The following is a 144,179-nucleotide window of genomic DNA, read 5'->3' on the forward strand; positions in this document are numbered from 1 at the left end:
ATATACAAACTTTGTGCTATAGGAGCACAATATGATGTTCTCTGAGAGAATTTCAATTATAGTTCTTCAACAACAGCATCAGTTTCATACTAAATAGTCACACACACTTATGATTCCAACATACCCTATCCTCTGCTTACTCCGATCAGAGTTGTTCTTACTTTGAGCTGATTGGCACTGATTGCTCTAGAACTTTGTGTTTATCTTTCAAAGAACCTAAACTTGAGTCTCAGCCACTGCACCACTTGCCTCACAGAAGAAGTAGAAGCATTGGAAGGAAGAGTTGAGTGGTTTTAGAATGTAGTTGTTGGTCCGAGCGACTGTCTGACGCTGACGGTCGATGCGATAAACTCTACGAGGCTTTCTCGGACTGTCCTACAGAAGAGAATTGAATTACTAGAATAAAATAGGACATAAAAGCTACTTGGTTAAAACACTTGAAATCTTAAGTGATGGCTTTACGGTACTAGATTGTCTTCCAGGAAAGGTCAGATTTAGAATATCTCAAAAAGTTGAGACTATACTGTAACATAATTTTCAATACTTTAGATTCTATGTCTTCTTCAAACGTCTGTCTATTTGTAGAGCAGATAAAAGATGAATATGTTCAGTCAATATAAAGATAACCTAAAGATAACCCAACTGACCTCTGCTCACAAAACATGTAGGTTCTCACAGGACTTGGACTTGTTGTCAGTGAGACACATCTTGTGGAGGATCTCGCGAGCAATATTGAGCGACAGTGACGTCTTAGAGCCATGGAGTTGCTTGACGCCACGTTTCGCGCGCTTCTTTTCCCTAGTCTCCCTCAGTCGGATCTGCTTCAGGACACCGACCAGCAGCTCGTCCACATTGTGCTGGATACCACTCGAGGTCTCTATGAATTTGCAGTCTCGTGATGCCGCTAGAGCTTTGCCCTCTGTATAAAAAGATGAATATCATGTATGGAATCAATTATGACCTTGGTATATTTAATGTTAACTTTATACCGAAATATGACTACCATTGTAAAACAGTTGCTGCATATTGACGGTTCCTGGTGTTCAATTTTGTGTCACAGAGAAGTAAGATACGGAGGACACAAGCTTATGGAACATCCGTGCACTTTTAGCTCTGGTATGGTGGGGCGGAAATGTACTCATACCGAGCAAGGAAGAGCCCAAACGGCGATGGCCACATAGCATTTTTGTACAGCGCACAGGGTCTTCCTACAGCATGAGCGATGTAGTACAAGATAGTGAGAACACTCCTCAATATCTTCCCCGTAGCAGCAAACCTAAGAAATTACTAAAATTAATGTTTGTTAAATATAGGAAATAAATCTGACAATTTTCAGGAAATATTTTGGTAGAAATCAAATCAAGCCGGGTAAATGGAAATTCACTTAGTCTGCTGGTTTGCTGGGGGGGAGGTATTTTAATATGAATTCACATAAGGTAAACACGGGAAATTCCAGAGCCACTGGGGCAGAGCTACAAGAGCGAGTTCTAGAGCGAGAATGGGACAGAAACCTTTCCGGGAGTGTATAGAACCACTTCCAAAGTTTAATCACGATCAGATGGCCGGTTTGGTAAAGCAAAGGACAAACAAACGACAAACAAACATACATTGGATTTTATAAAGATTTCATCTTAAGTAATTGCATCAACACATTGTTTACGCCCTCCACTTACCGTTGGCAGTTATGACCCTTGACCTCGCCAGGTCAGCTTTGTTGCCCACTACGATGACACTCTTGTCTTTGGTATAACTTTCCCTCCACAAGTAGTTGAGGATATCCTCGGAAACTTTGAAGGAGGCTCGGTTCACGATGGAGTAGACAACAACGCAAGCGTGTGGCTCATACGTTGACAGAGAGTTCTCCACCTGTTGAAAGAATCTTTATTATAAATATTGCTGGCTCTGTACAACTATTTTTGGTTGAAAAATGAATCTCAGGAATCCGGATTCTAATAGTTATTGCTGTGGTCTGGTAATTTTTGTGTTGAAACAAAATCAAATTATATACTAGTTATTTTTTCAATAAAAATTTAATTTTGAATTTTAAGCTCGTTAATATTGGTATACGTATTGGAAATACTGTAAATAATCTAAACCTACAAACTAATTTAATGGATTTGATATGCACATTTTCTCCCTCCTGTTCTATGATGTCCCTATTAGGCTACCTTCAAAATATTCTCTTTAAAATTCACTCTTTACCCATTGGTATGTTACTACTGTGCGGTAATATTTTGCCCACTAGGGATCAAATTCCATACCTTGAAATGAAATTAAACGAATGAAAAAAATATCTTTATTCATATGGCATACAGTCACATACATTGAATGGTGTCACTAGGCTTAAAACTAAATCAATCAACTAACCTACAATTCATCGAAATCATAAAGTGTTTTATCATTATATGATGTTTATTTCAACGGTTCTGAGCAGCATGGGTCCTCTAGTTTATTTATATTTATTTTTTGTTGTTCTTGTATATGTTGTGATTTTCACAATTAATTCAGTTAAAACTGAAAACTGTTTCTCTTAATCCTTGGCTTGATATCTCATGGAATGAAAAGGAATTTATTTGTAGTATGACAATAAGCAAACCAGTGTTAGTCAAAACTGTTTACCTCTTAAAAAATTGCACTAAGGCACGACAATCATTGCCGCTTGTGAGATGTACAGGGTGGGTGAAAACTCCCTATCACTGGGGGAGTAAATAAATAAATCAAGTGTTAAGTACAGTACCCTAGTACATTAATATTTCAACTTTTTTTTCATTTTACAATGTTAACATTATTAGGGATCCAAAACATCTGTGTGCATCCCACCATTGTCAAGGCACAGTTTGATCGGCGTCATTACCGTTGATTCATCCTTTCCAACAAATCTTTTAGAATACAAACTCTCATAGTCGACAGTGGAACGTCTAACTCTGCTGAACGTTAACACGTTTTGATTTCATTGGCGATCGCTGAATTGACTCCTCAACATCAACACGAGTGCTTGGCCTCTCACTACAAGGAGCATAAGAACACTTCCCGTTCCAAAAGCTTTGTTTGCCGGCATCATGACCTATGACTTATCAACAAAGTTTTTTATTTATGGTGACGGTTTTACAAAATGCACAACAATGCTTTCCATCAGTTCATCCATAGTTTTTCTACTTCTTGGAAGTTCATGATCCCCAACACAAGCCACCAGATGCTCCTCAATAGTGAACACACTTTGTATCCACCATCTTGTCGCTCTCCAGACTCCCTATACTACAGTGTGGGGCTGGTGAAATTTTGCAGCAGTGGGTATAGGGGCTTTTCGCCCACCCTCTACATATTGTACCCAAGTATAATTTAAATAAATTTACCATTTGGTCTAACGTAAATCTATGATTCCAGAATATCACCTTTTATAATTTTTAACGCTTAAAAAGTTACACTTGATTACGACTGAGTTACACAGTTAATTAAACAGATGAAACACAAATGGCTAAAACAAGCGTATCGAGTTCTTGTTAGGAGCTTAACAACAGTAAAGTTGTGAGATAATTTGAAACAAGGAAGCTGCAAAAGTTTCTTGATGAATGATACTTGAATGAATACGTTAGATGCTTGGATGACAAGAGACTCAAATTATTAATTTCACCATTGTATCACCATGTTTGTTTTTTTTAAATTTATTACACTAGCTCTAAATATAATCTATAATCTCTATAAAACTACAGCAAAGTATTGAACATTTTTATGTCACTATCGTCTATCTATTAGACCAGATTAGCAGATCTATTTTTTAAACTAAAATCAGTTGTTTTGTAGTTTACCAGTATCAAGTTTTCTTTGGTAATCTATTTACTATACAAAATTTAATATTTTGCACTTTGGATTTTTCAAAAATATACTACTTATCCTATCGGAAACATTTTGGACCGTTTTTCCAACCAAATAAAAATATGAATACTTTTGTTTTATTAATGTAAACATGATAGTTCGATCTCCGAATATTTCTCATGTGCCAGATACAAAATTTACATTGAAACTAAATGAAATAGATAAATGTTTTTCAATTGAAGACACTTCAAAATGTTGTCTGTGACAACGATTCTGCACAGTTGCTGTTGCAAGAGATGAGTTGCTTTACAGATAGACCAACCCTGAGCTTGTTGAGGTGGTTTCCTAGCAACCCATTCATGTACCAGGCTTCACTCATTCATTGCGAGTCAATAACCACTGCTTTTGGCTACCTTCATTCCATCATTGCCAACTGTGGCTGGTCAATCATCCAGTTTATAGGAAAGTATGTATTAGTATCCATACACTATGAGTGGTCAGTATTCACTAAGAATGGACCAAAACAGGTTATTAATAGTTGCGTAAATAGATTCTAAAATCTAGTCGGTTTGTTTTCTAAAATTTAGCCTGCTCTTGAATTCTTCATTTCGAGAACATTAAGTTAAATGAAAAGGTATCTGTTGACAATTGTTTATATTGATCAGTATTATTTTACTCTAGATTTTTAAATTCATCCAGCTACATAAAATTTTATACTGAACTAAATGTTGAGCCATCTTTTCAACTTAAAAAAAAATAAGTTAATAAGAAGAACCCTCTTGTAAAATGGAAGCAAATGTTTTCTGAAAGGTTCTCTCACATTTTTTTGGAATAAGATTTTTTCAGATTGGCTTTTCTCCATATTTTGAATTAAATATCTACGCCAAAGGCACATAATGCTTTAATTCAAGCAACAGGTATACTCATTGAATATTTCAAGCGTGTCATGACTATATTTGTCACTAGCTTTAGCTTTTGATTGCTTTACTCATTTTCTCAGAACATGGAATAATAACATTTTTCACAGGCAATTAAAATTCATGCTGTGATAAATTATGAATTAACTTTTAAAAAACTTATTTTGAAAGTAAATAGAAATACGAGGGTTGTTTTTTTTTTCAACCTCCGATAGGCTATGAACAAAAGACAAGTTCATATAAAACATTAAATTTATTACCAAAAGTTTGGTCCATTTATGGTTACTTTTTGACATAATCACCAAAGAGATTGAGACATTTGCTATATCTGTGCACCAGCTTTTTAATACCCTCTTCAAGAAAAGTGGCCGCTAATACATTCCAAAAAACAAAAAAATTCAAAAAACAAAAAAATGTCAAAAAAATTAAAAAATCAAGAAAAAAATAAAAAAGGACTTTAAAATGTCTAGAAATTCAGTAAACAAATCAATAATGGTGAATCTGTGGTTTATTTAACCACTCTGCCAACTTGTTGAACCAGCTCATTACTGTCGTTTCAGATGACTTGGTTCAACAGTTTGACAGGATGGTTAAATAAACCACAGATTCACCATTATTGCTTTGTTTACTGAATTTCTAGACATTTTAAAGCCCTTTTTTATTTTTTCTTGATTTTTGTATTTTTTTGACATTTTTTGTTTTTTTTAATTTTTTTGTTTTTTGAATGTACTGACGGCCACTTTTCTTGAAGAGGGTATTAAAAAGCTGGTGCACAGATATAGCAAATGTCTCAATCTCTTTGGTGATTATGTCAAAAAGTAACCATAAATGGACCAAAATTTTGGTAAATAATTTAATGTTTTATATGAACTTGTCTTTTGTTCATAGCCTATCGGAGGTTCAAAAAAAAAAAAACAACCCTCGTATATGGATGGATTATCTTAAGATTTTAAAAGTGTAAATAAATATGGGCACTACATTTTTACAATGTTTTCTCTACCTGGGGTAATACCTTAATAGTTATCCCATCGAACAAACGACCCTTGAGGTAAATGCCAAGGAGCAAGTTTACTGCGGAGCTAAAGGTTCAGTCTGAGACAATGGTGGGAATTTACCACTGCCATTTCACAGCTTCGCACACTTTTGGTGATAAATATAAGCCGGCTTATCCCAGTCATTGCGGCTTACAGCCTCACGGAGTTGCTCTCGTCTTCTCTCCGAGTGGCTGATTATAACTGGGTCAGGTGCAAACATTGGACTATCCGGCTATGTGGGATTTTAGGAGTTGAACCACTTTATACAAATTTTACTAAGGTTATATAAAAGTAGATAGAAATATATTAAATTTAGTAATAATAGCCCACTAGCAGCTAGCATCACTTCGTGACTTCAAAATCAAACATCTAAATATAAAGCATCACAAAAAATACGCAAGGTAAGTTGAGGTATCTGGGCCATAATTTTACAACGCTAAGAGTATGTATGACTTTTAACCTATCTTATAGCCATAAACTACACATAAATATTTAACTCTAGTAAGTAAAAAATAAACTCAAACCCATAGGCTTAAGTTACATTGAACTCAGTTGTAATCACAATTATCACTGCACATTTTTTGAGGATTCAAAAGTATAGTTGCAATTTTTGCAATTTTCCCCATAAAACTCCATAGACCCTCCCTCTAACTCCCCCTCTGTTTACCCATAATAATGATTTTCTCAGAAAAGTAGTAGGATGTTCAATTTTAATGTCAAGCTTATTGGAGAAAAGTATGTGTCAGTTTGCTGATACCTTTTATTTGTATTACATATGATATTAATAAATTATTCTCTAAACTAAACAAAAAAGAAAAAAATGTTTTGTTCAGTTGAATAGTGTTAGTTCATTTCCTTCTTTAAGAAAATTTTCGATTTAGGGTAGTCAATAAATAAATATATCCCTTTCTGTTAATAAATCATAGTAGTTTCTATCGAAGCTTAAGAAAGAAAAATATGAATAGATATTTTGTTGGATGAACTTACCGACATTTCGACACTTGGATGATCAATGAAGACCATTTCAGATTCTTCCCCATCCAGCAAAACGGATACTGTTTTCTCCCCAAACTCGTCGTCTGAAAATAATTAATAAAACATTTAAACTGTATTATATTTTAGCCTATATAAAGTTGGGTCTGGGTTAGGTTGTCGAACATTTATTCTATAAAACAACCCAAGAGCAAGGTTAGTGACCTCCCAATGGTCTTGGTCCGTCCCCGTCTCACAACTTGTAGAATATCTAGCAGGAGTGGTTTAGGAGTTGGCCAAGAAGTTGTAGGATATCTAGCAGGAATGGTTTAGGAGTTGGCCAAGAAGTAGCAGGATATCTAGCAGTCGAGTGGTTTAGGAGTTGGCCAATAAGTAGTAGGATATCAAAAAGTCTCTGGTTCAATCCTGAGAAAAAATATCTTTTTGATGTTTTCAAACACAGCCCAGCTGTTCTTGATTATTGAAATGGTTGTCTAAAGTTCTAGCTTGTCTCAGTCAGTAAAAACAGATATCACACTCTTATTATTTACTGCGTTCATTTTCGTAATAATAGATAATATATATATATATACAAAGTGTGTCGCTAATTTAATGAAGTGAACTTAAACAAGTTATCTTGGTAGTAACAAGCTGAACAAGTTATTTCACTACCTTCCTACACTCATCTCTTATTCAAATTTGAGTTTAAATACTCCCAAGGAGTGAGTATGAAAATAAAGCTTATTGGTGTAAATTTACCACGAAAAATTGTGGCCATCTCATACAAAAAATGAGGTTAACGGTTATTCTTTTCAGTTGCCTCCCAATTTCTTCATTTTTGGTTTGGTCAAGTGAGGTCTGGTTCGCCTAACTTACACTGTAATTTATACATATTTAGAATCTCCTAGGTACCTAAAGAGGCGTCATAAGTGTTCATGTATTCTGAGGTCATGAACTGAGAGACAAGGGCAGTCTTCCCCACACCGGAGTCCCCCAACAACACGACCCTGTACTTGGCAACCTCTTCTCCACTTGTCTCTGTGCTCACGTTGTTGTAGCTGCTACCACAACAACTACCTTCCCAGGGACTGTTGTTGCTGATACCACTGTGGTTGCTGTGCCTACAACATAATAGCTCATCAGCCTGCTGCAGGTGTAAGATGTACGCTCATCCTGGAATTAAGAGATTTAATTTGGTAAAATGTGCAGGTTATAATACAACAGTTAAAACAATAAGTGTTTATTTTCAATTAATCCTTTTTTTAATAAATTATCAATGTACTGTACATAATATCATGCAAATTTAGCCTGTCTAAAAATCCACAATTTAATAATGTATTATCACGTTACCAGACGCAGCATATACACACAATCACAAAAAAGCATTTTAGGACGAGCTACGAACAATATTTTTCATTAGATTGTCATATATTATAGCAGAAAATACAAAATAAAAATAAAACAGCTGATTTGTTTTTGAGATAAGCTTTGACAAAACCATATGATTCGGGTCCGTAAAATTTTACGGCGCAAATAGCTATCTTTAGGGCCTCAAAACGATCCGTAAGACAGCTGTTTTTGAGACAGTGTAATGGAAAAAACGTTTAGGTTGTTACAACTCGAATGTTAATACATAAATTGTACTACTTATATGTCAGCTTTTAGCTTTAAAATGTTAATACACAAAAGAAAACTACGTACATATATCAGCTATATTTACGAAGGGCCACGGAAACATACAGCCATTGACCTGTGATACAGCTTAGGTTATGCCCATAGTTAATGCCATTAGTTTCCCCGGCACATATTTGCAAATTATTCATTATACGGTACATTAGTTATGTGTGCAACTAGTGAGAAAAGTGAGCAATTGACTCACTCGAGAGAAATCCTTACTCAAGAGCCGTAGGCGAGTGAGGAATGGTTTCTCGAGTGAGGCAATTGTACTTTGAACTCGAGTTGCACATTATACTTTTCCTACAGTTACCATAAAACATATAAATTGGTGAAGAAACATAACCTATTTTTACACAGAAGTGAACTTTTAATATAACATTTAATGTGAAGTGACAAATACAACAATACAACAGCTGACCAGCTGATTTACAGCCAGTGCTGCCAACGTATTTCACGCGCATACTACGTTGCCTGCATGTTACGCGCTCGTGCCTTCACGTTGCAAATCTGGAGTGAGACAAAGTAATTAGAGTGATACAATGTTAACATTGTCTCACTGATGAGCGAATTGGCCACTTTACTTTCTCAAATCAGTGAGAGAACATGAACATTGTTAGGTAACTGTAGGAAAAATTTATTTTGCTTCTCTAAGCACAAACAGTAAAGAAAAATAGAGTTTTAATGCAATACCAATATTCCTAATTAACAATCCACAGTAGTAACGAATAAGAAAAGAATAATCAGACAAACATTTAAATAGAATGCGTATTATCATAAAACGATAAATTTTCTGGTAATGGCATTTGTTTGAATTATTTAAAACTGAAAAGGCCCTTAAGTACACAGTGGGGAAGCTGTCTTGCCAAGGTGTTGGTGAAATTGAAAGATTAATTAGCAAGGATAGCGTGAGAGGAGGGGGAGGAATTGGTCTTTCCTTCACTGGCGTTATTTATTGCCCTTGATTGGAGGATCTGCAGCTGTAACCTTTAGGCGAAATTAACTTGGTTGAAAGAGAGCTGCTGTACACTGTACAGTGTGAATGGATGAAAGAAAACGCAGTAACAGCTTGATTTATACGCTTTAAATTTGTAAGAGTGTCCATAAATTAATTAGTTTTGTATTGAGATTTGTATAGATACTTTATGAGTTTGAATTTTGTATTTCCACACCATCGATTAGCATTGTTTATAATTTTGAATACTAATCTACTTTTGTATTTCTTTTCGGTATCTCAGAAACACGTTATTTAACAAATATATCAGTTTAAAACAGTGAAGTGTGGCGTAAAATACTTTACCTTACTAATTACAGTTGAAACCGACCAAATATGCAACATTACCAAGTCCTTGAATATTATACAGGGTGTCCCGTAACTCTCTGGACATATGTATATAGCGTTATTCTTTAGGTCAAGACAAGCACATTTCACCACATGGGTCTGTGGTGCCTAGTTTTCCGTCTGTCTGTAACTCCTAAACGGTTTGAATTACAGCGTTGATATTTTGCAAAACTGTTAATCTTATTTAGACCCATTATGGTTAGAAATTATACTAAAAAATCATTAACCGTTTCAAAATGGTGGACATTTAAAATATTTGTTGCCAAATTTCACGAAAACTGTTAACTTTACAAAATATTTTCAGGACACAAAAAAGTAAGTAAATTTTATTTAGTTTTCAATGATACCTTATTTGTTTAGAATGGATAAACGTGTTATTTGTGTAATGTATGACCACTTTTCTCCATTTAAACAATGTAAAAAGAGTATTAGCATTGTTTAAATGGAGGAAAGTGGTCATACAATACGAAAATAACTCGTATCTCTGTTATTATTTATCCATTCTTAACAAGTGAGGTATCATTGAAAACTAAATAAAATTTACTACCTTTTTTGTATTTTAAAAACTTTTTGTAAAGTTAATGGTTTTCGTGAAATTTGGCATCAAATATTTTAAATGTTCACCATTTTGAAACGGTTAATGATTTTTTAGTATAATTTCTAACGACAATAGGTCTTAATAAGATTAAAACTTTTGCAAAATATCAACGCTGTAACTCAACCCGTTTAAGAGTTATTAGTTTTCTTGTAAAAAAACACATAAATACAGACAGACGGAAAACTAGGCACCACAGAACCATGTTCCTAAGGTGAAATGTGCTTGTCTTGACCTAAGGAATAACGCTATATACATATGTCCAGAGAGTTACGAGACACCCTGTATAGCTAAGATGATCACAATAAAAATTAGCAACTTAATAAAACAAAAGTAGTCAAATAGCAAACAATCAGTAAAATTTTATTATTTGATAATTAAATAGTAGGCATAAACCTTTTTATTAAAAATGAAAATAAAATACTATGTCTTAAATTTTATCAAATCTTAAAGTTATATATTTAGATATATTTGGACGCATCTAGAGGACTGACCTGAGGATGAGAAGTCAGAATGTCTTAGATAAGAGTGATAAAATAATCACGCGACCTCACGTGACCCCAGGACAGTTTGTAGGGAAAGTGTCGTTAAACCTCCCTTTGTATGTTAATTGGGACATGCACACAGCGTTCAAGCGTTCAGGTTCAAGCAGTGTTTTGCATAAGAAATCACAAAGCTGTGCGTATAAAAATCATTATTGTGTTCAGAATTCATATTATTGTACCAATTTTTGTAATACTGCTATGAAATCGGTTATTTAAGGACTTTTTTGTTGTAAGGCGTTGTAGTAGTTTATTTTTACCCCAAGGTAAAAAGAATCAGCAAAGAGAGGACATACGGAGCTCTTAGTTATTTTTCGAATGTATTCGGAGTAGTTAGCGATTGTAGTTCATAGTTGAATCATACATATGTTAAAATTCGATCGTTTAAGTCAGATGTACAACGAACACAAATAGTTGCAGAACAGCTGTTCGTTGATGAATATATGATAAGTAGGTAGCCATGAGTTAAGTAATGGTAAGTGATGGTAGGCCTACCTGCTGGCGGTGGAGTTGACGCTAGTGTTAGACCTGGACCGTCTATTGATGATGCTGTCCCCGTAGTTGACCACCCCCTTGTTGGTGATACTGAAGGTCCGGAGGTATATGATAAGTAGGTAGCCATGAGTTAAGTAATGGTAAGTGACGGTAGGCCTACCTGCTGGCGGTGGAGTTGACGCTAGTGTTAGACCTGGACCGTCTATTGATGATGCTGTCCCCGTAGTTGACCACCCCCTTGTTGGTGATACTGAAGGTCCGGAGGTATATGATAAGTAGGTAGCCATGAGTTAAGTAATGGTAAGTGACGGTAGGCCTACCTGCTGGCGGTGGAGTTGACGCTAGTGTTAGACCTGGACCGTCTATTGATGATGCTGTCCCCGTAGTTGACCACCCCCTTGTTGGTGATACTGAAGGTCCGGAGGTATGAGGACTGGGACGGGTGGCGTCGTCCTGTAATCCAGCTACTAGGAGGTCACGAATTGTGGATATTTATAGGGATGCACTGTGGATGCGATGCTCACTGGTGTGGATTAACGTCCGCACTAGTGAGTACTACGACTATCCGCAGTACTATCCTGATAATTAGACCAATTCGTAAATTACAAGGAAAAATGTGGTTCGGATTCCACTATAAACTGTAGGTCCCTTAGTTGCCATTAGCTGTATGGGCTATTAATTAACAGCTGTGTCTAAGGAACATGTCGGCCTTAGTCACTAACAAGACTACAAGATCGCGCCACTCATCCTACACTCATCCTTCACTCATATTTGGGTTAAAATACGCACATAGTGGCGTCCCCATCTTAAATAATTGATAATTGATAATTGATAATTGATAATTGATATATGATAAGTAGGTAGCCATGATCTAAGTAATGGTAAGTGACGGTAGGCCTACCTGCTGGCGGTGGAGTTGACGCTAGTGTTAGACCTGGACCGTCTATTGATGATGCTGTCCCCGTAGTTGACCACCCCCTTGTTGGTGATACTGAAGGTCCGGAGGTATATGATAAGTAGGTAGCCATGATCTAAGTAATGGTAAGTGACGGTAGGCCTACCTGCTGGCGGTGGAGTTGACGCTAGTGTTAGACCTGGACCGTCTATTGATGATGCTGTCCCCGTAGTTGACCACCCCCTTGTTGGTGATACTGAAGGTCCGGAGGTATATGATGAGTAGGTAGCCATGAGTTAAGTAATGGTAAGTGACGGTAGGCCTACCTGCTGGCGGTGGAGTTGACGCTAGTGTTAGACCTGGACCGTCTATTGATGATGCTGTCCCCGTAGTTGACCACCCCCTTGTTGGTGATACTGAAGGTCCGTAGGCGGTAGAGCTCATCACCCGACCGAGGGTTGTACGGCTTCTCCGGTAGACTGCAGACTCTCGGCCTTATGTGGTCAGGGACTGGACAAGACCAGAGTAAATATTACCACAGGTGCAGAAAAGTAAATCATTACATTAGGGGTGACGGAATTTTATCCCCCTGGAATTTTACCCCTGAGTAAAACTGACGTCACAACCTAGGGGGTAAAATTTCAGCCACGATTTTTTGAGTTGCACAACATCAGTTCAATAAATTAAAGGTTGAATATTTTCACGCTTATGAATTTAATCAGAACTCATCAAATTATAAAACCTAGAGTGTACGGGCCGGAATTTTATCCCCGGTTTTACCCCCTTCATGAGGTCAGCTTAAAATGTACGGTCCATATTTTTATTCCCGGAATTTTACCCCCTGGCCAGATATAGAAATTAGTGAGAATAATTCAAAAATTTTCTTCTTTCAAAACATTACATTATTAAGTAGCCCATCTTAATTTATTTATAACCTCAACTAATAAAACCTGTTTTGTGTTCTAATTTTGAAATTCGAGTTTCAGGATTCGGTTTTTGGGACCAACTGTTGGTTAATGTATATGTAAACAAACTGAGCAGCCCATATGAATAATAATTTATTGTTTCAAACATTTCTTTAACGATTTATCATACTCAAAATTAAAAAAGCGAAACTTGTTTACTTAGTTGAGGTTACAAATTAATTAAAATTGGCTACTTAAAAATATAATGGTTACTATTCAATCAAAACTGAAACAAGAAAATTAATTATTCTTACTAATTTCTATATCTGTTCAGGGGGGTAAAATTCCGAGGGTAAAATTCCGAGGGTAAAAATCTGAGGGTAAAATCTGGGGATAAAAATCCGGGGGTAAAAATCCGGGTCGTACATCTACAGTTGCCTAGACGCTAGTTATATGGACAGGGGGTAAAATTCCGGGTTTCATTGCTAATCTCATTTATCACACGCTGTCTATTTTCGTTAAACTCTTAAATCCACGGGGATGAAATTCAGCCCGCCAACAAACTTTTACGCGTTCAGGTTACTACGTCATAGTAACGTCAGCTTTGCCCCTTATATTATAGGTTTACTGACCACAGCAATATTGGACGTTATCCTTAAAATTTATTTTCACAACTACAAAAATTACTTCTGTCAATCATCCTGAAACCAAAGGATAACCAAACTTATCATGCGGTTGAACGCGAAGTATACAAGTTGGATGGCCAAGGCATATGGCGAATTTTTATTCCTAGCAAACTATATAAAGGAAATCTATGAGTTATGTATTTCCGTCATACTAAAGTATAAACGGTTACTCTCATAGCATGCGTTGTAGGGCTAAAATAGCTATTTAATCTCTATAGAAAAAAATGAGTTTTCAGGTGTATATTATTCCATGTTAACTTCGCCTCCTTGTCAAATAATTGAACAATTTCGATTAAAATATTTTACCAAATTATAATTGGAATGTATTTTGTTAATAGTTTTTTTTCATTGTATACATTATATTTCGACTGTTAATTGATGTAACTCTAACTTGAAACCATCACTCAGTTTGGTTCGTCATAAACGAAGAACTAAAAAAATCTGAGTCGTTGAAAAATGTTATTTTTATTGTAATTTAGGTTAAGGTGGTTACATTAAAGGCGTGGGCTTGGAAAGCAAGAAGGTCAGTTTTGTAAACGATGTTACAAGCATGTAGGCGTCGAGGAAAAATCAAACTACATTCATTAATTAACCGTCAACGTGGTTATGTAGGATTAAACCTGTTAAACGGAAACACATTTTTCATTATTATTTTAAACTAATTTCGTTGAGATGCTTGACTAAACATTGACCGAACGTTGAAATAGCATAATTAAATATATAGGGATAGTTAAACAGGGGCGTGAGGCGATTACTTTGAAAGCGCGCAGGTCAGAGGCAATTTAACTGGTTTGTTTAGTTTCGTGACAAAATTATGGAATTAATTAAGTGCGCTTTGTTATCTCGCTGAGACTGAAGGTAAATGTAATTAAAACAGTGATGAAACGTAGCTTGTACCTCTCGGTGACTTTAATATCTTGGTCCGTCTGTTGCCAAAGTGAATAGGTTGGGTGGAGTCGACGTTATTTTGCGTTCTGACAAAAGCCGTCTCTAAAAGAGATGAAGTTGATACTAAGGGGGAATAGGTATGGGATAAGTTGAAAAAAGAAGTGCAACCACCTCTATAATAGTAGGTAATAAAATAATGTCTACGGTAATAGGTTATAGGTAATAGTCACATTACCCAAATTAGGTTATCCAAACTTGGGTTATCCTATACTTAATAAAACGTTCAGTATTTTTGTCGTGGCAACTAAATCGATATCAGAATACGATTTCTACTACTGTATCAGGCTACGGATTGCTCCATTTACAGTTGCATGATTATTCTAGTTGTTAACAGCTTTTACGATGATAAGTTAAACTTTGGAATTGAAAGTTTCTTATTTACATACAGCCAATAAAATGGTATTATGATTATTTGATCATAATATTTGTTCAAACAATGCCATTTTGCCTCGGAATTGCATAATTATTGAATTAAACCTCAACAGCAGAATAAGTAATTGCACTTCTGACAGCCACTTTTGCTAACCGATTAAAACAACTCATTCAATATGCAGCAGAACTTTTAATCCTATCTTTTCTATCTATACATATAACTTTTAAAACGACTCTATTACGACTCGAAACTACTCTACCCCGCCCTCCTGTTTCGGTGATTGAAGCAGTTACCAGCATTGCTAGGGTCTCCTAATATCCGACCTGATATGTCACAGACCAATCAGTGTTCCGAGCTAACTTAATTATCAATAGTAATATTACCACTGTATAGAGTCAAGAGTATTGTCATTTTAGAGACTTAGGTAGTTGAAGCGAACAGCATTTCATTCCGTTGTTCAGGTAATACAATATTTTAATTGAGCGTTCGACATGGTGCTTTTATCGAAATACGGTGTTCTACCTTTAAACCCGAGTTTCATGATTACGAGATTATTTAAGGGGCTTAAACTGGTACACAAAATCCCAAAGTATCTAAAATCAAGCGAAACAGTACTGTTTCCATAGAGGAATTCTCCATGACTGTATTTTCACATTTTTCATATTTTCAAAATTCAAGCTATGACAATCTCATACAATGGGGGTCTACTTCAGAACCTAAAGTCAAAGATTGTCCTAACCTGGAAGTTCGAGGAAGTTGGAGGTCCGACGTTGTCTGCCACGAGCTGTGTTGGTGAAGTTAAGAGGTGCCAACTCCTCGTTGGATACGTTTGATATGTTGGATTCTCTGCTTCCTCGGCGAGAGGCCAGGTAGGCAAGGCCTCGCGGAGAACTCGGCCTCGAGAGGGAAGTGGCCACTGTCTCCCCATCAACCGCGGACTCCTGCTAACATCATTTCATTTATTTTATTTTTATCTATCTTAGGAATTTTTCAGTTTTTTTTTAAAGAAAGATGAAAACTATTCCGTTACAAATGAGTGTGGCTAAATGGACATTTCAAGGGTAGAATGCGATTAGAACACAGAGTTAACGTTTTTAAGCACATAAATTATATTGGAAATTCAAAAGAGTCCTTAGTAAATTGTATTAAATGATCTTCATCCTGTTGAAACAGTGTTATTTAGTTTTCACGTTTAATGTATTGCACCTCCTCGCTCTTACACATTCTAAGAAAGAAAGAAAAGGAAGAAAGCTTAAGAAATTAGATATTTGAAGATTATTGAATGGCGAGTTTTGTCTTAAAAGCTATCAACGGTTATTTTCACCACGTTTAATTGTATTATAGTATAATCAGGCTTGAATGACAATCTTTAAATCAACCTACCGTGCTAGGACTCTTCGGGCTTTTGGGAGGACCGCTGAACGAGAATTTTCTCTTCGACGTCCCAGGGCTCTTTGTAGAATATGACGGGCTCGGAGGGAAATTGAAGTGGTTCGACGTCGGCGTCAAGGGAGACTTTCTTGGTGACTTGGGCTCCGACGGGGAACGATTGGCTATCCTAGGGGAGTGTTCCTGAGGTGACTTTGGAGCGTGGTAACTCCTGGGACTCTTGGGGCCCGAGTCGGTAGGAGAGATGAGCGATAGAGAGGGAGAGAAGCTGTTGGAGTTGGACCTGGACATGTGACCGATAGGAGGCACGGAGTTGAAGTGACTGAGGTCCTTACACTTCTTGCGAGGCTTGCGCTTGACAGATTGCGAGGGACTGCGGGAGAAGTTGTAGGGTTGCGAGGTAGTGGCCGGGGCCGGGCTGAGCTGGAAGTAGGGCTCCATACACTCGGACGTGTCGTCTGCTGTAGACACCGACCCGCGGCGACTGCTAGGTCTGCTGGAGGATGTACCGGTCGTCGTGGTGAAGCTGAGGGTACTCGGACTGTTCATGCTGCTCATGGTCTGCAACAGAATGCTGCAATTTTAACAACCACACAGATTTGTTTCTAAATGCTACCAAAGTAACCCCACCAAATCGCTAAATACTGTACTCAAGATATTGAAGTCAAGGTGTGATCCTCAAGACCTTGAGATTTGAAATCTTGAAAACAGTTTTTGTAAAAAAGTCGCGTGTTCTCCATAAACAGACCAGAATCGTTGTAGACATGGACTTAAAGTCTGTCCTTTTTTCCTACCTTCACATCCTCATAGAACACTAAATTCTAGCCCGGGAGCTAGTCTTAGAGGGTCGTGGTATTATTACATAGACAATATCCATTGGTGATTAGCGGGATTTGAACCTAGGTCCTCGGGCTCCAAAGTCCCGCGCTCTACTTTAGACCAGCTCACTCCCCAAATTCTGTTCTCAATTACAGCAAAACTGATTTAGTTGTATTTAAAAGTACACTTTGACACGTGCCTCCAGCACAGAATATACGCTATAACATCGTGTGAATGTTGAAAATGATAAGAATGAACTTTAAATTGTAAAAAAGATTATATGGTCTCTGCTATATGGGATATTTTTCGATAGTATTTGCCCATGTGCTTAGATTTCCTTATTTAATTAGTTACTTTTTACTAAACGGTGTCAGCGCAATTGAACTTAACATTATTTAACCATCAATATAATAGTAAATATTTTATTTATTGATTTACCAAAGGCAATCTTTATACAATTGAAATGAATTGTTTCAAATGTTTTCTACGCAACTGGTATTTTTACGTTATGAAAGCCGAAAGGGAAAGGTCCAAACCCTGGTGTTGTTACTATCTTTATACACGAATAAAGATTACATTAATTGATTTTGTTTAAACTAGTCTAGTCCAACGTAAAACACGATACCCCCGCCGCAGCAAACCTGCAGACTAAGCGAATTTCCATTAATCTGATTGGATTTACACTAAAATGCCTTCATAAAAATAGCACATTTATTTCCTATTTAAATAGAATTAGTTTAACGAGTACTTAGGTTTGCTGCAACAGGGAGGGTAAAAAAGATTTTTTTTATAAAATGATAATAGTTTAGTAAGAAATAAAAGTATTTTCCAAAATCAATCAAAATATGTTCATAAACAAGCAAACTACAACAGTTGACTTATTCTCCATAAGAATAACATGGGAATTTTAAAATTACAATTTTTTTTGAATTTTCTCCGTAACAATTAGGCGCATAATAACGCTTCAATATACTAAATTATTTGTTTTTTTAAGCTCTACAAAATGGTTTAAAAAGAAATTGTGAAATTTTGTGTTTTTAGGGTCAAAAATGGGAAAAACCTATTTTAACCCCATAAAACCCCCCATAAACCCCCGTTCCCATAGTCCGATCATGCTGGTTCGCGAACTCATTCAAGTTTATCCCGCCTTACACCTACAAACCAAATTTTATCAAAATCGGACAAAAATTACTCAAGTTATCGTGCGGATGGACACACACATATATATATATATATATATATATATATATATATATATAAATTTGAACGAATGGTGTTTTTGGCCTCTGGGGACATCAAAATGAAAAAGTAAATCGGTCCCGGGCTTAGGTCTTACCATGAGACCTACGGTAATAGCTACTTCCCTATAGGGAAATTCGCTAAAAACACGAAAATTATTTGTAGTAAATATCTTACGATGATAATATTTACTTAAAAGCAAAATAATAATACCTCAACAATATACGATCCTAATTATTGTTAGCTGAATTGAAATTGATCACCAGAACATATTCTTGTATGATCAAGTTCAATTCAGCTAAACCTGCTAGACCAAGTGTGTAAAGCTTAATCGAGGACCAATAGGCCTATTACTTAACCGTGATGATTTGAATATTTTTACTATTTCAGTTTATTAAGCGAGGTCTAAGTGAATCCTAATAAATATTGATAGTAATTCAATTGATTAATATTTTCAGATGTGTTCGTAACTAGGGCAATATTGTACACCTGAAGAGGGACATAGTGATTATCCTCCAGCCTCTCCAGGACAGGATATTACATTGGTGAGACTCTGGAGAACCTCTTGCCACAATTTCACGCGCATTTCCGCTTCCGCTCGCAGGATCTCGTCAATATTTTGACGTCAAACACCACCAAACAAACTTGTTAAAAAAAAAACAAACTGTTGACTAAGAAAATACCTCTTTTATTCACATAATAGCTGTGTGTCCGTTCTACGCACGGGGATCTTATCGAGGGTCAGTTGAAACCTTATTATATAAAGAACAGCAGTTGGTTTGCATATTTTCAGATGTGCTGGCAAAACTATTATATATAAACCTATATAATGACATAAAGAAAAAGCAAAACTTATACAGTAAGACATCAGTTAAATTGAATACTACTGTAATAAATAAGGTGCAACACTAACGATAAATAATTTGTAAATAGTGATGTGTTGGTACGTAAAAATTATTCTTGTTGATACACCGGTTCTAAAGAAAAAAAAGTAAGAAAAACCAACGTTTACAGATAAGAAATATAGTACATACGACCAATTAAATGCGTTAATCCAGTCTCGAGGCTATTGATCTCTCTTGGTTTTAGATTTTATGACAAAAAGTTATCGAACATCTAAGTTATTTCCCATTAATTGAATTATTTGTAAACAACTTTTAATGTAAATATTTTGGTGACAATTTGAACAAAACAACCTCATCCAAAGAGCTTTTTGTTATTTAAAAGATTGCGTATTCTCTAAACTATGTTTCGTATATGTAGTTAACGACAGAAGGAAATGTGAAAAAAATCACAAAATGTTGTGTTTTTTAACGTTTTTAATTTGATTTCCTAAGTAGGTAGGCCATGTATTGTAAAGAAAGGTACCGGTATCAAGGATCGTCGTCGAATAGGTTGACATGAATAATTGGGTATGCCTACGTACCTAAGATACAGTCTATGGGCTTATTGGCTCTATGGTCCAGCGATTGCAGCACATAGCGGTGAGTAGAAACCGAAAGTGACACATTGGAAAAGCGAGTTGAGCATCATCCGTAAACCGGCAAACCTCTGTTACAATCACCCACTGCAGTTATGATTTTTCACTTTACACTTCACATATTTCACCATTGAAACGCCGTCAATGAGCGAAAACCTTGTTAGTAAGCTATTGGCGACGATGATTTTATAAATGTAAGTTCCCAGCCCTATACGACACTGATTCAAGGTCTTTTTCCCGGTTATAAAAACTTCAGAACAATTTTATACACAAAGAATCTCTAATTTAAATTACGGTTACAATACTCATTATTGAACTTTCGATTAATTAAATCCTTTACGTAAGGAAAATCGTTTTTAATCTCACTTGGTTTGGATTTTTCTTTCAAAACGTTATTGGAAATGTTTGCGGTATTTGTAAACAACATTTAATGTAAACATATCAGTGACGGCTAGAAAAAATAATCTTGATCCGAACAGCTGTTCGTTATTTCATAGATGATTATGTGATGGACATTGGGAGAAAACTTGACAAAAATCGCACGAAATCGGGATTTTAAGCATTCGTCATTTTATTTAAAAAATAGTGAGGCCATATTTTAATGGCTAAAGACGATCTCGCCAATCCAGTGAATACATTAAAATGATTTGGATCTTGATAGGTTCTCTCGTTTTTTAGGAGAAGGCCGCGTAAAATGCCTCTTGGGCCGTAACAGACAGACCGGCAGACAGAAATAGAGATGAGACTTGTTTCGGCTTCTTAAATGTAAAAAAACGGAAAAATAATCTAAAAATTTATAATTTTGTGCGATGTACAGACAAAACTCGAATCTGACATTTAAATAAATTTTAAGCCTATGTTAGCCTATGAAACTATTAAGATAATTACTAGACTATGAAATAATAGTCTATATTTTTTATTTAAAACCAAGATGCTTAATGTGAATTTTCACATCGTGATAAAAAGTATCATTCACGAGGTACTCATCACAAAAGAACCATTTCAAGGCTCGATAGTTGACTCCGCTCATCAACCACTACATGTTTTGCCCAGAAATATGTCACTTTAAGTACTAGTAGTAAAATATACTCATATCCTAACATACACTACTATGGAAGGGTTTTTTCACAAAAATACGTTAGTAAGAATTTAAACAGTTTATTAGTGTTAAGAGTAAATATCATAACTAACAATATGTGCTTTGTAAAAATTCTGAATGGAAAAATCCTAGTTCTTTTTTCCGTAACTGCCGTAGGCCTTACCCATTCCACCGAACTTGGGTCCTTTTTGGGGACCTTTTCCGCTGTTTCCAGAGTTACCTCCTTGGCTGTAACCAGAGTTGCTTTTACCATATCCTTCTTGTTTATAATCTCCACCATAACCTTCATCATGACCTCCTTCATAATCTTTTTCACTGTCTTCATGACCTTCATAACTGGGTTTGCCTCCTTTACAAGCTTCCTGGTTTCCAGACTTTTGACCCTTGTTGTACTTGTCATACCCTTGATTTCCACCATATCCTCCATCGTTTTTAGACTTTTCTTCACCTCCATAACCACCATTATACCCACCTTTTTGCGAGCCGCTCTTTTGGAAACCACCACCGTACTTTTTGTCTTGGCTGCCTCCATATTTCATCTCTCCCTGTGATTTGTCGCTACCGAAGCTGCCGCTGAAACTTTCTCCATTGGAATCCCCGCCGCCGTAGCCACCTCCATAGCCTCCCCCAGTCTTCTGGCCTCCGGATTTCATTCCTCCCTGTGCCTTTCCACCGCCAGATCCACCACCATATCCACCACCGCCAGATCCACCACCATATCCACCACCGCCAGATCCACCACCGTATCCACCGCCACCGGATCCACCGTAACCCCTGGGCTCCATCTCAGCGAAGACCACCACGGCCATCGTCACAGCGACTGCACACTGAAAACATGGCCTGGGTCAGTGAATGTTCAGAACCACCAAGAAACACCATTCAATAAACGTGAATGTACAATGTTGCTAAGAATATCAATTCTTAATAAACAACCTTAAAATTATCAAACATTATCTGATACATGTTTTGATACCGAACCATCTGTGCTTGTTGTTTATCATAGTATTAGATACCTTTTAGTCGCGCAATGTAAATCCCTATACAAAGAGGATTGCCATTACAAGCCTACAACCAAAGATTACAATTGACTAAACACTGTTGATTCGTTCGTCATAAAGGTCATGGGAATAGGAAAATTCTAAAACTTATTCACAAAAATGAAACATTCGCGAAAATCATCTATCAACAAATTGATTGATTGATTGTGAACAATAGAAAGCAAAACACTTAAAGTTTATTTTGGGTCTTTAAGAATTTGCATTTTATTCAGTGACAAAAAAATCTCATTGTATATACGATTAGTAACAAAAGTTTAATTTTATAGAAAAAGCAAAACTTTGTTCATATACAGGACGGTATTAGACTAACTTTGCTTATATTATACGATGTTATGTTAACTGGAGGATGTTGAATGACTGAACCAACTTACACTTTTCTTGGCCGTTTGTACGAATATTTTTGCTGTGGTAGTTTTTTGGGAGGTTCATTCAATGTACGAAACATAACGAAAACAAAGTTTTTAGTTTTGAAATTTGTATTAATAACGAACTGACTAGCATCATACACATTACTATTACCATACACGGATAAAGTAAAAAAAAATACATCTTCCAAAACCACTCGGTTTATACTTGTGCTCCAATAGTTGACTAGAAGGAAATATACATTGGTTATCAATTTCGAAAAGTCGTCCGATTTTCATCCGGCTACATTAGAGAGTAAGAGTTTGGGAAGCACCGTTTCTTATTTTTTCAAATTCTCTTAGTTATTGACATCATTGTACGGTTAACATCGGTAACCAATATACCAAATTTTGTATGTAAACATAGGTATACTTTAAAAAGAGATAGGCCTAACAGTCTTTTAAAATACAAGAGATCTATCACCACCTTGAGAACAGTACTCACCACTATCAAGAACCTCATGATGGATGTACCTGACGCTGCTATTGAAGTCTGAGCAACTTTTATATACCAAAGTTCCGTTTGCTCAGATGCGAGTGTCTATCATACATCACGGATGTGAAAGGTAAATGACAATGTTTGGACGATAGTTTGGTTCTTTGACTGCTTTCACCAGCACTTTCTAATTTCTTTTCTAATAATCTTCTATGACAATTTAAGATTAACCATTTATTGGTACCTGCTTCAGGTTTTGAACCAAAATTCTTACCTTTTGTTGAATTTACGATGACCGTTGTTCAAAAATTAGGCTCAGAATTAGGTAAACTAGTACTTGTTTTACTACAGAAACAAATTTTTACTGTGCTAAATCTAACAGTACTGTATTTTAAAAGCCAAGATTCGAGGCTCTTTCAGGGGTTTTCAATGACACAACGACGTTAAAATGAAGAACTGTAAGAAAAAAAAACTGGAAAACCTCTGTTTGAAAATACCACAGAATAACCTGTTTAGAATAACCCGACAGACCTACAGCTGTCTTTGCCATATACAGTCTAAATAAACTAAATAAAGGTTGTTTCGACAAATGTTTGGAGGGTGTAAGACATAAAAGCAACTCAAAGTTTTTAAATTTTAACATCGGCCATGTGGGTTGCCATGGTGGTTACAAAATGACTACGTATTTGTAAAAAAAAAAACAAAGAATCATAACATAAGTTTAAAATCAAGCCAATATACGACCTAACAAAAGATAAACATTCGAATTATGACCAATGATCAAATAGCTAGAAGGGAGAACTAACCCAAACAGATGATCGTTATTTCATAAAATTTTATAGTAAACATTGAAAGAAAATTTGAAAAAATCGAACAAAATTGGGTTTTTGATGGTTTGTTATTTTGTTTTCAAAGAAGCGATGCTATATTTTTATAGCCAAAGACACTCTCATCAATTCATTGAATACAGAAAAATGATTTGAACCTTGATCGGTACTCTAGTTTTCTAGGAGTAGGCCACGTAAAATGACATTTTGGTGTCACAGACATAATGACAGAATGGACAGACAAACAGACATACAGGCAGACAGAAATTGAGATAAGACTCGTTTCGGCTTTCTTAGGCTATGAAACGTAAAAATAACCAAAAACTGCATGATTCTAAGCAATGTACAGATAAAACTGTAATTTTATTTATATAGATGATCAAATAATACGGAGAAAGTTTTACACGCCATTGGGAAACTACCGCTGATCGAATAGATACAGTATTTTACTGATTTCCTTTGTGTAGGCCTAATCTAAATTTGGTTATAACAAATAATATTTATCTTATGAGGGAATTTAAAACATTAGATATATCACTAGTTTGAAATAAATCATTAAAACAAATCGTTGGGACAAATAACCAATCGTTGAAAGCGGTGTCTTAATTTTGCATATTTCCTAAAGACTCTTGTACAAGCAATCCTTTCAACTGGGAGTTTATTTCCATTGCCTGATGATAATCATCAAGGTTTACAGCTATATGTCATAGGCGATGAATTTATTTTATAATTTGAAAGTTTGCTGGAGCTGAGAGCAGGCAATAAAGCTAGTCTTCAATATAATATAATAGCATATATATTTAAAACTTAAGCATAACAAAAGAGTTTAGTTATTTTGTTTGTATTAATGGAACACCTTAAACTTAAATGGAGTATGAATTAAAATGATGATATGCTATAATGGTATATGCAAGGGTGCCAATTGAAATCGTCAATATGCGTGATTCAATCAACTCGATATCACGGACGATCAGTTAATATAAACTATCAGAAATGACAACAATAAATGTGAACAAAAACCAAACCATCCTCTTTATTTTTCATTCATCAAAACAACACCCTACAATAGTTGTTGTGCCATAGTTACACAGTTAACAGTTTTTACGTCGGGGAAAAAGGTTTTGGTACTGAATTTTACCAAACAACCCTTTCTACGGGAGCACCAGGACATCATGTATGTTGTTGACTTCATGTATGGTGTGGTTGTATGGACAATGGAAGCAACCGTAATTGTTCCCAAAATAAAGTAAGAATACATGATATTTTATATACTGCTGTGAACACTTACAGTTGTGCAGAACTTACTGAACATCCAAGCACGAAGAAATATGGTTAACAATAACATAATTTACCTCCGGTGGGCAGTATGATCGGATACCGAACCTCAATGATTGTATCACACCATCGTCAGGAACAGACGGAGTCAGAATATACTATATGACTGATTATATATATGTAAAAAGTCAGATATAGTAGTTAGCTGACTTTTTCCATTCTTCCAGAAGCAGAAGGACTCAAAGCAGGCATTTTAACAGCATACATAGACTCTACCATACCATGTGGACTTACTATACACTGTAGTCTGGTTTATCAGTGCCAATGGTTCCTTAATATCTTAAAACATGTCTGTTCGTCGTCCTTCTCCCCGTTCCATAGGTTAGTTTGATATATTAAAATGGGATTTTAAAGCTTATAACTTTCTTTTTGGTTGATGTTTCTATGGCTTTTTTGTTCAAAAAAGTACTGGATGACTTCTAAGAACTGTGGTGAACCCAAATTTGAAGTTTGGGCTCTATACAAGTCAATACTGTATAAGTTTATGTCAACCATCGAATATGTTGAACAGGTATTTCTGAAACGTAAGCTGTATTTCGAAATAGCGAAAATAGGTCTAGTATTCAGTTTTATCTATATATTAATACGCAAGCAGTTTTCTTTTCACAGTCATAACTCGATAACGGCTTGGCGGATTTTTACGTTTGAGGTGTCAAATTAAAGGTATTTTCACGTAGATGTGCGTCTCAGGATATTAAGAAAGGGCATCACTTAAGTACAGTTAAGGGCTAAAGTTTGGGAACGGTGGCGCTATCTGTTGACATTAGATCAAACCATCAAACTCAATTCCCTTTGTTTACAACTAAACATATGGACGTAGTTTGAAATAGTTTTTAAGTTTAACCACAGACTGCAGGACTTATTACTTCCAGAGCAAAGCCGGAATTTTATATTTTTATTCAATCATCTGTTAACTAAGTCTGGTTCATAAATATAACGAGTTTCCTATCAAGACCTGACAACAAATTGTTTGTAAAAGTTTAATTTATCTACCTTACATCGTATTTTACTGAATTATCATGTAGTTTTGGTTACAGTTCGGTGTGATTAAGTGAATGTTTGAAAGTGATTATTCACAGGGCAGTTACCCGTTACAGTACCATATTATCATGTAATTTACGTTGTTCAAAGGTTTATTGCGGACAGAAACAACTTAACTAACACATTACAACTAACAATACACAAACGCCCAACCTAATAATAATGGTTGTAATGTGTTAATTAAGTTTTTTCACCTGGCGACGGGATCAGGTTCCAGATCCCGAAACGATGTGTATTATTTTTTTACAATCGTGATGGAAAATGTCCGCAATAAACCTTTGAACAACATTAACTCACCATCACCAACAATGAACTTCAAACAAAGAATGTTATTTACAATATGTATCAAAATTCCTTTGTAGTGTTTTCTGTTGATTGGTTAACTTTCGTATTTTATCTAAATTTAAAACTAAATGCCACCAGTAAGACTAAGAACTGTGAGTGGCTGGAGGGAACACAAACGTGACCGCTTACACCAACCTCCCAATTTGACGGATACAGAGTGGCAGTACCGCCGTGGTGATTCATCCAATCTCGGACAAATGAACGTTAAATTTTTACATTGTGGTGGCTTCGTTTTAAGCAAGAAAAGACTGGCCGAGACAGTTAAATTTTTACTCTTTGTTGTCTTAAATGAAAGGTTTGTTTACCTCATTTGCGGAATTCGCCATACTTTCAGGAAATTATTGGAAACTCCCAATCTGAAAACAGGCTGTGAGGCTTGGATCCAGAAATTATCAGGATAAAATTCGTCAATTCAATTCCGCCTTTGCCACGGTCAGCACTAAATTGGACGTAATTTTTGTGTGCTAAAATCTGTTGTATATGTGCAACTGTATTTAATTATCAAATGGTAATACAAATTACTCTTATTTTATCTTAACATAGCTTTCAATTCACATTTACTTTATTTGGTAAATTTACTATTTGTGTTTTGCCACACCACTGATTAAACCAAGGAAAATATCATAAAACTATGCAGTACACAGTGTTCTTTTGTTTCTAGAATCAATGAAATATCTGTTACTATGTTTACTTAATGGTAAGAGTTAAAATGTAAAGGAAATGGATGATGGAACTGATTAAAAAGAACTGGTTTGTATATTAAGTTGTTTGTTGTTATTTTTGTAGAGTAGAATCAGAGATGAAATGAAACATATACTGTGTTTGCTATAATTTTTTTTAATGCTTTGATAACCATATTAGTTTCGTCTGCTGTCTTCAATGCTAAATTATTTGTTGAAAATTTTTTATTGTATAGATATAGTTTCTTTAATATTTCAAAAGACTGTATTGATAAGGCACAACAATATTTCTAAAGTTTATAACAGCTGACTTAGTAATGATTTATTGTGAGTGAAGAAAATGAAGATGGCAGGATTTGTGATTTAATATGAAGAAGAGTGAAATTAAAAAAATAAATGTTCATTTAAATTTAATAATTAGTATTTTTGCAACTTCAAAATTAAAATTTAAAATGTCAATAATAAATAAAAAGATTTGTAACTAAGGGAGATGAAGGTAAATCATGTATGTGAAAGTTTTATTCGAAGATTTGGTCAGTTTTTCTCATATCAGCCTACACAAGATTTAAAATTAATCAAAACCAAAATGGTGGTATCCACTACTTACCAGATTTAAAAGTCATAACGTAAACGTTTCTATTAAGGCCATACAAGTTTAATTTTGTTTCTAAAAGCGTTGGCGGATGTGTAACTATTATATGTGCCCTCTTCCCGTTGCAAAGCACGGGTACAACAGCTAGTTGAAATTAAATTGCAACAAGTTCTAAAATTCAGTATAGGCCTATTCATCGTGCTATAAAAAAGTGTATTTTGTGGTTTACTTCATACATTAATTTTGTTGTTCAGATACCTAATAGAAAAGTCACTAAATGTTATTTGCTTTAGTATAATTTTTAATTGTTTTTTATTTGAAATAATCTTAATTAATTTCTGAATGCTACAAAATCAAAGAGCAGTTCCAGGTTGCCCACTGGAGGGCTTTGATTAAAGAGGGAATCACTAGAAACTTGTTGTGTAACTCCTTTAGAGACTTTCAAAGACTCGAACAATTCTTAGCTTTATTGAAACTTTTCGAAAGAATCTTTACCTCCGAAGTCTACAAAAGGAATTCTTAACTTCTCTAAGATATTTATTTAATGTTTTGCGTTCTTGACTAAGTAGGGAAACGTTTGAGCTCGATATAAGTTTAAATAAAATTGTATTTAAATTAAAGCTCTTTGTTAGTTAATTTCATTTAAAGGTAACAATAACAGAGCTAAAACACGAAAATAGTTGAAAAACCATCCATAAATATATATTTCGTATTTATATGAAATAATTTCAAAGATGTGAAATCTGCATTTGTGTAAAATGTTAGCCCATTGGGTACAGCGCCCGGGACAAAAAGATGCGAATACCAAATTTGAGTTATTACTAGTTATTTAGAAAAATAAAATACTTTTTTTTAACTTTGGGACTTAATTAGGTCTTAGATAAAGTTTAGTCTTTAAGAAAGATCTCGAATCTTAAGTATAACGAGTTTCAATTAATTCTCAAAGGATCTTATGAACTCGAACTTACAGTTATCTGCCTAAAATACTAAACTATTTTAGGATACTTTGAAAAGCCTGGATTTTGAAGTTAATAATTTACATTATGATTCTAGATATCTGTATTTCACCACAAAATGCATTACATAGAGGTTTTGTTAATAAACAGAGGCATTCCTTTAAGATATTTAATAGCATGCACTTATATACTACATAAAATGTAAAACTTTAACACTTAGAATTGTTAAGTAGTACTACAAGAGACTGGTTCTACATTTTAGTATTTTTTGGAAGATCCACCTCCATTTTGGAAGCTTCCTTTTTGGGAGCCACCGCTCTTGAATCCTGAACTGCCGCTTGATTTTTCACTGCCAGAATTACTTTTGCCATAACTGGATTCACCTTTGCCATTTCCTCCTTGTTGGTGACCACCTCCTGTTTTGCTGTTGCTTTTATCGTAGCCAGACCCACCTTTGCCATGACCAGATTCACCTTTGCCATTTCCTGCTACTTCGTGGCCACTTCCTGTTTTGCCATTGCTTTTACCTCCATCGTAGGAGCCACCACCATACTTCTTCTCCCCTTGATTTCCTCCATAACCACCGTTTCCTTGTTTCTGCCCTTGTCCATTGCCTCCATTCTTCATCTTTTCTTTGGCGTCCCCACCATAGCTGCCACTGCTGCTGCCACCAAACCCTCTAGGTTCGGATTCTGCGAGAACCACCACCGCAAGGGTTACAACTAGAGCACACTGAAAATAGATTTATTTAGAAGGTGAAATAGGAAATTCTGACTACCCCTTCAGGATATACCCACTCATTAGCCATAGGTAAGCCACTGATAAGTAGTATATACTTAACTAAACAGTATAGGCAAGTTAAGTGTCTGCCACCACAAATAGTATCTGTAGGCCTATATTCTTTTACGTGTTTTATTGGTTGTAATGGAATTTCACAACAGGCATTGCCTTAGAGGTAATATTCTTTGTATTACGATTGTGAAGGAAAGTACTAAAAATACAAGTTGTCAAATTTAGGATTTGAAATTTATGGATGTTTTTAATTTGGAGTAAATTTAATAAATTGCCTAATAATTTGTTTATAATTATAAGATATTCATAGATACACAGTGAACTAGATTTGGACTTGAAATACTGTCCGTTATTACATAGTTTTAGCATAGAATAAATAAACACCTTGTGGTGTTTGTTTTAGCGAATTTCCCATATATAGGGAATAAAATATTAACGTAGTACTCATGGTAAGACCTAGACCCGGGACCGATTTAATTTTTCATCTTGTGGTCCCTAGAGGCCAAAAACGCCATCCGTTCACATTCATATATATGTGTGTGTGTGTGCTATATATATAAATGTGTGTCCGTTAGCGCGATAACTCGAGCAAAAATGATCAGGTTTTAACGAAACTTCGTACAAACGTGTAAACCTACGTTTATTCTAACGAGTTAGCGATCCAGCATAATCGGACCATGGGAATGGGGTTTTATGGGGGATTTTATGGGGTAAAAATGGGGTTTTCCCATTTTATACCCTAAAAATAAAACATTTTGCAATTTATTTTTAAACTGTTTTGTAGAGCTTAAGAAAAGAAATAATTTAGTATATTGAAGCGCTGTTTTATGTCTAATGGTCACGGAGAAAATTCAAAAATAGTGTTATTTAAAATTCCCATGTTATTCTTATGGAGAAAATGAAAATTGTTGCAGTTTACTTGTTTATGGATATATATTGAAAAAATTTGGCAAATTTATTTATTTCATCCTGAAAAATGATTACTTTATGAGGTAGTCCTTGAGGTCGAGCTCGAAGTTAACTTATATAACTAAATGTAGACGGTTTCACTTCTTGCTTTGTTACAACTTAATTCTAATCTACTAATGACGACTTACAGCTAGCTGGATTAGCTGTATACTAATGACGACTAACAGCTAGGGGGCCTGGGGGCGGAGCCCCCAGCGAGCCAAAGGCGAGTTTCATCCTATACTATTGACGTATGGTCAAAAACACTTTTACCTTCCCCATAGCAGCAAACCTAAGCACCCATTATATAATGTTATTTAAATAGAGAATAAATATGTCTTATTTATGGAAATATTTTAGTAAAAATGTAAGCAGACAAGTTGAAATTCGCTTAGTCGGCAGGTTTGCTGTGGCGGGGGCATCTCTATGGTGTTAGTAAAAGACAAAAATTGAACACCTAATTCTACTTACCACAATCAAGAACCTCATATTGGATGCACTTGGTGTATTGTAGTGTGAGAGTCTTATATACACCAAAGCATCGTTTGATCAGATGCAAATGTCTATCTTCAGTTCGTCACACGTCATTTTCAGCAGGTCAATGTCAATGTCTCGACACTAAGTTTGTTCCTGTTTTTGTATGCAGTTATGATAGCTTCACGTACGATGACTCATCTTTAAATGCAAAATCACGTATGTCAAACTCAACTATACACACAATCTGGGCTGGTAAACAGTTATCTATTCACCAACTTATGTTACCATCGAGCTCCTAAACGCCCTAAAAATAAGAAGAAGAGCAGATTTAAAAGGGAAGTAGAGGGGTTTGTATAGTCTTAAGGATCCTATGCATATTTCAAAATGCATGTTTTATGTGTATGAACGCCTTCAAATAGACTAACTTCACTCCATTTTGAAAGAGAAAACTAAAGTATTGAAAATGTTGGAAACGTGGATCATTAGGGTATCCAACATTATCTCGTGTCTATTTAAAAGTCGTCTTAGACACTACTCGTCTTTATCGGAAAATTTTTATAATTGCACGATAAAAAATATCGATGTACCTTAAAAAATATCGATGTCCGATGAAGAATGTAGTTTTCAAACTTCTTATCGTATTTGAGGCTAATTAAAGATTAAAACTCCCTTGCCTAGTTCACAACGCGAAATATTGAACAACCCGTTGAGTAAATTATTCCTTATGTAGACTTCATGAGTGGAAATTCTTTAAAACAAATAACAAACACTCTGGATACCATGGTCTGTGGGGGTTTCCCAAGGGAGTTGAAAAAGTTTCTGAAAGTGGTGCCCCCTTTCAATCAAAGTCGCCAGACAGTAGCCTGGAAATAGTACTGTATTGTTTTGATTTTTACAATGTTATCGAACATTTTGTGATATATGTATTGAACTAATATATGAAATAATCATAGCTTCTACAGTGTATGTAATAGATGAGTGAACGAAGTGAACGAATCTATGTATCGTGTATAGCGGAGTCGGAGAAAAGTTGTCCGCTTGTCTGTGAGTGAGTCCGTGTGTTCGCACCAAAAACTCAAGAACCGTCGCACTTATAGCGTTTAAATTTTGCACAAATAATTATGACACCAGTGGGAAGACCTCATTAAAATTCTAGACGATTCCGATCAGTAGTAATTATAAAACCCTCAAAAAACATTTTTAAATTTGTCCCATAAGAATAACATTAGGAGCTACCTTCTTCTTCTTTTTATTTGTTTACGTTTTGCAACCAACAATTTTGTTGTCTACTTAAGACAGAGAGAACGACTTTTACTCTAAGCTCTTTCATTCATGGAGTAAACAGTTTGGCGTCTATGAATATATATCATTATAATTTCACAGGTTTCAGAATAATGTTGTTTAAGTTAATTAAATTTCACAACTTTCTGAATAATAAATTACACTTTACAATATTAATCGGCAGTTATATACCATTTATGTTCAGTATTAAAATTCACCTTTTAACTAAAAATATATATGTATATATTTAGAACAAAGCAGCTTTTTATATTATTCAATTTAATGTTGGCCTTGAATATTAAATATTCAAAGATGTTAGTAGTTTTAAAATGCTATGCGAAGGGGGGGGGGGCAGGTCCACGCATCGAAGTATGTTATATACTTCGATGGGTCCACGACGTAGAGAGTGGTAAAGTAAGCGGAAAGGTGAGCAATGCGGAGTGTGGAAATACTTTGTGACTATTAAATTAATATATCTGTAATACTTAAATGCTATGGAAAGAGAGGGAAACAGGTCTACGATATAGGAAGTAGTAGTGAAGGAAGTAGTCAAGGCAAACGCTTCGGAGTGTGGAAAGCCTTTGTGACAGATAGATTAATGGATCTGCAATAATAAAATGCTAAAGGAAGGGAGGGAAACAGGTCCACGACGTAGGAAGTGGTGAAGGAAGTAGTCAAGGCGAGCAGTCCGGAGTGTGGGAACCCGTTGTGACAGTTAGATTAATGGATCTGTAATAAAAAAAATGCTAAAGGAAGGGAGGGAAACAGGTCCACGACGTAGGAAGGGGTGAAGGAAGTAGTCGAGGCGACCATTCCGGAGCGTGGGAACCCTTTGTGACAGTTAGATTAATGGATCTGCAATAATAAAATGCTAAAGGAAGGGAGGGATACAGGTCCACGACGTAGGAAGTGGTGAAGGAAGTAGTCAAGGCGAGCAGTCCGGAGTGTGGGAACCCGTTGTGACAGTTAGATTAATGGATATGTAATTAAAAAATGCTAAAGGAAGGGAGGGAAACAGGTCCACGACGTAGGAAGTGGTGAAGGAAGTAGTCAAGGCGAGCAGCCCAGAGTGTGGGAACCCGTTGTGACAGTTAGATTAATGGATCTGTAATAATAAAATGCTAAAGGAAGGGAGGGAAACAGGTCCACGACGTGGGAAGTGGTGAAGGAAGTAGTCAAGGCGAGCAGTCCAGAGTGTAGGAACCCATTGTGACAGTTAGATTAATGTATCTGCGATAATAAAATGCTAAAGGAAGGGAGGAAAACCGGTCCACGACGTAGGAAGTGATGAAGGAAGCAGTCAAGGCGAGCAGTCCGGAGTGTGGTAACACTTTGTGACAGTTAGATTAATGTATCTGCAATAATAAAATGCTATAGGAAGGGAGGGATACAGGTCCACGACGTGGGAAGTGGTGAAGGAAGTAGTCAAGGCGAGCAGTCCGGAGGGTGGAACCCCGTTGTGGCAGTTAGATTAATGGATCTGTAATAAAAAAGTGCTAAAGGAAGGGAGGGAAACAGGTCCATGACGTAGGAAGTGGTGAAGGAAGTAGTCAAGGCGAGCAGTCCAGAGTGTGGGAACCCATTGTGACAGTTAGATTAATGTATTTGCAATGATAAAATGCTAAAGAAAGGGAGGGAAACAGGTTCACGACGTAGGAAGTGGTGAAGGAAGTAGTCGAGGCGACCATTCCAGAGCGTGGGAACCCTTTGTGACAGTTAGATTAATGGATCTGCAATAATAAAATGCTAAAGGAAGGGAGGGAAACAGGTCCACGACGTAGGAAGTGGTGAAGGAAGTAGTCAAGGCGAGCAGTTTGGAGTGTGGGAACCCGTTGTGACAGTTAGATTAATGGATCTGTAATAAAAAAATACTAAAGGAAGGGAGGGAAACAGGTCCACGACGTAGGAAGTAATGAAGGAAGTAGTCAAGGCCAGCAGCCTAGAGTGTGGGAACCCTTTGTGACAGTTAGATTAATGGATCTGTAATAATAAAATGCTAAAGGAAGGGAGGGAAACAGCTCCAGGACGTAGGAATGGTGAAGGAAGCAGTCGAGGCGACCATTCCGGAGCGTGGGAACCCTTTGTGACAGTTAGATTAATGGATCTGCAATAATAAAATGCTAAAGGAAGGGAGGGAAACAGGTCCACGACGTGGGAAGTGGTGAAGGAAGTAGTCAAGGTGAGCAGTCCAGAGTTTGGGAACCCATTGTGACAGTTAGATTAATGTATCTGCAATAATAAAATGCTAAAGGAAGGGAGGGAAACAGGTCCACGACGTAGGAAGTGGTGAAGGAAGTAGTTGAGGCGACCATTCCTGAGCGTGGGAACCCTTTGTGACCATTAAAATAATGGATCTGCAATAATAAAATGCTAAAGGAAGGGAGGGAAACAGGTCCACGACGTAGGAAGTGGTGAAGGAAGTAGTCAAGGCGTGCGGTCCGGAGTGTGGGAACCCGTTGTGACAGTTAGATTAATGGATCTGTAATAAAAAAAAAATACTAAAGGAAGGGAGGGAAACAGGTCTACGACGTAGGAAGTGGTGAAGGAAGTAGTCTGGGCGAGCAGTCCAGAGTGTGGCAACCCATTGTGACAGTTAGATTAATGTCTCTGCAATAATAAAATGCTAAAGGAAGGGAGGGAAACAGGTCCACGACGTAGGAAGTGGTGAAGGAAGTAGTCGAGGCGACCATTCCAGAGCGTGGGAACCCTTTGTGACAGTTAGTTTAATGGATTTGCAATAATAAAATTCTAAAGGAAGGGAGGGAAACAGGTCCACGACGTAGGAAGTGGTGAAGGAAGTAGTCAAGGCGAACAGCCCAGAGTGTGGGAACCCGTTGTGACAGTTAGATTAATGGATCTGTAATAATAAAATGCTAAAGGAAGGGAGGGAAACAGGTCCACGACGTAGGAAGTGGTGAAGGAAGAAGTCAAGGCGAGCAGTCCGGAGTGTGGGAACCCGTTGTGACAGTTAGATTAATGGATCTGTAATAAAAAAGTGCTAAAGGAAGGGAGGGAAACAGGTCCACGACGTAGGAAGTGGTGAAGGAAGTAGTCAAGGCGAGCAGTCCAGAGTGTGGGAACCCGTTGTGACAGTTAGAATAATGGATCTGCAATTTAAAAAATGCTAAAGGAAGGGAGGGAAACATGTTTATGGCGTAGGAAGTGGTGATGGAAGTAGTCAAGGCGAGCAGTCCGGAGGGTGGAACCCCGTTGTGACAGTTAGGTTAATGTACCTGCAATACTAAAACGCCATAGGAAGGGAGGGAAACATGTTTACGACGTAAGAAGAGGTGGTGGAAGTAGTTGAGGCGAGCAGTCTGGAGTGTGGGAACCCTTCATTAGCTAGATATTGGATTTTTAATCATTTTTAGATGATATAATTACGATATCGTTTTAAATTATCATTGTAAGCCATACGACATTTTTTAGGAGATTCCTTACATCGTGCTTTGGCAATTAGGTTAAATTAGATTAGTTCAGTTTGGCTTAGTTTTGTTTATGATAGGCCTCATAACAAATATGGAAATAGGCTTGATTTAATCAAAAGACATGTTGTACAGGTACGATGGACTTACCTCCTATCGATAACTGTTGGAAATCCATTACGTATATTACCACTGACTTTGGTTAGTTAATAGATGAAAAGTTAGGATTGTTGTTGTCTAAGATTTGGTTGATTTGCCCATACAAATAACATTGTGTTCACCAGTGACACCGGTAAGTAGGCTAGGTGTGGGTGGACTCTTTCGTTACTGCGCTCATGTTCACTCATCCCGTTACGCGCAGAATAAGCGTACTACTAGTTACTTTAATAATCTGATTTACTTTAAAAGTTAAAACTGTATACTATCCAATCTTTTTACTCGAGGCTTCTTATTTTTACTACTTTCACATCATAGGACGCAAGGTTCGGTTTACACGTTACTTTAGGCTAGTCATAGAGGGTGGCGGCTTTATCACTCCAATAAAATCCAATGGTAATTGTTGTGGTTTGAGCCTGGGACTTCGGGATTCGAAGCCCCGAGCTCTACCACTAGACCTCTCGCTCCTCCAATATTTTTACTCTAGTAAGGTATACTGATATATAGGACTTAACTGTCGTCCTGTATATTTAAAGTCTCTTCTTCGTCTTACTACTCATAAAATGGCAATTTTTAATACATTCTATGCAGTGCTAAAATGTTCACTCGGTCTTCGGACCTAAAAGCTACATCTGGTATCGAGGCCAAGGGTTATCAAGTTGTCGTTCATATGCTACAATTCAATAGACAGACCATTAGTTTTCTTTTTAAATCTTCACTTATTTAAAAAGAGTGTTTCGTCAACAGACGAAGCCATAAATGAGTTAGCAAACCAAGAGCTTATAAAAACCCGATATTTTTTATTGCCCTTTTGTTGCATTTGAGTGTTTGCGTTTTTATTGTATTTGAGTAAAAGAAAAAGAAAGATTCTTTTGAGCTTAATAGTCATACAATAGTTTAACAACAGAACAATACAAAATATATATCGTCTTTATTGTTAATTTATTTCCTTACAAAATCAACCAACATAAACATTAAATTATGTACTGCATCTATTTTATGTATAAGATTAACATAACGTATCTTGTAAATAAATCAGCTTTGGCACAATTGATACGACAACGTACACGACACGACATTATGATTCAGTCATCTTAATATTGAAATTACCAACTGTGTTTGCACTACAGTACATGATTTTGACTCAAAAGTTACATGCACACTATACATAATATATATGTCATTCTATAAATAAACATAAAATAGGTCTTACCTTAGCAAAGCTGATATCTGGACACCATGATTATTTCCATTGTAGCCTGGAACCTGTAAAAAGTGGTTTTAGTTTAAATATACGTTTTTTAAATGTCTGAAAGTTAATCACTATCTTTCATAAAATAAGACAGTAGTGGTATAGAATGTGTTTTGAATAAATTTCGATAAAGAGGCGCGGTTGTCCTAGTAGTTGGAGGGGTTCTGTTCCGACGCCCCGAGTTCAAATCCCACAAATCTCTAGGAATAATGCCTTGACCCAGCAGATAAGAGTCCTCCTCATAGGTTGGAGTCCCACCAATCTGGGACGGTGGCGTCGTCCTGTAATCCAGCTACTTAGATGTCACGAATTGTGGATATTTCATAGGCATGCACTATGGATGCAATACTCTCTGGTGTGGATTAACGTCCGCACTAGTGAGTACTACGACTATCCGCAGTACTATCCTGATAATTAGACCAATTCGTATATACCTTTGTTGTTGATTTTTTTCATGTTAATTTTGTGATCTATTTTGTTTGTATTCTTGTTATTGATATATTCATTGTTATATTTTGTTATTGTTATATTTTTTATACATTGTTATATTTTTCTGTAACATCAATATCCATTGTTTTGCCATGTAATAATTAGTTTTAAATATTGTTTTCTACTCCTCTGTTAATTATTAAATTTTTACTAGTGTACATGTTGCTCGAATTCGAGCAGTTGCAAAGTATTACAGGAGTTATTTCAAAACGAATAACAGTCATATTTACAATGAGTTTAAAAGAGTCAACTCAAAAATTACCGGTGTGTAACTCAGACCATGTTTATCTTCGTTATTGATAAACCTAAAGCATTCCGGCCGGTTTTCTCCGCCTCGCTGTACAGGCAACACATGTCATTGATAGAGGGCCAATTGAGAACGAAAAGTCGTTTTGGAGTAGTAAGTGTTAGGCACATTTGTAACCTAATAGTTGAGATTGTCCATGGTCAGGTGCTGACTGTGATGAGTTAAAGCCTATTACGCGCCACTGTTCTGTAGCTGCGGTCGCTAAGATTACGCCTCCTGTCTATGTTTCGCGTTGTCGTCGCGTCGGAGGCATTTAAAAGAAAGAAACAACAAATAAACAAATTATAGCTACACAAAACAACGCTAAATGCACAAATTTAAGTTACAATCATGCTAACACGATCCGTCATAGCGACACAAAACAACGATAAATACACAAATTTAAGATACAACCATACTATCGATTTCTATTATTAGAGATCGATGAACCATACTAACACCATCCGTCTTGGGGGTTATGTTTACACAAACTCAAATAGTAAATAATGTACTCAATGCGTTTCGAATTGAAAAATAAATAACAGCAATTAAATTATACAGCTGATCAAAATGTAAACAATTAAGTTCTCCATAAGGATAACATGGGAACTTTCAAAGCCACTGGGGCAGAGCCCAAGGGACTTTTTCAAAAATGTAAGGCCAGTTTGCAAATCTACGCAACACGCTCTTTCCAATGAGACGTCAATGGATAAAATCGGTTAAGAAATGGCGGAGGAGTTCAACCGACAAAGTTTCATGTAGCGTATTAATTATATAGATAATATTTTTCTATCTGTATAGCTACTTAATGTGAAATAGTGTTTGCCGTTGGTGTTCAATAAATAAAGAAATAAACCAAGACAAAAATGTGGTTCAGATCCCACTATAAACTGTAGGTCCCTGCCATTAGCTGTCTGGCTATTAATTAACAGCTGTGTCTAAGGAATACGTCGGCCTTAGTCACTAACAAGACTACAAGATCGTACCACTCATCTTACACTAATTTCCATTCATAATTGGCTTAAAATACCTACTTTGTATGGTCACCATTTCAATGAAAAGTATTTTTAAACATACAAAATATTAGGCCTCCTGTCGAATCCATAAGAAATTTAATCGTTCATATTGTGTGAAGAACTATTTACTTAATTCAGCATAAATTGAATTTTACTATAATTTCTCAATTTGTCAAGACATGAATATAATCTTATGCAATGATGAACAATTGGTCCACACATTGTGATAAATTATTAAAATCCCCAAAACAACTAATCGGCCGAGACCAGCGATCACGAGCCCGCAAGCTATGTGCACGTTAATATCAGTAATGTCATTCAATTTTAAATTTTAAAAGAAAACTTTAAATTAGTTTTACGCTGCAGAAAACCTTGGAAGACGTATAACAGACGAAACTTATAATCCAATACAAAGAAGTTTGAAAAGGTCTTAGTCAAACTTTTAAAAGTTCTGATTACTTTAAGTCCCAAGTACCATCCTAACTTTGCTCCTTATTGCGGCCCCTCAACCATATTTCCCTTCCCCAATATTCATTACAGGCACTGGCTTAGTTCTATTCGTGTTTCAATCGGATTAAACGTAGTAACAATTTCGAACATGTGGAATCCAAATTTAAACTTTGGCGTGCAACAGGTGTTGTATTAGAAAGTATCATGTTTTTTATCCATAAATTGGCGAATTAAATTTTACAAAAGCATTATAGTAGACAACGGATATTTGTTAAAGAGATTTAAAATGTACTAATGTTAAAAACGTAATATTTAGATGAATTACGTTGCCTTCTATTGATAACATTTGTTTTAGAATGACAAGCTGTGTATACGTTAACATCATTACAAAAGTTTATCATGATAAATTTAAAATTATACTTTATAAATTTGGTAGTCAGGTATATGTCGTACAAACGTTTTACTTTTATAGGTAGGCCTACGTATATTTGGGAATATTAGGTATAGATTTGAGACCACATTTGGGTTTACTATTATTAATTAGGTACTCATCAAACTCTTGTATACAAGGGAACATAACAGATCGTTTACATTTCAAACGTAAACTAATCAATTAAAAAGTGTTTAACCTTTAATATAAAATATGTCTATTAAAATTTTAAATGCTCTTACCATCATTAATATTTTTTTGTTTAATAATACGTTTTTCTTAATATTTGCCGGGGAGGTTTAAAACAATTACAATTCAAAACATCTTAAAACACAGAAGTTGAAAATAAAAGGACCATAGCAAATGGACAGGGTTTATTAGCGATACATGATGGATCATCAACTTATAGATCAAATTATTTTGATGTTGTGTGAAATGAGAGGCCATTATGATGCTGGTTTAAACACTAAAGAGTATGGTAGGTATAATATTTTGTTGAGTTTTGTGTTTTGTTACCGATGCAAAATTGTATTTATAAACTAAATTTGGAAATAATAATAATAATAATCATCATCATTAAATATGGATTTTAATCAGGCATTACAATATAGGCTAGTAATTATTATTTAAAAATACATAAAATGAAAAAAAAATATATAAAATAAATTAACATCGCAAGATCTGTGAGTTGGAAACCTTGAGGAAATTCTATTAATTGATAACCAGCCTATATTTAATGAAGTAAATATGGCTAGCAAAAGACGTAAACTTTGATATTTGGTATGAGATGGTAACATTTAGGCACAACAGGGAAGAATGTATTCACTTAATTTAATCCTTCGTTAATTCACAGTTTAGAGGGTATGTGGTAATACACACCCAAAGGGACGACCACAGTAATCCTATCTGGTTTAGGTCACTCTCTTGGACCAAGGTTTAATCATATAACAGTGCCACGTAGTAACATTAAGTGTATCTCGTTCACTAAAGGCAGAATAAAAAAAATTGCGTCCATCAAACATTACGTTTAGGATAAAGACAATGTAATAGCATGAGCATATTTTATTTTCAGGGATAATTATTTTCGTTAGTGATAATATATTTTACGAAACCAAATATTCTTCATGATGAATATAAGTTGGGTATGAATGTCATTTACTAAAAATGCAACTTAGGGCTGACAACGAACTGCACTCACGGTCAAAGGAATTTACAAGGGTTGGAAGGGTAGCCCGCCTAAGCCATATGGAACTGCACTCACGGTCAAAAATCGGTCTTTCACGGCTGAACGCTTCGCTAGCCCCTTAGTCATCTGTTTATTCCGTCCTCTGTCTTACTTTATCCAATACTTTATTTAATACACGTTTTAGTGTCTGTACCAATAAATACAACAATAACTAACCTAACCTTTACAAAAGAAGCTTCGTTATAATAAGAATATAGCCTATCATGTTATCGTAAATACTATGCTAGAATTTTCTGTACACATGTGTATTTTTTACAATGTCAGTAGTAAGTTTATTTTTTGACGTTTAGATTAATTATAATACATACATGTATATAATACAATACATGCAGGGACTGCTGAAATTAAAACTAAGTACAACTCATTAAAGTTGCGGTACCGCAAAGAAATCAAGAAAGCCAAACTCGACCATAACAGCAGTTTATTGCAAAACTCTAGTAATATTTCTAAAACATCCTGGTCAATCATTAATGAATCAAGCAACTGTAATAGTAAGCCTTTGTCTATTCCTGACTGCCTAACTGCCGATGGACTGAACTCTTACTTTGTCGACTGTGTTGAAAACCTGAGAAGTAATGTTCCCGCCTCTTCTAATGGTCCTGAGCAATATCTAAGTAATTTGACATCTTGCAACGTTCTTCCGACTACTGATGACAACGATGCTTTTAGGCTTGAACTATTTACTGTAGAAGAGGTGTATGCAGCCATCAACAGTCTCAACAATAGCTCTTGTTTAGATATTTACGGAATTAATGTCCCCATCTTGAAGTTAGCTTCTAGTTACATAAGTGAAGTTTTGACATACCTATTTAATCTCTGGATAACACAAGGTTGCTACCCAAACAAGTTCGAGATTTCTAAGGTTATACCAGTCCATAAAAAGGGGCCTAAAAATGTTATTAGGCCTATATCTATTATCCCTGCAGTGTCGAAGGTCTTGGAACATCTCGTACATCGTAGATTTTCTCAGTATCTTGAGGACAGTAACCTTTTAGCAAGTAGTCAGTTTGGCTTTAGGCCCAAACACAGCACTGTCCAAGCAACCCAGGCACTGATATCAAATTGCTTTCAACGTTTAGAGGCCAAAAGTGGCATAGTGTTTAGATCGTACGACATGTCTAAGGCCTTTGACACAGTGGCTCATGATCTCCTTGTGGATAAGCTTTCTTGCTATAACCTTGATGCAGTTTTGGTTAGGTTCTTTTAATCTTATCTCAGTGACAGATGGCAAAAAGTCTATCTAAACGGCACTTATTCTAGCCCTGTTCGAGTGCCCCACGGAGTGCCCCAAGGCTCTATATTGGGCCCTACCCTGTTTATACTGTATATAAATGACTTACCTTGTAATATTAATGACTTATCTGTAAAAAGCTTTCTTTTTGCTGATGACTTGGCCTTGTGTGTACGGGGTAACTCTTTGAATGACGTTACAGATACATTGGATACAAAATCTGCTGTTATTAATGACTGGTGTAATGCAAACAAGTTGTGTCTTAATGCTGATAAGACTCAAGACCTAACTATTAGTCTTAGCAGTAATGGTAATGATGTAAACACTCTGAAGTTTTTGGGTTTTCACTTGCAGTCAAACTTGAAGTGGTTTTCACATGTAGATTTTGTAGCTTCTAAAATTGTAAAAGGCATATTTATGATAAGAGCACTTAGGTCCACTGTTTCAGTTGATGTCCTTATTTGTATATATTATGGCCACATTCATAGCTATTTGTCCTATGGTACCTCACTGTGGGCCAACAGTTTTTATGCTAACAGGTTGCTCTTTACTTTACAAAAGAAGGCAGTGAGGTTAATTTGTAGTGTGAATAGAAGAACACTAAGCCCCTTTTTGTGGGTCTTAACATTCTCACATTTCCATCTTTGTATGCTTTGGCAAGTTTATTGTATGTAAAAGAAAACATTTCTCACTTTGAAAAGATATCTGATGTGCACAACTACTGTACTAGATCAAAAGATAATCTGTCTACACTAAGGCATAAGTATACAGCCACTCAAAATAGTTTTGAGTACCAAGGTGTTAAAATGTACAATTTCTTGCCTGCATCCATCAAAAACCTGTGTGTTTTAAAATTCAAACATGTTTTAAAAACTACTCTAACCCAGGCTTGCCTGTATAAAAATGAAGAGTACTTTGGTTTAGAGTTTTAGATATTTTAGTTGCCAGAGCCATCTTGATTGTTTTGTTTTTATTTTTGACGATTGTCTTGAACTTTGTACATAGTTTTAACGACAATAAATCATTTCATTTCATTTCATTTCATTTAATCAAAACTTTTCAATATATTTCAACTAATTTAATAAGTTTTAATCAATTCAATCATGGTGTTGCACAATGTGATATAGGCTAATTAAAAACTGACCGTGAGTGCAGTTCCGGTACCCCCAGAAAGGCTCAAAGTGACCGTGAGTGCAGTTCCGTAGTTGGATTAGGACCAGGGACTGACCGTGAGTGCAGTTCCAGCCCTCCCCAACTTAGATTAATAGTATATTTCGTACCTAGGGCCGAAAATGAGGTTTTGCAGGCTCGAAACGATCGACAGCTGCAAAAACATTTCGATCCGTGGTACGAACGCTATTGATCACCACACTATACCCTATTACCACTATTCACCACAATAATAATGCACACTGATCGTCAACACAACTACATCTAACTACAACTTTAAGGTTATGTGAAGAACTAATTCGAGGAATCAGCAAAAATAATAATAAATAGTTGCTAGGCAATAGTGACAATAAAACAATTCTATTGCAATGCTATGGATACTGATTGTGTATTTAATATGCATTCATGTTTTAAGTAAGTAAGTGGGCAGCTGATTTTGCGGCACTAGGGATGTAAAAACCTGCTCGGTCCCCAAATGACGATGACAGCTGGCATGGCCAGCAAAACGTAACTTACAGCCACCAATTAACGTATGTAAAACAGCTAAAACATCATAGTGTGGTGAAAAAATAATTGTGAGGAGCAACAAAGAAACGCATAGTAACAGTGGTGATTACCAAGCACACTAATTGATCATAACAACTACTGCTGGTTTGATTCCAAACTCCAACGAATGTAAATGCTTAAAAAAAACACACGTGGTGGCGTTACTCAATCATTAAATCACATATTCTTTATTATCGCTCGCTAAGCAAATGATAGCATACAGAAAAATACCGTTATGTACTGAGTTGTAATATTATCCAATGATTCATGATGCTATACCAAGTACTAAGCGATAATGTTACACCAAGCCACCAGATCATTAATTTACCTGATTATCGCTCATCTAATTAAATGACCATTAGCGAATGTGATGTGAAGGGATATGTGTGATGATTAATGATCAATCAACTGTGTGTAGTGTATTCAAATTATAAACACTCCTTTACCTATTGATTTTATGTAGGCCAAAGAATAGGTCTTACAATTAGTTTTAACTGCGTCCAAAATATGACTTAGTCTATAAAGACATCTTTCCTTCTTTTTTGTTTAAATTAAATGAAGTAAATTGAGAAAATCTGTCATTTTTTAAGCGGATGTATACAAAAAGTAAGTGTGATCTAATTGAGTTCATTTTCTACAAAAAATTTTTAATTTACATCTGAAATCTAATTCTACACAAAAATAATTCAACAGATTTAAATTTCATGGAGCTCTTTTCACGGATCATTAATTTAGATTAGATTAGGCTTTTTAGATTTTCAGGGGTTTGTCATATAGCTGTGTACAGATAAAAAGACAGAAACTGCTTACGTCATTTTGCTGCAATTTACAATAATATCTCATTTTTGTCCATTGAAATAACCGCAGAAATTTTTTTCATAGTTTTTAATTGAAAACAAATGTTTTGTCAGATTATAAAATACAATTCCTTTTGTAATGAACATTAGCGATTCATTTATAACAGAAAAGGTAAATACATTGAATAAACACTTGTCAAAGACCTTTACACAGTGTTTATAACCTTCAGGTAATTTTCTTTGGCAAATTAAAGGAAATCTAATATGGTTTGATAATGTGGTAATTTTTCAAACATAAATTCTCTTATAAACTAAAAATATGCATATAACTTATTTTTCAATACTTGGTAACAGTTGTAACAACGTATAAATATTGGGAGCTAACTATGATCAACTAGTTAAGTAGTTACCAAGCCAAAGCAGTTCAGGAAGGGATTCTCTGCTGTGAAACATGTTATTGCTCCTCAGGGACAAATAAGGGACTACAGGTGATAACAACACACCTGCTACTGATACTGCTACCTGCGTCTACAAACTGTATAGTGAGAACAAGGGAACTTTAGAATTAAGTAGAAATAATAGAAATTTAAAATATGATCGACTGTGTCATATACTCCAAATTCTTCGTTTTCCCCAAGTGAACACCTGGGGGTGATGAGGCCACCATGTTTTGCGAATTTGGTCATTTAAGAAATATGTCAGCTTAAGTCACTACCAAGACTACAAGATCGTTCCACTCATCCTACACTCATCTCCATTCATACTTGGCTTAAAATACCTACTTTGTATGGTCGCAATTTCAATGAAAATTAATAAAAAAAGTAATTGAGGCATTGTTTACAGTATAGGTCTCATGAGAAGACCATTGGGTGGCTGGAGTGAAAATCAGAAATGTCTGCCATGCTACCAAAGGTGCTACCGTTTTTGGCAACACATTCTCTGTAAGATAAACGATTAATACAACGTGTAATGCAAGAAAAGATAACCACAAAAAAGCCAATCTTAACGCATTTCTAATTTCAAATGGATAAAGCAAATTACAACATTCCTAATTATGCAGCAATTGTTATGCAGGAAAACAGACTGTTTGATCATATAAAAGAAGATATACATAATACATAATATGTAATAGTAATGGTATAATAATATATAATAATAATAATAATGCTATAATAATATGTAATGTATAATAGTTTAAGCAAACCTCAAATTAGTTGCAAGTTCAATATGACCCAGTACAGTAGTTAATTACATAAAGCAACCTCAAGTGGACTTGGCTTGACTACGTGTTTGATTGCTACAGTACTAACATGACCGGAAGCCGAGTAATTTAATTAAACTCAAATATAATTTATTTGCTCTCGGATAGTGACCGAGCAAATGGTTTTGAAAATATGTAGGCGCTCTCATAATTTATTCACAAGATTTAATAAAATTATGATGAACTTTTGAAAGTGACTGGTTTTAGAAGCATTTATCAAGATTAAAAAAGTTTGTGCAGTTACGTGTGACTTGTTTGGTAGAACATTAATCATTAGATAACATCACAACTCTACACTCGGCAGTCGTTCAGGTCATTTAATGTGCTTGGTGAGCGATAATCAGGTATATTAATGACCTGGCGATTGTTTGTGTAGCATAGCTGCGTGTAACTTGGTGAAACATTAATCATTAGATAATATCATTACTTTAGAAAAATGTGTTCTATTTTGCATTACCTTGGTAGTAGTATGGTTAGGAAGGTCACTAATGAATACGATTAATTAACTTTTTGAACACTAATCAATAAATTTTACTGTAATACCTGTCTCTCTAATCTTTTACTAACGCTTACGATGCAAATTACTTTCACAAGAAACTCACTGTTAACTGTCTATGACCATGTAGTGGTCCATGACTGGCCACATTAATTTAAATACCTGTCGAAGTGCATAGTACCCGGACACAGTAACATAGACTTAGGCTACAATTATGGCAATCGACAGTAATTTGAAGTGAAAAATGTTTTCGCCGAAATGTTTACTGTAGATTTTTGTCCAAATAAACCCGATGCTTTTATTTTCTCTAGCTATCACATCTTATATACTAAAAAACTTTTGCAAAACTTACAGCTAGCCTGACCATACTACTGAACCGAATTACACGTGGTTGGTACCAAATGAAAGATATTTACCTGTAGATGTGCAGAATCCCTTTATAAATTAAAATAGGCTAAAAAATAAGCACGAAAAATGAGTTTGGATTATCAAAAAATGACAAGGGTCTTATGGTTTGAGATGGTGATGTCGAAATAACAACAAAATATAAACAGAAAATCAAAACAACTGGAAGACATTCCTATCACATGTTTTATTTACAGTGTGGGGTGAAAATAGAGAAGTCTGTACATTACAAATTTTTGGTAGAGTTTTCGATCACGGGGTGACCTCTAGGAACCAATATAAAAATAAACGTTTATTATGGAGATTGTTTTATGCTTACGACATACACCCTGCCCATACTACTGGACAGATTTACACGCGGTTTGTACCATATATTTAATAATAGTCTGTAATAATAGTCTGTATATTTGCCCATTTTGCTTCGACTTGAGATATTACTGGAGTAAATGTTATGAAAACGGAAATTAAAATATCTATTGAAAATTTAAAATGGGGTAAAAATTTGTGTCTATTAAAAGTGAGATCTGAAGTTATATTGGACCAATTTACATGTAATTACAGATAATTAACTCTATATTTCCCTATGTGTCTGAAAATTTTACTATTCCTTTATATAATCTTATATACTAAAAACTTTTGCAAAACTTATGACAGTTAGCCTAACCATACTAGTGGACAAAATTACACCCTGTTGGCACCAAATGAAAGATGTTTTCCTGTAGATGTACAACATCTCTTTATAAATTAAAATAGGCTCTAAAATAAGCAAAAAAAAATATTTTAAATTTTAAAAATTAACATGGAACTTATGGGCTGCTATGTTGGTGACGAAATAACAACAGTTAATATAATCAGAAAATCAAAACAAATTAAAGAAATTCCAATCACATGTTTTATTTACAGTGTGGGGTGAAAGTAGAGAAAATTGCACAATATATCCTTTAGGTCGAGTTTTCGACCACGCGCCGAGCTCTCGTTTTTGACTAATTTCGTTTGATTTTGGACGCAGAGCTGCACAAATACTCTACAACGCACATGAGGAGGCTTTGTTTTTGCTATATGTGTAGTACCCATCTTCTTAAAGCTGTAGCTTCATCTAATCATAACGCATGGAGTCTTCAACGTAATAAAGAGTCATTAGGCCTACTGTATACAGTGACTTAATGTTTCATCCTAAACCTAGGTTTACACGGACGAGAAATACAGGTAATGATTTTTTTACCAGACGATTTTTTATAATAAAACATTTGTTTGGTCATCCTAGAACTTGGTTCTATTTCCCGTATACAACATTTTTTAAGATGATCTGAATTGCGATATCTATATATTTAATTCAGTAAGCGAACCGGTCCCAAAGAAATCTCCGAGCTAAGAAAAATATAGTATTCCAGTTAAAGATTCATTTTAAAGCTTAAGGTCCAAAAAGGGAAAATATCAGTAGTGTCAAAAATTACCCCTGCTCTGCCCCACAGGACGTCAAAGATTCAGTCATTTTCTAATGGAGTACTGCTAAGATGTTTTTATAAGCGGTTTTAAATATACCAGCAGATGTAAAAATTGCGTATTTGATTGATTATTGATTTTAGTGTTCTGTTTTACAGTATTGTTAGAATGGTAATGGAGCGTTGAAATGTATCGTGTTAGGGGAAGACCGTGACTACGAAGGAGATTATTTAATGGTGTACAGCATGTGGGTTAAGGCCAAATTACAATGGAGGTTGAGGGCAGAAATTGCTGCTATGGGCCCCTAGTATATGTTTAAATGTCATACACTACAGGTGATGTTACAAAACCAATATCCTAAATAGGCAAATAATACACCTCATTATAACCTTTGACTCCAATAGGCAATGTTATAACTTGCCAAACACATAAAAGACCATAACAAAATATTGTGATTGTCCAGAGAGTAAGTATACAATGAATACCTATCAAGTGACTAGCAATGATGATACAGATACAATGGAACATGTAAATTAACACTAATGGTCTTTGAACAGTTCGGAAAGTAAACTAGTTGTGTCGATAATGAACCTAATATCCAATTACCTTTTCGTTTATAAATAGTGAAATACTATTAAACACCAACATTGATTGGTTTAGTAATAATTTTTATTAGTAAAATTTATGATATGTAAGTACACATTTTGTCACAAAAAAGATAGCATATTGAAAGCGAGATTAAATATCATGCGAGAAAAAATTATGGTCTTATTTGATTCAATAAAAACGAAAAAATCTTTTGCAAGCCTGGTATAATATTGGAAAGATTGATAAGAATATTGACACGGTTTTAAAACGATTGGCTTAAATTATACTGGAATTATTTATATTGCAGATTTAGCTAGGATTTTTATTGAAGTTTAAGTAGATTATTCACCACATTTTTTGACCACTCCTTTGCACAACCATATTATTTTTAGTCATATTTTCTGTTATCAAGTGTTTATCTATATTTCTGTTTTACCACTAAACAGTTCTTATCAGTCTGTATAGCCTTCTTTAAAATGTACGACAAGTCTCAGGAAACTTTGGAGAACTAAATTTCATTAGCTACCTGTTTTTAAACTATTAGCAAAAGTTACTTAACGTAGCTGATATAAGTATCACAAGGTAACGTAGATGATGGAAGTAATTTTGACAACATAGACCATCAGCATCAGGGACACGTCAATGTATAGCGCCAACCCGTCATTTACAGGCTATAATGACGTGTAGCGTTACAAAGGCGTTTTATGAAAATATTGATCGGCAAATAACGAGTGCATTTTGTTATAAATAAATGTAAAAATTCGTGAATAAATGCAAATTTTGAATGCAATAAATGTTTAATTTTAAATTAAATTAAGTATTGTGTTATCCAAGTGGTTGGCGTCACAGTCTTCGGCGCAAGGTTTGATGGGTTCAAACCTTTTAATGGGGTTTTATGGGGTTCATTATTCTTATATCTGAAACTTTATTGGTGTAACATTAACAAACAAAAATAATACATCGACTGCTAATTATTGTGCACTACAAATGCATCTATAATTAATGAAAATCGCGCATAGATTAGCTGTTATCCATGATGTTTTGGTAAGTCAATCTCTAACTCGTCGCCAAGCCGGTTGAGACAAATTGGATACGCTGGGATTGATTGGGTTAGGGTGTTAGCAGCCGCCGGCTCTTCTAAAGAGGTTTACCAACTTAGGTGCAAGTTATTGTTCATCTGGAAGTTACTCATCCAATATCATTTACTTTATGACTTACAGCTAACTATTATTTGTCTAACATTAGCTTATTAACACATATAAACTTTAAAATTGCAATTTTGGTATTGTAATTTCTTTGTCAAAGCGACTATTTCATTGATCTGATTTATACTCTAGTTTTTTTACTGAACAAAAGAGAATATGCAATTTTACAGTAGCTCTTAGAATGGCTAGTTCCACTATTTTCTAGTTAAGTAAAAAGATGGCCACTGCTGCTCCATACAGATGAGGCCTGACATTCAATAGTAAACAAATGGTTCTTTTCTCAGACAGTTGACAAACCTTACAGCTGAAAAATCCTAAAACCCTAAAAAGGTACTCATTTAGTAAGCAGCATCGTATGTGGCTTACTTTATAACCTAACCGATAATGGCTGATTCATTTATAAGATAAAAACCGTTGGCCACCAATTTTGTTCGTAGAAAACTTCTTTATGTTTTAAAATACAAGTCAAAATTTTGTAATATAGTGTACTATGTTGCCTATGATGTGCTAATAGATCTACTTTAAAATAGAGCAAGTTGTTATAAAGTAACGATGAATTTATTAAAATCTCCTAATTTTTTTAAGTAGGCCTACAACAAACCAATCTTGTGCATAATTATTTTTTTTAGTTTTTAAAATTCCTACGTATTGTAATACACACGACACGGGACATTAAGGCCCATGTTATACGGACAGCAAGAACGCGACAGATAAAACGCCGACGCTGAACTAAAAATTCAGTGCTGTTATACGAGCAGCAATAACGCCGCGTCGTCGACGCCATGGAGCTGTTTAGGCCCATTTTATACGGACAGAAAAAACGCGACAGATTTTCCATTTTTCAACGCAACAATAGTATTGCACAACTGGCACCTGGGAACTACCCTATCGGAGGAGTATAGTTAGGGGTGAAGCACGGATCTGCCACGTAAAAGCTGCCCGTATAACAGTGCTCGCGTCATTTCTGTCGCGTTTTTTCTGCCAGTTTTACCGGTCCGGTTGTTTTGTCGACGCTGACGCTGGGTTTACAGTGTCCAACGCGACAGATAAAACGTTCGTATAACTTGCACACAGTGACGTACATTGCTCGGTAGGCTTGGCGTCTACGCGGCGAAAAATCTGTCGCGTTTTTTCTGTCCGTATAACATGGGCCATTTAAACACGAAAAACACGATAGCGCTATCATGACACGGCGTGGTAGCGGTTGTAGGTTTACTTTAACTTAACCTAAAAACGTGTTGCACAGTGTTTGAAAGACTCATTGCTTATATGCTTTATAGTGACTGTAGGAAAATTGAATGTGCAACGCGAGTGCAAAGTGCCACTTCGCACACTAGTTGCACAAATAACAATTTTCATAAATGCGTATTTACAAATAAAACGTGATTATTTAATGAACAGAAAACATAACTACACATTATAGCGAAACACCTAATTTTTAAACACAACATACACCGGAACCAACTGTAAATATGTTTTTTGTGCTGAAAGGTATTACGAAGATTTAAAAAAATATTTCTGCCACCAAATGACCTGCAAAAAACTATTTACATCATCAGCCTCTTTGATCAAGGTAGTTGATATTTTCGATGGAACAACCTATTTGAACATTTTAATCTCAGTCAGATTTTATTCTCAGTAACGCTAAAACTGTTGGTAAAGAGGACAAAGCGAGTCCCCGCGGCGATGAGTGCGTCTATTGTTATAATCTGAACGATCTGGTAAATTAACTTTAAATGCTCATCATCTCTTTTTGTTGCTAACATTTCGTAATTTATCAACAATGCAAATGATGAATTCTCTTTAGAGATCACTTTTAGCTAAAGGCTGTTGGCTAAAAATATGCAATCGTCAATTTATATTTCTAACTACCAATAATGCGTAAAAGATTCTTAAAAACGTGTTATAAATTTCATTGGTAAACATAATATTCAAAACATAGACATTGAGGTGGTTTTATACAATGTTTTAAACAAAATTCAGAGAAAACTTATCAGATAAAATCTCTACCATAAACGTATTATTTAACATATTATTTAGACTATTAATTAGTTCAACCATCACATTATTTTGCAATAATGGTAGTTTGGAAAATATTAAAGTGATGAATTGTACAAAATAAACATAGAACTATGAAGTTAGTGGTTCAAAATATAAAACGGTTTTGGTAGGCTTTGGTTTCAAATGAGCATCTTATATAAGTAAAATAATGAGTTTACGTTTATGTACATATATGTTTAGATATATTCTAATAGTTGTATAATTCTGCATTTGTGTTCAAAAATTAGTTCATACTAAGCATTGTATTATGTATTAAAAAAAATTAAGTTTTGCTTAAAATCGGTAAGCCGGTACTAAACATAAATTACTTTATTAACACCAGAATATTTTATTGTCACTTTGAGAAAATTTCTAATAATAAATTTTAAAACTGATTACTTTGAACATGTGCCACAAAATCAAATTCATTTAGCAAGGGTATCAAACTAGCTTGGAAAGGACTAATAATCCTTAACACCATCGTTTATAAACTGCCGCGAGCAAAACTGGACCATAATGGAATCATCCCTTGCGTATGACTGACCAACTTGTGGTAAATATACTGATACAAACATCATAAATAATATGTTTGGAAATATAAAATATAGAAATATATCACACTAAAATTAACGTTTAAAGTGTAAATCTCTGTCTTTTAATGTTGATAAATTACTAGCGTGTTAATTCATATTTAACAAGCTTAATGGGGTCTGAACTTGGGTACAGTATATTGTATTGAATAACGTTTGGAACGTTGTAAAATAATCGAACCAGTAAAATCTGTTGGTTCTAAATAAATACATAAAAATTGATATGTTTTTCATTGTGCTGTTCTGAGTCACGAATGTACATCAATCAACATTTTTGAACATTTTTGCTATAAAAATAAAATCTTTTTATAGCACACGTAATATTAACTGTATTTTATTTTATGCAGTTAAGGAACCTTTTTAATGATTATATTCAAATTTAAAAAATATATACAAGGTTGAAAGAGGATTTCTAAGATAATTACAAAAGATTAGTTTTGTTTCTTATAAAGAGATAAAAAAAAAATGTAATATACGTGGAATTGCGCGAAGGGTAGCATAAAAACAATCGTCTGCTTAGCCTCCAGCGGGAGCCTGCTTTGTTTAAACGCTCGTTGACAACTAATTTTTAATGTTCTTTAAATCCTCCTTTCATTTTTATAAAAAAAGAGTAAATAATCTAATTAGTAAATTTGAACACATTTCTTTACAACCATATATTTTTAAATCTTATAACGGAACTATAACAAACAAATGTATATAATAATTGTAGAAATCTGTAATGACTACAAAAACAACAAACCAGCTTCATACACAGCGTCAAACGATGATTCGATACACATAGCTTTATGTAAGTGTCTACATAAGTAGATATAATACCAGAATATGACCCCACTTTCGGCGTTTTAGAGGCACTTTTAGGGCACTTTTTATAGGGGAAAAATGAGAAAAAAATGGAAGAGCTTTTTTTGGCCACTTTTTTTAAAGACCCAGCTCTCGACCTATACACCCCTATATAAATTTTCTACTTTTGTTAATACTAAAAATCACGTCTGGAAATGGTGAGCTTTTTTTGGCCACTTTTTTAAAGACCTGGATCTCGTCTAATACAAGCCTATATAAATGTTCAAACTCCATTAAAATTTCAAATCCACATCCATTCCCATGTATATTTTCAAAATCATGTGAGGTTTGTGCGTGAACTCGGGCATGCTCCCGGCTCATGATGTGCTCCCTTGGACATCCTTAGTGGAAATCCATGAGTTCTGGCTACTTGGGAACCCAAGCCATTTGACATACAACGAATCACCCTTTCTCCTAATTACCTTCTCTACCAAATACATGTCCTTATACTTGGTCTTTAACAACTCCTCTGTATAGAAGCCTCCCCTGATTATATTGCCATTTTCATCTTTCAAGATATAAGTCACAGGCTTTGTATTCTTAACTTCTGCTATTGTAAATAGTTCCCCTGTCCAATTTGGAGTATAACCTTTACTAAAAACATGTTTATACTTGGAAATCCTTACGCTATCACCTACCTTATATCTTGGCTTTTTAACTTGCACTACTTTAGAAGTCCTTTCATGCAACCTCTCATGCACATATTTACTATTCTTAACATTCACTTGGTTAGGCTTCATTCCTATAGATCTATGCACTTTATTATTATATTTTCGAATTAACTTTGGAAGTAAATCCAACCATTTATAACTCCCCTGAGCACTAAATTCTCTATATAACCAATTCTTTAAAGTTCTCTGAAACCTCTCCACAATTGCAGCCTTAGTTGTAGAAAATGTGTGATAGTGATTAATATTTAATTTTTTCATTAGTTTGCTAAAATATTGATTAAAAAATTCTTTTCCATTGTCAGATTGAATGTTTTTAACCCCCTTTGGTAGAATGGTTTTAATGGCTTCTGTAACCACTAACCCTGTCTTATTCTTTAGTGGAGCAGCATAAGCTTTTTTAGAAAATGTATCTATTAAAGTTAAAATATATTTATTGCCAGAATTTTCTCTAGCATAGTTTTGCATATCAACTAAATCTATTTGTATGGTTTCGTTTATACCCAATACTTTAAAAGACCTTCTAATGAAATTCTTTCTTGCAGGCTTATGAAGCTCGTATGCAATTTCATTCATTTTTTATAACATCATCCTTTCCTGTAACTCTAAATACATCACCATTAGCCCCAATCAATAGATTATCTTCCATTCTTTTAAATACATAGTTTTCTGGTATATATGGTCTATTATCTATATACTTAAATCCACTCAAAGATGTGGGGTCAGCAACTAATAAATCAGGATTATATTCCATCAAATTAAAATTTTTTTCTCCATATACAAATTTTGATCCATCGTAATGCATAGATTGTGACATTAGACAAATATCATCCAAATGTTCCCCCTCTGGTAGATTTCTTATAAATTGTTTTTTGGCATCCCAACATTTTTCTTTTTTATCAAAAGTTATAGTCTGTTCTTTTATAACACAGTCAGTGTCATCAATGGCAGGTTTAACACGTACTAACCTTTTACTATTAAAACTCCAATAGCCTGCTTCCATTTTTGGAACTTGTGAAACATTCACAGCATCTTTACTATCTGTACCTTCCATCAAATTACTAATTTTCTGTTTCTTTGCATTCCAAACACCATTCTCTGATTCTAAAAATTCATAATTATTATCGTCTTGTACAAATTTACCATCTTCTTTTCGTATTAAAGTCTGTTGTAAAGTGGGCACATCATCTAAACTTTCACCCTTTTCTACATTAGTAATTTTCCGTTTCTTAGCATTCCAAACACCATTCTCTGATTCTAAAAATTCATAATTATTATTGTCTTGTACAAATTTACCATCTTCTTTTCGTATTAAAGTCTGTTGTAAAGTGGGCACATCATCTAAACTTTCACCCTTTTCCACATTAGTAATTTTCTGTTTTTTAGCATTCCAATTTTTATTCTTGGATTCTAAAAACTCATATTTAGTTTTACCTTGTAAGAAGACATCACCTTTTCTAGTTAATGTCTGTCCCAAAGTTGATACATCATCTACAAACTCCCCATCTTTAACATTACCAAGTTTACGGTTTAAACCATTCCAACTATCGTCTTGTAAATTTAAAGTAGGTTCACTACTAGCCCTGGGTTCTGCAGGCTTATTATATGGATTATATAAACGATAAAATTTATCTATAAACATATTTTTATTTAATAAATAATTCCACTTTCTCTCAATTCCTCAATAATGGAATCTATTTCATTATCCACTCCTGAGTTACCGGCTTGGCGACTTAGCCAAAGAAGTCTTAACCTATCTACAAGCTCATTAGGATCATCCCAATAAATATAGTCTATTTTCTTACCAGTCACTTGTCTCAAACCTTCACCAACAGATTTAAAAAGAGGTTTAATTATATTAAGATATTTAGTATGTCTATTACTTGAAATTGGTGCACCATCTTTGTAACTCTTTAAATGTCCATTTGTAGCTTCCAAAATTTCTTTATAATTTTGCAAATCAGCCGGAGTATAATCCTCAGGTTCTTTTAAAGTTAACAATTGCCACAAACCTTTTGTCCCCTTGTAGGTTTTATTTGCAATTGTAACATCATCATTGGCAATATCAACTTCCTTATTTCCAATAAAAAATTTATTTGCTTCTCGTCTAATACCATATGTAGTGTCTGTCATACTACTTTTACTGAGGTAATTTCCTAAATAGTCTGATGCTAAAAGACCAAAATCTAATTTCTGTGGAGTAGATTGTTGTAATGGTTGTAATCTTGGTATTATTGGTATTCTAGATGGAGTCATTGGGAGAATCTCCATTCGAGGCCTCTCTGTTTTGGCGATTTTTTTTAATTCTTGTAATGGCTCTATTAAAGGTTGGAATGTTTGGAACCTCTCTTCAGCCTCTAGAAACTTGCCACGTTTTAAAGCTCTATATTTCTCTCGTATTTGATTTGCAGAGTCAACCAATTCTTGTTGAATGTTTTTCATCTTTTATTTACATTTTATTTATCTCATTTGACAAAGGATTGTACTCAAACACTTTATCATGTATTATCAAACAATATGCAGATGTATTTGCTGGCACATTTTCTGCAGTTTCAATCTCTAATTTAATATCAACAATTCCTTCCTTCACTGTTTCGTTCTGTCTAGAACAGTCTATTACAATTAGTGGATATTTCTTCATAAACTCAGCCCTACTAATCATAGGATCTGGGATAGTATTATAGTAAGTCTCTCTAAACCTCATAAACATCTCATAAGCTTTAGAGACATCTCCATTTTCAAAGTCGAGATTTAAATCACTATAAGGATAATATTCAGAGTTTAGAAATACTTTGAGATTTTTTAACTTACAGTGATCAAATTCATCAGTTCTTTTTCGTGCACTATTATCCCTAGCTGTTTGGAAACCAAATATAATATACCTAGGCTTCTCCAAACTTGAAGATGTCTTTACTGACCATGTATGTCTTGTAGTATTGGGATATGATGGAAGTTCATGCAACTCTAAGCTTCTAAATGCAATTTGCAAATTTTTATTTTGCAGTAACATCTTTTGTAATTGTAACTTCTCCCCATCTGATGGTATTACATGTGGCATCACCCATTGAATTGAGTTAAGTGTAATTTTAGGAATCATATCAGCAGTACCACTGGCTGGAGCACTAGTGGTTGTTAATATACAATTCAAATCATTTTTGGATCTTTTCAACACCAATTCTTGTTTGACATTTACTAATACCTTATTAAAATCCTCAAATACACCCATTAACAGTTCTAATGGCAAACAAGTACTAAACTTGCCACTTTTATGGAACTCTTTTAAATTCGTGTCAGAATCAAATGCCACATTTGACAATTTAGTTGTTTTATTGTAAGAGCTCAATATTTTCATAAGACTAGAAATTCCTGGGTTTCTTACAATGTCTATTTCTTTACCTGCGACTTCATATCTAATTTCATCAAATAAGAATGCAAATGCATTATTTATAAAATGACCTTTATCATGATTTTCAATTTCTCCCTTAATATACAGATAACTCCTACATGGGAGAGTTAGCAAATCTTGATTATTAATACATATTCGAATTTCATCAGAATTATTTATTGCTAAAGTGTTATGGGGAACATAGGAGTGATTTGTAATTTTAACCACACTATCGTCGAATTGGGATTTCCCTGTAACGTCTAGAAAATCTTCCATTTTTATTAATAGAAAATTTTAACTTTAGTCCTATTGATCGTAGGAACCTAGCATTTTGTATACTTATAGATAAATTCTTATAAATTCTCATATCTTTTTTATATGACAAGTAATTGTAGTTTCTTCTCCATTAAAGTCAATTGTCTTGTCATGCTGATCGGCAAATGTAATACTGACAACATCTAAACTTCTCTTATTTACAGGAAAATATATAATATTTCTTGGAACTTCAATAATTTTGTAGCCAGGAGGAGCTTCTGGATAAAAGCTATGTATGGTGTGTGATTTGTTTCCATTTAAATAGGACCCGTTTGCAATATTACATTTTACTCTAATCACATTTACATTATTAATGTTTATTTTATTTGTAGATTCAAACTGTACACCAGGAGTAGAAACACCTTTAAATCCCAATAAAACAGACCCTAAACATGGTTTTGTAAAATCAAACACGTGGCTAGAAAGTAATGTCGCTTTCATAGTTTTATTATTAGCTGTAAGGAAAAAGTCTGGGATTTGCTTTTGAATTTCCTTTGCAAGCTCAACCACCTCATATGTTCCTTCAGAAATTTCTATTGTAACTGGAGCTTTGTGGTCATAATAGAAAACATCATCACCTTCTCCAATGGTTAATTTGTTGCCTTTAAGTTTATTTAATTTTGGAATAAGCCCTTTGAATAAAAGTTTGACTTTAGTATTAATTAATGCTTCTCCATTTTTATGTATTATAACTTTAAGTTTACCATCTAATAACTGGTTTAAATCATCAACTAAGATCTCTCCCTTTGGTAATGTTTTTTTCTCTACTTTGTAATATGTTAAAGTATTTAGAGGTTTTTTCACATTAAATATAGAATTATAACTTTGAAAATCAACTAATCCAATTACATAATCATCATTTAATTCTATGGGAGGAAAGAACACTGACTTTAGCTCTGGCTCTGTACCCGAAAATGTTATAGTAAATGAATCCATTTTTATAAACAAAAATTTTTTATGAATGATAAACATAAAATTCCACAAATAGAACTATTTAAATCTTGTATTTGATCGGTTGTATAGAATATTTTATGTCCCTCAAAATATTTAATTACTTCTTTTGGAGGTTGGATTCCAAATGGGTCAAAATAAATTACAATATCTTTATTTTTACGATATGCTGTCCAATGTGTGCCAGATGAACTGTCTAAATTAACTATTCCGCACTCTTTTACTTTTGGTGTTAGATTTTTTAGCTCGTTTTTTAGGTACACCCCCCGGAAGTGAGGCACGTCTTTTGCGGCCTCTAACAGCTGGTAGTTGTCCATCTTTTTTATTAAATTTTAATCCCATTCCCATTTTTGCTTTTGCCTTCATCAAATTTGTCACCGCATAAGCTGCAGCTCTTTCAGCAAGATTTGCGTCATTCGCCGTTACTCTAGTCCAAGCTAAGTCTGCTAATCTCATGTCTGCTTTGTTCCGAGCAGCGGTATCGGGATTATTCATGTAGAATATGTCATGCTCTTTACAATAAGAGTCTAACTTATTTTTTGGAGGTACATTTTTGGCTAGATTTTGACGTATATTCGTTCCAGGTCCACAGTACCGATATGATGGTATGTGAAGTGGAAATGGAAGATTATTTATAAGAGTATTCAATAGCCCTCGACCCCTGTAAGGCTTTAAGAATAAACCTTTGCCTTTTTTACATGTTTTCTTATTATCATTTTTCACCATTTTTATTATATAAAAAATGTCTTTTATTCAACAAAAACATAAATTTAAAATAGTACATACTAAGGAAAATATACCAAAGAAGTTGGGTCTATTTCCTACCAATATTCGATGTGTTATTTGTGGTCCAAGTGGAAGTGGGAAGACGGTTGTAATTTACAATTTAATTGTAAGAAAGGAAGGATTAAAATTTACAAACTTATATTTAATATCTAAATCTTTAGAACAAGAAAAATATAAAAAAATGATTGAAATATTTAGTTTGTGTGACGAAGTGAAATTACACACGTTTACTGACTGTGAAATCACACCAAATGATGTAAAATCACAGTCAGTTGTTGTATTTGATGACATAAATAGTCAAAATATTACACAATTTTTTTCAATGGGTCGACATAAAAATATTAACTGTTTTTACTTGTGTCAATCTTACAGCAAAGTACACAAACATTTACGTGATAATGTAAATTTCCTAATATTATTTAAACAAGATGATTTAAATTTAAAACATGTATATAACAATCATGTTGGTAATGACTTTTCATTTAACCAATTTAGAAATCTCTGCCACCAATGCTGGGATAAAACTAAATATGGTTTTTTTGTAATAGACAAAGAAAGGTCAAAGAATAATGGCAAATATAGATTTATGTTTGATCAATTTTATAGTGACCAAGCGCAAGCGTATTGATGCCATCTTCTAGAATAAACCTCTTGTCATCGTCAAATGATAGTACTTTCTTGTTCATGGTCAAGGTTTGAAGATGATGATTTGTAGATTTTATCCTTGTCACATTCTCATAGTAATCTTGCCCAGTTGCAAGACAGTTCAAATAATGTTGATGTCTGAGGAGATGTTTAACTGTAGCACCATCGGCTCCTTTAGCTTTCTTCACCTCTAAAGCTTGCTTGTCTTCTTCATATAACCATTTTAGAGGAATGTAAGAGTATAACTTTGGTCTTAAACCACAATATTCATACATAATATGACCATCTAATTCGTCTTTAAACTTGCCTGTGACTTTTTTATTTTTATCAGAGTATAAGAAATGGTCTTTACTATATCCAGAGGTATCAAAATAGTGCAAGTCACATTCTATTTCCTTGTAAAAGTCCTCTGTAACTATAGAATACATTAAAGAATCCGTATCTGTCATAAGAAATCTTTTGTTCTTAAATTTTGACATATAATTATAGTGGAAATCATACATTATTACTTTACTAATATCCAAAATGGTCATTCCCAAATATATCGGCTTATTAAACTTTACAACTAATTTATTTAAATGTATAGCATGTAAATTGTTATCGAACTTTTTGCTACAGTCAAACCTTGGATTAGTGACATATTTTGTTAATAGTGACTCATCCTTGAGATATATATCACGAAACTTGCGTTGGTTCATAATTGTTCGACCAAAGAGACTATTATTTAACAATTTGTAAAAGTCTTTTTCAAAATCATTTTTAGCACATTTGCGTTTTTCAATATTAAAATTAATATAGGGTGCAAGCCATTTTGATTGTCTAAATTTTAAAATTCTATAGTATTTTGTAGCAACCAAACCTAATTCCTCATATTTTTGTAATGCTTTATAATGTAAAATATATTTAGTTTTGTCATTTAAATTAGGTATTAATTTGCCATTCATTTTCTCAGGTGCTAATGGATAGTCATTATGTAAATCATGTAAGCTTTTATCATATTTTAAATCAACTTCTAAGATATATCCAAACTCATCATTTTGATTGTTTTTGTAGTCTATCTCATTCGTCCAACGAAATCCATCCACGGGTAGTGTCTCACACATAGCTGTGGAGTATAGCGAGTTACAATCTAAATATATTAAATACACACTTTCTTGATTGGGATCATAATGTTTGCCCATATATCTATTATTGGCTTTAGCGTAACGTGTAGAAATCATACTGACTCCTCCTCTGATTGCACTTTCTATGAACAAATGCATGTCAATATCTTGAAATAATTGTAATTTTATACCAGTCATTCTAAGACAAGCTTCCCATGTTAGTCCTGGAAGTGAATACATATGTACGGGGTCAAGTTTGTAATCCTTTAAACACAGGTCTCTAAATGTCTCAAACACATCAGCCAGTAGCAATACATCTGTTTTAAGATATAAATCATGATATTCTTGTAAATTATGTATATTAAAATGGGTCCAGACATTTTTAGCATGTTCATATTCGATGGGAGAGATATGTTCTTTAGTTAAAGTACTGTAAAATTTTTCAATTGGAGGTAGAGACTCTGCAAACTTATCTGGTCCTGTCATATATTCATAGGGAAATACGCCTTTGCGTTGTAGTAGTGGATTGTCTATGAATCTAAATGTATTTAAATTGGAAGCTAATTTGTATAATGGAAGGGACAGAAAGTTATAGGAATCTAAAAATACTAAATCATCAACAGAGAATGAAATGTACTTTTCCATATCTTTGGCTATGCAATTTAATTTACGATTAAACTTTCCCAAGTGTTGCATAATTAAATGTCCATCGTAATTTTTTAAGTTATGAAAGAATACTGGTATTTTCTTTGTTACTTTATAGTTTAAATTGCAATCATTGTGGGCAGCTCCACGGTATTGGCCATTTGAATGACAATGTTCCCGTACCCTATCAAAATATAGAGGCTTTTCACAAATATGACAATGTGTTGAGTTTTGGAAAGATGCCTCTTGCTCAGGAGTCATTACAAGGGGGATATATATTGCCATTTGATTTTTAATGAAGTCATAAGTCTCAAACAACCTTTCGAAAAACACATCCATAACATTTTCGCCACTATATAACTCTTCAGAAATAATCTTAGAATCTTTTACTACGACAAATGCAAATCCAGATGGAGTATGGTTGTTAGAGTTTATAAAGCACTCAAAATCAGCATAAATTACAAATGGGGCTTTAAGTTGATATTTATAATTTTTAAATTGTAATGTATCTTGTTTAGACATTTCCACTCGTTGGACATCAAAGTTTTTACAATATGTTATATGACACTCCAATTTATCTTTGGTGTAAAAATGTTGTAAACAAAACTTGCAAAAATGCTTTTTACTGTTATCTTTTGTTGACCGTAGCATTAACCTATTAAAATCACGAATTAAACAGTAATGTGATTTACGACCTTGTTGTAATAATAATAGATCTATATGAGTGTTACTATTCAGTTTGGTTCTTCTTAATGGATATATAAATTTTTGGTCTTCAACTCCAAATACTTATATTATTCTTTCTTTCAAATTGATCTATGTCAGATATTTTTACGGGATATTTTATATTTGTCATGTTCAACTTACCTACGTAGGGTGCATAGTTAGAGACTCTATTAGCATGTTTAGCATTCCTTGGATGTAAAGCTGCTAAAATTGACCAAAGGAAGCATTTATTATCAACATTCTTTATATTTAAAACTGCTTTTGTCAATTTAATACTTTTTGGTGTGGGAATGTATGACTTTGGAGTTAGGGGCTTATACTTGTAAACGTGCAACTGCCAATATTTAGTATGGTCATAAATCCATCCACTGCCTTCGGCTTGATATTTGTGTATGGAAGCGTCAATCTTTAAAAGGGCATTTTCAATTTGAGGCTTTAAATCTCTCTTCTCAATGGTTAAGGTAGTAAGGCTTCTAAAATCTGCAATACATTCTTTCTCATTAACTAATTTTCCATTTTGATCTATTGTATATTTTATAAATTTGATTCTCCTTACTAAAGTCCATTTTATTGGTAGAGGACAAGACTGAAGAGTACTTTTAAGTTCAGTTTTAATCGATTCACCAACAAATTTAATCATTGTATATGGACATTTGTTACAAGAATTTACATGTCTTTTAAAATGACCAACAACATTTCTTTTACAGAAATTACAAGTCTTATGAGTTTGTAATATATGAGATTTTAGAGCCATGTTATTATCACAGATTATATCACAAACTTTGCACAGTTTCACCTTCATTTTATGTATTACCTTGTAGTGGCGAATCAGGTTGCTTTTTTTGGAGAGCGATGCAAAACAATGTTGACATGTAGTCTTCATTTTTATATATGTAATTAAAAAATAGGTTGGAATCTTCTATATAGTAGAAATTACATTTTGACAATTTCAATTAATGAGAAATAATAATTTGAATTAGAATTTTATATTTTAATATTCAAAACAATTTCATACAATAAGATTTAGCAATTGTAATTTTCTAAATCAAAACTAAATCCAAAAACTTAAATAAAAAATACTTTTTAGCAATTCAGATTGCTGAGTCTACATATATACAGAGTGAGTGTTACCTATTTTAAAGGAGACTTGACAAAATTATATAGTGAATATAATTCGGCTAAGTTTTTAAATAATAACTTGTGCACACTTTTGACTCAAAGTCCCCCGGTGCATGAAGTTTGGCTAAGTTTTTAAATAATAACTTGTACACACTTTTAACTCAAAGTCCCCCGGTGCATGAAGTTTGGCTAAGTTTTTAAATAATAACTTGTGCACACTTTTGACTCAAAGTCCCCCCCCCCGTGAGTGAATTTGGCTAAGTTTTTAAATAATAACTTGTACACACTTTTAACTCAAAGTCCCCCCCCCGTGAGTGAATTTGGCTAAGTTTTTAAATAATAACTTGTACACACTTTTAACTCAAAGTCCCCCGGTGCATGAAGTTTGGCTAAGTTTTTAAATAATAACTTGTGCACAATTTTGACTCACTTAAAAATAGTAATAACAAAATAAGTTATTTTTTTGGATAGAGAAGCAGCACACAGTTGACATGTAACTAAAAAACAAAGTTAGCATCTTCTATATGATGGAAATTACATTTTAGACAATTTCAATTAATGGGAAATAATAATTTAAATCAGAATTTTAAATTTTAATATTCAAAACAATTTCATACAATAAAATTTGGCAATTGCAATTTTTTAAATCAAAACTAAATCCAAAATCTTAAGTAAAAATACTTTTTAGCAATTCAGAATGCTGAGTCTACATATATACAGAGTGAGTGTTAGTTATAGAGAAGACTATGTTACCTATGTTAAAAGGAACTCGACAAAATTATATAGTGAGTATAATTCGGCTAAGTTTTTAAATAATAACTTGTGCAAACTTTTGACTGAAAGTCATGAGTGAATTTGGCTAAGTTTTTTAAAATAGACTTATATACATTTTAAGTTCCTTAGTGACTGTTCAAAATACTCTAAGTGTTTAAAAATAGACTTATATACATTTTTTACAAGTTCCTTAGTGACTCAATTCGGCTAAGTTTTGAAAAATGGACTCGGGAAATTAGCTACACTCCTAAGTTAAAAGAAATACAGAGTAGGCCTATGAGTACAAGCATCAATTACGTCACCAATTGATCCCATGACCCGACACGCGACAACATATTACAATAGTCTAGCTTAGATGTCAAAGACTTACCAAAACAAGAAGATCCAGGTGGAAGAGTTAGTGATGATTCCGTAGAATGCCCCCCTTATATACCACAAAATTGTCTAAATTAATTTAGAACTTAACAATGGAAATTGAACAAACTGAAATTGAACAATTGAATAATTGAGGTCAATCAATCAAACATATTTGGTAATTGTCTAAACCTGCCCCAGACAGACTGGCGCCAGACAGGCAGAGAATGTTGACAATTGGTTTTGATTGGGGTCATTAGGTTACACTCACAGTCATTCATTTGAGTCAGGCATAGTTTACACATAGCCATAAGCGTGCCCAAGTTCACGCACAAACCTCACATGATTTTGAAAATATACATGGGAATGGATGTGGATTTGAAATTTTAATGGAGTTTGAACATTTATATAGGCTTGTATTAGACGAGATCCAGGTCTTTAAAAAAGTGGCCAAAAAAAGCTCACCATTTCCAGACGTGATTTTTAGTATTAACAAAAGTAGAAAATTTATATAGGGGTGTATAGGTCGAGAGCTGGGTCTTTAAAAAAAGTGGCCAAAAAAAGCTCTTCCATTTTTTTCTCATTTTTCCCCTATAAAAAGTGCCCTAAAAGTGCCTCTAAAACGCCGAAAGTGGGGTCATATTCTGGTATTATATCTACTTACATAAAATAATTTTCTTTTATACCATCGAATGCGCCATTAACAGATACATAATTACCTAACATTCTACCAGATTGACTGATCACACTGCTTTATGTAAGTGTTCGCAACAAAGTATCATCTGATATAGCAAATAATCATCCATCTAATCATTAGATACTATAACGTATTTGCTAACCAGTTTGACCTATCAAACTGCTTCATATAAGAAAAACCTCTAAAGAAATGCGCCACAAAATGCAGTCAGAGCTGGATCACTGACTTGAAATTCCTCCACCAAATAACGGAGACCATGTAGAAGTAATGTGGTGAAACCATTGTAGGAAAACTTAGGAAGTTATGAGAAAATTAGTACATAAAGTTTACTTTTTATCTTCAATAATAAAGTTTTTATACCAGTTTACTTTTGATCCATTCTTTTTGGGACCCCCATTATACAAAGAACTACTTTTTGAAGGAAAGTTTAAAGATATTTATTTAAAATCAGTACTACACAAATGTCTTAGGAATTTACAGATGTCATAGTACTGACGCATTAAAATTATAGAACGAATATTTTAACTGCTTGACTTACAATAAGGAAATTAATTTAGTACCAAAGAAAAATAATTTAAATATACAGTTGACGAAAGATAAGCTCAGATCTGTAGTAAAAATGATTCAAATAAAAGAGGTCAGTTAAACACGTTCACAGAACACACAGCGAAGCGTAGCTTCTCAAATATTGACTTGACTATTTTTGTTAGAAGTTTATTGCATTGAATGAACATTGCAATTTAAATTCATATCTTTCTGAGAATTAGCCAAAGGGTAAAATGATTATTGACTGAATAAAATCCAATACGGACTTGTCATATATAATAAATTCGTTACTAAAGTCCTTTTGTAATCCAAACGTGTTCTATTCCTGTAGTACTGTCAAGAATAAGACTTACAGTATATACCAGAGCAATGGAGATGGGCGACCATCAAGCAGTTATGGAGTTCTAGGTCAGGGTGCTGGTAGTCCTGGAGGGTTTGGAGGTAATGGAGGTGGAAGACCATCAAGCAGCTATGGAGCTCCAGGTCAAGGTGCTGGTAGTCCTGGAGGGTTTGGAGGTAATGGAGGTGGAAGACCATCAAGCAGTTATGGTGCCCCTGGTGCCGGAGGAAACGGTGGTGGTTGACCTTCTAGCAGCTACGGTGCACCTGGTGCTGGAGGAAACGGATTTGGAGGAGCAAGTGGTGGAAGACCATCAAGCAGCTACGGCGCTCCCGGTCAAGGAGTTGGTGGGGCCAGTGGATTAGGAGGAGGTGCTGGAAGGCCTTCAGGAAGTTACGGAGCACCCGGAGCAGGAGGTTCTGCAGGATCTGGAGGCAGTGCACCTGGAGGCTCGTACCTTCCCCCTTCACAGGGAGGTGGTCAAGGAGGATTTGGAGGAGGAGCCCCTGGTGGTCAAGGAGGTGGAGCACCTTCTTGTTCATACGGTGCACCCGGCGGAGGAGCACCAGGAGGCGGAGCACTATCTGGATCGTATGGAAAGCCAGGAGCTGGAGGTTTTGGAGGTGGGTCACCATCCGGATCATACGGTGCTCCAGGAGGTGGTTCCCCATCTGGATCATATGGAGCTCCAGGGGGAGGTTCCCCATCTGGATCATACGGAGCACCAGGAGGTGCTGGCACAGGAGGATTTGGAGGTGGTGCACCAGGAGTTAGTTCCCCATCTGGATCATATGGAGCACCTGCAGGTGGTTCCCCATCTGGATCATACGGAGCACCAGGAGGCGGTAGCACAGGAAGTCTTGGAGGACAGCCGTCCGGATCTTACGGAGCTCCAAGCGGTGGATTTGGAGGTGGAGCTCCATCAAGCTCGTACGGTACACCTGGTGGTGGAGCTGGAGGACAGCCTTCGGGTAGCTACGGAGCACCCGGCGCTGGAGGTGCTACTGGCGGATCTCCTTCTGGCTCCTATGGAGCTCCAGGGTCAGGAAGTTCTGGAGGCTACAGCGGGTCTTCGCCTGCTGGTGGGGCTGGTGGCTACAGCAGTGGCGGTCCTTCTTCCTCGTACGGCGCGCCAGGAGCCGGAGGTGGTCAGCAGCAAAACCCCGACGGAAGCTACATATATTAGACGAGAAAAGACTAAACCTGAACACTTCGAATATCTAGCTTTCACTGCCAATCGGATAGTTGTAAATAAATTACCATTAATGTTAAGGCTTTTAATTTAAAATTATTATTAATTTATATTTTGTAATAAATCGATGTAAAACTTACTACTTCTTTTAATTTAACTTCCTGAAATCATATTTTGGAGTCCTATGAACACACAATACAGGCACACATGACACATGACAGGCATTCTGGATCATTCATTGCCTTTTGTACAGATTCTGAGACTTAAAGTAAATCGCCCTGGCCTATAGCGACCAGCATTAAGTGTATAAATGCTATATGGCTATTATACATGTTTTTAATACGAATATAAGGGTTGATATTTTAACTAAATAACTCTCACACCTTCTTGAATACTAGATAATGGTTTACTGGTGGAACTGTTAGAATGTCCATTTTGTTCCGATAACAAAGTACGTACAATTCGGGGTGTGTGTGAAGTAACATCGCAACAATGAAAACCTGTTAGATGTTAGTTGTATTAACCTGAATGTACTCGAGTAGAGATTTTACATCAGGCCACGGTCCTCAGCTAACACGGAATTTTTTTTAATAGGCATAAGATATTTAAATAGGCATTTATTTGAAGCTGATTTAGGTATAGTACTGTATTTTTGTTTTGTATTGTTTTTGGCAAACAAATCAAACGAAAAAACTCTTACCACATTACATAAATATTAAATAATAAAAAATAAAACCGTTTTCGTCAGGTTTTAAATTGTTTGACAAAGCAAAATTTAGTATAAAGTAGTATAGTTGAACATATTATACTAGTTCTAATTTTTTCCCCATATGGTTACGTTTGAGATAGATATAGATCCTTTGATACATCCTTAATGAATTAATAGGCAAAATAAATCTTATAAATCACCATATATCTTTTTGTGTTTACGTAAAAACATGTGCTGCAAGTAAATTGAACGTTATATTGTGACATTAAATTATATAATAAAATAAAAACCAAATTATATCAATCCTAATTCCTTGCATTATTTTTCTATGATGCCTATAATAGTTGTACTGTACCATTAATTTACATGAGTATTTTCATGATTAAAATGCCTCTCTTATAAGTACGTTAGAGGTTCGTACTATGTACATAGAGTAATTACTCACTAGACTGTTAAGCTATTGTTAAGAAGCTATTGTCAAGAATAAGACTTACATTATATACCAGAGCATCTAACACTTTAAAGAACAATTAAGTGTACGCTGTTAGTAATACACCACACATAGTGGTATTATTATTATTATTATTATTATTATTTGTTGTCATGAGAGCCGAAGCCCCCTGACTGCTTACCCGGTACCTATCCTCCAGGACATACCCGGGCCCCATGATGTAGGCCGAAGCTTACGCATCAACCTTTAGCACATCATGGGCGGATGACTTAAGGTCATCAGGCTCGCCGGCTGCCGAAGCAGACCCTTCGAAAAGAGGGTTGCCCCTCAATCCTAACCAGGGATTCCGGCTGCTTGTTTAAGCGTCACTCCACCTGGGTTCCACTAGGTCGGAACCTAGAGGTCCATAGTAGAGCGCCCCGACGCATTTAGTGCAAGCAACACTCGGGACCTATCTCATCCCTGACAGGCAGAACCCGCCATCAATAGCCAGGAGGAAGGGGACCATCAGCACGCTGACGGGGGGAACCCCAACCTCCCATTTACACCGCTGCCCGATCGAGGCCTGACCCATTGCTGGGAACCAGAGATATCCAGAGCGATAGATCCCCAGATACCCCTGGCGGGCTCGGACCCAGCACCCGATCTACTTCGTTTGCCCGTCAGACCCAACATCACTGCCAGGCCATCAGGGTTTCCCAAAAGGAGGCAGGTATAGAAGTGGGACCCACCCGGATGAACCTATCCACCAGAGGTGGCGACACCCTTGACTCAATTGAGGTTCCGGGAAGAACCCCCCACACTCAAGATAACCATACCGTCCGTGCTCAGAGACAGGGATAGGTTTGCATAAGTACCTACAAACCATTGCCCTCACACTGCGGAAAGTTACGTTGCCCTTGAGTGTCCCCGTGAGCTGCGGGTACTTGCCCGTTTTCACCTCCAGGAAAGGTTACTTCCAAAGTCGAGGATTTGCCCACTGAATGCTGGTCGCACACCACAAGCAGGCCGAAGCCCAAAGTACCACAGACACAGGTAGGTTAGAGATTATGATGTACTTCCATCTCTCCTAGAGCTAAACACCCCTCCATCCTGGATAAAGGAATGTCACTGGGACCCGATGCCCAGTCGACCATGTCTGTGGCCAACTTGAAATGCCGATACCAACATGGAGCATTTACCTCCCCTCTGGGGGCTAGGTATTTCACCTCCCAGGACGAGGCTACTTCCAAAGTCGAGGATATGCCTCACAAAATGTCAGTCGAACACAACAGGTAGGACTCAGTCACAACCACAGTTACAGGTAGTTGAGGAGAGGCGGAATTAACGGCGTCACTGAGAGCTAAACACCCCCCCCACCCTGAATGGAGGGAATGTCACTGGAGGCTCCCCCTAAGGGGCTGGCGCTTACCAGTCGTCCATAACTGTGGTCTACCTGAAGTGCCGGGTCTGACACCGGGCAGTTACCTCCCCTCTGGGAGAGCTAGGGTCCGCGTGGTTGCCCAGGCCACGAACCCACGCAAGCGTGAGCCCCCTGCGGTTACACATAGTGGTATAACCATAGATAAAACATAACTAAGATTAATTTAGTTTTACAAAATGTACAATACGTACTGTGTAAATATTGTAAAACAGCTAACCGCCAAGTTAAGTAAACGGCTGAGATTATAATCTGGCGATAGGTCCCGAAACAACATACCCGATTTTAATAAGGTAATAAATTGAAATAATAACATACAAATATATGGGGGTGTAACTTTTAGTTTTTTCAAAAGTTCATGGGTACTTTGGGATTTATATATGGATTGACATCTGTTGTATCAAGACAATCTACTTTATCTAGACTAAACATGAGTACCTGGGGACCGAGCTTTGCTCGGGGACCCCCACTCTGCGATGCCAGCCTTTACTACTTCCTTCACCATTTCCTACGTCACGGACCTGTTTCCTTCCCATCTCATACCATTTAAGTATTATTGATACATCAATCTAACTGCCACAAACGGTTCCCACACTCTGCGATGCTAAACTTTACTACTTCCTACGTCGTGGACCTTTTTTCATTTTTTTCCATAGCATTTTAGTATTTCTAATACATTAATTTAATTTCCACAGACATAACCCACACTCTGCACTGCCAGCATTTACTACTTCTTTCACCATTTTCTATGACTTGGACATGTTTCCATCCCTTCTCATAGCATTTCAGTATTTCAATTTCAGATACATAAATCTAACTGTTACAATTGGTTTCCAGTTCTCAGACTCCACACTGCTCGCCTTTACTACTTCCTTCACTTCTTCCTACGTCACGGACCTGTTTTCCTCCCTTCCCATTGCATTTCAAGATTGTAGATACCTTAATCTAATCCTCATAAACAGTTCCCACACTCCAGACTGCTCGCCTTGACTACTTCTTTCACCACTTCCTACGTCGCAGACCTGTTTTCCTCCCTTCCCATTGCATTTCAAGATTGCAGATACCTTGACTGGGACGGGTGGCGCCGTCCTGTAATCCAGCTACTAGGAGGTCACGAATTGTGGATATTTATAGGGATGCACTGTGGATGCGATGCTCCCTGGTGTGGATTAACGTCCGCACTAGTGAGTACTACGAATATCCGCAGTACTATCCTGATAATTAGACCAATTCGTAAATTACAAGGAAGAATGTGGTTCGGATTCCACTATAAACTGTAGGTCCCTTAGTTGCCATTAGCTGTATGGGCTATTAATTAACAGCTGTGTCTAAGGAACATGTCGGCCTTAGTCACTAACAAGACTACAAGATCGCGACACTCATCCTACACTCATCCTTCACTCATATTTGGGTTAAAATACGCACATAGTGGCGTCCCCATCTTAAATAATTGATATTGAAATTGATATTGATATTGACCTTAATCTAATCCTCATAAACAGTTCCCACACTCCGGACTGCTCGCCTTGACTACTTCTTTCACCACTTCCTACGTCGCGGATCTGTTTCCCTCCCTTCCCATAGCATTTTAGCATTGCAGATATCTTAATCTAATCGTCATAAACAGTTACCACACTCAGGAATACTCGCCTTTACTACTTCCTTCACCACTTCCTACGTCGCGGACCTCTGTTTCCCTCCCTTCTCATAGCATTTTAGGATTGCAGATACCTTAATCTAATCGTCATAAACATTTCCCACACTCCGGACCGCTCACCTTTACTATTTCCTTTACCACTTCCTACATCACGGACCTGTTTCCTTACCTTCCCATAGCATTTTAGGATTGCAGATACCTTACCATCCTTATGGAACAGCTGGAGCCACTTTTATTGTTAATCCTGTCTGGTTTTCTGTAGATGTCGTGTTTTGTTTACAATTTGTTTCTATTATTTTAGGGTTAGTTTCTCATTATTTGTGTCGGTTAAATATAGCCAACGATAGTAATACAGTAATATAGTACGGTAATATAGTGAACGAGTTATCGTTTACGATTGAATAGTATTATTTGGTCAAACGAGGTTTTAAATTACTGAAATAACAAGAAACAAATTGTAAACAAAGCACGACATCTACAGGAAACCGGACAGAACTAACAATAAAATTGGCATCAGCTGTTCCATAAGGATGGGAAATCTACCTTAATCTAATCGTATTAACAGATCCCACACTCCGCACTGCTAAGTTAGCCTTTACTACAATGTATCGAGTAAGCTTCAGTATAATCATTGCTCAATAGTAACAAGTGATGTTTTTTTGCTTTTGTGCTGTATTTTGTAATTTCTAGTATACTGTGGGTAGTTGCCTTTATGAACACATGTGTTACAACTTACAAGTATTTTGTTTAATCATTGCTCAATAGTAACAAGTGATGTTTTTTTGCTTTTGTACTGTCTTTTGTAATTTCCAGTATACTGTGGGTAGTTGCCTTTATGAACACATGTGTTACACCGCAACTTACAAGACTTTTGTTTACTTTTTCCTTGTTATATAATTCAACCAACATGGTTACTTAGCAACCCATAAGACTAATGTTAAAAATATGTGACTTTCAGTTTTATTTTTCGACGTAATTAGATTTTTGTTGGCAGTTGTAACTGTAGTAAACTCGTTTTTAGGCCAAAAATAATCTATTTACAACATTTGAAGAAAATCGTCGGATCCGTTTTCGAGATCTTAGTACAAGCAAGCAAGCATACATACATACAAGCAAACATTGCTCGTATTAGAGTATAGGATTTGTATTGATTGTTTGAATTAATTAATTAAATGCTTCGGAATCCTATACAATAAAGTCGTGGATTATTAAATGTAAAATCATATAAAAAGAAACATATCAATTGAATGTGAAATTAAAAAAAAATAAAGTCAGACTTAATTTGGGTAGGATCACAGAAACCTTTTTACATTAAATATGTTTACCGTGTGAATTTAAGCAGTGGGTGAGTGAAATAGCTAGGCCAACCGTAATGTTAAAAGTACGAAAGTTGAAACTAAATATAATTTAACAAACACGTTTTGTAATGTTTGACATCTGAAAGAGCCTACATCAACGCAGATCCTGAGGAACAGATGATCCTTAGATCCTCCTACTTGGCACAGAATAATCCTGCTTTATCCAGATGACCAAGTCGTCATTCTTATCACGTACCACTCACATGTTGCTTCAAGTAATTACTACTGTAATAACTACCTACGGACCAGAGGTTACAGTATGTCACAATTCCAGTGTGTTGTTGAACTGGGTACGAATCCAGGTTCTTTTTATGACATAAAATATAATATTATAATGGTTTTGGTATCCAAGTATTAAGTAATGTGTAAGGGGTATTCAATAATCGTTCTAGATAACTTCTTGATTAGTGTTTCAAGTGTTGATGTTACTATAGAGCTTTAATAAAGAACGTCTTCCAAAACTATTTTATATTTAAATTTTACCGAAAAAAATTTCAAGACTGTAATGTGCATACAAGATTGTGCAATGATAGCGATAGAATCTGATTTCATTTGGTCATGCAGGACTTCATCAGGACCAATCGAAAACTGTGGGAAATCTTTAATAAACTTACATCGTTAATAAGTGTTTACGGTGTAGGTGTAGATTAGATGTATTGACAAGTTTCATCTGGGATAATGAATGAACGAATGAATGAGTGAATGAATGAATGAATGAATTAATTAATGAATGAATGAATGAATGAATGAATGAATGAATGAATGAATGAATCAATGAATGAATGAATCAATGAATGAATCAATGAATGAATGAATGAATGAATGAATGAATCAATGAATGAATCAATGAATGAATGAATCAATGAATGAATGAATCAATGAATGAATAAATGAATGAATAATTGAATGAATAAATGAATGAATAAATGAATGAATAAATGAATGAATAAATGAATGAATGAATCCATGATTTATTCCGTAAATGTGTATAGGAGATTACGCATTTCTACTGTAAGTTTGATTGACCCCTCCATACCTTGTCCAAGTAATCCCTGTAGTAAAGTGTCACAGTTTCCAGCTTGTGATAAGACAATCATAAGTTAACTGGCGTGACAAGAACTAACATGCATTCATTTACAATTTAATATGCAATGTTGGATTTGTAGAAACCATAATATACAATCTTTACAAAATTTTGATCCTAAAGAGTGCAACATTGATGAAAACTAGCCAGAAAATCCCTACATTATATAATTTAGGAACAAAATATAATTAAAACCTAAACAAAACTATGTAGTAAGTGCAGTTTTTAAACGTACAACAAACTACATCCCTCACGGAAGTTTCAATAAGATAATTATAAAATAATAATATGGGGCCTAAATAAAAATGGCAATTAGAGATTCGAATCATCCTACAAAATGGAACATTTGTATATTCCGAAAAAGGAATATATTTTGACTGATTTTAGTTAAATTAAGTAAAAATAACTTGTTCAAATGCACAAATGGTTGATTTCCGTTTAACGAATAACTGGGTTTTAAACACACGGAGCAAGTCACTTTACGCTCTCTTGAATGTGTATAGTTCCCGGGTTTAACGCGTGTACATCTCTCTTGTTTCCGTTTGGTTGTTTAGGAAAAGGATGACAAATTCCCCATTTCAAAGTACAGATTTTACTATATAATTTTCTTCTGAAAAATCTACTTTATAAATACTCGTTCATATAACTTTAAGCTGGACGTTAAAATTTATTTTCGATAACTTTAAAACTCCTTTTGAAGTGTAACACAGCGTATAACAGTGAGAAAATTACAGTACTTTCAATTTTGCTAATTTCCCCCACAATATGTTAGACATTAGTCACAATTTGAGTAATAGTAGCCATAACAGTGTGTATTCACAAAATAATGGAATAAGCTCGTTTAATTCAATATAAATGCTTTAGCAAGGCACAAAAAAAAACTCGACTGTTATTTCCAGCAACGCACGAACGCACAGCTTCGCTGATTTTCAAGCTATTATTCCGTTTATCCCCCGTTGAAATGAAATGCCATACATTCCATCAATGATATTAGCTTTTGGCTTATTTCTGCTGTTGCAGGTTTCACTTACTTTATTAAATGTTTGCATTGAAGAATTCTATAAAGCCAAATCAATTGAATTCGAATAAATATAACTAAACCCCAGATAATGGCAAGAGAACTCAATAACCTAAATACTACTCACTCGTTTTAAAAAAAAATATTATTCACCGAGAATGATAAAAATATATTTTAAAGAGAATTTTTTTCTTTATTTGACTTATGAACTTTAAGAGGATTTTAAGAGAAAAGGTCTTATTTAACTTGCACGATTAATCTATTACGCGTAATATTCCAATTAGTACAATAATAACTTTTCAATATTAAAAATAAAAACTAAACGAACTGTTAAATAAAACCATGCATTCTTGGGCCCTCGGTAGTGACAGTTTATTTTGAGTTTTAACATTTTTTAAATTCCAACTCACTAGCCTTTGTATTATTAAGATAACAACTTTCTCATCAACAAGTTTCATATACATTTTGGTATATTGAGTCTGGAAGTTAACATTGACAATTGACTTTAGGTTGCTTGCTAATAAATTACATTGTTAGCTTTACATGTGTTCAAAACATCTTACAATAACAATACCAAATGTAGATAGACAATCTAAAGACTAAAACAATCACTCAGCTTTACGAGTAAATTAAAACGAAAATATGAGAAAAGCTTCATGTTTATAGCGTTGGAGAGCGGAGATAAGAAGAGGAAGCCACGATCAAGCCATTAAGATATGAACAATCTCGCATGCGTGCCGTGTAAACTTTATCACAGGCTGCATGAGAAAACAGTTTTACCTTTCGTATTTATTCAGTTTCATGTTGTTGGTTGTTCAGTAATAGTTAATGTAGTAATTATACTCGTGCAAAAAATACACTGTCGTTTACAATTTAATAAATAAACAATTGAAACCAATGGAAAAAGTTAAATATTTTAGTATTTACAAGTTATATTTTGTCTAAACAGTAATGTATAACGTTGACATTGAAAAACCTCCATAAACTATTTATAGATAACCTTAAAGTCATAGAACCTGTTTGTTCAACATTATCTTTGATGAGAGCTCGTATGGTAATTTTATTCTACGATTACATTTTGTGCATAAAAATATAACTGATAGACACCTATGTTCTTTTGACGCAAGAAATAGTTTAGCTTACCAGACATCATCGGTCATACTACAACGGATCATAGAGCTTAAAACATAATTTTTAAATGAGTACATTATATTTGTAATCAATTTTTAGGAACTATAATACCTATACCTATACCTGAACAAATAACCTTATTTAAGCTAGAAATGCATTTGAGTTAAGAAAAGGATAAAAATTATATAAATTAAAATATGCTCTTAAAATTGAAAATATTGACTCATCATAGACCAATAAATGAAATAAACTTTCATTAAGTATTGCTCGATTTGTAGGAAATGTGATTCTATATAAAAATTTTAAACTTCACAGCCAATGAAATCAAGACCGGATTGATGCCGCTTTATGGACAAGAAGTTGTAAAGCAAAGTTTACTGCTGTGCGTGACGCCGATGATATCCATATCACACTTTATCTCACTTTGGTGTTTATTCATTGCTTATGGCCATCTAAACTTTATTTAGGCTTGGTTTAATAGTTTAGTTTAACAATGACAATTAACTCCGGATTTTTGACTGATAAAATGTAAGAAGCAAAATAGTCTTTAATATTTATTAGATAATGTTATTCACCTATAACCAACTATCTTAGGCATGCATATTGAAATATTCTTTTGTAATTAGAATACATTTCAAACTACTTAGATAATCCTGGCAAAATAAATTTAACTGAATTTAACTGACCTGATTTGGCATTGACAATTTGAAACTGAAGAAATCAATAGTCAAAGGTTATAGACATCCCTATATATTAGTAACTGACCTCTCTGATGACTTCTAGATGGCTGTCTCTCTGTCTTATGGTTACAGACAATGGCAATAAGCATTGTGTCTTAAATATACAGGGTGGTAAAAAAGTCCCAGGACAGTTCATTATTTTAAAAAATAATGTAGATAGAGCTACAATACTTGGTACAAAGTTACAGGGCATAAAACTCTATTTTAACACATATTCAGTGATCCAATAACTCTTCAGGGGGACGGCCCACAAGGAGTCTGAAGCAAATCTTAAATAGAAGCATAGGTCAATATGCACATCAAATTAAAGGTCTGTTTTAGAAGAATTCAATGCCGCAAACCGCACTTCATAAGGTTGATCTTGCGCAAAATGACAGTTGTTCAAAGATTCATTTAATTTACATTGCTAATATACGCTTTCTCGTTAGGGGGCACAGCCCTAGGAATCGGAAGAAAATTTTTAAAGTAAGAATAGGTCGATATGCACATCAAATTAAAGGTCTTCACTTGTAGATTACGATGCCGTAAATTCAAGCTCAAAAGAATGCCTGAGTAAAAAATGGCAGTCGTTCAACAATTCAAAATAGCGGATTCAAGAAATCTTTGAACATCTGCCATTTTGCGCAGAATCAACCTTTTGAAGTGCGGTTTGCGGCATTGTATTCTACTAAAAAATACCTTTAATTCGATGTGCATATTGACCTATGCTTCTATTTAAGATTTTCTTCCGACTCCTTGTGGGCCGTCCCCCTGAAGGGTTATTGGATCACTGAATATGTGTTAAAATAGAGTTTTATGCCCTGTAACTTTGTACCAAGTATTGTAGCTTTATCTACATTATTTTTTAAAATAATTAACTGTCCAGGGACTTTTTTACCACCCTGTATATATTTTTAGCATGTAAAACATTTACAATATCAAGCTTGGCCCACTGCTGTAGCTTTGACTATTAATACAACTTCAGTATCCAATGGTCAATGGTTGTAGTAAAATTGATAACCATCCATCATAACTGATATTTTGTTAATCACCGTGAATAATATTATTTTACGTTTTCAATACTGATATAAAACGTAATTTTTTTTTACAAAACCACAAAATAAAATTGCTTTATTTGTGTACTTTCTCTCGCATTATCTGTATAAAACTATGACTTCTTCATCAGTGGAAAATAGAAAAATAGTCCTTAATCCAAACTTAAATTTATTAAACCAGTTAAAGGTTTTCCATCCTACATTATTTCTGGTTATTCGTTTAATAATAGCTCAGCGAAGAAATAGCAATTTATTTACGTCCAAAACACTAAACGTCAACCTTTAGAACCGCACACGCCATAATGTCTAAAATTAGTCGCATAATTGAATCGGTTATTACCGCCACCTATGACTCAGTTGTTGTGAAAACACAGGGCGCAGGTTAAAACTAACATTGGTGTTGCTAATGTATACAACGATCTGTTATGACATTTTAAGCATGGACACGTTGACATTTCCTAATCGACTTTACACTTCTAACGTTTAAATAGTAATCGATAATACCAATAGGTTTTTACTTTTTACCAATTGATAATACGGTTGATAACCAATAATACCTATTGATAAGCGATACCATTGGTATTGCTAGCCTGGTAACCACCAGTTGTAATCGAAACTTGGACGTCAATGCCAGAGGGTCAGGTTCGCTCCCTAGCATATTAACCTGTTGCGTCGTTTCCACATAAAGACTTTCTTATAAATTATTACGTTAACGCTATCAAAATGATAATACTGGTTATATTGGTAATGAATGCAAGGATTGGACACATATTAATATACTAAGGGTTTAATTGGTACGAATATTAATAAATATCCTCATACAGGTTGTAGTTACACCTTTTTACAATACTTGAGGCATAGACCCTCGGTAGATCATCATGTAAATAAAAACCGATTACTTGCATATTAAAACTATTCCTAATTATTAGCTTTACAGTGTTGTCTGTCTTATGATTTGGGTTTACAATTCACATATTAAAATGTAAAATATAAATGTGCACAATCGTGGAATATTTAATTCCCATGTTTGGTTTGTGATAATATAAATATACATAAAGGCATTGGTCAAACATTTTCATGTAATGTAGAGACAAAAATATGCCATTCAATAATACTTATAAAGCGCAAGTATTAAGTTTGAATTAGTTTATTTATTAGTAAAATTTTTTTATTCAAACAAGAATGTTTTAAAAAGAGTCTTCCAAATCCATTAGTTTAGTTAGTAAATAAACTACAGTGGTAAATAAAGTTTGGGTGTTAGAGGCGACAATGTCGATATGAACATGAACTTATTGTGTCGGATGATGATAAAACTGGCCATTGTCTGGGCAGTATCATAACGGCGACCACCAAAGCCCAATATTGTGTTCGCGCCACCACTAGTAGTGTCTGAGGTTGTCTCTTACAACCAATAGTCTGCGATTAAATAGTAAAAGAATTACAGCGTAATAGTACAAACGGGTTTTATTGTCGATAGTTGTAATTTCTTAAATCGTATTATTTTAAATGAATATTGTGCTTTTTTGTGCCAACTTCACGTGCTAGGAGGATAGCCGAAAGCTATGGCACCCAAAAAGGCAATTGACAGGATTTAAACTCAGAACATTAGGAACAAAGCTTCACGCTCTTCACTGCAGTCACATCTAGCTTGCCTACAGACTATCTTCTTTAACCGTATTTCAATCTCTTTAGATCATCTCTTAGACATTTAATTTTAACTGCTAAGAAAAGATGAGTTGAAAAATAAGGAAAACATTAATGATAAAAACAATTTTGTCTTAGTTATTTTTGCCACTAGGCATTCAAATGTTTCTTTCACAGTAGAAGCTTACCTACCAACATTTCTTCAAGTCGTCCATATGTGTGTAGCAACATAACACCCCACTTATACAATTTTGGCCTAGCTGAAGTAGAGGTTAGAATGCAGCACTTTCGTCTTGGAAGATTGGGTAGGCATGTTTTAGGTGTGATAATACAATGGCCTTGATGTTCGGAATCCATGTTTGATATAGGTCCGCCTAGATAAAAATAAAAATAAAGTTATATCTGGTAGAGCTATCTCTGTGTTTAGAGTACTAACACTACAAAACACCATAAATTGTTTATGTTAAGTAATAAATTATAAATTGCTTAAGAAATAATTATGGGCTCCAGGGTAACTTTAATATGTGTTTGCAGCGGCGGCGGCGGCGAGAGAAGGATGTTACCCTCATCAGTAAGGACCTCCATCGTTATCTCTCCCGAGATCTGATATCCTGAATGGCTGCAGGGGACTTGGTAATTGTGTAAATATTCCTCGGCTCTCCGCCGGAATTGAATTATTTCAGTTTATTCCCTTCCCAAGCCCACTTCCTTGGTTGTTTTTAAAGAAAATTAATCATAGTTTGAAGAAATATTTTTGTATTTTGAAAGGTAAAAAATATAGTTCCAAACAGTGTTCCAAAGTTTATCATAAATATATATACGATTTCACTCAAAATTAATGTTTAACCACACTATGATTTTTTTTAGCTGTTTATATACTGGCTGAAAGCTACGTTCTGCTGGCCATGTCATCGTTATTTAGGGACCGAGCAGGTTTTTACATCCCTAGGGCCGCAAAATCAGCTGCCCGCTTACTTTCTTAAACATGAATGCATATTAAATACACAATCAGTATCCATAGCATTCCAATAGAATAGTTTTATTGTTACCGCTGCCTAGTAACTATTTTTTTTTTTTTTTTTTTTGCTGATTCCTCAAATAATTTCTTCACATAACCTTTAAGTTTCAATTGTGTTGACTATCAGTGTGCATTATTATTGTAGTGAATAGTAGTAATAGGGTATAGTGTGGCGAAATATAGCATTCGTACCACGGACCGAAATGGTTTTGCTGGCTCGAGATAGTTTTTAAGTTCATGACGATAGGTACGAAATATACTATTATTAAATGCCTTTTACAAATGAAGGTTTTTAGGAAGTTGTTCTATACAAATTTCAATACAACCTTTACCTAAAACGTCGCCGTTTTCGTACACAGCCAATACAATCTTAGTATTTTTGTTCGTCCTAGTTCTATGAGCACAAAGGGGCTAATGCAATATTGCCAATATGAATTGCGCTACTTCGACAGCATTCGTCTGAGTTACGAATGTCAAAGGAGCGAATGGAGTATAAAGTTGTTGCATTTTTATTTATTTAATTGTATCAGTTCTATGTAGCCCATTTGAAATAAAAGCGATAAAATATTTTAAACAAGAAAATTTTTATCCGCGAAATATGTATAGTTAGATACATTGAGACACTATCAAAATACAATATGATTATAATTTTATAACAATTTAAGATAAAAAATGTCCGTTTTTGAACGAGTGTATTATACAAGTTAATAAGCAAGGAACACATAAACAATTTTGGTTTCCAAACAATAAAAGATTAACTACATTTTGTGAAAGATAATGGGACCCTCACACAGAGTTAAAGAACCGTGTTGGAATCATCACACACTCCGTGGTTTTATTATATATATCTATATATATAGGATTTATTCAATGACTTAATGGAGTGGTAACACAAATGGAGTTAAGTTTTGACATTTTAATGTGCAAACCCGAAAAAGCACATCTTAGAATAAAGAAAAATAATTGTATACAGAATATATATACTGTATATTAATGCCGAATTAACGGTTGAAAAGTAACAGAACTAAACATGCATTGCTCCATACTACTGATAAAATTCATACTTAATAAATATTTATTAGCCTTATTTGTATACAAATCTAATTTTACAATGTTGGAACTTAATTAAATTAACCCGCATTTGATAAACAAGTTATTTATAACAAAAGATGGTTTCAACCCACATTAATTGGACAAAATATAATTTATATCCTCTTATTGCAGCATTATTAAACATAAACATAAAGTTATGCTCGGAAATTAATTGAGTATTTGATACTCCATTAACTAACAAATATTTTTGCATTATTTTACTGTTTAAGAAGTGGCAACGATGAATTGTTGCTACAAGTTAACAGAGTTTTTCAAAATTTATCCTGCAATCTTTTACATTGCTACCAGCCATTCTTGCAAAGTTATGCTGTGTTATTAGTTTTCTTTTATACTGTCAAGGCAAACATTTTGGAAGAATTCGAATAAGAATCTTCGTGAAGATTGTTGCAAGTTCTTTACAGACCCGTGAACTAATCCCGTTTACGGAGTCATTGACATCACTTTTGAGGCATCTCCGGGTTCTTTCAGCTTCATTTTAATTTTATATCAGATCATAATTGACTAAAACAAAGAACGTTTTTAAAAAATAGGTCGTTGGGCAGTTTTGCCTTTTTTGACGAATGTAAAAAAATAATACATGGTAGCCATCATTAGTGAAAAGATTAGTTTTACATAGTACCATCGATGTATAATAACTCCCTCGAATCACACATCGATGTAGAGTATTATACATCGATGCATAGTACATCGTGTATATGTTACACTCAATCTCCGAATTCGGACAATGTCCGAAATTTCTACCCACTCCGCGATGTGGATAGTGTGAAATACCCACGTCGCGGAGTGAGCATTTTATTTCGGACATTGGCCGAAACGAAATGCCCAGACCGCGTTGTGGGTAAACTGATTTACTCAAACGCCGAAGTCAAAACCTTCTACGGCGATTGAGCAAATTAAAAATACCCACAACGCGATGTGAGCAAAAGTGATTGCCCACGTCGGGTAGTGGGTATTTCTAGTTTGCGCAAACGCCGACTAGTAGTTTATAAACTACCGTAGTCATAAATCTACATGAAATCCACAATCACTAGGTAAAATAAATAAAATTTATGTTTGTGATTATAATTATTTAATGTATAAATAGCATTTTAGAAAATACAAGAAAACTGAAAATTACCGAATAGGAACACATATAAAAAGGTCCACTACACATGCATTGAAATTATGTTTTTCCGCTTTACAAAAATAGGAGTAGCCTTAAAACGCCAATTATCACACAGTTCTGGTTACATCTTTCATTTACTTATTAACACATTCATTGGGTGCTGCCATGGCATTTAGAATTACATTTTACGTTTGACTTAATACATTTACAAGATTTACTCAAACAGTTATTTTTGCAACCACATCTTATAAAACCTTGTTTTTTGTTGTTTTTTTTTAGAGGTTGGCAACCTCTTTTAACCTCTGTTTTGCCCGTCCACATTGGCCTCTGACATCTTGAATGGCTCGTTCGACAGACCAAAACAATATCTCACAAGAGGTAATCACTGAACATATATTAACTTGATCACGTGCGTATCACTACAGGACAGCAACAGTAAAGAAAACACAATGCAGGTGTAGGTCCGTCCACCCTAATCGCAGATAGTGCAAATGGTGGAGGTGACATGTCTAAACGTAAATTCGGCATTTGCACAAACTAGAAATACCCACAACCCGACGTTGGCAATCCCCCTTGCTCACATCGTGTTGTGGGTATTTTAGATTTGCTCAATTGCCGAAGAACGTTATGACTTCGGCATTTGAGTAAATCAATTTACCCACAACGCGGTCTGGGCATTTCACTTCGGCCAATGTCCGAATAAAATGCTCACTCCGCGACGTGGGTATTTCACACTATCCACATCGCAGAGTGGGTAGAAATTTCGGACATTGTCCGAATTCGGAGATTGAGTGTAACATATACATAATCCATTGCACGATGTAAAACTTTCGGAAACAGTTTTCAGTTTACTGAAAACTATCCTTAATACACAATTTTGTCAAAACTAAAATAGCATATAAACTTAATATTTTGAAAGAATATTAGGCCATTAGTATTACGTATGCATAAGTGAATACGAATAAAACTATAAAGCTACTAGGTAGTAGAGTGTATGCAATAAAATTAATAAATAATAATATTTTACAGTTCTGTGTTCTTATGACATTGGTATTTATACTTTTTTTGTAAAGGAACGTTCCGAACACTGACGTGTTTACTATTTATCATTGGCCTTAGGCCGGGGCCACACGACGCGGATCATCCGCGCGGACGGACCACTATTATTATAGTTATTATTATAGTTAGAGAGCATCATTAATTAATACCCAAATGACAAAACGTCCAGAATCAATCTCGCTTAGGAGTTGAACCGGTGACCTTTAGATTTAAACGTGAGCAATAAAGTTGAACACTTGGATACCCAGACAATAATCAACAATCATAAATGTTTCTACGGAGTTAAATATTATATAATAGAGACAAATCTTCGTCAGCTTGTTAAGTGAAACTACGGCACAAGTCAATCTAAAAAAAATACTGGAATTATTGTTGGTGGCATTTCGATTTGAACGCTTGGCCTCCTTATATGAAGTCTCTTGATATACCATGGACGAAACCAATCCCAGTATGTGGTAATTACAAGAATGTAAACTCAGAATCTCGCAGCATTGATTTAAATTACATTTCAGTAATTAAAGATTTTCTATAAAAATAACCAGTCGACATTTTGAGCTCACTCAATTCAAAATATAGTGCAGTGCAGTTTAACTTTGTTTGCAATAAAAAAATAAATGATTACAAAGAGTAAAAAATAAATGATTACAAAGAGTAAAAAATAAATGATTACAAAGAGAGTTGAAAGGATGTACCAAGCCGTGTTACCGTGTTTGACCATAAGCACCAGGGTTTATTGGCGTTATATTGGCTTACAAAGTAAGTGCTATTGGACATTTCATAGTAACACTCTATAGTATGTTTTATACAGTTGTAAACTGTGGAGTTTTATTTGAAACAATTACCTTTTGTGATTGCGTTGTTATGTAACCTGAAACAAAAACAAAATATAACTAAACGAGAAATTCTAAATATTCAGTTGGTTTTTTTTCTTAGCAGATTGGAAGAACTTTTAATTAAATTCGAAGAATAAACCACAAAATTTAAAACAACTATAAATCAATATTTTACTAACTACACACATTTTCACATTCTAATTTTGGAACCAGTACCGATTTACATTATTTTATGTCTCAATTATTTATATTTTCAGAAACACAACTAATACACACCCATACAAATAATATACATGGTTTTCGTTTTTGTTTAATTAATTAGTCCTCAGCAAAAGGTTTCAAAAAATATTTGAGCCGGCCTAGTTATTTCAGAAGTCATAGCCACAAAATCTTTGGATCAGCGTTAACAAATCAAATGTTCTATGACGGACATCTTACTATAGTTCGGCCGCTTAGAAAACGACCTGCGCGCTAATGCTAAACCAATGCTGGAGGAGGTCGCTTTCTAAGCGGCCGAACTATAATAATATTATAAATGTGAAAGTTTGTGTGTTTGTTTGTTTGTTTGCTTGTTTGAAGTTCAATCACGCCTAAACCACTGGGCGGATTGGGCTGAAATTGGGCATGGAGATAGCTTTCATTCCCGATTAACATTAAGGTATATTATTATCTCAAAAATCCTTTCGGGCTCCACCCCAGTCTCTCTGCAGTTCTCCATGTTAACCTTATGAGTATCTATCTATATATTAATAGGCAAGCATGTTTCTTTAAAACCTTTTTTCTCAGCTCGTGTGCATCGTAGGGAAAATCTACGCATACCGTCGGAAAGCTATTTTCCTGTAGGTGTGCAGAATCCCTTTATAAATTTAAATAGGCTTAAAGATAAGCACAAAAAATAAGTTTAAAAGTTGTAAAAAATTAACATGGATCTTATGCGTTGCTATGCTGGTTACGAAATAACAACGAAATATAAACAGAAAATCAAAACAAATGGAGGAAACTCCAATCACATGTTTTATTTACAGTGTGGGGTGAAAATAGTTAAGTGAGTACATTACATATTTTTGGTCGAGTTTCGACCACTGGACGACCTCTCGTTCATATTTAAAGGGAATCAAAGCATTTAGTCAGCTGTTTCAACTAAAAAAGTTGGTTCTATGAAATACAAAAGCATTAAAAAGCTATAAGATTTACCAACAGGGTGCAGCACTATAATTATTTTTGCATTGATGTAGAGCTAATTTGAACTAAGCAGCAAAAACCATCGATCTCTAGAGATCGATGGCAACAACAAACTGTGATAGGCAATGAGAACTGTCAAAGTAGGATTGTTTACAGTTATATTTTTATGTCATGAATAATTTGTGATTTTTTGCGAATATTTAATAATTTTTTTTGTTTAGTTGAAGTGGTGGAACATTAATGGTTGGTAGATGTGAAATACTATAGTATACCGTCAATTTAAAGAAACAAATGTTATCAAACTGTGTCCTCCCCCATTGCAAATGCAAAGCTTAAGTATAACTACACTACGCATTTTAAACTTATATGCCAACCCCGTACGAAGGACGGGTACACTGCTAGTTATCATATAAATGAGATATTGATAGAATCATAACTTAAAGATTTACCTTCAGTAGAAATTTATTGCACATTCGAGAATGTATAATATTTAATTTCAAGAAACTAATAGAGTTTTAGTTACAAGGACTTGATATACTGTACTTGATATTCACCGTTAATGAAAAAAGTCATGATTAAACTAGCTATTGTAGTTTAACACCACAATATAATGATACATTAGGTTGTTTTTAGCCTTGGTCCAAGTGTAAATCGTTGTAACTAGACCAACATGGAACAGCACTCAGCTCCTTAATTCTTTCCCATTTTTCTACGATATCAATAATAAACCTTGACGTTATAGTTTTAAACATGAATAAATAAGACATTTCAACTAAAATTTTCTTTTTGTGTAACACTAAATAATTTATTATTGAAATAATAATGTACGATCATTAATATGGAACATATCTTGCAGGATGGAGTGCACACCGCTAATGTAAATCATGCTACATTGAAATAGACATGAACTAAAAGTCAATTCAATTAAGTTTCAACGAGAAACTAGCAATAAAAAATAGCAGCGCATGTATTTAAAAATATTGTATTTTTAACGTTTTTGTGAACACTGTACTTTAATAACGACATGATCTTTTTAAATATCCTCCTAGGTTGAAAGTACAAAATCCTTTGAGGAAGGTTAAGCTTAAATTACCAATAATTGGTCTGATAATTGTTATGAAGCGGTTATGCATACACATTAGCATGAATGATTAAAAACAACACCCGAAAAAGTTAATAGGATGAGTGAAGCATGAGTCATAAATTACTTTGTAGTCTGTATAGATAAAAAAATTTTAATAAAAATATCAAAGAAGGTTTTGACAACAAATGTTACTGAAACGTATATAATAGTTTTGAAAGCAAAGTAATCAGGCCAACAAAAGGAAGCCATTTTCTGTGAGTTTCACTTGAAAATAAATCCAACTTAAAGTGACATTTTGTTTATGCATTTTTATGTTATATTTGAAGTTATAAAAGCTTTGTTTCTTTTTCTTTCTTAGTTATATTCATCTACGATTAAAACTTTAGTTCATACACTACAAAGTGTATTCGCAGAGGGATTATTACAGTAGGTTTTTAATGTTTGATTTAATATTTGGAACTCATAATTAGATTTCAATTTAATCACATTTTTAAGTCCAACAGGGAAGAAGTATTATAAAAACATGATTTTGGTGAATGGATCATAATTGAGTTATTGGTACGCACACTATGTCAAACTTCATTTATATTATTTATACCTTGCTCATTGTATTTCTACAGTAAATTAAATCAATGTTGTACTTTTTAAAGTATTATGCTGTTAAATGATTTAAACATGTTTAATGTATAAATATTTTGAATAAGGCACTCATAATAGCGATATAATAAAAATCTCCAGAGCAATTATAAATTTGAAACGATATATGGATTTAAAACAAATAACTCATCACAATTATGAAAATAAATTACAATTTATTACCTCTTTTAAAACTACGATAGTATTTTCGTCCAATATGATTTTCCACGAAATATAAAACCATCCACTCAAAAGCGAAAACAAATTGGATGAATATTTAAATTAGCCCTTTGTTCGTCAAACAAAAGCTTCAAGAGGAGTAGGCTCTCTTAGAACAGCAATCTCGAATTTAATGACGATTATTAAGGGAAATCACGTCTTTATTAACAATACTGTCATTATTAAGTATACAACTAAGTATATGTGACTAGTGTTGCTGTACGATTGATTTGCTTAATTTAAACGTACGCCTAAGAAAGAAACACATTTTTTCATAACATATAGTTTATAATTTTTAATATTTAATTTATTAGCTATTTCACGACATACAAGCTGAAATGGTATATTTCATACCTAGGGCCGAAAATGAGGTTTTGTCGGCTCGAGATAGTTTTTAAGTCGAGACGAAGACGAGCACTTAAAACGATCGAGAGCTGCAAAACCATTTCGGTCCGTGGTACGAACGCTATTTTTCACCACACTATACCCTATTACCACTATTCACCACTATAACAATGCACACTGATAGTCAACACAACTACAACTTTAAGGTTATGTGAAGAAATAATTTGAGGGATTAGCAAAAAAAATAATAAATAGTTGCTAGGCAGTGGTGACAATAAAACCATTCTATTGCAATGCTATGGATACTGATTGTGTATTTAATAATATGCATTCCTGTTTTAAGAAAGTAAGCGGGCAGATGATTTTTCAGCCCTAGGGATGTAAAAACCTGCTCGGTCCCCAAATTACGATGACAGCTGGCATGGCCAGCAAAACGTAACTTTCAGCCACCAATTAATGTATGTAAAACAGCTAAAACATCATAGTGTGGCGAAAAGAGTTAATTTAAATACCATAATAATCGAAAGAGTCATTAATTTTGTTTGTAAAATAACTGTTACCATGCGAAATATATTTTGAATAAATCGAGAGAGCGTTATACTCTCTGAGCTGTGTTTACCAATGTCAACAACAACGTCAATTTGAAACAATCGCTCTCTCTACAGCGAGACAGCAGATAATAGAAATATATTTTGTCCATCGGATACAAATAGTACGAAATTGTATATGAAAGTAAACCTAATTTGTTTATACTATGAGAGTATTTATTTACTAATTATCAATAATACCAAAGGGAAATAGCTGAAACAGTCAGGTTTATTTCTAGCTTTTGTTCTTTATTTCCAATATATTTGATAAGTTATTAAGAAAAAAAATCACAAAGCAATTGGATCTAGTAACCAGTTTTAATCTGTAAACAAAAAGTGTCATATGCATGAAATTACTCGACGTGAGTTGAGTAAAATAAATTATATAGTTTTTGAAATACCTAGGGAGTAAATAAACCCCTCCAACACACTTGGAAACATTTCTCAATTTATATATTTCAGAGTGTCTGAAATTCTCTTAGCTCTTGAAAATTTTGAGGTTTTATAAGGCATGTTTTTTAAAATAACTCCCAAAAAGAAAAGAATTGGTAGGAGGTTAGTCCAAATGCCTTGACTCGGTTATGCAAACACCAAACCACAATACTAGTCTTTTACTTTTTGGTAGCCATTTGACAAAAGAGTTAAGTTTTGGTAAATCAAGGAACCAGGCAATGAAATAGTATATTTCGTACCTAGGGCCGAAAATGAGGTTTTGCCGGCTCGAGATAGTTTTTAAGTTCGAGACGAAGTCGAGAACTTAAATCGATGGAGCGATAGATAATGTTTAATCGAGCGATCGATTAAAAATAGGGTCCGTGGTACGAACGCTATTTTTCACCACACTACACCCATTTACCACTATTCACCACTATAATAATGCACACTGATAGTCAACACAACTACAACTTTAAGGTTATGTGAAGAAATAATTTGAGGAATCAGCAAAATTAAAAATAAATAGTTGCTAGGCAACGGTGACAATAGCACAATTTTATTGCAATGCTATGGATTTTGATTTAAAATGAATTCATAAGTAAGTAAGCGGACAGCTGATTTTGCGGCCCCGGGATGTAAAAACCTGCTCGGTCCCCAAATTACGATGACAGCTGGCATGGCCAGCAAAACGTATTTTTCAGCCACCAATTTACGTATGTAATACAGCCAAAAACATCATAGTGTGGTGAAAAATCATATACAAATTTAGGCCCTCATATAAAAATATTACAAGCACAACCCTAAGTTTTACAACCATTTCTATTCAGCTAAATGTTATAACAAATAGTCATTTCATCCTATTACAAAATCTAAAGCATGTGTTTATGATGATAAACGTACGTTAACGTTCGAGATCGCTGATATTTTCTGAATGTTTTTATTTGTATTTTACTGTACCTTTTTCAACGAACCCTTTACTATTTCGTCGAAATATGAAGTGAGCTGGTCTAGTGCCCTCAGTCTTCGAGGTCTCGGGTTTTAATTCTGCCAATCACCAATGCTACTATACATGCTACTATACAATGAACTTGGTGTATATACCGTAACCATCTACACTTATCCTGAGGTATTATAAAATGTGGTTCCAGGCTAGAGCCATCGTCCTAGGATGTGAAGGTGAGAGATTAAACAAAACATTTGGTTACCTTTACACATCAATTTGATATAAATATATTGTTTTATTCGGTAAAATTGATTAAGTTTTATGCTGTCCTGAGCGAATGCAACAAACCTATAAGATTGTACAAATACGAAATGTTGTAAATCCCACATGTAACAGAGAACGCTCGTAACACAAACACGCTGTAAGTCATCGAAGTTGTTCATCAGGCAGATTTACGACGACAACGTACGCTCCAGGAAAAGTCAATAACATCTCCTGTGATTCCCTTTGATGCTAAAAGCTTTTGTTGAATTAATAATGTTTACGAAAATCCCTAAAATTCGAGCCAGTGAATGTTTTTTTTTTTTTATGGAGGTATTTTTTTCAAATTAATGATCACTGCGTAGTGATGCTTGGTTAATGTTTCCAATGTATCTATACTATTATAAATCTGAATTTATGTTTTTTTTTTAGATTTGAAGGAAATATTAAATCTAGAGGTTAAACCTTTTTTTCTACAAATAAACATGTAAGTATTAAGCTATTACTTTGATATCACGTTTAATTTTTATTTTCGATTAAATCAATCGGACACATTGGCATGTTTACTTTGCTTGAAAATCACAGTTTGTTCTAGCGAGTTTATTAAAAACAATTTGTATCGATACGTTTTCACATTTAACCCTAGTACATCATGCAAACGATTCCAAAATAATTAAAAGTGCACTTTGTTAAGGTATATTAGTCACGCATAATTTATTACAAGTTATTAGAAATAAATACTCAACTCGATTATAATTTCAAGATTTTTTATGTTTTGATCTTACCGTCCTCTAAAATCATGAGTATCTTTAAAACTAAAATGACAATTTGATGATTATCAGGTTTATAAAAGATTTTAATTCAACAGGCGACAGTATATAGCCAAAGTAATTTGCAACAGGGAGAATTTTCTGCTGTCCTAATACACTGGACTAAAGTGACGTCAAGTTTGATGACCAGCTTATTGTGACAGCTCTGACACCAATATTTCCAATAGCTACAGGGAAATGTTGAATGTAAAACCATGTCAACATCAACATAAGTATTGCTGCGAAAACTTATTGTCCTTTAATAGTAGTTTAAACTTAATTTAGTAATTTAATTTTCTACCCCAGTTTCAAGAACTTCTTGTTGTAGCATGCAGTTGTTAAGTACTTTAGGCATGGTATTTGTGTCACCCTATGGATTTTGCCAGCTTGTGTGGCATATTCTGGGGTATTCTTCTAATCACTAATACTATAATATATTATTCTTAGTGAAAAAGTGATACAGAAGCAGAAGAACTACAGGCTACAACGACAAAGGTAATTTAATGTTAATACTTTATTATGTTTTAGCAAAGTCACGTGTTTATGAAAATATAAAAATTCTTAAGAATGTAGATTGACGAATCTCAAGTTAAATCAATCACGTATAAAATAATTCATACTAGAGGTCGTCAAGTGGTCGATAACTCGACAGACCAAATTATGTAATGTACATACTTTTCTATTTATACTTTCTGTAAATAAAACATGTGATTGGAATTTATTCCATTTGTTTTGATTTTCTGTTTATATTTCGTCACCAGCATGGCAACCCCATAAGGATAATGTTAACTTTTTTTAAAAATTAAATTCATTTGTTGTGCTTATTTTTGAGCCTATTTTAATTTATAAAGGAACTATGCACATCTGCTGGAAAATACATTTCTAACAATATTCGTAGATTTTTACGAGATTTTCACGAAGATTTTCTGTGATGAACACGAGCTGAGAAAAAATATTTTAAAGAAACATACTTGCCTATTAATATATAGATGTTTAGGATCTCGATAAGAGAAACAAACAAACAGTAAAATCATGATAAGTTTCAAACGATTAACAATTCATGAGTGACGGATTAGGTTTAATATATTCCGAAGCTGAAAGCCAGGACGTCATTAGTGGATAGGAGAGCATTTATCTTGCCTAAAATACGCGTCTCTTTGACAAACATACAAACCCTTGAGCTGTATGTCGCTTCTTGTACTCATACTAAATTGGACTCCGGAATAAATGTTAAAAGCTGGCTTTGCTGGTAGTATTGTGTAGTGGAGATGAAACGTTCAAGCTTATTTAGTGCGAATAAAACTCCAAAAATATTATGACTTGAAAAATTGCTGGTAACATAAAGTGATCGTCTATATGTTATGGAAAAGACTATTGGTCATCATAAAGATAGCTACTAATGTATTGGAACCCTACAGAGTCCAAACGTTTAAAGACTATTGAACAATTTAAGTTACCATCTACAGAATGTCCATGACACATCCGGATTTAATACAATTTTTTTACATTTTTTTAGTATGGGGTGCCACTGGTACAAACACCTACTACTACTGGGGGATTAGAGGCTATTTAGAGCAAGGGACTTCGGCCTTCGAGTTTCGGGTTCAAAAACCCCATCAAAAATTATTTACAAACATCTATTTTAAAGCAAACTTCACAATTACTACTCAACAATTTGATATACTTCACTAACTTCATTCTTCATAAACTTCAACTGACTATTCATTACACAATACTCTTGTAAAACCTATCTAATGTTGAAAGTTGTTAATATTTTTTTCATATTAATTTACCTAAGCAATACAAGCTTACTCTGTGCACCAGAGTGACCCAGCCACAATCAGCAGCATTCAACCATTCAACACACGTCTGTACCACAGTCACGTGACCACGTAGTACGTGATCCTGTTAGGCTTGTGTGGAGAGGATTATTGGAAATTGTAGTGTTTCGGATTAGTATGTAGTTATAACAATTTTTTAAAGTATGAATGGCTGCACACGTACGAGAAAAGTGTCCTCTAGCTCAATATCTACCCATTAGAGGACCAATGTAGTTTGTGGTGAGGTAGGATGGGGGTTCTTCCATAGACAATAAGAATTATAGACTGTCAGCCATGCTGTGGTTACCATGGTTACCATAGGTTCTGGCGCACACCGCTTGGAGTGCCGTGTAGTTTACGTAGCACGTACTTCGTAAGTACATGGCGCTCCCAGCGAAGTGCGCCACAACCTATGGTAACCGCAAGCACAGCTGACGGTCTATATTTAATTCTTTTTGTCTATGGTTCTTCCCCAGTTGTACATAAAGGAAAATGTTAATATTAAACACAACTAACTGTACAATCTTAAGAGAAGACAAATATTAAGACAGTAGAATATCAAACAAAAAACACAAAAATAATATTAAACCTGAAACAAAAAAGTGTTTAAAACTGCAAAAATGTCCTCTAGCTCAATGTCTATCAATTATAGGACCAATGTATGTATGTGGAAGAGGTAGGATGGGGGTTCTTCTCCCAGTTGTACATAAAGTAAATATGTGAATATTAAACTAACTGTAAAATCTAAATATTAAGACTGTAGAATATCAAACAAAAAACACAAAAATAATATTAAACATGAAGCAAAAAATTGTTAAAACTGTTTATTTAACAATTAATATTGGAATGTAAAATTAATGTATTTTAACCATCTCTGCAATGCCGCAATGCCAGACATATCTACCAGCTCTGCGTCTCAGTTGTGTATAACCGTTTAATGAAATCTCGGCCTGGTTGAGTTGACAAAGGAAGAATGAGAAAGATGTTTACCGACTCCTGTTTTATAAATTGCCTTCTAAAACGACGCGGGCGTACGCTGAGGTCCTTTACAGTACCTCGGTAAGATATAATAGCTGGAAACGGATTACCTTTGAGAATATACCAGCATCAACTTTGCAATTCTATCCTTGATTGCAAAGTCGTATATTGAAGTTTTTGATACATTCTTTATTCTTGAAAGACTACTTTATATTTATATAGGAGAAGCATTTTATAACACTGGAATTGGTCAAAGTACGAAACTAATTATTTATTTTGATCAATCTTGGTGGCAATAAATCACGTTTTAATTACTTATAGCTGAATCAAACAAAGATGCTGATTTTATATTCTACTTTTTTACTACTTTTTAACAAATTGAGAAACTTAACGTCAACAAGTGTGCAAGTTTAGTTTTAGGACCTTGTGAGAACATATTTGTGAGATTAGTTTTAAAGGTAATAAAATACCGGTAGGAATAAATACAAGCATAAATGAATACAATTGGATTTAAAATAGTAAAGGATTAAAGATTCAAGATTTTTTATCCCAAAATTATTTTTAGAAAACAATTTTTCAATTAAAAGTATTACAAAGTAATTTGAAATTAACATATAAATTAAATTGTTAAAACTAAAAATAATTTAAATAATATACTACAACAAACAAAAATGCAATTCAAACTAATAAGAAAAGGTTCGTGGTTATAGTATAGGTATCTCAGGAAATTAATTGCGTTGAGATACCATCTCGCTAAGGCAGTAATGCTGCGACTCCCTAATTATCATAATATTTTAGATTTAGATAAAACGATTGATATAACATTTCTTAAAACATTAGTTATTATTCTCCCATGATACGAATTGACTTAATTAAGCACATTCCAAAATATCTGTATTCGACATTGATTGAAAATCACAAACAATAATTATGTTCAGAAATATAACAGGTAAACATCGTACAAATCCTTTAAATAAAGCAAGACAATTATTACATTAAAGCATATACTGTATTTTTAAGTTATCATCTAGAGTGCTCCCAATTTTGTCGTACTGAACATAGTTTAGTGTATTGCAGAATTAACACATATCCATTAATTATACAATATCTATAAAATTATTTATATAAGTATGTTCACAAACTAATAAAAACTTCTAGTTCGTGTAAGACATGTGAAGAAGCAATATTTCTTTGAAGGGGGAAATGAGGCAAAAGTCCGTAACAAAGTTGAAAGCTCTCATGTTAATGTGTCAAGGGACTTGGAAGCAATAAAGTTTTCAACCGTTGACGTGATAGAGCGTAGCAAACAGCTGCAAAATGTTACTTTACCTACAACCGTTTTTTAAAAGTAGCCGTTTCAGTTCAGTTTCACATAACAGCATTGTTTACTTACATAACAGCATTACAGGTAACGGACCAATGAGGTTCAAGGATTGAGAGAGAAGAAATAAAATTGTAATGCTTCGAACTTCAACTAATCAGCTGTTTACCACATTAATTGTTGACGATTGGTGCAATTAGTGATTGGTACAATGAGTCGTTGTATCAATGTCATTGGAAATGAGAGGTTATAAACGAAAACATAACCTTTCTTAGAACTAAGTTTGTTTTTTTGAACAAAATGTAGGTGAATAAATTACATATACCTAATTACAGAAAGATGATTTAATCGTTGCAATTTATGAATGTGTACTTTCCTATTCTACATTTGGGCCCACCTTTTTATCTCTGTAGGAAAATGTTAACTAAATCCAGATTTACAAAAGCTATGGGCTATGGTAGTTACATTTGATTGAGTTTATGCTATACTCATATAACAGTATATCTACATAGATTACCTATAATGTTTACATTTATCAACTAACGAGGCCATCCTTGTATATGGGAGAACTCTCGCATTACAAGTACGCCATTCATCGCGGTGCTCTTTTTTTTAATAAAAATGCACCTTTCTCGATTAGTTACGTTTACTTAATAACAATAACAATATATACAACAATATATTGCCGTCTGTTACTGGTTTATTGATATTGCTTGTACTATTGATGTAAAGTCGGGACCACGTAAGTTTGCAGTTGGTGGCAGCCAATCACAAGACAAGGCTAGTGCGACGTTGCCACATCGCCCGTTGACAACACTAATTAAAATATACTAAGCAATATTTTCAAATCAGCTGGTATTATTAGATTTGGCAACACCGCACGGTTCTCATTAGTTCATTCAAAACCATATGGTAAATAGGCTCCTCCTTCAACTGCAAACTTACGTGGTCCCGACTGTAGTTATTACCTTTCTTGTTATCTAGTCGCATGTTTTCTTGTAGTATTTTATCGATTGTTATTGTTACCAAATTCTATCAATTGTTATGCTTGCTATTAAACTATTTTTTTTATTAGCATGTGATGTTAGTATTGTTAGTATTTTCTTTCTTGTTATCTAGTCGCATGTTTTTTGTAGTATTTTATCGATTGTTATTGTTACCAAATTCTATCCATTGTTATGCTTGCTATTCAACTAGTTTTTTTTTCCATTGGCATGTGATGTTAGTCCCTATCTGCCTTTCAATAAATTCTGCAAAATAACAAAAAAAAGTAAAAGAGCATGAGAAAAGGAAGAAGGGATGCTAATTTAATTAGGCAAGTAGTTATGCTCCTTTCAAATTATTCAACATTTCACTTGAATTAGTTATTACTTTTTGTTAATTAACTTACAATCTTTCAATATTGTATTTGTATTAATATCAGCATGTCAACTCTGAAAAACGGTGTAGCCGTACATAAATAAATAAATAAATATAGAAACGTTCTGAACTGTATGATTGTAAATTGAAAATTTATATAGTTAGTTTTAAATATACTCATGAGAATTGTTCCTAGTGCTACGTTCAAGGAAAGTGTTAAACACAGTAGTAATAATCCTGTAAATATAACATCTGGTTAAAAGATCTTGGCTTATGCCTCTTGAAATCTTGAAATATTTTGAGGCTTTAAGAAGTTTTATAGATAAACAAAAATTATTTAAAACTCTGTTTGATTTCTTCAAGTCAATTAGTAGTTTTATGCTTCAGGGCAGAGGACAAATTACAAATTAAGGCAAAACGGCATTCCATTGTACTTCAAAGCCGTTTTCTTAGCTTTTTCCGTCACTTATTTGATATTTTCCAATCGTCTAATTAGTAGATGAGCTTTAGAGAAGGTAGCTGTTTATAAGTACTGTTCGCATTTTTCTTAGCTGTACCTGCAAGTATTATACATTTGACAGCTAGAGTCTTTGTTACATATGATTCAGTCGGATTATAAAAATATACTAAAATGAAAGAGAAGTGTAGCAAAATAATATGTTACTGTGGTTAGTTTTTAAAGCGCTTATTAGTTTTAAAATGTTTAGATTGAGTAGTAAAGAAAACACCTTTTGACATGAATTCAGATTAAATTGATTTAAAACTCTAAACTGAAGGAATACGTGTAACGGTGTTTAATAATTTATATAGTGTACAGTACAATCTGTGAAGTAAGTATGTTTAGTGTCTTACTGCTTCAATACCCATGTATAATCCAGGTCTTTGAATCCATTCTTAGAAAATTATCGATGTGCATTTCACAGTATAATTTTGCTATATCTCCTAAGTAAAATGTTTCTATAAAAGAATTTTTTATCTAATCACCATTCGAAATTGTGCAATTTAGTTACCAATTTAATTATAATGTTAGAAGAATTATATTCAGTTTGTAAAATAAAGGTAGAAATAAAACTGTTGTGTCGCGGCGTGAAATGTCGGATTCGGTCTGTAGACTTTCCGATTGTCATGGTCTGGATAAAACGAGAGACGTAAACATTAAACTACTTAGAGCCATTGGGGAGTACTAGTACGTTTATGTCAAAAACCGATGTTTAAAAGTTAACTTGAAACTTTATTTAGTTTTACCATTTCTATCCACGGGTAAAATTACAATGGTATGTCCTTCAAGTATGTATGATACATCAAAATGCTCTGAAGATTTGTCCTTTTGGTGTTTAAACTAACTACGAGAATAATTCATTGTTATAGTTGCGTTTTAGAAATCTTAAACTCCTAACGCATTTAAATTCAAACAACACTTATCGGATTCTAATTGTTTGTGTGATATTGTTTGTGTGTCTATTCATGATAGACCCTTTGTATATGGGTCTATCATGAATAATGTTAATAATAATTGGTTATTTTTTTATCAATCTTTGTCATTGTATTTTTTCATTCCTGTTCTGATGTAGATTTTCATGTTAGCAAACATTTTTTATGTCGACTAGCTATGTTTGTACTCTAGTATCAGAAAGGTGTTTTGACTGTTTGATCGTATTCATTTATTCATCATGTAAATTGCCATTCATGTAGTTTATTAAAAATAGTGTCTACCATGTGAATGAATGAATAAATAAATACATAAATAAATAAATGAATGATTGATTGATTGATTGATTGATTGAATGAATGAATGAATACAAAAATTTGTAAGTAAATAAATAAACAAATTATTCGGAAGTGCCTTGGTGCATTGCCAACAAACAATTAACATTGTAAATTATTGCAAATACCAGTATATTTTATCGCTTTCCGCCAGTCTGCTCTCTCATGTAATTTGATACTTTCCCAATATTGATCCTCTTAATAGAGAATGTTGTGAATACTGAATACAAGCTATTAAAGATACAAACTCTTTGTTATGAGTCAATCTTGTAATTTTTTTGTGCAGTGGACAAGTACCGAAATCCAACTACTGTTCACTAAAATTAGGACAAAAGTTAATTGCAAAACACGTGTCACTATCGCCGAGTCCAACGCCCCTTTTTCAGCGATTCCACCAAACATGCTACGGACCCATTGAGTCTTGTAATTCCTGATAGTATCTCTATCCAGATAAAGACGATTCCTTTTCCCCCACACGCAAAACCTTTATAGTGTCCTAGATCTAGATTGTAAGCTAGGGAGTTGTGTTTGTCACAAAACAAACTCAATCCAGTTACATACAAACACAGGTCTTAACGTAATTACTATTTTGATCGAGAAAGATGTGATTTGTTTTATGTACTTGAAATAACTGGAATGAATCTATATTCATGGGCATTACACAAATTATTTAGAAACTCGACAACAAACTTAACTTCAACTTAACAATCTGAAGCCCGTTAAGTAAGTAAACTGATGGATGACCGGTTGACTGACGGAAGCGGTAAAACTTTTAATTTAACAGAATTATTTCTAGTAAAAATAAAGCTAGGAAAGTACTAGTTTATGTGTAAAATAAAAATATATAAACACCTATGAGTAAAATAAAATCGAACTGTGTTTACATCAAGTGAGTGTAAACAATGTGGTATATCATACTAAAGTGTAGAAGCAAAGAGGCGTAAAAGTAAAGACTAGTTAAGGTCATAGCTTTAGAATGGATTGAGATGTCATGTGAAGTTCTGATCAAACTTGGTATTGTTTTCATCCTATGTCAACCTGTCACTAAAAAGCAGAATTGAGTTTTAGCTGAGTGACAAATAGCAGCTTGGTCCATAGTCGATCAATTTTAGAGTCTATACAGTAACCGTAAAACACGAATACTTGCCATCAAACAACCCAAATTTAAATGTTAGCTTAATTTCTCCAGCGTTTACAAACCCTGTCTCAGTCACCTATTGCGTCGTATTTGCCTCTGTCACAGATCCCACAAACATATGGCGCAAAAACCATCTATCCGATTAAATTCATTATTGTGTTTGAAAAATACATATGAGCTGAACAAGCAACAGTTCGAATGTTATGAGAAAACTTTAAAAAATCTGGTTCTTAACTAGTGGAAATATCGAATACTCTACTTGTGATACCTAAACCATCTTTGTTTGTTTGGAACAGTTACTCAAAACATGCAGCGTGAAGTAGCTGTCCGGTGATACTGTGGCTAACTGTCCGGTACAGTTAACAATTAACACGTTTGTGGATCTTCACGCCGATCAGTCTCGTCCACGAGACATGAGACTCGTGCGGTACAGGAAAATAATCCTAGGAAGCACAGAGTATAAAGTATCTAGTGGCCACTAGTCAATAATATCAACAAACACACAGGGTATGAAATTTCTAATAGTTGCAGATCATGGTATGTTTAGTTGGGCGCTTAATGTTTTTTGACAAGCTCAGAGAATGAAAAAATTAGAGGTTGCTCAACAATATTGACAAAGAGTACGAAATACCCAGTAATCAACAATCATGAGAAGCGCAGAGTATCAAATACCTAATAGTTGCAGATCATAGTATATCTAGGGGTTGATTGAGATTTTTGACATACTCAGAGAGTGAAAAAGGTAGAGGTAGTTCAATAATATTGACAATCAAAGAATAGGAAATACCTAGGACTTTTATATACGCCGTTATGTCACTTATGCACATTTTGATCTCGTTGCTTGTAATTGATTGGGCATCCCGTTTTTAATGGTGATCGCCTTCAAATCTTAAGTCTGCTAGTTTGATCCTTAAAATGATCAATTATGTATAGTGTCCTAGATCTAGATTGTAAGCTAGGGAGTTGTGTTTGTCACAAAACAAACTCAATCCAGTTACATACAAACACAGGTCTTAACGTAATTACTATTTTGATCGAGAAAGATGTGATTTGTTTTATGTACTTGAAATAACTGGAATGAATCTATATTCATGGGCATTACACAAATTATTTAGAAACTCGACAACAAACTTAACTTCAACTTAACAATCTGAAGCCCGTTAAGTAAGTAAACTGATGGATGACCGGTTGACTGACGGAAGCGGTAAAACTTTTAATTTAACAGAATTATTTCTAGTAAAAATAAAGCTAGGAAAGTACTAGTTTATGTGTAAAATAAAAATATATAAACACCTATGAGTAAAATAAAATCGAACTGTGTTTACATCAAGTGAGTGTAAACAATGTGGTATATCATACTAAAGTGTAGAAGCAAAGAGGCGTAAAAGTAAAGACTAGTTAAGGTCATAGCTTTAGAATGGATTGAGATGTCATGTGTAGCTTGCTAGTAGGTAAAGACACTTCAGTTTTTATATGCATTTAGTTAGAACATAAACAATCAAATCTTTAACCTTTGCTTAATAGATACAACTGATGTTTTTTCCTTTGTAATGTATTTTGGAGTTTGCTAGTATACTGTGGAAAGCTTGTTATAAACACATGCTACAAATGTTTTGTTTAATTTTTCCTTGTTATTTTGTTCAACTAACATGGTAACTTGGCAGCCCATAAGGCCAATGTTAAATTTTGACATATTCAAATGTTGTGTAGCAAAATACGAATTTTCCTGAGCTAGTGGCTGTCGCGGATCACGTTTTAGGACTACAAGTCCGTAATTCCTAAATTTAGTCAAAGTCCTTCCGCTGGATTTCGAGATTCAAACTACAAACAGACAGACAGACAAATAGACATTGCTCATATTAGAAAATAAGATACACGCTTACTCTGTGCACCAGAGTGACCCAGCCACAATCAGCAGCATTCAACACACGCCTGTACCACAGTCACGTGACCACGTAGTACGTGATCCTGTTAGGCTTGTGTGGAGAGGATTATTGGAAATTGTAATGCACGGGTTTAGTGTTAAACTTATGCACCTCGTGTATGTCATTATTTTATTAGGAATACCGTACAAGTAAAAACAATTGTGTAACTAAAGTTGTCAGGTTGTTAGCCGCCCTTTATGTCATATTGGTTGTTTTATTTGTACTATGGGAAGCGAGCTCGTTCAGTATTGCATTTTAGATACAGTTTTTTTCACTTTTAAATCGCAGACTATTGGTTGTAAGAGACAACCTCAGACACTACCAGTGGTGGCGCGAACACAATACTGGGCTTTGATGGTCGCCGTTATGATACTGCCCAGACAATGGCCAGTTTTATCATCATCCAACACAATAAGTTCATGTTCATATCGACATTGTCGCCTCAAATCCCACACGTTATTTTCTGCAGTAGGTTTATTTTCAACAAAACCACAGATTTGTAAGGTTTTTGGGGAGTAAAATATTTTAAGATTTCATAATTATACGGATAAACATAAATGAAACGCATTACTACATTTTCTGTATAATTGGAAGGTTTATTTCAACGTTCAAAATATGTACCTCGTGTAAATGTTATCATTTTGTTATGTTCACATGCAAAAACAGTATGATAGTTAAGTGATAATGCCGTGCCTATGCCAAGTCTGAAGTAAACGGTTCGGGACTACAGCCTAAGATGGGGGCAAATATACCATTATAATTAGTATTTTGTTGCATTGTTCTTGGAGCATATTTTCTACGTCACATTTGGTGTAAAGTGTGACAATTACAATACATGTGACATTACAATAGTGTGACAATCTCTTCGTAAACATATTTTAAAATTTGTTTTGATATACTCATCATTTTTTAGCTTGGTTATAATTTAAATCCTAAATTTAGAATTTATTGCTGCAGTACGGCTAGCTACTAGTAAGTGGATACCTCCTTAGGTTCTTGGGATAGGCTACACGACTAAAGGAAGTTTTTATAGTTTTCTGACACTTCACTGTGACTTTTTAGTCAGTCTCTCCTCATAAATTAGCAATGAACGGCTCATAATGTGGTATATAAAACGAGGACAACGTGGGCTTGGCTCACTGAGGGATGAAGGGAAGGGGGTGTTTACCAACTCTTGTTTTATAAAGTGACGTCGACAAACAGACCATCCTTTGTTGTGACATGGTAAAAAGCAATAATGGCTGAAACCGGATCTCCTTTAAATACACTCTATACTTATTTTGAAAGCTGAAACTTCTAGCTTTTGCGTTATTTTACTTGCTCGAACATTGAGTGATGTTTATGTTTATAAGTGTCAACACCTTAATTTATTTTATCTGTTTTAGTGCAAATATATCATAGTGGTATGCGAAATTTTTTTCCCCGAAACCTATTCCCAGGTGTCTTTCTATTGCTCCTATTATCATACAAATATTATATAATGATCACAATAATGGTAGTAGATATTTTTTTTTACATAGTTTAGAAGTTATGGTTGTGCAGAAATTATGGTTGTCATAAATAGCTTCGATGGACTTATTTTGTATTAATCTTCATCAGCTATGCAATATGTTATGGTAGAAGCTTTTAAATTATCCTATTATTTTAACGAGCAATTATAAATTGCAGCATGCAATTGGGTACTCTTCAAATTTTTAACGTTATCGACGCGCACAACATAATGACACTGTTTTACATTTATATTAATGAATAGTTATAACAAATTATAATACAGAAATTAAGAAACCAAGTATTGTGAACGACCTTTACATTAAAACCCAGTCAGTAAAAGTTGTAACTTTGTGCATTGTGAGACTATTTCAATCACCAGGTATATGCGAATACCCTCTATAATAGTAATTATTTTTAATCGTGCAAAATGCTCCTAGGAACTTACATCAAACAAATAGTTTCCTTGACATAATCCTTCCAAGCCATATTCAACTAAATATCACAAACAGATTTGATATTCTCTTCTAACTGTGAAGAATTGCAAGAAAAAGAGACCAACTACGGCTTAAAAACAATAGATCTAGAAAATATACGAATGTTGTGTGGACAGAGTTTTTTATAAAACATCCGATTGAATAGTAAGAATGGTTTATAAAATAATTCACACCCTATTTGGAAACATAAATAAGAAAAGATAAAAATTGTTTTAACTATTATTAGCACTTTAACAGTTTCTTTGGATAACTTTCCAGTTTTTCCATCCACTTGGAATTAAAATAAACTGATTGATACATCACATGAAGATATTAATAAGAGGTTGAGTTTTGCGTTTTGGTTTAGACCTATAAATTTAGTGTCATTTATCAATATTCCCTTATTTGCATATTTAGTCGTGTCAAATAAATATTTAACCATAAATTTTGATCAACATCTTTTGTTAACACTAAGTGCAAAATGTTTACAATGTGAGTTATTTTACATTGTTCAGATCGTAAAACAAGTGAAATGACAGCTAATACAAATAGAATACAGAATCAATTTCCGAGCTGTAAATTTTCTTGCAACACTTGGTTTTGTCTCTCATATCATGGCTGAGTTAGTTTCCTTACTTTGAGTTATTTATTTACCTGTTCATGTTTTATTTTTAATAATCTATATAAGATAGCACTTGTATACCTGTCTCGTTTCAATATATGGAGTATATGCATTGTTTCCGAGTTCTTGTGTTTTTTAGTTTCCCTCTCAAATATAACGGTAAAAGAATATATTATGTGACGTAAAATACACTTTTAATATTTTCATAATCTTTATTTGTTTAGACATTATCAAAACCTAAATATGTTTATATGTAGGTCAAATTCCTAAAAAAATTAATAATTAAAAGATTTCCATAAAAGTAACAATTAATTATTGAAAATACTCGTGTGATTGTTTTTATTATTCTGCTCTGAAAAATGTTTACAAAAAAATGCGCCATGTGAAGCACGGTTATAACAACTTCTCTATATTCTTAAGAATTGCATTTCCCTCAAGTCGTTTAGTTTTTTATCTTCTTCTTTTTCGACAAAACTTGCCGGATTCTACTGAACACGTCATATGTTTATAGTTGCATGCAAAGGCAAAATTTGAAATTAGACAATACACATGATTTTTTAACGTTGCGTAACAAATGTTTTAGATGGAAAATACATAATGTAAATGTATAATGTAATATACTAATGTAAAATATATATGATGAGGGTACGTATACCTTTAAGCCCCTTAAATAAAATAATTACTACAGTGGTTCACATAATCGAGCTTATTCTTTCTATGCCCCTTTAAAATTGTTGATTTTCTATCAACTGATCAAAGTTCAACTGATGGTTTTAGACGATAAATGTTTTAATGATGGGATATTCTTTGAAACAGTGGCCTATTGAAACAAATTTCCCAATCTACATAGCAGCCTATCTAAAGTTAAAGCATACTTATTATATTTATGTGATTATAATAATATGTGATTTACAAATACTTTTTTTTTTAAGAACCACATATGTAATCTACAGGTATAAATTATTTGTTTCCTACTAGTCTTATAAGTAGCAAAGGCTGTTTATATTTGATTCAATTATGGTTTTAAAGGACATAAACTGTTAAATGCTCAAAACTTAACCATTTATAATTGTTCTTTTACTTATTAGTTATTTTGTCTTAAGAACTAAATAAATAGGATGAAATTACGAACTAGTCTATTTGCTATAAATCAATTAAGTAATTACACAACATTCTCAATACTAGTGTAACAGAGGGACAAATACAAAGTTGGAAGCACTAGATCGGATCGGGCCAGTGTGGTGAACACATCTCAAGTTATATGAACCGGGAATCCACAGGGAATTCACCAAACTGGATCCATTTAAGGAATTCCCTGAAGTCTCCAGCGTTTAAAACAGCTTCAGAATGGATTTATGATGTAATACACTACACAACCACAGAGTTGATCAGCGTTACCATACTTCTTGTGACTGAAATTTAGTTATCATAATTGATTTAAAAAAAATAAGAAAAATTAAAAAGTATAAGTAACTTTAATCCGTTGCAAAACTGAAAACAAAGAATAGATTAATTTAGTCTTTAAAGCTTCTTAAAGCTCTATATTTTCTTTGCCGCACACGTTTTCATCACCACAAATTATTCAAAGATAAAGGTAAGATGAAAGCATTTCACCACTTTATATTATACATGGACTAGCAGTTCCACCATGTTTTTCTGAAATGTGTATTTAAAAGGGTAAGGTCGCATAAAAAAAGTTGCCTATTATACAGAAAACTACTATACAATGCAAATTATCAAATTAAATTAAATTCTCTTCTGTGTTAAAGATCAGTTATTTACATTTTTTGCATCATTCTAACAAATATTTTTCGAAGTAAACAAGTCCAATCTAAACATATTCGGTTATCTAATGTGTTTTTTTCCTCATAAAATAACTTTTCTCTTAAATTAACATTACTAATATACAAACTTATTGCTTTTTGGAGTTTCATATCAATTTGATGATCGGTAAGTATACTGTTAATGTATCTATCTATAATATTAAAACGAAACAGTGTTTTTTTATTTCACGATTCTGAATCAACCACTTGACGGATTTTCATGATTTTTGTGTTGAAAGAAAGATAATTTTGAGAACTAGGGAATGTCAAAGCCATAATTTTAGTTTAGGGTTTCAGTTTTTTAGAAATTAAGTTTTAATTTTTAAAAAGTCTAGCAGCCGACGCTAGCAATTTAAAGTATTTTCAATGCTGGTTTAACTAACAGCTGGTTTATAACTGTCATTGAAATGTTTATGTTACGATTTGTTTGTTTACAAAAATATTGTTCGTTGGTGTTTGCTTACATACTATTTCACTTTAAAATGTAGGTAGTTTTCCCTTACCGTGAAGGATCTGCGTTATCAGGAAATATGTTATTTTGAACTAAACATCTCAAACACTTGCGTTTAATCAAGTTTTGTCGTAAATGCAATCATTGTAAGTATTTAGTTTATGCATTGCAAATTTCAACTCATATTTGGGAAATATTTTTTCAGCAGTTTATCGCTTAATTGTTTAAGATATAAGTGGTTTACGTGTTGATACTTCTTTTTCTGTATGTTTGAATGTGAGTATGTCGGCAACCTAAAATTATGGTTGGTAATGAAAGTCTTAATCGGTGTAGTAGGTAATAAAACTGTTAAATAAACTGCAGGGTGCAGCAAAAACCAAAGTCGGCTCATACCATACCAACTATCCCCGTAGTACTGATGATTCAGAAACTTGGGCACTGACTAAAGAACCGAAAAACCTTAATGATGGGTTAGATAATAAAGTGCAGAAAAAATATACAGACCAGTTCAAGATAACGGCCCGGAGGTCGAAATAAAAAAGAACAGAGAGCTAAGAGAAATGTGTCAACACCCAAATATAGGGATGATTTCCAGAAATAGGCAAAGCTTGGATGGACAGGATGTGCATAAACTTTTAAAAAGTATATTCCAAGGAGTACCACAAGATAGGCGGGAAATATCAAGTTATGAAATGCATCCTGAGACTGGGATCTACATTTTCAAGAGGCAGGTGATGGAAGAGAATCCTCATAAAAAAAGTTTCAGTGGTCACGGAGGTAAGATAAAGTACGGTAAGTGTTTAAGTAGTACAGTATGCAATTGGAGGTGGCATGTAGCTACTCTACTCAAAACCAGTGTGAATCGGTCGCCAATCTCACTTTAAGATTTTTCAAATCGACACAAATGCTGTTTTATAGTAAAATTATCGGATTTAAAATACATATCGCCATATTATAGGTCTATATTCGAATGGAATAAATAGGTGGCCACGTTACATTTGTTTATAAGGTGATCTTCCCCATTAAAACTGCCAGATTTTGTGTCTATGCGTGTAAACTAGATGTTCTGAATTATTCCGTTTTAGTTGACAACTCGATTCCCGTACGTAGGACGGGCCATCAGCTCGTTATATTTTAATTCAGATTGTTAAACCCTAAACAATTTCAATCAATTTAAGCATTTATTACGCTGTGGGTATACTTCTCCCTAAAATGTACATGTATAAGCGTAGTAAGTCTTCCCATCTACATCTCTACATTATTCAGATTTCGTGGAAAGAGCAAGTTCCTCACTGAGCACTTTCATTTGTCGTACAAAAATTGCTACTTTGTAAGCCTGCTAATATTGTATAGTACCCTATGTATCATTTAAACCCCTATTTTTGGATCAAGAAAAATGTAGTGGATAACTCAACAAGTAAAGTAAAGATAAGTTTACAAACAGAAGCGATAAATACACTCTTGGGAGACCTGGAGCAGTGGATGGATTATCTACAATAATCACTTGGGGTTTGATCATATACTGACTCAACAGAGTTGTCTTGTTTCTGGTGTTAGCAATTTATAGTTAGATTACAGCAAACAATTTATGGAAGAAGGGATATGTAGGGGGTTGTAGTATATAAGGTGGGACTAGTCAGTTGTGGATATCAAGGGCGTTTTTTCTTAGGGGCCTATATTCCAATCCCGCTAATGACCAATAGATACTTCCTATTTGGTAATATCGTTAAACGGTGGTTTGGATTATATTCTAAGCTGGAAGTCTACAATTGGAATTGGCAGCCATAAGGATAGTTTTTTTACATTCCTATCAGGCTATATGGTAATTGGTACCGATAGCCAATAGGATAGACTATACAAGTTACTGATTGAAATTTTGCACGAAATATTCATCCTCTTAGAAATTTTAAATGAATTATTTTTGTGGCTACCAATTTCAAAACCGTAATTTTTACATTTTGTTTTTCAATTTAACCTAACCATTAGTTGTTAATAGGCTATGTTATACCTAGGCTAGGTTAGGCTTAGGCAGAGTTTGTTAGAAAAGTATATGCCTATTTAACATTTTCATAATTTAAATATTGCGTAATGTTCTTTAAATTATTGTTGTATTAAAGTTTTTAGTAAATAGTGGTAACTAAGTATTTGTCTATCCCGTTACCGTATCTTGCAAAATTTTGTGTGTAAATAAAGTACGGAAATTCGAATTTTAATCATGCTTTTATGCTAGATAAAACAATTAAAGAAAACATCCTTATATATGATACGTGAAGGCGTTTTCTACGAAACACTACTCCTCCGTTAATAATGGACGGATTTTTACAAACGATATGTCAAAATTAAGTATTTTTTGTGTAGACACCCCCTTTCACCAATTCCTGTAATCAAAGTCCTCGGGCTTTGCCCCACAAGTCATCAAAATTGCAATGCATTTCTTATGAGGAAAAGATTTTGTTTACTTAAACAGACGAATAATTTGTATTAATTAAAGCTGTTCATAGTAAACACATGATACGTTCGTTTCAGAGTGAGTTCGTTTTTAGTTTCGATAACTGGAGTGAAGTGAATGATTCCATTATCTTTGAGTTGACTCTTTTATGTCATTGGAAATTATGACTGTTCTTCGTGTTGAAATAACGCCTGCAATACTTTACAATTGCTCGAATTCGAGCAACAGGTGCACTAGTAAAATATAATCCTCGTAGAGTATTATTTTTGCTGATTTAAAAATTATACTTCATTGAAGAATAATATGGAATTTTTTATCTTGCGGGAGCTTAAATCAAAGATAAAAAAGATAAAATTACTCTTCTTTAAACTTGTTAGTGGTTTAACTACGGATGTTTAGTGTAAATGTGGTAGATTGCTGGCTTGAAGGACAGTTCAGACTTTGAGGGTGGTGATGATTTATTGAGTTATGAACTTACTTCCTAGTCCTAGTTCAAGTTTGCTTGGATAACTTCCTCTTAAGTAAGTATTTGTTAAGTTGCTAATGTGTTCCCTAAAAGTTCAATTCAACTTTTATTAAGTATGACACCCTATGTTGTACTGTGCAATATATTTTATATCTTCCGACATTCTCTACAACTGTAGTATTAAATATTATTTTATTAAGAAATTAATTATTAATATTTGGATTTTATAATAAAACATAATTTATCATTTTAAATAATATTTTTTTTTAAATTCAAGGACGGTTTACAATAAATAAATATTACTTTGTTAAACCTCATGATTTAATTTAGTAATCCTACGTAGACTGACAATTATATCGCTTATTGCCAATAGTATAGATATCATCCTTTTAAATAAATAACAGTTTCCTTCCTATAGTTTATTTTAATTTTGAGAAATCGTGTGGTTAAAATAAAAACAACGAGAAGATGAAAATCAATATAGTAAGAAGGACAAAACGTAATTTAAGTCAATGACATTTCGATTTGTTATTCTCTTTTTACCACATCTTTGTTTACTCACAAAATACCTGTGTGGACGACTTCTCTGATCGGTTCACAATACATTCTTCGTTAAAGGATAGATTTGTTTCATTTACCAATATATTTTAATTTCAAAGTGTATTTAGATTTCTTAATCTAAGTTGACCGTAAAAATGCCACTTGATGAAACCAGTGGCATTTCAATCAAAGCTGTGACAGATTACTGCATCCTGTGGATCTCTACCTCTGATTTATTCAGATTCATTGGAGACAGACGGGACAATGAAACAATACCCCAATGTAGACATCACTGTATAATGTCAATTACTGGCTGGGACAGTCCGGTCTGTTTGTTACAGTCGCATTCAGAAAAGCTTTCCGGCTACAACACATCTGTGAATTCATACAGTGTTTTATAAGGCAAGAGTCGACATGCCTTCAAAGCTGATGTATTATATTTCGTAAGGTTCTTTTAATTAAATTTTAAATTATGTTTTTGATTACAGGAAAAAATATAATGATATCGAATTATTCCAATCATTTATAAATGCCATTTAACTAATCAATTTCGTTTTTATGTTAAATTAATTTTTTAATTACTTATACAAGTATCTATTTGTGTAATTTTTTACTTTACTTTAAACATATTGTATACATGTTACTTTTCAAATATCCATAATCTACTCAAATTTAGTTTTTCTTTAAACTAAAATATTTCAATCCATATGCCTACTCCCGAGTTTATTTTGGCCATCAGAAACATGCTTGCAAAATCTCAAACATTTTAAAGAAGATTTTTTTATTTTACGGATTAAAGACCCTCATCCTAATCTAACGTTTCAATATGACAACGAATGAACTATCATACAGTAAATTAATAACTTTAACATAGTACAGTAAAAGTGAAACAAAGGAAAAAAGACAACTCTGAAAAGTGGTTCAGGTATCTTGAGTGTTAATACATCATTAAAACCATCTGCATCCGTCGGCAACCATCTTTTCAGTTGGGTCGTAAAACGCTTGAGTAAGAGGTAAAATATTACAGTGACTCATTTGGTTTGAACCCGAGTTTGAATAAAACATGAGTTCATATTAAAGTATAAACTCCAAAATGAAATAATTTATAGAAGTACTGTACTTTTACTTAGCATTATTTTTGCGTTGAGGTGATTATATATTTTACATACATAATGTTTAAGCTTGGTCAACCTGTGTCTAAGGTTAAGATTTTTTGTTCTTAATATGATAAAGACATCATTGAACCTTAACATACAATGTTATGGATCAGTAACGTGCCAAATCAATCTTACTAATATTATAAATGTGAAAGTTTGTGTATTTGTTTGTTTGTTTGAAGATCAATCACGCATAAACTACTGGACGGATTGGCCTGAAATTTGGCATTCTTATCTCAAAAATCCTTTCGGGCTCAGCCCCAGTGGCTCTGTAGTTTCCCATGTTAATCTTATGAGTATTCATATTCAAAGGGAATTACAGAATTTAGTCAGCTGTTTCAACTAAAAAAGTTGGTTCTATGATATGCAAAAGAATTGAAAGTTATAAGTTAAACAAGCAGGGTGCAGCACTAAAATTTTTTTTTCATTTATGAGAACAGCTAATTTTGAAGCAGCAACAAAATACTGTGATATGCAATGAGAACTATCAAAGTAGGATTGTTTACAGTTATATTTATGTTTTGAATTTCATGAATAATTTTTGATATTTTGTGAACTTTTAATTGTTTTACCTAACCCGCCATGTTAAACTTCCCTATCCCAAGCGTGATGTATATAACTTCGTTACTTCTCGAGTGATGTAAAGTTGAAAAAAACTCACTCGGTGATGTAATGAAACCCATTTAAATAACATTGAGTGATTAACTTAAAAAATATACCTCTATGGAGCCAACGACGTTCAACGCTAGAAATCAGCTGTGCGCTTGAATTTTATTGTTATGTTTTGAAGAATTTTCCTAACCTAGCTTTTGTTTGTAAATGAACGTTACTGTTAGAAGATGAGTGAAATGGATAATGAAAAATATTGTTCGTAACCTCCTGTATATTGTCGGGTCAGGTAAAATCTTGTACGTTCCACGTTACGCAAGAGCGTGTTTACATCACTTCGGTAAATTATGCAACTCGCGGAAAAACGCTCTTACTACACTTGTAAGGTAAATAGCTATTAACAATTGTTTTAACTTTTTAACAATCTATACATTTTACTGCATTGTTTAACTGAAATGGTGGAATATTATGGCTATGGTAGATGTAGTGTAATACTATAGTATACTGTAAATTTAAAGAAGCAAATTTTATCAATGTGTGTCCTCCCCCATTGCAAACACAAAGCTTGAGTTGAGTATGACTGCAATAAGCATTTTATACTTATATGCCAACCCCGTACGAAGGACGGGTACTCTGCTAGTGTTACTATAAATAACGAACAAAGCTATATGCTAATTCTCAACCAGATGAATTGCCATTTCACAATACTCAGCCAAGTAAGTGTTTGTAATTCACATATTATTCATAATACGTTTGTTAATAGGTAACGAACGATAGCTACTTCAATTCAACAAACTACAGCAGGTGGTGCTCGAAATCGACAGTATTCTTGTGGTTATCTTACAATTCGTTTGTATAAAGAATGTTATAGTCATATTTGAGCAAAAATATGGTATATAGTCAATAAACGCTTTATTGTAAAAAAATGTTCATTGCATACTTAAAATAAATTATCATTTTAATACTAACACCAAAAATAAAGATAAATCCTTAAAAGTAAATTGCACCCTTCTCTTGGTATGGCATAGGCAAAGTGTTTACTAATAAAATTTTACTCCAAAGTCAGTTTTTGTAAAAAAAAAACAAAAAAATACAATTACAATAACAGCCAAGTTTAGATGTGAGAGATCGAGAGAAAACTGTTTGAAGCAGCAAGAAAGTGTTGGATCTGTAGAACTACAACTTGAGAAGGCAAATTGTTGACTTAAGCCCCGAGAACTGTAAGTATACACTGACTATTTGGTTTTAATTAGATCACAAAATTAGCTGTTTGTTAGAAAAACTTTCCTGAAGTATGAGAAAATTACTACAATCATTTTTGGCACAAGAATGATCGGGAAACGTATTGTATATTGAAATAAATAAATAAAATATATCAGTAAAACTGTACCGCAAAGCGAACATTTTTTAAAGATAATAGAGTAGTGATCTGTACAATGTTTCTACGAAAATGCAAAGACAATGTATCATACCGATATATCTCCTCTTTATAAGCATAATCTTTTTTTTTTTATTCACAAATACACAAAATTTAATTCTTACATTAATTTTACAAATAAAATATTGATGAAAGGTCGTTGTCTGTAGGTGTGGAACCAATTATGCTAGCGGCATTTCCTTTCTGTATGGCCATGGCAATTCGTTGTATTAAGTGGCTCCTTGCTTTATGGTCGCCTGTTTTTTCTATTAGCTTGCGGCCTATTTGATTTACCCAGTTCTTGCCTTCCTTGCACCATGGCCCAGCAGTTTCCACACCCAGGACGATTAATTGGTAACCTTTTGATGTAATATTAGAGTATTTTGTATGTTATCTCTGGGTGGCCATTTCAGCTGCTGCTCCGGATTGCTTTTTTGTTTGATTTATATTCTTACCTCGTCCATTCAAATAAAACGATTTCGAAGAGAGTTAAGCACAGCTGAGAGTATAAATTGTTATAAATTCACTCGAGGGTAATGTAGGTTATACCAAAGGTTCTACTTATTGCAATTTATGTATGGAATGATCTGCTTCTTCCATCCATTCAAAATATAAATAGTTTGTAAATGTAAACACAGCTTCACTCCAAGTTACCGTAACTTGAATATGTGGACGTTTTGAATAGATGTATCCGTGAAATATTTAATTACAGCTCAGATTTTAACGGATGTTGAATGCAGATACGGTATTAAGAGAGCGCTCGCAGGCTGTTGCCATGAGAACCAGTATGGATGGTCTGAGGCTAATAGATTAGTCAATCTGGCCAATCAGCAAAGGTCTAATCAAAAGCCTAAGTGGTTGGTTTGGTTAGTGATTATGACCTTACTCTGCTTACTTTGCTTAAAAAACTCTATACGTTTGTAACCCTTCTTCAATCCGCTATTAAAAACTATTGTAGGAGAGTTTTTGTGTTTGAAACATTCAATTGATGCAAACAATGCCAATGCTTCTGGTAATTTTACTTGCAATAAATACGAAACATTTTGTTACCCTATGCAGTTTAAAAGTTATGTTTTTAAACCAGAATTAACATTAGGAATGGTATTGGAAAATGTGAGCTACATCAGTGGAACAGCAGCTAAATGACCTGATTTGATGGCACATCCATTCTACAGGTAAGTTCCTAACCAAAGGAAGGATTAGCACAAAATCAAATTAATTCCGTATGATCTTTTTTTGTAATTTTACACGTGTTGTGGCGTCGATAGTCTAGTGTGTAGTTTCTAAACACGCTTAAATAAATCTAAAAATGTGTTAATTTAGATGTGTTTTTTAGTTCTATTAAAAAGCAAAAAGCAATAACACAGTTCAGTGAGACGTGAAGAGCCAGAGTCGCTGTCACGGCGCGTCTCGTCCACGTAATCCCGTCCGTTGTGTTCAATGGAAAAATTGACTTTGTAAAACTTGTTACCTTGCAAATTCCACACCTCAAATCCACTTCTTGCAATGCCATTTACATGCATTATCTAGCCTATTTATGCTTCAAATGCATTATAAATACAACAATTTGAAACAAAAATTCCAGCAATGCAACATTGAAAGAAATCGTGCAATACTCATTTGAATAATCCTATTACCACTTAGTCTACGACAGAGTATAAGAATTTCCTCGCGATCTAATCACGTTTGTGTCTATTTCCATTTCAATTATAGTTCCACCTGTTTGGTGAAGGGAGGTTATATAAGCAATGAATACATCTTGTGCATCAGTACCTACACTATGTACAAATAATAGTCAATTTGTAATAGAGCACAATTCAATGACCAAGAATATGTTAACCTTATTTAAGTAAAATTGTCAAAATAGTTAAATTTCAGAGAACAATTATTACAACATTTCATAACTAGTTTTATGTTATACATAACATACGAAACACTACTTACAATCAAGTTCACTTTTAGCTTCCTAGCTAAAAACGCTAACGTTTGAATGTAATTAATTAATAGGGGGGAGTTAGCAATCGTTACCACGAACGTATACAAATACAAGTGTACTCAGATAAAAAAATACGACGAGTTGTACTTCTCCGTTGGGCATTTATTGAAATTGTCTCTGATGAAGTAACGAGAGAGGAGGAGCAGGAGCTACTTCCGCCACAGCCAAATCGATATTGCCGGAGCTGACGGTATACAACAGCTGTGGCCGGGTCGTAGTTGAAACTCGCGATAATGCGGATGAGAGGACAAACATATATGATCAACGCTTAAAAGTTCATCTCAATAGAGAGTTATAGCAGAAACAATATTGTCTGAGATATGGTTGAGAGGTAAATCCAGCGTGAGTTTGATACAGAAACTTACAACACTTATATTCTACAATGAATTTTTTATCTACGCCAGTGGCATTTTAGTTAAGTAAATGTAAACACTTTTAACGAAAAACAGATTAAAGCTTTGTGGATGTGACGGAAATCGAACCCGTCCCTCCCACACTGAAGTACTAGACCATAACCACTAGACTAGCGGGTAGACCGGGATTGCGCCAGTTATGTGAGGGTTAAATAGTGTCAGCCTGGCACGCACTGGGATTGCGCCAACGCTACCCCAGGTAGCCGTGTAATCAGCCGGAAGATGGAATGTAGCCTAACCTAACCTAAACCAACCTTACCTAACCTAAACTAACCTAACCTGATAATGAAGGTAGAAACCAAAGTTGAACTTGAACTATTTTCTGAACTTGAAAAAATGCCACATTGGCGCAATGACGCTGCAATTGGGGGGGGGGGGGGGGGTAGATTTAGCAGTGGCGCTTTGCCAATGTCTACCTGACCCTATTGGCGTAATCTCGGTGGACCAAGGCTAGCAACACAACCAAACACGAACATTGTACTTTTGTGTTTGATTTGAGTGATCAACGCAACCGTTGATTTTACTCGACAGTTAGCAGGAGTAAAAACAGAGCTTTGATTACTTGAGTTGTTGAAAGGTAAAGCCAGCGTGAGTAGGTATATACAGGGTGACAAAAAGGTCTGGAAACGGTTTAATATCTTTTTAACTAAATTCGTTAGAAAATTCAAACCTTCTACATCAACTTATATGTATGAAAACTACTTTTTGCAATCATTGCCATTATTTGACCTTCACCAGGGGACGGCCCACGAGGAGTAGGTACATAATCTTTAATGTAAGAATAGGTTGATATGCACATCATTTTAAAGGTCTGGTGGAGTTCATTGCCGGAAACCGCGTCAAAAAAGGTTCATCTGCTACAAAATGGTGGCAGTTCAAAGTTGTTGCGGAATATACCTGCAGAGGCCTTAGTATTGGTAAATACTCATAGTCAACATTAGCAGGGAAATCTGAAACCCGGTTAAATTTGTTTTGAAGATTGAATGCTATTATTCTATGAGCTAGTTGACTTTAAAAAAGGGAATTTGCAAATAGATCCAGCGAGGGGTGATGTTACTTCTTTAAAATACAGTTTAAGCTCTCAAACTAATGTTTAATACGAGGATTTGCCCATACTAAGGCCTGTGCAGATGTATATTTCACAAGAACTTTGGACAGCTGCCATTTTGTAACGGATGAACCTTTTTGGACGCGGTTTCTGGCAATGAACTCCACTTGCTAACCCTTTAAAATGGTGTGCATATCAACCTATGCTTACATTAAAGATTATATACCTACTCCTCAAGGGTCGTCCCCTGGTAGAGGTAAAAAATGACAAAAAGTAGTTTTCATACATGTAAGTTGATGTGAAATGTTTGAATTTTCTATCGGATTTAGTTAAAAAGATATTAAACCGTTTCCAGACTTTTTTGTCACCCTGTATATACATATGTATAAAACATACATATACCTACATACATTTACCTGTACATATATATATGTATATATAACTCGATATATACATATATACAAATTTGAACTAATAGTGTTTTTGGCCTCTAGGGTAATCAAAATGAAAAAGTATATCGGTCGATAAACATAAGGTGGACCTTTTAAGAAGCACTTTGTCAAATGGTTAATTATTTCTTAAGCTCTGGAGACGATTTCATGCTATTGTATTTTAGTTATTGTTGTTAAGGTCAACGACTGTAGGATTTTTAATTTATAAAATCAATATTTATAGAACAGAACAATCCAAATCCTTTAATAGATAAACCAACATGTGTCAAGTTCGCACTGATACTTTATTGTATTAGGTTGGACCATTGACTATTAATAGTCAAAGGTTGGACGCATTTTTTCAACTTGTGTTGTCCTTGGTAAAATGTGATGCTAAACCACAGTGAACTATTTATCAAATTAACGACGTTGGAGGTCGGTTCATTAGTGCTGGAGTAAAGCCATAACTCGAACTCAATCAATCTGATCATGTCACTGATCAATCAGTAATCATTGAAAAACTACTTAGCTTTAAACCCGTAACAAAAATTACAGTTAATTTTTTCTTAGTTGGGCAAGTGTTTTAGCGAATTTCCCTATAGGGAAGTAGCTATTACCGTAGGTGGCACGGTAAGACCTAGACCCGGGACCGATTTACTTTTTCATTTTGATGTCCCCAGAGGCCAAAAACACCATTCGTTAAAATTTATATATATATATATATATATATAGACTTATATATATACGTCCGTGAACGCGATGACTTGAGTAATTTTTGTCCGATTTTGAGGAAATTTGGTTTAAAGGTGTAAAGCGGGATAAACTTGAATGAGTTCGCGAACCAGCACGATCGGACCATGGGAACGGGGCTTTACGGGGGGTTTTATGGGGTAAAAATTGGTTTTTCTCACTTTTGACCCTCAAAACACAAAATTTCCCGATTTCTCTTTAGACCTTTTTAAATAGATTAAAAAACAAATAATTTAGTAAATAAAAGTATTTTTGTTCGATTATTAGTAACGGAGAAAATTAAAAAAAAATTGTAAATTTAAAATTCCCATGTTATTCTTATGGAGAATATTGTCAAATGTTGTAGTTTGCTTGTTTATGGATATATTTTGATCAAACTTGGCAAATTTATTTATTTTGTACTAAGCTATCAATATTTTACTCAAAAACACACTTTATTAGTTTCCTTGTAGCAGTAAACCTAGGTACTCGTTAAACCTAATCTTATTAAAATATATTTAACTGAAAATCAATTCAGACAAATGGAAATTCGCTTAGTCGGCAGGTTTGCTGCGGCGGGGGTATTTTTTCTTTACTATGCATTCACACACCAGGGGTATTATTTATGTTAAACAATCCAAAACCTTGTCTTATTATTATGTTACGTCAACCAGTTGTTACCATGCTCAGTAAGAACTGACAATTGAGTTTGGATCTTCAATCTAGTTTCAATCTTGTCTGGATTGAACAAAGACGAAGGGATTTGATGGTGAACACTTTAACCCTTCTGCTACCTCAGGGAAGCTATGCTGTTTATTCCGGATTGACCCTTTTGTAGAGCCAACATCCCAATCAAAGTTCTACGTTCACTTCTTCTGTCTTGCTTCAGATTAGGAGAGAGTTTTTTGGTAAGCACGTACAGTAAAATAACATCTCAACAAATCTATTAACTTATTATTAATTACTATTAATAATCCATTTTATATTTTGTAAATAATTACCTGGTGGAACAGGTTTAGCGGTGGCCTTCAATCTTCATCATGGAAACACCCAGCTTCACCTAAAACAGATAAAATGACTTTCATTTCAAGAAATTAGCTAAAAAAAATTAACATGTAACAACCTTATATGAGGTCCATTTTTTTTTATATAATTTTATAACTCTCTCATAGGCCTACATCCCATGGAATACACTCAAAATTTATTTCAAGAACACATCAAAATCTTTAGGAGGTATACCATGTTCAAACCTTTAAATACATGAATTATGCACAATATTATTCATGCGATTTCATGTGATGGATTTGAAATCGTGCTTTAAAATAGGATACAACTTTTTCAACATATACACAAATAAATATGGACAAAAATGTAAGATTCACTAGTTAACAGTCTAATTATAATTTACATCTCAGTCGTACAATCGATCTTCTCAGAACTCAATTAATTGAAAAGTCATTCACAAATTTTAATTACGCTTGTAAATTATTACACTTTTGACCTTGTTTCATGTTGTCACGTCATTAAAGTGTCTATAACATTGAATTATTATGATGATCATGTATAAAACATCTGAACGGATGTCCATTTTGTCAAGGGAAAATAAAGTAACTTTTTCGACGATTCATATCTGGATCCAGCTGTTAACAGATGATTGTTTAACGAATACAAGATTACAGCTAAAGAACCATTAATAACATATGATGTTAACTGATAACAAGGCTATCATATTAAGGCTACTCGTCCTTCCTCTAGCGAGTCGGTGTCGTAAAAGCATAATACCCCCGCCGCAGCAAACCTGCAGACTAAGCGAATTTCCATTTGCCTGACTGGATTTCCACTAAAGTGTCTCCTTAAAAATATCACATTTATTCCCTATTTAAATAACATTATTTTAACGAGTTAGGTTTGCTGCAACAGGGAGGGTAAAAAGGTATTTTTTTTGTAAAATGTAATAGTTTTGTATGAAATGAATGCATTTTCCATATTTGATCAAAATATGTTCATAAACAAGCAAACTTCAACAGTTTACTTATTCTCCATAAGAATAACATAGGAATTTTAAATTTACAGATTTTTTGAATTTTCTCCGTAACCATTGTGCGCATAACAACGCTTCAATATACTAAATTATTTGTTTTTTTAAGCTCTACAAAATAGTTTGGAAAGAAATTGCTACATTTTAAGTTTTTAGGGTCAAAAATGGGAAAACCCAATTTTTACCCCATAAAACCCCCCATAAACCCCTGTTCCCATAGACCGATCATGCTGGTTCGCGAACTCTTTGGAATAAACGTAGGTTTACACGTTTGTACCAAATTTAATCAAAATCGGATGATTTTTGCTCGAGTTATCGCGCTAACGGACACATATATAAATATATAGATATAAATATATATATATATAAATATATATATATATAAATATATATATATAAATATATATATATAAATATATATATATATATAAATATATATATATATATATATGCATTTGAACCGATGGTGTTTTTGGTCTCTAGGGACCTCAAAACGAAAAAGTAAATTGGTCCCGGGTCCAGGTCTTTCCATGAGTACTACGGTAATAGCTTATTCCCTTGAGGGGAAATTCGCTAAAAGGATACCCATCGATGGGCTTTAAAGTACCTCAGTTTGATATAAAGTACACAAAATTAACAAATATATCTACTGCAAAAATGGAAGTAATGCTGCAACGAAATAAGGGTTTCATATACAGTACCCTGATTAAACGCATGATCACGTGCTAATGTACAGTTATAACTTTTAAGTGAAATTGTTAAATGGGTAACTAATACAAAGGCTGTGGATAGGTAAAACATGTTTAATGTATTTAGTTAAAAATGGGTAGGCCTTAGTAAAATGTTTTAGGAATATTTAGTTGAAAGTGGACAGTAATATTTCGGTGGCTGTGGGTAGGTAAACGAACTTCTAGTTTGTTGTCAGTGGGTAAGTAAAACATGTAGCATATAGTTAGCAGTGGGCTGGGCATGTCTGTTTAATGATGTAGTCTCTGTTGACAAATCAAAGCAAAGGTCACAGTACGACAACAAGCTTGTTACACAACCTGCAACCACATGAACACCAACATGAACACGACTGTACTCAGTACTCAGTACCCACCCCTGAGAAATGATGTATGATTTATAGGGACTGTACAAATAAATAGAACCATAAGTATGTTTTATCTATGATAGTACGAACCATTTGAACAAAAAACTTGTAATTTGTTGTAAAATTACCATTTCACATATTTTTAGTTTGCTTTACCTGTTTCCCCTCTTTAAGAAATACCTACATTTGAGTTAATACAGTTTTTGCATAAAGACTTTCATGCAAAAATAAACCCCATTTCTTGGATTTCTAATTGTATTATTAAAGAGTATGCGTTACTCCCTATGATTTGTTCTAGAGATCAACTTCTGTTATACTAACGTTACCTCTGTCAAGGATTTATGTTCAACGATGAACGTTTATTGTTGTAGGTAACACAAGCAACAGAGCGTTTCGATTTATTGAGGTTCTTGGCTGCACATAGACAATGTGTTGATTTGTGGCAGGAAATTGGTTCTGTTTCTCTCTCTGCTATGTTTATATATCGGGGAATATTATTTATAATTTTCTTTTACTTTAGATTCTTTGCACTAGTAAACATTGGGCTTTGTAAATTTAAGATCTTTACATTTAAATTTGTATTTGTGCTCGAAATAGTAAGTTACTGGGAATATGATTGAATACAATTCTCATCTAATAATTTATGTCACCGGTTTTACTCGAGAAAAGTAAGTAGATGTTTGGTTGTTCGATACTGACCCCAGCTGGAACTGGTAGTGTTCTCAATACAGTAAATGGTACTGGCAATAGAAACAGCTGATCTTAGTCTGTTAAGAAAGCTACACAGGTTTACTCAATTTTACAATCAACCTGAGTTTTACAGCCTAAAATACGTGCAAAAACGCAAAGTGCATCACTGTCTAAATAAAGTAAATATATTTAAAATGTAGCGTAAAATTAAACGACTGGTATGGTTGAGATTACCAATAATTCGTTGTTTGACTTTTAATGGAGGGAAACTGTTCACTACAGAAAAGGTTACCCTTGCTTAAGATGCCCTTTATTTCAATTTCTTATCTACAAGTGGCCCTACAGCGAAGGGTGCACTCCAAAGTATCAGGCAGGAACACTTACACGTAGCGTAAAAGCAGTTCGATTGGTTGAAATTGGAACCAAGAATTCCAAGACCTAGGTCCCGCACTTTTCAAGACAAGTTTCAGTAAAAAAAAAACTGTTTTATTATATTTTATCATAATGTAATGTTTTTAAATTATGTATAATTTGTTTTTAAAGGGGAAATAACGGTCTTATGTCTTATGGTTTTTGACATAGACATATGTATAACAAGGAGAACCAACTATGAAATGACACACACCACAATCAATAAGGGAAAATAGTTGGTCGCTTGCTTTTGGATTAAAGAAAATATAGAACTGTATAGAAAAAAACCCATAATAATGAAGACTAACAAGTAATTATGATTCCTTACGCGATTCTAGCTACTATTACAGTACAACTGTGATTGTTTTACTATGTTTTCCATATGTTAGATTTTATGCACGGAATAGCAAGGCAGTATTGACTTACGTGATCATCCAATCAGGGCTCAGCTTCTCCCAGAAGCGTCTAGACTACAGATTACTCTAACCCTATCGTGCTCCTTGTTCTAGTTAATTCTCGAGTAAAAACTGTTAAGGTAAAAATGAATCATGGGAATTATTTTACGGTTTGGTATTCAACTGATAAGATTGTATTGCGTAATCCCCTCTGACAGTTCATCGTATATACCATCATAGAATAATGTCTACTTTACACAACTATTTTAACTAATGTAACTAATTTGTAATTTTTATGTGCCCTTCCTTTACATCCTAGGACGGTAATTAATTGACGTGAATTGATTATTTGGCGGGAATCAAAACCGAGGCCTTAGGGACTGAATCCCTGTGCTCTACTAGCAATATATCGAATACTTACTCCATATACTAGCAATATATCGAATAATTACTCTATACAGGGTGATTGATATAAGTGTGCCAGCCGTTTTATTCGAAAATCATAAGATATATAAAAAAAAGTTAAATGGTGAGTGCCTTGGATTTTTTATTTAAAAAAATTTAGTCAAGTCGAAAAAATTATTTTAGCCGCCATTTTTCCAACATGGCCGCCAACCTTTATTTTTCTATAGGAACACCCTGTATTTTTGTGAAATTTTGAATAGTTTTTTAATAAAACAGCTGGCATGCTTACCTTAAAAATCACAGGCCTTTATCAAAACTCTTTCTTATACCGAAATTTCAAAACTTTAACCATTATTATCTTTAAAATGGTTAGGTTTATAAAAAAAATCACAAGAATAAAATCGTCTTAAAATTACATTTTCAGACGGGATACATCATAAAATACAGGGTGTTCCATAAGAAAAATCAAAGTTGGCGGCCATATTGTAAAAATGGCGGCTAAAATAATTTTTTCGACTTGACTAAAAAATTTTAATTAAAAAATCCAAGGCACTCGCCATTTAACTTTTTTTGATATCCCTTATGGTTTTCGAATAAAACGGCTGGCACACTTATTTCAATCACCCTGTATACTATCAGTGCAAGTCTTTTATTGTTTTTGTTTACTTGAGCTATTATTGTTTTGCTTAGCAGTCTATCTGCAACTTTTTCAAATATTTTCAATGTTTCATTGTAGTATTTTAACCTCAATAATAAAAAAATATTAAGAACATTTAAACAATTAACAAAATTAAAAGGTTGTAAACTGTAGTTCAAAAAAGAAAACCTACTGTTGCATTTCGATACGTTACTAATGATTTGAATATAAATAGACACCTATCATACGCAATTTGGAATCTATGAGGAATATCCATAAGTTGTAATTGGAGGATCAATTTAATTTAAAACTTGTAATGGTTATTGGCATTTATGAATGAATACTTTTGATTTCTTTTACAATGGAAAAACTAAACCATTTTCTCAATAAGAATTCCGTTCGTTTATTTCAATTACACGCTATTTGCTCTCCCTCTCAATCCCTCTTCACCAATATTTGCAGTAGCATTTTCAATATTTATAACACGAAGATAAATGTATTAATTCACATTTTGTGCCAAACTATTTATTCATATTTGTAAGTTGAGACAGTATGAATCTAAAGCATTTTAGATGTTAAATATCCTATAACTCTTAGTACAATGTTTTTGCTGAGCATTGTTTTGTTGGTTTTTAGTTTTGTATTCGGAGTTTTTAACACGGAGGTTATTTTATTTACAGCTTAAACTAAAACTTATTGCTATTGGACTTTTAAGTGGTAGCCTACTCCAATGTACTCAAGAAAAAAACTAAGATTGTATATTTTTGCAATGGGTTCTTTTATTCGACTTAAAAATGATTTTAATTTTATCTAAAACTCCAATCTCGACAGATTATAGACTATTCTAGTTTTTCACCCAGTACTTTTACGTTTGGGCCCAAAGTTTATAACTTCTAAGTTAGTTCATTGCATATGAAATACAACTTTTGTTTCACTGTCTACTATAAACATTTGATAAAGTCATATTAAGTGTGCAAAGTCCTTCGACTATTTTCCGGTGGGAAATATTGTTTTAATAAGTTAAATGGCAATAACGTGACCAACGAAGTGTGGGAGGCAGTCAACTGTCAATCAAACAGCTGTGGCGCGGAAACGCGGGAGTGAACAGGTCTGCCAACCCAATCAAGTGACTTTTACCATCTCTGTTATTTGTATACTATAAAAAAACGAGCAGTTAATTTTGAGTGGCTTTGATAACAGGTTTCAGTATAACATATCAGCATTTAACTTTTGTGTATATTATTTTAAAGTGCCAATCTCGTTGTTTAATTTAATCCTATGATACTCTAAAAACAAAATGAATATTCTTTTACTATAGATAGATATTCGATTTGCATATTTAGTTTGCGAAATATTATACTATACAAAATAAGTAGGTAGATTGTTTTTATTCTTAAACAGTGTCAATTTCTGAGATTAGTTGTAAATTCTAACTGATGCCAATTCATACTGAAAGGTCAACTTATTGAAACTTCTGTGAAGTTCTGTACTTATGTGTCAAAAAGCTACTATAAAGTATCAGATATTAAAATTGAAATTATAAGTTGTACTCTGCGAATGGCTACTGGAACTATGTTCTTTGTAAAAAAAATTAGATGCAACTAATCCATAAAGATGTAATGTTTAATATGGTATATCTCATTGGTTTATTTAAGTTATGCGTTTCGCTGTACATCTTACATCTTAGCATCTAAAATAATAAAGCTCCCTATAAAGCTTTCTAAAATTATAATGAGTTAAAATGTGAACATTACAAGTTACTACGCTCCGCGTAGAACGAATAAAATGTTAATCTGGCACGCCCAATGTAATTAACCTGTAATCCATTTAACAAAATGAAAGCAAAGAAAGGCTTGACGAAAGCTGAGGGGATTACATAGCTAAAATCCATTTTAAATTGCAATTCTGCTCGGTAAAGCTAAATTTAATAAGATTTTACCTTCTTATAAAAACCCTTTTATCATTCAGAAAATTCATATTTTGCTACACAACTCACATGAAAATTTAAAAATTTAACATTGGCCTTATGGGTTGCTAAGTAACTACATTGGTTGAACAAAGTAACAAGGAAAAAGTAAACAAAAGTTTGTCACTACTCACATGTGTTTATAACAAGCCATCCACAGTATACTAGCAAATTACCAAATGCAGTACAGTACAAAGAAAAAACATTAGTCATTATTGAGCAAAGATTACACAGAAGATTACTGATATAAGGGAAATAGGGGTGATATAGGGGAAATAGTTCCGATCAAATCCTGATTGTTTTACTGAGGCATTCCAAGTAAACTAATTATATCTGGGGGGGTTATGATATATCCCAATAAAAAAAAACAACATACAGGACAGAGTACTTAATTTCTTTAGAAGTAGTAGCGAAAAAGCGAAAAACCGTTGTGACAAGCCATTTTGGCACTAATATGATTTTATTTGTATCACATTTTATCTTATGTCATTCGTGAGCAAAAAAGTCGACTTAATAATGTTAATTTAATATAATTAAAGTGTACTGTATTTTCAGTTATTTATTCATCACCAAAGTTGGTTCTTGTACTATGCCGTATCATCGTTTGCTTTGCTTAATACTTTCTACGCACATGACTTTGCTGGCCATGTGAATGGACTAAAAGATTTATACAATTTATACAATTTCATGGAGCTAACACTCCATTTTATGTGTTTTTAACAAGATACAAAGATAAGAATTAATCCAATTATTTTAGATTGTTATAAGCTCAGTAATATCCAACATAAAATGTGCCCATTTACAGTCACCGGCAAGATGTAAGCTTCCATTAGGGAAATGCGAGAAATGTCAAGGGGATGGACGCCATTGTATCTCAAAATAAGTTCAAGTATTTTTTGCTCCATAATTCTCAGGATTAATCTTTGAGTCAATATTTTTGCTAAATTAATTAGGCTTTGTAAATATAAAAAAAGCTCAGAAGTACATTTGTGTAATAATTTAAAATTAATATTTCAATTTCTTATTTGTAATTTTTTACCTTTTTATAAATATATAAAGTTAATGATGGGAATAATTGTAACTTTAATACATACACAACGGGATATGGTAAATTTTTATAACAATAATATAGATTGCAAAACAAACTAATTTAATTACAATTACAAGTACTTTAACTTTTAAAAATTTAAATTATTGCTTTAGTCCCGTGCTGTTAGAATGAAGTAGGACTACGTTAAGAAATTACAGTCTTGACAAAAATATAGATAATCCGATGAAATAATGGAATCAAAGATGACGAAGATGCAATAGTAGAGAAAATAACGATAAATGGAAGGTAACATGATAGTTTAAAAATAAATAATACCTGGTGGGCAAACTATCCTTCACTGATTGTGGAGACAAATGTGTTTGGGGCATAGACAAGCGATTATTGTTGTATAAAATAATACTGAATCTTTTTACAAAGGGTTCAAATAACCCTACAGTTTGTAAGAGTATTATTTTTTCCCAGTATCACAAAAAACATGTTGTTTTTATTATGTAGTTAAATTACTACATTCAAAGTACATTACTGTAAATTTTTAAAAGATATGGTACACATATGTGTGTCACACTTATGAAACCAGCTACTAAATTGTTCTGGTTTTCCTAAAATTTAATTTCAATACGATATTTGTTTATAAATACAATTGTTCAGTTCAAAGCACGAATACTAGAACAGAAACGGTACGGATTATAAACATTAACAAATTATGTTACTGGCCCGAAAGTAAACTTGATTTATCATTGCTTAAATGAAATGGTCTAACCCATATAATTATTAGCATAGAATTCGGACCAGCTACGTAGTTTACCACTTTCTGTTATAATATTCGTGGCTCAAAGACACGTCTTATCCTGTGAACGCTGACGAAGAGAAATGTTACAGTAGCTTCAAAAAAGATTAATCCAGGCAATTTTTCTGTAAGCTCAAACACGCTACGCGAGTGAAGACAAATGGATCCATAAAACTAAAGAGAAATGTTTTTCTTACATGCAAATAATTTATATATTATTAAATTTAAATGCACAAATATGTTAAAACATATACATTGGTGTGTTTTAATGAAAGGTATAGAGTATATAAGTGTAGGTATATTAGTCTATTTTATTATGGTATATTTTCACAAATCACAAAATCCCTTTTTGCTAAATTTCGAAAGCTGAACACCACCAGGTTAAAATATGTGAAATCTAAAATAGTATGCGTTTTGGTTAAACTTAAAATACTGTTATATAAGTAGGTGTTTAGTTTAAAATATATATATATGCAGTATACTTCTAAAATCGAGCAATGATTTGTAAATAGAAGGAAAACTAGAAATGAAATATTATTTAAATTCAATAAGGGTCGTGTGTGCTGTCCAACAGTTTCACAAGTGAAGTACGGCTTCAACGGCGTAACGCGTTCAGTTAACTTTGTGTAGGTATTTACATTTATTGGCGAATTTTCCTATAGGGAATAAAGCTATTACCGTAGGTGGCAAGGTAAGACCTAGACCTAGGACCGATATACTTTTTTTTATTTTGATGTCCCTAGAGGCCACCATTTTATATATTGTTATATATGCACTACAAAAAATCGAAAACCCCGTGAAGGAAATTCGATTTGTTCATAAGCGTCGTTTTTCTCTCTTCATCTACAGTCAAAAACCTCTTAAATTTTCAAGCTCCTCAACAATGATTTCATGTTAGAATGTTCTAATGCATTTAAATTAACCAGCTGTTTTAACTGATTTCCTTTACATTGACAGTTGCAACAAACGGATAGTAATAGGCATTACAAAAATTCTATGTCTAATTAAGAAAAGTTTTAAACTTTTTTTTAAAAGCTACTGATGAATTGAGATTAATTAATACAACTTTAAATTAGGAGTCAAATCTAAAAAAAAAACATGAACAGTTAGTTTAAGCCCTAGTCACAGTGATGATCCTAGGCAAACCTAATAACTGTTTATACACATTATTATTCATCTTCATAAACAAAGAGTCCATTTCAAGGCATGAGGAAACTTAGGCGACCGTTCCCCTCCCTCCCTTCCACCATTAGGGAAATGCGGGTAATGTCAAAACATCTGGGCTACGAATAAATTTCCCAACTCCTGAGTTGTTTTCACCTTTTGTACGTCATGGAATTAATCTTCATAATTGTTTAACTAATATTAGTATTATTTTGGGTAATTTCGTCATAGCAAAATATACAAAATTGCTTTTATATGCTTAAAATAATTCAACGTTACAAATAAAAGAATCAAGTCGGTGAAAGTAAAACCATAAAAAGGGTTGATTTATCTTAATAGTCATTGAATACAATCCTTACCGTATCAGTCAAGAGATTATGTGTGTTCCGTATCATGATTCGCGAAATTATTTTGAAAACCACTGTAATTTGAATATATTAATTGCGAAGAGATGATTGCTAAAATAATGAATCAATATTGAAACATGACAAGGAACCTAGAGCAATAGTCACCGAGAAAAGTGGAATTTAACAACCAACATCACATAGATAAATACCAAAAATAATTACGACATTACAACCGAGTTAGGGAAAACATTGTATTATTTTAACCAGTTAATCATTTGGAGTTGCCGGAGCTTTTCAACAAATCATTAGGCCAGGGCTTAACAAGCACTCACACATCGGCCACAATATGAAACGTGGTTTCGCAAACCGAAACTAATTAAAAGTATCTCCAAAACTGGCATTTCATCATTCTCAACCTCGTAATACTGTAATAATATTTCTACCTCGTTATTTAAAATACTGTATAACAGTTTTGATATAGTTCACTAATTAATCCTTAGGGTTGACACACTTCTCCCCTTTCCCAACCACCAAAAGATGATTGGATTGGGATGGCTTTTAATCTTATTTAAATGTATGTCGGTTTAATTACAATGTATGATAGATATACTGTATAATCAAGCCTAGTAGTCACAGATTGAAGTCCTTACGAAAAAACCTATGGGACTAGCTACTTCGACACACACATTTCATGCATAAACAATGTAATTGCTCAAAATTTTAGATTAATTTTAAAACAATTGCAAATTTTTGACCAATCTGAAAAAAAAGTTACAATAAAGGGAAAACTAGAAAATAATAGTGTATTTTAGTTAGACATGTTAAATATAAAATGCTGTGAATATTAATATGGGTAATAATAGGCAAGCTGTTTTGTGCAAGGAAAAAAAGGCGTGAATGATGAAATGAAGCCAAAACAATGTTGTGGGGTAATGCGTGTAATATGAAAACCGCCGAGCCTGTACGTAATACGGCAAACGAGGTATGGCTCTTTGTCCGCTCCCCATTGTACTGAACCAGAAAACGTCGCTCTTTTATGTACTTGTCGTGCATTTAATTTAGTAAACAACTAAAAAATACCCTTCCAGTTTACTTATTGCAAAAAATAATATTAGTAGGCCTACAACTCCTTAACTTAAAAAAAGTTAAAATTATTTTAACAGCACTATTGACTTTATAGCGTCCCATGGTAACCTGTTTCTTGAAACAGAGCATTTCTTAATATATTTTGTTCTTATTAAATTTTTGATTTGAGTAAAAAAACTAATAAGGTAGGCGCAAAAATACACTATTTGTCAAAAGTTTACTCTATTAAAACATTTTAAATTTTTCCCTGTTGTTGTTTATAACTTGCAATTATTACAAAAGAACATTGAGAGGTAGATCCCGAAATATGTTTTATACCCAGAAAAGGCATAAGTAAAAAAGTAAGAGCTTTAATTTGATATGGCAATTTACAAATAGTTACAATTCGAAGGATTTATATGTCGTTCACAATAATAAATAAGTTACTATTAATTGCTTTTATAAAATTAAATGGACGGATATCAATATTTTGAGAAATTAAGCCTCATACTACTGTACTCGTGGGGTATTGATATTACTAAGCTTAATATCATATTATATACCTTTTATACATAAAATGGTATTGTCGATAATATTGCTAAACACAAAAAAACTAGGTATTTTATAAGGTAGTAGTCAACGGAGTAACGTTTCGGAAACATCTTACATAAACGGGTTACCACCTTGGTCCAAGAGTTGGAAATTTGATTTCACTCACCTTCACCTTTATTGCGCCATTTCCTGAGGTGTAATCTGGTTGCTTATAGCCTTCGGATCTCTCATATATATTACCAAATTTCGGCTTCAAACCCTATCAGTAACTATGCAAGTCCTATGTATGTCCTTCATCAATCACTGAGTAAATTGAATCATTTCTGTTTTTAAAAAATAATCAACATCAATACGTTAAAGTATTTAAGTTTTCATATTTACCCAGTTAACTATCCCAGGCTAGTGCCTAACGTCCTATGACAAAAAGTAAATATTTACTAAGCTAATGTTGTTTAAGTCGCAGTTCAACTCACGGTTACTGAATAGAAAAATATAAGACCTAGATAACAATTGGTTGAGTCATTCATTCATTCATTCATTCATTTCATTATTTGTCATGAGAGCCGAAGCCCCCTGACTACATACCCGGTACCTGTCGTGAGACTTACCCGGGCCCCATGATGTAGGCCGAAGCTTACGCATCAACCTTTTGCACATCATGGGCGGATGACTTAAGGTCATCAGGCTCACCGGCTGCCGAAGCAGACCCTTCGGAAAGAGGGTTGCCCCTCAATCCTAACCAGGGTTTCCGGCTACTTGTTTAAGCGTCACTCCACCTGGGTTCCACTAGGTCGGGACCTAGAGGACCATGGTAGAGCGCCCCGACGCATTTAGTGCAAGTAACACTCGGGACCTATCTAATCCCTGACAGGCAAACCCGCCATCAATAGCCAGAAGGAAGGGGACCGTCAGCACGCTGACGGGGGGAACCCCAACCTCCCATTTACACCACTACCCGATCGAGGCCTTACCCAGTTGCTGGGAAACCAGAGATAACCAGAGCGATAGATCCCCAGATACCCCTGGCGGGCTCGAACCCAGCACCCGATCTACTTCGTTTGCCCGTCAGACCCAACATCACTGCCAGGCCATCAGGGTTTCCCAAAAGGAGGCAGGTATAGAAGTGGGACCCACCCGGATGAACCTATCCACCAGAGGTGGCGACACCCTTGACTCAATTGAGGTTCCGGGAAGAACCCCCCACACTCAAGATAACCATACCGTCCGTGCTCAGAGACAGGGATTGGTTTGCATAAGTGCCTACAAACCGTTGCCCTCACACTGCGGAAAGTTACGTTGCCCTTGAGTGTCCCCGTGAGCTACGGGTACTTGCCCGTTTTCACCTCCAGGAAAGGTTACTTCCAAAGTCGAGGATTTGCCACACTGAATGCTGGTCGCACACAACAAGCAGGCCGAAGCCCAAAGAACCACAGACACAGGTAGGTTAGAGAATATGATGCACTTCCATCTCTCCTAGAGCTAAACACCCCTCCATCCTGGATAAAGGAATGTCACTGGGACCCAATGCCCAGTCGTCCATGTCTGTGGCCTACTTGAAAATGCCGATACCAACACCGAGCATTTACCTCCCCTTTGGGGGCTAGGTATTTCACCTCCCAGGACGAGGCTACTTCCAAAGTCGAGGATATGCCTCACAAAATGTCAGTCGAACACAACAGGTAGGACGAGCCCGAAGAACTCAGTCACAACCACAAGCTACAGGCAGGTGAAAGATCTATGAACTTAATCAACACTAGCAGAGCTGAACACCCCACCACCCTGAATGGAGGGAATGTCACTGGGTACTCTCACTTTGGGTACAACCCAAAGAGGCTGGCTTGTCCAGTCGTCCATAGCTTGTGGCCTACCTGAAGTGCCGGTTCCAACACCGGGCAATTACCTCCCCTCTGGGAGAGCTAGGGTCCGCGTGGTCGCCCAGGCCACGTACCCACGCAAGCGTGGGCCCCCTGCGGGTAATTGGTTGAGTCAACCTGAAGTGCACTTCTATTGTAGCTTTAACCAGATACACTAAGGTGAAAATGAAACCAAAACAGTTAAAACCCGGAATACCCCCGCCGCAGCAAACCTGCAGACTAAGCGAATTTCAACTTGTCTGATTACATTTTAACTAAAATAATTCCATAAATAAAACATAATTATATATTCCCAATTTAAATAACATTAGATTTAACAGTTGCTTAGGTTTGCTGCAACGGGGAAGGTAAAAAGTGTTTTTAAGTGTTTTTTGACAATAAGTCAATAGTATAGGATAAAATAAATAAATTTGCCAAATTTTATCAACATTATTAAATTACAACTGTTTTCATTTTCTCCATAAGAATAACGTGGGAATTTTAAATTACAGTTTTTTTAAATTTTCTCCGTGACCGTTAGGCATACAACAGCGCTTCAATATTCTAAATTATTTCTTTTTTTAAGCTCTACAAAACGGTTGAGAAAGAAAATACAAATTTTTTTTGTTTTAGGTTAAAAAATGGGAAAACCCCATTTTTACCCCATAAAACCCCCCATAAACCCCTGTTCCCATGGTCCGATTATGCTGGTTCGCGAACTCGTTCGAATAAACGTAGGTTTACACGTTTGTACCAAATTTCATCAAAATCGGATCATTTTTGCTCGAGTTATCGCGCTAACGGACACATAAATAAATATATATATATGAATTTGAACGGATGGTGTTTTTGGCCTCTAGGGACCTCAAAACAAAAAAGTAAATCGGTCCCGGGTCTAGGTCTTACCATGAGACCTACGGTAATAGCTTATTCCCTATATGGGAAATTCGCTAAAAAAAACAGAATAAGGTTGGTAAAACTTTAATAACTGTTTGTTAGGGTTTAGTTTGGTTTTTTTTTGTTTTAGTGAGATAGTTCAAAATCAATCACGGAACATTAACCCTCAATCAGACTTATAGAAAGCTGCACTATGGAAATTATAAATATGCTTAGGGGTATGCCTGACTATGGATGTACTGCCGTTAAGTTGACACTCAAATCCTATGATAAAGATTTTGGTAAAAAAATAACCTGGTATAATAAAGAAACCGACAGAGTATGTTGTTTTAAAATACCATGCTATCTTTCATACTCACCATTTATAAAGTAGAATAACAACTTATTGTAAAACCCAAAATCATTAATGTCCCCATCACCTAACTCATGACAAACAAGTTAAAATATAACAATTGTAGTTGCTGACTCTATGTGAAACATGTTTAGCAATGTTATTTTTAGTGATACCCCACAACGAGTTCATTTTGATTGGATTTCGACTACAAAATTCAATCGCTATATTTATGTTATACATTTTATAGCTGGTATTCTCATATGACAACGTTAAGAAATGACCCAGAAAATCAAACTTTGACTAAGTAAACATTCGCAGTTAAAAGGCAATGTCAAATTACACAATATAAGTCTAATGTCTTGATTCAATATGCATACAATATGGTTAAAAACTCTCATATAATATAGTCTAAGCCTGAGGAATACAAACTTTAATCTTAAATTATCATTTGAATGTGCTATGCTCCACTATCTTAATGAACTATTTTACTATTTTCACTATTTTAGAATGATTAATCTAAAAAAACTGTGACAAAAGTTATTTTTTCTAAGAGACATTAAACAGCAATCTTTAGGAAGAGGTAAAGTTAACAGTTTTCAGAAATTAAAGAGCGAAGAAACTGTCTTCTGTTGATGACATTAATTTAAACGTGTTCAGCTGCAGGTGTTGTGAGTTTAGACTGACAACAAGTTAAGAGAGGTTTTTCAACTTCAATCCGTTCACTTAATCTAGTTTAGCTAAAATATCAAAACTTGTTTGAATGTAGAACTCCCACTCACTTAAACGATTTATCCATGGAAGAGAACCACTTACTCAATCCTATATTCTAATACGAGCTTGTCTGTCTGTCTGTTTATATTTTGAAATCCAGCGGAAGGATTTTGAGTTAATGTTGGAATTAGACACTTTTAGCCCTAAAAACGTGATTGGTGACAGCAACTATCCCAGGAAAATTCGTATTTCACTACACAACTCGTTTGAAAATTTAAAAATTTAACATTGGCCTTATGGGTTGCCACGTAACTATGTTGGTTGAACAAAATAACAAGTAAAAAGGAAACAAAAGACTTAAAACATATGTTTATAAGTCACAAACAGTATACTAGCAAATTATATAATACAGTACAAGTGATAATGATCAGTTGATTTAACTTTTGAGCAAACATTACATAGAAGACTACTCGATATAAGGGAAAATAGAGAATGTGAGTGTTGATAAGCGATGAGTGTATCGTGTTGGAGCCGTTTGAGTGCACTGGCAAAAACTCAACGTTTCACTCTATTTAAGGGTTGGTTTAAAAAAGTTGAATGCATTATTTTTTTTATATTTTACATAATTTGGACAGCTGCATTCATAATAAATTGAAATTCCACAGGAGCTTAAACAATAAAAGCAAACATTAGTTGTAAAAACTTGAATTTCCTTTATATTGTTTTTACAATCGAAATAAACTATACCGAGCCATAGCTTGATACCCCGGCACTTTTCTATAAATGTGTATATATTTAAGTAGGAATAAAACAAATCTTCAAGTTCATTCTTGAATAACCAGGACGATTAACTGATTTTGATTAAATTAATGTGTAAATACACAGCGGTGCACCCAAGTTAATCAGCTTAACAGATTATAGTTATAAAATGTGGATTTCCCATCAAAAAGTTGTCAAAAAGAGCATTAGGATTGCACGTCGTTATTATTGGATCCCGTTACCAAATGTGATTCGATAGGAAAAGATTTTCTTCGCCAAATTTTAATCTTTGAAATTAAGGTCTTCTCACTAATTAACTACAAAATTCAAAGATTCAAAATGGCAGATTCAAGAAATAGTTGAACGGATGCAATTTTTGACTCGGTCGTCCGTTTGAGTTCGAGTTTGCGGCAATTTCCTCATTATTATCTCTCAATTTCTAAATTTTTCATACCAAGTCTCATTATTTTAGCTTTAAAAAATATTTCACCGATCTGGGACTTTTCAGTCGAACTTGATATGCTTTCAGTACCGGTGAATATTCAGTGCCAGTTTATGCTTATAAAGTATTAGGATAAAAACATAATTTGTTTCCAAAATACTTCTATAATTTTGTGATCAATTTTATATATTTAAAGTTATTAAAATACTTTTTATTATGTTTAACTTGTGTAGTTAATATTGTAGGTTAAGCTTATGCACATTCTTCTTGATTTTTGCACGGTGTTACAGCAAGCAGTTTAACAAGTTACTCTTTGTTACGTTTGTTAGATTCTTTGCTTGTGTACATCCCCATAACAAAGCCCTGTCGTGTCATTTACTGTTATCATTGTTGATAACAGAATTACCACCTGTTATCAAACACTCTGTCATCGTCGGCCGACAGTGTTCGTGTTCAATTTATCTTCCATGATTACCGAAACGCCGCTAAACATGTTACCCACTCGTATTGACATACAAAGCCACTCCATTAATTGGAATCAACAAATATTTTCTTCATCAAGAACCAGTAATATTTGATTTAAATTTCTTCAAATGAACCCCATTTGTAAAAAAAAAAATATACTGACAAATAACAATTGTTTTTTGTTTTTTTATCAAAAGTCATTTGACATCGCCTCGCTTCCAAAGGTATGGGAATTATAGCCACTAATTTTATTAAAACTGTGCATTCCCTTCTCACTCTTCAAAAAACAAAAAAAAACCCAAAAAAAGGTTTTGAGGGTGTAATAATAAATTAATGTACTTAAAAAAATTAAAACATACGATCCAGCGGGTGTTTCTATACAATAGGTTGGATATAAACGTAAGTCGATGCAATCAGATTGCAGGATTCATCGAATGCAAAACTGAAATCATGTTTCGGTTCGTATATTCAAAGCACGTCTCGTCTTCCCTCCAATATCGATGGGTCTCTGGCCTTGTGGCAAGCCCGGGGTTAGGTTAGTACTACAGTTTAGTAAATATTATATTGCATTCTATTTTCTGTAATCAGTTTAATAAAACCAAAGCTGAAACTGTTTAATTGCATTGTGTAAGCATAGCCTGTAAGTTGCTGCTAGTATACGAAAACATTGCCATTGAGCAGTTAAAATAGTAAGGTATTAAATAATACCTAATGCCTAATTAAACTAAGGAATTTTAATAACTTATTCGTTATCATACATACATTTTCTACCTGTAAAACATTCATTGAATGGCTACGTGGAGAGCCTTGCTAACAACTAACAACCGTTTATTTATTCTCCGTTAAAAAAACATAGGAATTTAAAATTTATCGTTTTTCAATTCTCTCCGTAACTATTTACCGCACAAAACACTCTAATATAGTAAATATTATATGTTAAAATAAATATTTTGATATTTGATATTTTAATTCAACAACATGTTTAGAAATAAACTGCAAAGTTATATGTTTTGAGATTACGCAATTTAACCCCATGAAACTCTATTCCCATAGTCCAGTCATACTGGCCCATCACGATCTCGTTTGAATAAACGTAATTGTAAAAGTATGAACAAAAACACGAATCATTTTTACCCGAGTTCTCATGCAAATGGACATAATATATACAAAATACCCCCGCCGCAGCAAACCTGCAGACTAAGCGAATTTCCATTAGCCTGATAGGATTTACACTAAAATGCCTCCTTAAAAATATAATATTTATTCCCTATTTAAATAGAATTAGTTTAACGAGTACTTAGGTTTGCTGCAACAGGGAGGGTAAAAAGGTGGTTTTTTATGTTAATAGTTTAGTAAAAAATTAATGTATTTTCCAAATTCGATCAAATTATGTTCATAAACAAGCAAAGTACAATTGACTTATTCTCCATAAGAATAACATGGGAATTTTAAATTTACAATTTTTTTGGAATTTTCTCCGTAACCATTAGGCGCATAATAACGCTTCAATATACTAAATTATTTGTTTTTTAAGCTTTACAAAATGGTTTGGAAAGAAAATGATAAATTTTAAGTTTTTAGGGTCAAAAATGGGAAAACCAATTTTTGCCCCATAAAACCCCCCATAAACCCCTGTTCCAATAGTCCGATCATGCTGGTTCGCGAACTCGATCGAATAAACACGTTTGTACCAAAAACTCATCAAAATCGGATCATTTTTGTCCGAGTTATCGCGCTAACGGACACATATATAAATATACATATTGAATAAATATATCGTTCACTATTGAGGGCTATTATTATTAACTATAAATGAAATAAATAATTAAACATTTAGTACCCTTTTTTTAAGTTATAAATTTATTGATAACTATATATATATAATATATATATATATTATATATATATAATGATAAATATATATATATATGAATTTGAACGGATGGTGTTTTTGGTCTTTAGGGACCTAAAAACGAAAAAGTAAATCGGTCCCGGGTCCAGGTCTTCCATGAGTACTACGGTAATAGCTTATTCCCTATAGGGGAAATTCGCTAAAAAACAAAAAAAAAAGGTTTCGAGAGCGTAATAATAAATTAATGTACTTTAAAAATTAAAACATACGATCCAGTAGGTGTTTTTATAGAATAGGTTGGATATAAAGGTAAGTCGATGCAATCAGATTGCAGGATTCATCGAATGCAAAACTGAAATCATGTTTCGGTTCGTATATTGAAAGCACGTCTCGTCTTCCCTCCAATATCGATGGGTCTCTGGCCTTGTGGCAAGGCCGGGGTTAGGTTGGTACTACGGTTTAGTAAATATTATACTGCATTCTATTTTCTGTACAGTTAAATAAAACCAAAGCCGAAACTGTTTAATTGCATTGTGTAAGCATAGCTTGTAAGTTGCTGCTAGTATACGAAAACATTGCCATTGAGCAGTTAAAATAGTAAGGTATTAAATAATGTCTAATGCCTAATTGAACTAAGGAATTTTAATAATTTATTCGTTAACATACATAAATTTTCTACCTGTAAAACATTCATTAAATGGCTACGTGGAGAGCCTTGCTAACAACTAACAACCGTTTATTTATTCTCCGTTAAAAAAAAAAAACATAGGAATTTAAAATTTATCGTTTTTCAACTTCTCTCCGTAACTATTTACCGCTCAAAAACACTCTAATATAGTAAATATTATATGTTAAAATAAATATTTTGATATTTGATATTTTAATTTAAGAAGATTTTCTTAGAAATAAACAGCAAAGTTATATGTTTTGAGATTACGCAATTTTACCCCATGAAACTCTGTTCCCATAGTCCAGTCATACTGGTCCGTCACGATCTGGTTTTAATAAACGTAATTGTATGTACAAGTATGAACAAAAAACCGAATCATTTCACTCGAGTTCCCGTGCAAATTGACATATATAAGATATTTATATATACTATGATTTGAACGTATAGTGTGTTGGCCAATGTAGGCATCAAAACGAAAAAGTAAATCGATCGTGGGGCTGTGTTATACCACATTACTTACGTTAACAGCTTATTCCCTAAATGGGAAATTCGCTAAATTTTCTCTTCGGGAACATATTATTTGCTATTTTTTAATACACAAAAATTCGTAGCTATTTCATCACACAATACATTTATGTTTTTTTTAAGATAATTTTAGATCGTTTAAATTACACTATCGTGTATATACAAAGAAATATTCATCTACTGATACCAACTGAATATCAGTGAATATCCATCTATGATTATTCAATTTAATAAATAAAGATCAATAATCGTAAAAACATTTTTAGGTAACAACATTAATTATTAGATACTGAAGTTGTATCAAGGTAATAGTGTCAAAATTAAATCTATAAGGACGGTATTGCGTGATTGTAACTATTGCTCAAAGATTTTCCTGCTCTTACGCACATGTCACTTGATCGAACGTATTCAGCATTAATGAATGCGTCGGTGTTTTGAAGAGGCGTTCAAAAAGCTGACTACTAAAAGATGTAAAGATCGAAGGTTGTTTGAAATCCGCTTTTAAAAACACTTCAATGTGACAATGTACGTAGGTGTAATTCATTTCTCCTTAGTAAAACTGAAGGTATTTAAAACCATTATTTAAAACCATAGTTAGTAAAACAGTTGAAGTGCGCCTGGATTTAATAATTACATGTTTGTTTCCTTACAAATTATTGTTAATTTATATTTTCGCATTATGTAGTGATGTTTTGTTAATCGTATTATCAATAAAAATATTAATAAACAACAGTTTCATTTTTAGATTGTGAAATTGTTTAAATGCCATAGCATTGTCAGTTTAAGTAATTATTTCAGATTTTTGTATACATTTAAAAAATCTAACACCAAGTGTTAGCGCCGTTGTTTATTACTATGCAATTATTTTTATCATCAAATTGTAATGATAAGAACAAATATCTAAAATAAAATATTTCTTAGATCTCAGCTGTATTAGAATTAGCTACTTCCAAATGAGCTACAGAGTGATCGAAATATTCATCCACAAAACCAACTCAATTTCTGCAGGAATACAAAACAAAATAAGCGTTCTTTACAAATGTGCCATTCAAATTTGAAGAAGCTTGTACAATACGTGTAAATATGTAAGGTACCTGAAGGGTAGAAGGATATAGCTTGTGAGGGGGAGACAAAGAAGCCCTTCGCAAGGGGGGGGGGAAGACTTAGTTGCACAACGAGATATTTACAATCTGACTAATTCCACTTGTCTAGTTTAAGCGGTCACATGGTGGCCCTAAATTTCCCGTAAAGCAAAGGGTTCGCTGCTAACCTACAAAAAACTCTCGATGATCAGTTCAATTTAATGCCGTTTTTATATCATAATGACACAGGAACAATCTTTCCGTTTACTACTACTGCCAATCAAGATAAGGACGCAACTAGACGTATTATAACCCTGTTGTGAAAAAAAGGTGAGCGTAGAATGGAGTTTATTGACTTGTATACCTTCGTTACTGAGGCCCAACTGTTTCTTAGGCCAGGACCATCTATTATAAACAATGTATCTAAAACAGCTGGTTTCAGTTTCTATGCTTCCAAAAGTTTTCTTAGGATCGAACAGGCAGCCTTTTGACTGTCAAGTTAAATCTTTACCCGCTCCACTACCTAAAATCGTAGCTGTAATTTTTCCCCCAACTACGATGTTTTTAGCCGTTTTACAAACGTTTATTGGAGGCCGAAAGCTACGTATTGCTGTCCATGCCAGCTGTCATCGTCATTTGGTGGTCGAGCAGGTTTTTACATCCCTAGGGCCGAAAACCAGCTGTTTGCTTATTTTCTTAAAACACTAATGCATATTAAATACACGATTAGTATCAATAGCATTGCATCCACAGACTTGTTTTATTGTCACCACTGCCTACCAATTATTTATTATTATTTTTGCCTATTCCTCAAATTATTTTTTCACAAGTTTGGGTTGTATTGACTGTTAGTATGAGATATTATTGTGATGAATATTGGTAATAGGGTATAGTGTGGTGAAAAATAGCGTTCGTTCTACGGACCGAAATGGTTTTGCAGTTCTCGATCGTTTAACTGAGCCAGCAAAACCCTATTATCGGCCCTAGGTACGAAATTATGAAATGTTTATTCATTGCCATCCAAAATTAAATTTTTGTTGGAAAGCATTATTTTAATAATGCTCGGCTTTACATGATAGGTACCTCATGTACTGTAGTTTTATAGTGGGTCAACATATGGTTTTGCGGCAAACACATCCGTTACTTAGTGAATGATCGGAAATGATTATCTGACGATGTTTCTGTACCACAACTTAAACATAGTTCAACAAGTACTGTCATAAAATGTGAACGTATTGCACTCTCCACCCATCGCAACTGTCGTAATAGGTCAACATTTTATATTTTGATACTGTTAAATGCAATTTTCCATTAAATATATTTACCTACGACCGTTTTTAAAGTAGCCGTTTCAGTACAGTTCTAAGAATTGAAAAGTATCTCATAACAGCATTGTTTACATTCATAACAGCATAGTTTTACTCATAACAACACGGGTAACGGACCAATGAGGTGCAAGGATTGAGAGAGGAGAAGCAAAATTGAAATGATTCGAAATTCAACTAATCAGCTGTTCAGGCCAATTTAATTGTTGATTTGTGCAATTAGTATTTGATACAGTGTTTCGTTGCATCAATGTCAGTGGCAATTAGAGGTTATAAACAAAAACATAACCTCTATTATAAGTTATGAGTAGTGATTTTTAGTAATTAAACACCGTCGTAGGTAAAGTAGTGTACGACAGTCGTAGAAGTTTTTAAGGCACTCGCCAAGGCTCGTACCTTAAATTTTCTACTCGTGTCGTTAACACTATCTTTACGCAATCGTTGCGTAAACTACTATTACTAGAATAGTTTAAATGATTTGAGTTATTTACTGTAAAAATAGATATTACTGCATACAAATTTATATGTACGAATTCTCCAAAAGAAAATGTAAAAATCCAAACAATTGTTAGGTGAAGAATCAATGTCACCTGTTGCTCAGTGTTCTCCAATCATTTACATCTGAGGGTTTTATCACTGTCAGAGTTGACGTTTACATCAATCGAATCCTAATCCACTGACTCTTCTTTCTCTATTGACAAAAGAATTTAACTTTGAAATATCGATCAATAACTTATTGGATTTGTGCAGTTTTTTTAAATACCTATCAACAATAAAGTTCACTGTGACATTGTTATATTTACCTTGGTGAATAGGACACAAGTTATTTAATAAGTACTGTTTATTGTACTGAACTGTAAAACATCGTCTAAAAGAGATTCTAAAATTAAATTGTATACAGATTCGCCCGATAATTAAAAAGTAAATAAATTGTACAATGTATAAAATAGTTTCAATTTAATGTAAGCTGATCAATTACTTTTAAGAGTGAACTTACTTTTTCTATTACTGAACTGTAAAAATCGTCTAAAAGAAATTCTAAATGTAAATTTGATACAGATTTCCAATAACTTGTATAATGTGTAATGGAACATGCTTTGACAAATTAGTTTGTTGACAACATTATTCGTATTCACTTATCCACTTTCAGATTACGTTTCCCGCTTCTCTTTTTTGTTTTCCCTTTATAATAGCTACAGAACCAGTAAATATACAGTGTTAATTTTCATTATCAGAATTCAGTTATACTTAATTTGTGTAATTTATCCTCTTACATATAGAACTATTTGTTCAGTTATTTTTTTTTTCTGTTACAAAAAATAACTCATGTTTTTGTGTTCATGATGCACCATTGACCAATAATGAATATATTGGCAAATTTTTACAGCCCAGTAATGAAATACCAAACAAGTAAACGAAATGTGATTAACGATATTATTAAAATTTTAATATTTAAGAGTGATTTTTTATGAATCTATTGACATGGGGCAGTGAAAGGATCATGAAAAGTGCAGTTCCCAAAAACAGCTGGTTAACTATTTGATACGCACAAAATATCCAAACCTCATTACGATAATCAAACTCAAGTTTATTGGTTTCGAAAACAATCCATCAAACTTTTCTGTTTGAACGCTTTCGAGTTATAATACATGCATGAGTTCCCTCTCCCACCATTACATTTACCCTTCCTTTAAGGGGTGAAAACTTTAGGGTGCTGGCCTAAAATGTAATTTTAACGGTGAAAAATCAAATTGAATTTAGGATTCTTCAAACAAGTTTTAAAAAGTGATAGATATTGCTTAGTTGTTACTGGCCCTTTTGAGCGTAACGTTTAGGGTTAGAGCACGGCCTGTTTGCGGGTTGAGTGCAACGTTGAGTGCAGGAATAATGACATTTTAGCTATTTGATAGTGCAACGACCCAGGGGATTGGGGATAATCTTTAAATCAGATCGACGATCCATAAAAATCACTTAACAGCATTGTTTACTTAACAACACGAGTAACGGACCAACGAGATTGAGAGAAAAGAAGTAAGATTGTAATGTTTCAAACTAATCAGCTGTTTAGACCAAGTTAATTGTTGAGTGGTGCAATTAGTGGTAGATACAATGATTCGTTGCATCACTGTCAGTGGCAAAGAGTGGTTATAAACGAAGTCATAACCTCTCTTAAAAGCAATAAGTAGCGATTGTTAGTAATTTAAAAAACAGACGTAGGTAAAGTAGTGTACACAACTCACGTAAATAATCTTAAACGACACTATTAGCAGTATTAAACGGCACTAAGCTCATACCTTAAATTTCTACTCTTGTCGTTAACAATATCTGTACGCGATCGTAATCTACTATTTACATGCGGCGGCGAATC

At 34.0% G+C, this 144,179-nt stretch overlaps 4 protein-coding genes and 1 pseudogene across 4 annotated transcripts; 1 reads left to right on the forward strand and 4 right to left on the reverse strand.

Annotated features, from left to right (window-relative positions):
* Nucleotides 1-289: 289 nt before the first annotated feature.
* Nucleotides 290-16,415, reverse strand: LOC128994284 (GTP-binding protein REM 1-like). The gene is made up of 8 exons (XM_054418702.1): nt 16,398-16,415; nt 15,931-16,132; nt 12,606-12,789; nt 7,649-7,857; nt 6,752-6,843; nt 1,674-1,866; nt 648-919; nt 290-375 (listed from the first exon to the last, which is right to left on the reverse strand). Exons 1-7 carry the CDS (start codon nt 16,413-16,415, stop codon nt 654-656), a joined length of 1,164 nt encoding a protein of 387 aa, XP_054274677.1. The 3' UTR covers nt 290-375; nt 648-653.
* A 150-nt stretch (nt 16,416-16,565) lies between these two features.
* LOC128994285 (DNA-directed RNA polymerase II subunit RPB1-like) lies at nt 16,566-37,238 on the reverse strand. The gene is made up of 2 exons (XM_054418704.1): nt 37,184-37,238; nt 16,566-17,141 (listed from the first exon to the last, which is right to left on the reverse strand). Exon 2 carries the CDS (start codon nt 17,136-17,138, stop codon nt 16,566-16,568), a length of 573 nt encoding a protein of 190 aa, XP_054274679.1. The 5' UTR covers nt 17,139-17,141; nt 37,184-37,238.
* LOC128995833 (ctenidin-1-like) lies at nt 21,261-23,213 on the reverse strand. Its single transcript, XM_054420854.1, has 2 exons — nt 23,125-23,213; nt 21,261-22,044 (listed from the first exon to the last, which is right to left on the reverse strand). Exons 1-2 carry the CDS (start codon nt 23,140-23,142, stop codon nt 21,346-21,348), a joined length of 717 nt encoding a protein of 238 aa, XP_054276829.1. The 5' UTR covers nt 23,143-23,213; the 3' UTR covers nt 21,261-21,345.
* On the reverse strand, nt 29,047-31,168 carry LOC128995834 (keratin, type I cytoskeletal 9-like). Its single transcript, XM_054420855.1, has 2 exons — nt 31,103-31,168; nt 29,047-29,623 (listed from the first exon to the last, which is right to left on the reverse strand). The coding sequence occupies exons 1-2, from the start codon at nt 31,118-31,120 to the stop codon at nt 29,150-29,152; spliced, it is 492 nt and encodes a 163-aa protein (XP_054276830.1). The 5' UTR covers nt 31,121-31,168; the 3' UTR covers nt 29,047-29,149.
* A 3,045-nt stretch (nt 37,239-40,283) lies between the features above and the next one.
* LOC128994286 (pro-resilin-like) lies at nt 40,284-67,994 on the forward strand (annotated as a pseudogene).
* Nucleotides 67,995-144,179: the final 76,185 nt, after the last annotated feature.

Source organism: Macrosteles quadrilineatus, unplaced genomic scaffold (assembly GCF_028750875.1).
Source record: "Macrosteles quadrilineatus isolate MER2022 unplaced genomic scaffold, UCM_ALF_1.0 Scaffold_5__1_contigs__length_97177068, whole genome shotgun sequence".
NCBI lineage: Eukaryota > Metazoa > Arthropoda > Insecta > Hemiptera > Cicadellidae > Macrosteles > Macrosteles quadrilineatus.

Excerpts from the sequence above, each read along its gene's own strand:
- LOC128994284 (XM_054418702.1), bottom strand. Across the intron at positions 7,858-12,605 it reads GTCAACTCCACCGCCAGCAG|GCACAGCAACCACAGTGGTA; the intron begins GTAGGCCTACCG and ends ATTATGTTGTAG. Across the intron at positions 6,844-7,648 it reads CACTTATGACGCCTCTTTAG|ACGACGAGTTTGGGGAGAAA; the intron begins GTACCTAGGAGA and ends AATTATTTTCAG.
- LOC128994285 (XM_054418704.1), bottom strand. The coding sequence starts at position 17,138 with ATGAGCAGCATGAACAGTCCGAGTACCCTCAGCTTCACCACGACGACC.